This window comes from Phalangium opilio, unplaced genomic scaffold, assembly GCF_054372755.1.
Source record: "Phalangium opilio isolate 3A_F unplaced genomic scaffold, DU_Popi_V2 ptg000002l_1, whole genome shotgun sequence".
Classification (NCBI taxonomy): domain Eukaryota; kingdom Metazoa; phylum Arthropoda; class Arachnida; order Opiliones; family Phalangiidae; genus Phalangium; species Phalangium opilio.
Window position 1 is genome coordinate 11735904 of NW_028324144.1, and position 119312 is coordinate 11855215.

Below are 119312 nucleotides of genomic sequence, written 5' to 3' on the forward strand. Positions count from 1 at the left end.
GCTAGTTGAATTGAGTTACTAACCGCCTACCAACGGTTAATTGAGTTACTAACCGCCTACCAACGGTTAATTGAGTTACCAACCGCCTTTTTATCATGAAATAAGTTACCACCCGCCTATCTGTGGTGAATTAATTTACCACCCGCCTACCAATTGTGAATTAATTTACCACTCTGCCAAATTATTTAAACCCTCCCATAAAATAATGTGAGGCACTTGGTGTGAGCCAATATGCTCACAAACATCTTACTGGAACATCGAATTAATGACGTTTGACAAGCATATAATTTTTTTGTAATAGATTAATACAAATTAAGGCTGAAGGAACAGATATTATATAAAAAAGACTTGGTTTGCCCAAGCCTTAAAAACAAAACGATAAGAGTTTTTCCAGTTGACTGAAGCGCGGATATTATTTTTTTTCTATTGAATTTTAGACAATCCGTATTTTACTACTCTTTAGAATATAATTCAATCACCTGATTTTACTGCTAATGGATTAGTTTCCTGTAAATTAATTGAAATAAAAAATTACTTATCTCAGATTTTTCAACAACAATTCCATTTTCCTGAAACATTTTATCATGCATTTATTATTTTGAGGGATATCGTGTAAATTTAATCAAATTGACACTTATTTTTTAATTTCGGAGAATTTTCTTTTCAAAAGGTTTTAAACACATCAAGTTTTCATAATGTTGTCAACTAAACAGCAACTCAACCAACATTTCTAAAATCTTCCCTACAAGTACTGATATACACAGTTCAATAATTGTCAATGTGCTTAAAGAAGAAACGAACCCCTTTATCAATTATAAGAAAGGTGATAACAACCCCCTTTTGAATTCGAAAAGACCGCATATAATACATTATTAATGATAGTATTATTTGAAAATTAAAGTACGTTCTCCCTTGAAAAGAAAAAAAATCATAATAAAAAGAAAATGGAATTTTTTTTGAAAAATCTGAGATAAGTAATTTTTTATTTCAATTAATTTATAGGAAACTAATCCATTAGCAGTAAAATCAGGTGATTGAATTAAATTCTAAAGAGTAGTAAAATAAGGTGATTGAATTAAATTCTAAAGAGTAGTAAAATAAGGTGATTGAATTAAATTCTAAAGAGTAGTAAAATAAGGATTGTCTTTAAAATTCAATAGAAAAAAAATAATATCCGCGCTTCAGTCAACTGGAAAAACTCTTATCGCTTTGTTTTAAGGCTTGGGCAAACCAAGTCTTTTTACCTCTCCGAGTGACGTATGTCACGGAGAGGTTCTAATTTCGACGTGTCTGGGTGTGTCTGTTGTTACACCCTAGTGACCGCGTCCGCAGTTTCCAAATCGGACCAAACGTGTTCGCCATTTCCGAACTGCTTTCACAGTCACGGAAATGGCTCCTCTACTTGAGTTCTCACACCACCATCTTCTGGTCTTTGTCCATCCCACACGGACACCAATCTGTACTAACTGGCTTCTAATCACCACCATCTTTTGGTCTTCGTCCATCCCACATGGACACCAGTCTGTACATACTGGCTTCTAATCACCACCATCTTCTGGTCTTTGTCCATCCCACTTGGACACCAGTCTGTACATACTGGCTTCTAAACACCACCATCTACTGGTCTTCCGTCTATTCCACATAGACACCAATCTGTCTCATTGGCTTCTAACTCCATCGTCATCATTTGGTTTAAGACATTGGCGGCGATCAGCTAGGGTTACGAGAAACGTCTAGCCTCCCTAGGGTGGGTTGTCCACCAAAGGTTTTCGCAATTGCGGTTGTTCTTGCTTTTTAATGTAGTTCGACACCCTTACATACTACCTATTTGAGTAAGGCGAAGCAACCGGCGTATGCTTCATTTCAAACGCCAATATTAGTCAAGTCTCTCAAGAATGTTTAATTGTTCTTTATCAAAACGATGTAACGCTCAATAAGGCAAACAACTAACGAAGAAAATATTTAATATTAATTATATTTATTTTAATATTTAAGATAATCTTGTTTCTCAATTCAAAATTAATACGGAAAGAGTTAAAAAGCAGTCTATGTTTTTGTCTGTGTGTGTCCGTCCATTGTTACACTAGTGCGTCGCGTTAGCAGTTAGCCTTTTGTTGATGTGTTTAGAAATCATACAGAACCTTAATTTCCCTTTTTCCATAATATAAAGTGAATATGTGGAAGTATTTTTCGTAATTACGATGCCTTTAGTAGTCTTGTAGCTTGAAAGCTCTATTTCATTTTGATATTCCAAGGACATTTTTTAATATTATTATTTGAAATGGCTGTTTATATATTACTTAAACTATACTACATCTGTATATAGAATAATCCATGCTTTTATTATAACAAGATGAACATTAAGGCTTACACTCTGTTGGTTAAATCAAGTATTAACCGTAATAGGCCTAGTAATCAAAAGAGTGTATAATTGAGGCCCAAGGTGTAGTAAACTATGGGTTTTGATTTTCGTGTCTGTATTGAAGAGACTTTAACGGTTCAGAGTGAGCCGAAAGTTAAATACACGCATAAACAATCAGGGTTAGATATTATAATAGAAGAAAAGATCATGGTGGCAATTAGACCAGTGAAAGAGCTAATGTTAAACGGGTAGTAGCTACGGAGTGTTCAATCTTTTTATGGTGCGCAAGACTTTCAGTGCGTCTAACCTCAAATCAGCTTTGGTGTTATTTAACCTTAACACGGTGTTGGCAAACTGAGAACATTGTTGAGGTGAGGCAAGACGATAGTGTTTACACTGCAAACCAGTTGTGAATGTAGCTATGAGTATATCGGGTAAACAGCTGAAGCGTAGACAATTGGGCCTTTACAAACACATAAATGTTATATCTCTCCAAAATTTATACACTTCATTTCCTGATCTTTTCTCCATTGAATGATTTCCATGTGTCCAAGATTTATCCTTATTTGATGTAAAATGTCGTCTACTTTACTGTATATTCGCAATGCTTGGAATACTGCTTCATTAATATGTAAATTTTTACTTCAAAAAAGTGAAATAATTCCATATCTAGTTAAATAAGTTTGTAGTAGTAGACCTCTTGACTCGGAGAGGTAATATTTTGGTTTTCCCAACTTTTTTTTTATATTGTGGAGGTTTCAATGTAATATAGGGCACATACGTCCCCGACAAGGATGCGATTAGTCAGGTTTCAGTATGTGTTTAAACAGGCAAGGAATGAGGTTTACTTGGGAGGTGACGGAAGGGGTGTGGGGGTCAAGTCATCTCCAGCGGACACGGGGCAGTCGGCACCTATAGGGTAGGATCGCCGACATGTTTCGTATTCCCTCAAACTTTGCCGCCCAGAAGCTTGGCTTACAGGAGTGCGCCACACTCCCGGCTCACCTCGCAATCTTCTTTAACAACGGTATGAATTAGGAGCGGAAAATCCCACAGATCAAATACTACATCCCCTTTCTAGCTCTACCCTTTCCTACAATTTTCCAATTATTTTGTCGAGTCAAGCAACAATATTTTAATTTCCTAAACAGCTAAAAAATATATGTTGCATAAGTTTATATGATATGTTTTATAAGTATGACACTTCCTATACTTCGTAATGCTAGAGACTTAACTGAGAGATAGTTCGTGAACGACGCGAGAATTGACTTCACTCGGTTTTGCTGTCCATCTTCCAATTTAGTCGGTACTATGCCTTGACAACGCCTCACCAGGCGTCGCTTTACGAGAATCTATGAAGTTTCACCTACGTCACTGCATGACAAGCTCTCAGTTACCGGTGACTAACTTATTGAACATATCTTATGAACTTATGGTTTTGAAATATTCCACATGATATTTCACGAAAACTAGAAAAGTTCATAAAAAAATTGTTACGTGTGCTCTAAAAAACCAGGAAAGTTTTTATCTTAACCGAGGCGCAAATCACTTACGGTTAGGTTGTTTTTTAAATAAAAGTAAAATTAGTCTAAATTAAATCTTACGCCCTTTCCATTGACGTTTTTCATGAAGTAGATTTCCTGGATTAAATTTAAGGTGCCATGAATAAGAATTAAAATGAAATTGGGTTTTCTAGTATTAATTGTTAATTATTTTCGTAACTAAATTGATTTTTGTCATTAAATTTCTTTGTTACTTAAAATTCATACTTATTTAAAATTGTTAATTAAAATTGCTACTTAAAATGTTACTAAAAATTTGTTGTACAAAATAGAAATTGTAAAAAAAAAACCCCTAAAAAATATCACTACAAAAAAGAAAAAATATAAATTCTAAAGAATGTTAAAATGGAAAACTTTGTAAAGAAAAGGGTAAAGCCCCAGGGTGAGCAGTAGGATAACATGTTTTCAACTCAATCGATAATCCTACTGTTCGAACCCTGTCGTGGAAAATCCCCACCCTTTTCTAACCCCAAAATCGTCAACTGTACACACCTTGAAATTTTTGTAAAAATATATCACTTCTTCACTTTCTTTTACTAAGGAAGGATCTCCAGTCTCTCTCCGATATACTAATGTAAGTTCATGGGCTATTTTTCAGTCGGTAGTCTATGCTTTAAATAAAGCTCTCCCAAACCAAACAAAATTTAACTAAAAATAAAAATCGGCAACGGAACTAGTAAGGATTTACTATATGGTGCGTGTCAACCCGGGATTAAACCACATCCCCTAAAAAAAACGTAAATTAGTAATCGGAATAAAATAACTCAATCAAAATGGCTGGAGATGGCGAAGAAGCGGGAGCAAGCGGTTCCTCGGCAAAGAAAAAGGAATTAGAAAACCTAAAAGCAACCAGGAAAGCTATAAGAACTTTAACTACCAAACTAATCACGTCTTTGGAAAAGCTGTTAAAAGAAGAATCACCCGATGAGGATGATTTGGAAGATGCACTTGCGTGCGTAGAACAAAAAGAACAAGATCTAATTCCACTGGAGGAAAAAATAAGTAAATTAATGGATTCGACCTCGGAAGCGGAAGGTCAAGTGAAAGCTGCTCAACAATACCGCGAGGACTTGATACTCATTAAAAATCGTACTAATCGAAAATTTAAAAAAATACGTAACCAAGGAATACAAACCACTTCAAATGCATCGTCAATATCGGGATCTAATACCAACCTCAGCGTTCTTGGAAACAACGGGGGAGGATCTATTCAATCAAAAACGGCGGAAACAACGAAACTACCAAAACTCATCATGGCGAAATACAACGGCGATCTCACCCAGTGGTCATCGTTTTGGAACCAATTCAAGGCAGCTGTACACAACAAAGAAGAACTTCAAAAGGTAGAAAAATTAAATTATTTGAAATCTTACTTAGAAGGAGAAGCCAAAATGGCTATAGAAGGACTTTTCGCGTCTGATGAGGCTTATGATGAAGCAGTAACTATTTTGATTAACCAATTTGGAAAACCGGATTTTGCAATTTTAAGTCATACAAATGCATTGTTAGATTTAGGATTAAAACCACTTAATGATTCAAACATTTTAAAGGCACTACGAAACCACTATAACACTTGTGAAATCAACATTCGCAGCTTAAAAGCATTAAACGTAGATACTTCAGCTAAGGGAAACGCCTTTTGTGCCTCTATCTTAAAAAGTCTCCCCGAGGATTTTAGGCTACAATATTCTTGGGAATTAAACGAAGAACGTAAATGGAATGTTAACTCTTTATTAGAATTTATTAAGAAAGAATTAGAAAATAGAGAATCTGCGAGACTTCTAGGAGCTACGCCAGGAAACCCCAATCCCAAAATGGATGGGTCTCAATTTAAACCAAAAAACGAAAGTAATTCTTTCAGGCCTAGATCTTCAGCGCAGGGTTTGAATACGGGGATAAGGTTTAACAATAACCCAAGAACTTATCAAAGTAACTACCCCAAAAATTATCATCAAAATAATTATCCTAAATTTAATTATCAAAGAAACCCCTCTGATAACATTTACTGCATCTTCTGCCAGGATAGTGTCCATAGATCCCCCAATTGCACAAAATTCAACTTAGAACAAAAACAAAAAATAGTAAGGGATCAAGGAAGATGTTTTACTTGTCTTAGGCAAAATCATTCTGCAGAAATATGTCCATCACACATCAAAATTTGTAAAAAATGTGGAAAAGTACGTAGTTTTGCTTTATGTGATAAAAATGAGGTTAACATAATTAAAACCCAATCGTCTCCAACGCCAGAAAGCATTGTTTCGGGGTGCCAAACCATGTCAGTAACTAGCGAGAGAACGGTGTTATTGCAAACAGCTCGAGCCATAGCTTTAAATCCTAACACTAACGAAAATAAAAATATTAGAGGTCTCTTGGACCCCGGAGCTCAGGCTAGTTTTGTAACAAATAACATAGTTGAACAACTAAAAATACCTATAATTGGAGAGCAAGTAGTAGAAATTTATCATTTTGGTAGCGAAATCCCAGTCCAAGAAAAACGTAGACAAATAAAACTAGTCTTACAAAACACACAAAATCCAAACAAAAGGGTGGAATTAACAGCGCTAGAAGTCCCATACATTTGCAAAACTATAACATCATACAACAGCGCGGAAGTAGAACATTTTATGAACTTAAAGGGATGGCAATTGGCAGATCAGATTAATGGGAATCTAGCTTGTAGCTCTAGCATAGAATTCTTGATTGGAGGAGATTTTCACTGGGAAGTTGCAACGGGAAAATCAGAAAGATTTGGACATAAATTAGTGGCTATTGAAACAATGCTAGGATGGGCTATCCAAGGGCCAAGAGAAGGAAGAAACTCGGAATTACTAGAATGTTCAATTATATCCATGGGAATAGGAGTAAGTAAATTAAAAACCATAGTAAAGGGTTTTTGGGATTTAGAAAGCCTTGGAATTTTAGACGGAAATTGTAAACAAATCAAGATCAAAAAGCAGAAAATTTAGATTTAAAAATAGAAAAAATATAAGGGAGGTACCACGTGCAATTTCCTTGGAAAACTGAAAAAGGGATCTTACCCAACAACAAGGAGGTAGCTACGAAAAGGGCTATAGCTTTAAATAAAAGATTCATGAATGATCCCATATTGTTTTCGGACTATAAAAAAGTTATAGACGAGCAATTAAAATTAGGTATAATAGAAAAGGTCCCATTACCAAGTATCGAAAAACCGGGCACTTATTATTTACCCCATCAAGCCGTAATAAGACCAGAAGTCAAAACAACAAAACTAAGAGTGGTCAACGATGGCTCCTCCCACGCAAAAGGGGTTCCGTCGTTGAACGACTGCCTAGACCCAGGCCAAAACTTAACTCCAGAATTGCTTCTATTATTAATTAGGTTCAGAAAACATTTAGTAGCTTTTATCGCTGACATTGAAAAGGCATTTTTAATGATAGCCTTACACGAGGAAGAAAGGGACTCGGTTAGATTTTTGTGGGTCGTACAGGATAGCACTGGAAAAATCCAAATGAACCAATTTATAGAGTTAAGATTTGCACGATTACCCTTTGGGATAACTTCTTCCCCCCACATTTTAACAGCACCCCGACGCTGATCCTAAGGTAGTAAAAATGTTAGACAATGACCTATACGTCGATGACCTGACTAGCGGGGATGATAGTGTAGAGGAGGCTTTCAAATTATCTACAGGGGTTAGGGAACTCATGTCAAAGGCTAGTATGCGCCTTCGTAAATGGCAAACAAATTCTATAGAATTAAGGAAAATGTGGGCAGATAGTGATCATAGAATGCTAGAAAATAATGACAAAAACGAAATACTCTTATTTGAAGGAGGAACGGAGCCTGAAACTCTAAAGGTTCTGGGATTAAGATTGAACACGGGTACCGATACCTTTTCCTTTGACTTAACAAAAATATTTGAGTTAATTAAAACCGGAAAAATCTGTAAACGGTAGCACAAATTTTCGACCCTGTCGGTCTACTCTCGGCTTACACAATTAGAGCAAAAATGCTTTTGCAAGAACTATGGAAATTAAAATTAGGTTGGGATGAAGCCTTACCCCCAAACTTGGCTGAAGACTTCGGCAAATGGACTCTTGAATTGCCAAAATTACATAATATCTCAATCCCAAGACATTATTACGGAGTTAGCCAGGACGATATTGTATCTCAAGAATTACATGGATTCTGCGATGCTAGTCAAGGGGCTTATGCTACGGTTATTTATGTCAGATTTGAATTAAAATCAGGGAAAGTTGGTACAGCACTAATCACTGCCAAGGCTGGAGTAGCCCCCCTTAAAGAATCAACACTAACACTACCTAGTCTAGAATTAATGGGATGACTTTTAGGCTCTAGATTGGTTAATTACGTCAAGGAGGAATTTAGCGATAAAAACACAACGATTTTCATGTGGACCGACTCCATAATAGCTTTACATTGGATAAAGGGAAAGTCTGACACATGGAAACCCTTTGTGTCAAACCGTGTAAAAGAAATACAAGAGTTATCAAACCCAAACAGTTGGTCACATTGCCCCGGAGTGCAAAACCCGGCGGACCTACCCACTAGAGGAGTGACAGTGGAAAAATTGGCTCAAAGTAAAGTCTGGTGGGAAGGGCCACAATGGTTAAAGGAACCTAAATCAAATTGGCCCCAAGATAAAAATATAGAATTGGAATTTAGCCCCGAGTCCGTAGCACCAGAAAAAAGAAAAAAATATTAACTTGACTATTAGATCTCAGGAGAAAGGAAATCTAAACAACTTAATTAATATAAATAATTATGGAACCATTTACAAGCTATTACGGGTCACCGCATACCTCTACAGGGTATTAGAGCGCGCTAAAAACAAAATAAAAATTACAGGACCTATAACGGCCCAAGGAATGGCTAGAGCGGAAATTAACTGGATAAAACATATTCAAAAAAATGAATTTGGAATAGAATGGGCTGCTATCAAAAACGGTAATCCTGTCCCCGAATCATCAAAATTAGTGTCTCTCAACCCTATACTCAATGGGGACGGATTAATTTGTGTGGGAGGCAGGCTAACAGAATCAAAAGTTCTCACCTATAGGGAACAACACCCTATAATCTTAAACAAAAATAGATTTACATCACTGATTATGGATAGATGTCATAGGTTGGTAATGCATAGTGGGGTCCAAAGTACCGTAACTCAAGCAAGGGAACAATACTGGATAATAGCCGCGCGACACGTAGCCAAAACAACCATCAAAAACTGCGTAACATGCAAAAAAGATCTAGCTAAGGCTGGGAAAGCCCCAACTGCCCCTCTTCCTCGGATAGGATTGAACAAACTCAAAGCTTTTCAGTAATAGGCGTGGACTTTGCCGGTCCTCTTTACATAAGAAACAACACAAACAAAAACACTGAGAAAACCTACATTTGCTTATTCACTTGCGCTGTAACTCGTGCTGTGCACCTTGAGCTAGTTCAAACATTAACTACCGAAGATTTCATAATGGCCTTTAAAAATGATGGGTAGGAGAGGAATACCAGAAGTAATTTACTCTGACAACGCTCTAACCTTTAAAAAGGGTAGCCAAGACTTAAACCTTGTTTGGGAAAAATTAAATGGAAAAGAGCTACCGGAGTTTTTTAGTGCAAAAGGATTAACATGGAAATTCATAGTCGAAAGGGCGGCCTGGCATGGAGGCTATTGGGAAAGACTAGTTCGGTCAACTAAAACAATACTAAAAAAGGTTTTGGGAAAACCATGCTTAAATTTTCGGAAATGGAAACTATTCTGGTAGAGGCAGAAGCCGCTATAAATTCACGACCCTTAACCTACGTTTTTAACAACATTGATGAACCCTCCCCACTCACACCGGCGCACTTTTTAACTGGCAAAAGAATTACTTGTTTACCCCCTCAAAATTTAAAACTGGTCAAGGCTCCGGAAACTCAAAGAGAAATGGTTAAAAGAATTAGATATAGGGAACAATTGATAGAGACCTTCTGGAGATGATGGAGGCACGAATATTTAATGCAATTGCGCTAAAAATAAACAAAGCGAGGTTAAGTTAGGCGATGTAATGTTGATTCACCAAGATAAAGTACCAAAACACGTATGGAAACTAGGTGTTGTAAAGGAAATTAAATTAGGCAGAGATAATTCTACAGGGCCGGTAGGCCCTTGTAGATATGACATGACACCCTTCCGTAATGTTAAAGAAAAAGTCACACCTTTTAGGGTTAGCGTCCCATAGAAAAAGCATTAAAAAATTTTCGTTTTTTTAACGAAATGGTCATAGGCCATACGGAAAAAGTATAGCGAAGTTAGTTTTCGGAATACTTCTAAATTAACAAGCATTTATTAAACGGGAAACTTACGGGTTTCGATTTTTAATTAATGAATTCTAATTTTTGTAATTTAACTAATTAAGGTAGTAAGTCAAAAAATTACTTTTGGGTCAGATGTCAGCCTAACCTTATAGCGCGCTTAAACCTATTTTCTTCATTTCGTTCTCGTTGACAACTAGAAGGTCCTAGGTTTGTGGGTGCTAACAAGTTACGTTGACTAATTGTAAATGTTGGCTTTCTTGCTGATTTTCCTAATTTCTTAGCAGTAGACTCCAGCAAATTACTTTTGTATTTCGTCCGAGCTTGAGCACCTTTATATGTATTTTCTAATTAACTGTAGCACCCTTAATAAGAAATACGTCGTTATCAGGTCGAATTTTCGTCTAGAAAAGTAATTCAGGTAAATAATTACAGTTAATAGAGGTTTTTATATCATTTAAAGTAAGCTTTTCGACGTTCTTTACGGCCAAGGCTTAAGTTGTATTTTAGTTACTCTATGTTATATAGTGTTTATAGTGTCTTTCCTTTTAAAGATTATTAGAAAGCTAATTTCCAGCTCTGTTTGGAATTACAAAATACGTAGTCTGCTTCGATTCATGCTACAAATCCCAACCCTAGGGCCAAGGTTTTACGCTTCTTGTAACTTAATACTGTATCTATGACAGTAAAAAATGGCATATATATCCAAATTATTATGGTTTAGAAATCAACGGTAGTGTTTTCACCCTGTGAAGAATTCGACTTCAAAATATTACAGGAAAGATGACAAAATTTCCAATTTGTTTTCCCTTCGGCAGTTAAAAGAGTGGTGTTAATGTTAGCGCTGTTAAGTCAACATTCTCATTTGAGGACTGGTATAAACGGTTTCATTATTTGTTAATCTCACTAAAATGCTACTAATTGTCAATGTGTGTGGTATAATTCCTGAAACTAAACCAATGTAGAGGACCAGATTATTCGTTAAAACAATTTTGATCCTATTGAATCAGTCATACAGTGATGTTACGTTATCATTTTATAAACTACTTGTTACTAACAGTGGATTGTTTAATTCATAAGAAACAGTTGTGCTGGTTAATCCAGGAGGACAGTGTCGTTATATAATTTAATTAGTCAAATAATTTTCATGTTTACAACCCAGATTCTCTCAACCTAACCACGTTAGAAACGGAGGGTTACGTTGTTTTCTATTTCCACAGTCCACATTGCCGTTTGTTTATTGGTTTAAATTGCTATGAATTGTAAAGGTATTTGATTTAATTACTGATATTAAAGCTAAACTATAGAATAACATCATTCATTAACATATTGTATAGATAATCTTTATGTTACCACAAACCTAGCTCAGGATATGATAAAAATTTAACGCAATTTGTTGGAAATAATCAAAAACTCCTCTAAACATTAGAGTTAAGGTGAATTATTTTTTAAAAGACATTTTATAAGCTTAATGAGCACTGACGACAAGTTAATTTCAACGTAATTAACTGTAATTAAGGTAAAATTAAACTAAAATATACATTTTTTTGGATGAAAACTCAGATAACTCTTAAATGATGTTCTTGATTAAGATTGTATCTACCCAAGCCGTTGGTAAAGCCCCACACATAAGCTAATTTAAATTATCTCCAAAGTACCTTAATAGGCGCGAAATTCAAAACTTTAGGGTAAAATGAGAATCTAAAACTCCACTAAAAATTGCAATTAAGGTGAAGTATACATTTAAACTCATTTTATAACACTAAATGTATAGTGCCAAAACAGTCCTACGTTAATTAAACATAATTAACGTGAAATTAAACCAAAATATACATTTTTTGGATAAAGGCTCAAATAACTTTTAAATAACTCTTTAATTTTGATTAAAACTACCCGAGCCATTGGTAAAGTCGAATATTTTCTATTTGACACTTAAGTTAATTTAAACTATTTTAAAGTACAATAATTGCCGCGAAATTCAAAAGTTTTGGGTTAAAAAATGAATTTGCGGAAAAAATATTAAACTGCACTAAACATTGCAATTAGGGTAAAAAATTCAAATAAATTTTAAGCTTAATCCACTCTCACGAGAACCACGCTCAAATTAAGATTAAAACATCACAAGTTTTTCGTACAGCCACAGTAGTTTCCTATTTCACTTTCAAATTAATTTAAATGATCGTTAAAATACATCAGAAGCGCATACATTAAAATTTTAGGGTGATTGCAATTAAAGTTAATATTTTATTGAAACTTGTTTTATAAACGAAATCCACGCTAGATAAACAAGATAAGCCGTTAAATTAAACTTAAGTATAATTAATGTGAAATTAGCCCAAAACACGAATGTTTTGGGTAAATTCATAGATACCTTATAATTAAACTAACAAATTAAAATTAAAACTACACTTATCTTTCACCCAGCCTCCATTTTCCTGTTGAATTCTTACGATTAATTAAATTGTCATTTAAAAGCATTTTTCCCATTTTTAAAAGAGAGCCATTGAAAAGGCGCGATATTTAAAAGTTTTGGGGCAAAATAGTGATTGTTCCGCAAGAGTCAAACAGGCACTCCTCTAAAGTTTGCAATTTAGGAGAATTTCTTATTCAAACTCGTATAATAAACTGCAATAACACTAATAAAAGAAGATAAGCCGTTAATTTCAACTTAATAACCATATTTAACGTGAAATTAATCGAAAACAACAGGTTTTTTGGGTAACTATAGATAACCTTTAACTGAAATAAGAAAATAAGATTAAACTACGCGAGTTCTTTCAGCCTAAACGTTTTCCTATTTAACACTAAAATTAATTACATTATCACTATAATGCATTTAATAGGCTCCAAATACAAAATTTTAGGGTTAGGAATGTGTCAAAATGTAACTTTTCCATTTAAATTTTAATATATCATTAACATAGTTCGTAAAATCACCAGCAACAATTTAATCTGGCAACATTCAATGCTGTTGGTCTGATCTCGACAATACTGTATGTGTATACAGTGTTACGAAACAAATATTTTTCTTCCATATTTCAAATACCGTCGTTTTTAAACTTCTTTCATAAATAATGTACAACCATAAGTCTATTATGTAAGGTCCCCATAATAGACTTATGGTACAACATTATATGGATATCAAAATCAATGTTATTGGATATAAGTTAAATGTAATTAACGATAATTAAGTACTTCTTTAAGCAATTAGAAATAGATCAACCCCAAATGTTTGACGGTAAAGCAAAAATAAAATTATTCAAATTTTAATTACATTAAGACTGAAGTGACAGATATTATAAAAAAACGTCTTGGTTTGGACCAAGGCCGAAAAAACAAACGATATGTGTGAGGTTTATCATTTGACTGAAGTTTCAGATATTGCAATTGTTTTAGTTATTTTTATCCATTTAATCCTTAATCAGTATTAAATTCAATCAACTGATTTTACTGTTAATCGATCCATTCCCTCTAAATTAATTGAAAAAATTACATATCTACGCTTTTTCAAGAACAATTACATTTTCCGAAAACATTTTATCATGAAATTAATTATTTTGAAGGGATTTCGTGTCGATGATTACTAACTTGAAAGCACATTGACGGTCATAGTTTTAATTAAGGCTGGCTTGACAAATTTTGAAGTTTGCAGCAAAAAAGTTTAAATCTGTAGTAAGTTTCTGAGAAGACTGATGTTCAAGAAATTATGATAAATAACTTATTTTGCTCAAACTTATTTATAAACTAATGTCGTCCTCATAAGACAAAGCATCAACGTTTATCGTGTGTGGTTTCTTTGAGTAGGTGGCACTCTGTAGCACACAAAAAATTTATTATTTTATTTTAATGTATGCGCTTTTGATGTAACTCCCCCCCCCATTCCTTCATATTCCCAATATATACAGTTTTACGATCACCAGTGGTTCCAGTGTATGGGTCATCTGAGCCGTCGCAACACACTCAGCCAATATTATCATATAGTTCGAGACCTTTTCACATTAGTGAACGGTACATGACTCTCCGGACTTGCCCGCCAACATTAATAACCTAAAACTATAAAACATTCGTGTACATGAATGATTACGGTTGTGGCCTGACACTCGCTAGCGCCTGAAGGACCGATAACTCAGTGTAATCGGTGTACATTTGTAAGTGAGTGGACCATTTTGGAAATTACATACAGATAATTAAAACACAGGGGTGATACCACCATTGAGGTCTTCTCTCTCTCTTGCCTAGAAGCACCGCTATAGGCAGTGAGATTTGACTAGCCTCTTGCCTGTAGTGAACTTTGGCACAGTCTGGCGGTGACCCTTGGTGTGAGGGAGAATACCCCAATGGTGGCCTCGCCCCTGTGTGTTTTCCGAAATGGTCTTTATGCGTACTAAAAGGATTACACGTAATACGTAACCGGTGTACAATAGCGCCAACAATGTAGAAAGGGGTGGTGACGTTTCAAATGAAGACTGAATCATGACCAAGAAATTCTAAAGCACGGAGAGGGAAATTGCAGTGCAATCATTTCTTCATAGAGGCGACAATAGAAATGTAGCATTTCGTTATACGAAATTAAATGTATAAATTAGTGCAACACCCTTGTTTGGAATCCACTATTAAATATTTACATTTTCCTTTCGAATTATGTCAAAGTTCACCTGCTCTTTTAAGAAAGTCAGTAGAATATTTCAAATATTCTATATTGACACCTCAATACGTACTCCCTTCAAAATAATTAATTTCATGATAAAATGTTTTCGGAAAATGTAATTGTTCTTGAAAAAGCGTAGATATGTAATTTTTTCAATTAATTTAGAGGGAATGGATCGATTAACAGTAAAATCAGTTGATTGAATTTAATACTGATTAAGGATTAAATGGATAAAAATAACTAAAACAATTGCAATATCTGAAACTTCAGTCAAATGATAAACCTCACACATATCGTTTGTTTTTTCGGCCTTGGTCCAAACCAAGACGTTTTTTTATAATAAAATTAGATCTTGCGAACTTCGCACAAGTAATGGAAATACAATTAGACGTCCTATACAATTGTTGTATAACTTAGAGATAAATTAAAAAAAAAGGAGAAAATAAAATGTTATTTAGTAATATTAGTCAATATTACGCGGGGAGTGTTAATTATTTTCATAACTAAATTGATTTTTGTCATTAAATTTCTTTGTTACTTAAAATTCATACTTATTTAAAATTGCTACTTAAAATGTTACTAAAAATTTGTTGTACAAAATAGAAATTGTAAAATAAAAACCCCTAAAAAATATCACTACAAAAAAGAAAAAATATAAATTCTAAAGATTGTTAAAATGGAAAACTTTGTAAAGAAAAGGGTAAAGCCCCAGGGTGAGCAGTAGGATAACATGTTTTCAACTCAATCGATAATCCTACTGTTCGAACCCTGTCGTGGAAAATCTCCACCCTTTTCTAACCCCAAAATCGTCAACTGTACACACCTTGAAATTTTTGTAAAAATAAATCACTTCTTCACTTTCTTTTACTAAGGAAGGATCTCCAGTCTCTCTCCGATATACTAATGTAAGTTCATGGGCTATTTTTCAGTCGGTAGTCTATGCTCTAAATAAAACTCTCCCAAACCAAACAAAATTTAACTAAAAATAAAAATCGGCAACGGAACTAGTAAGGATTTACTATATTAATATTCTAGAAAACCTATGGTTGTAATCAACTAGCAGACAATGACAAACCAAAGAGAATATACCAAGAGAAGCAGAAAGTCTAGCCTTTCACAAGGCTTTTGAAAAGCCTGGCCAGGGTTTTGGAGTAACTAGATCCGGTTTTTGTTGATTGGCTAAGCAGCGACGCCTTTTATTGGTTAAATTATGTCGACCGCTTATTTTTGGTGGTGGCAAAGCCTGGGTTGATCTCTGGGTTGAACGTTGATGTACGAAAGGTAATTTTTAGGCAGACAACACGGTCACGTGAACAACCGGAACTAGTTTTTCCAAATTCAGAGCCGGTCCCTATTTACAAAGTTTCTGCTCCTCTTGGTATATTCTCTTTGGACAAACGGCCTAATAATTTCAAAGAATTCTTATCAAAATCATCATGTAACGTCGGGTTAATATAGAAAGGGTGGATCAATGAAGTGATCTGATTCTCTATTTACGGACGTATTTGAGGTTCGCACAGGTGGTGAAGGATGGTGGATTCGGGGTTAGTCCCCACCTGCGGTCCTGTGGACACGGAGTAGCCGCCACCTGTTGGATCGAACAATGGCGAATCGCCAATTAGTCTCTTATGCCGTTTACCATTGGCTGTTAGCAATATGCCACCATGGATCAATATTAAAGGAAGTTTCGTGTTCACTCCATAAAAAATACTCCATGGAAAATGCGATTGGCAAACGACATTAAACTTATTTTCCCAGACGTTTGACCTACCTAGGAGTGCGTCAAAAGAGATAAATGAGGTAAGATGCAATGGTAGGTAATGATTTTTGGCGACCTGCGGCACTGAAACTCTCCCAGTGTACCTTGCACACGCCCCTACCCTTCGGTGGGCGATTGTTAAGTGCTGTCGCGTAGCGCCATTGTATTTAAATGAGAACTAGCATTTATTTTTTAGACAGATGGGGCACCCTTTACGATTCTGTACCGTACGACCCTTGCTGAGGATGCTGTGAGGACTTCGATCTCGTAGGGTACAGAGGCAACGTTATGGGTATGTGGCTTTGCCACTCCATCCCTCTCTCCTACAAGGCGACACACCCCTGACTTAACGCTGTATCGGTTTGCAGTAAAGTTTCCCTGGTAAGAAATAAAATTTTTTTTCAACTTTTTTCATTGTTATTGGAAGTGTATAATTATTTCGCGTACCGTAGAAAAATCAGACAAAAAATTTAGGAGCCCTGAGTTTTAGGGTTCATGTTCTGGTGTGACACATGATTGCGAGATTCGCGTAGTCTGTTTAGTAAACTACTCATTTAAATTAAAAAAAATTTTAATTGAAACTTTTTCTTGCTACCATTGCAATTTTCATCATTTATTTTCTCAAAAACATGTATTTACCAACCAATGAGAGGAATAAGAATTAGCCAATCACCAGAAACCGGATCTAGTGTATTAAAACTGGATGAAGCCTTTTAAAAACGCTTAATCTTCTGCTCCTCTTATTACATTCTCTTTGCTTTTAACGTCCCTTTGCTCTTCTCTCTCGCTGTAAAGCATGCTAAAGTTTGTGCCCAGCAATGTCTAAAATCGTTCCGATTGTTTAGCGAATCCTACCTTCCAAATAAAATGGAATAGACCTATATGAATTCTGATGGAACCAACCCATAAACGTGTAAGCCAACGACAACGTGTTGCTTCTACACTTTTACGGGTAGAGTGTTAATATTACAGTTCATTTATCGAGCAGTTTTGTTGTAGATTTAGAATATTTACTGTGCATGGAAAAGTTTTTGAAATTTGAATTTTTGTTGAAAGAGTTTTGAGGGGTTTTAAAAGCTATTGCAAGGAACTTCAAATGTCTTGTTTGGGATTACAAATGACTTCATATATGGCTTCTTAATGTTATGTGCCCTGGATTTCAAGAGTGGTTCTCTGTCACTTCAGTTTTGATTTGTGCATTGGAAAGAATTGGAATATTCTTTTGTTTTGCTCCGGAGTTGGGAGGAGCCATTTTGCAGCTCTTCATTATTTATTTATGCCGTTCTAAATACAACTACCATACACTACAGACGTCTCGGGGCACTATTGTTGTTCATATCCTAGCTCAAAAAACATGGGGAAATGTGTCAAAAGCGTTGACACAAAGAACGCCACCTTTGGCGAGGTTACTTAATACTTATTAATTTACGGAAAAACTAGCATATGCAGTGACGTGCGGGTATTTTCCTAGCTATTTATAAGAACTTATTGCTCATTAACCATATTTTATCGTAACGATTTGATAAGGTTAATAGAACGGGAAAGCAATTAGGACTACTTTTGGTTTTGCCGGTTTTCTTCACATCCATAAAGATTTTGTCAACAATTAACATTTCTCTTTGTACTTATCAAGAATTGTTCTCATTTTAAAACCCAGCGACTGGGAAAACACGTCGCGAACTCTTACAATCACGATCGTTTCAACTGTGAGTTTTTGTATTATGACGTAATAAAAAACATTGTTTTATACCCCTTTTAAACAAAAGCCAGAGAGTGGTCCTCTCACAAGGAGAGATAATACGTGGACGGGGAATCGTGAGTATATACGGAAAACTTTATTACACTTGAAATGTTATACAACGAAAACTTTAATCATCAAGATACATAAATATTCAAACTATTTGAATGTCTCAAATGTCAAAAAGTATTTTCATCGGAGAGAAATTATAAGTTGGTGATCACGTAATAGTGATGATAAGCGAAGACAGGTCGAACGAGGAAGCGTTTTAATTAAAAGGGTAACTTAATGTGCTTCTAATAATAAAACTAATAATATAGAGTGATAAGGTTGTTGCTTACACGGGTAATGTATCGAACATTCACTGAAAAGATTAAAATAAAGGTAATCTAGAGGATATTCGCATCTTTGGCTATATCGTAAAACATTGATTGCTCATTCTTCAAGAGTGCATGTGGAGAGTCGAACTCCGTAATTCGGCCCTGATCGAGAACCATCACCCTGCGAATAGTTAAATAACGACAAATTAGTCAATAATTCTTAGCCGGTTTTATAGGTAGCTAAACTAACTTGTCGTAGTCCAAGATAGTGTTTATTCTGTGCGCGATGGTGATGATGGTCTCTTGAATGAGATCGTCGGTGTCCATGTCGTTCGAGGCCCTGGCTTCGTCCAAGATCAGGATCTTGGTGTTCCTCAACAAAGCACGAGCCAAGCAGACCAACTGACGCTGGCCGACGCTCAGATTCTGTCCTCCTTCGGCCACGGGGTGATCCAGTCCCTGCTCGAGAGATTTCACGAAGGATTTCAGGTGCGAGTGTTCCAGGGCGGCCCACAGTCGCTGGTCGTCTTGTTGACCGAAGGGATCCAGGTTGAGTCTTAGCCTGCCTGAGAAGAGGACAGGCTCTTGGGGGATGATGGTCAGCCGAGAACGCAAATCATACAAGCCCAATCTCTCCAATTCCACTCCGTCAATGACGATCTGACCGCGCACCCCTTCGATGAGACGGAAGAGCGCCAGCGTCAGCGAGGACATTCCCGCTCCTGTCCGCCCCACCACGCCCACCTTCTCTCCAGCTTCGATCCTGACATCGATGTCCTTCAAAACCAAATCCAATCCTTTTCGGTATCTGGTGCTGTAGTCGTGGAATATGATTTGTCCCCGTTGAGGCCATTCAGCAGACGGTTTACATTCTGGTTTTTCCCATTCGGCCTCGGACTCCAAACGACAGTATTCGTCAACTCTTTCTACGGAGACGACATTTGATTCCAAACCCGTAGAACCAGCGATGAACATTTTCAGATATTGCACAAGCTGTTAGATCAAAATATGAAATTAGTATTTAATTTGTAGAAAATGAATAATTGTTCCACTGAACAGAAAAATATAACATATTTCAAAGATAAGAGCTGATAACGACTTAAATGTAAAGATAATCGTATATCATCAAAAGTATATAAATTAAAACAAAAGTCTGCCTGGTCACGGCCGTTTCCCAAATTTCCTACCCTCTTTCCAGGAGATATAACACATGCAGTTTAAAAAACTTTTGTCAATACCACGTCATGAAATGACGATAAAAAGCGTTCTTCAAAACGTACCAGAATGTTAGCGAAACTAGCTTCAGTACTTAACAAAAAACATACAAAAAATACGGTCGTAGTTTTAAAATTACATTGTCGCTAAAGCCTGATTTCAGTGATTTTAGTTTCCTCCCGCATACAATTGAATCTCTAGATACGTTTTTGCTAATAAAGTCCTTACTTTACTTTTCCGACGTTTCAATATGACTCTAGTGTCAAGAGTTAAAAGAAAAACCAGTGGAGATTTTGATTTACTCGCTTTGTCTTCATTGGTAGCCGCTTACCCGATCGGCATTAGCCAAGATCAATCCTACAAAATCAGCTGACAAAGTCTCTTTGCTCAAAATTATGAAAATTGCGGTGCAAAACATCAAGAAATTGCTCAATATATTGTAGCGCACTGTCAGCCATCTGGAAAGAAATTGCATTATATCAGAAGCGACATAGAAATTTCTATTTTTTGTCTATTTTTCTATTGATTTTATTGAATGTCCGCTTTGCATCCATAGCGCTTTTCAACCAAAGGTGAAAATGTAGTTTAGGTGCCGACAGGAATGTATGGAGGGGTTGGAATGGCTGACGTCAAATCCTAATAAGCGTGAAATGATCTTGGAAACAACTGGCGTGGCTTAATTTACGCTAGTGATGTTATAGCCTGACGTAAAAATCGTATTTACCACTTAAATTATTTTCATTCATTTATTGGCTGCCAAAAAACTTGTTTGCTATTATTCTCCACCCTCTACCCTAGGTCCTCTGCCTAGGCAGAGAATCGAATATGAACGCGAACGGAGACGAATCAGCTCATTTAACTTTAAACAAGTTGGGAAAACCAAAATATTACCTCTCCGTGTCGAGAAGATTATATAAACAAAATTATCCAATGAAAACACTTTTGCCCTCATCCTTTATATATATAGGAGGCAATGAATGAAATATATCACAATTCACGGGCCTTGATAGATATAGGAGGCAATGAAGGAAATATATCGCATGCACGGGCCTTGGTAGATATAGGAGGCAATGAAGGAAATATATCGCATGCACGGGCCTTGGTTGATACAGGAGGCAGTGATAATCTCTCTTTGTACGAGAGGTTTATCTTTAATATTTAAATAAATATAATTATTTTTAATTATTTTAATCTTCAATAATTGACATTAATAATAGTTAAATCGTTTAAAATAAAGTTATACCTATTATCATCTCAAACTTTGCTAATATTGACGTTTAAAGTGAAGGGTACCCCTCTTGCCCGCTTTCTTCAAATTTTGGGGTATATATACGATTCGATTCCATTATAATAGTAAGGAAAAAGCGCAATTGCGAAAACCTTTGGTGGCGATCCCACCTTAGGGAGGCTAGACGTTTCTCGTAACCCTAGCTGATCGCCGCGTATATCCTAAAACCAAACGATGATAATGGAGTAGAAGCCAATGATACAGATTGGTGTCTATGTGGAATAGACGGCAGACCAGTGGATGGTGGTGTTAGAAGCCAGTGTAAGTGCAGACTGGTGTCAATGTGGGATTGACAAAGAACAGAAGATGATGGTGTTGGAAGCCAGAAAAGTACCAGACTGGTGTTCATGTGGGATGGACAAAGATCAGAAGATGGTGGTGTGAGAACTCAAGTAGAGGAGCCTGGACTACGTCACAAGGAGAGGTTAAAATCTAAAAGGCCACTTTTGCCATGCCTTTTTTTAACGAGTCATGACATTTTTCGCCTTCGGTAGACAGCTAAACAGACGTAGGGGGAGGAGCTACGCTTCTCAAAAAAAAGGACTCGCCTTATGTTTCCACCATCAAGGGTACAACGAGAGCCCCCTTAGCCATTCCAGCCCCTCCATACATTCCTGGTGCCGAAAAAGATGTTGCTTCAAAACGAAGAAAACGTAACTGAAACCAAGCTTTATTGACGTAATTACAAAATTACCTTTGCGCCATGTTCATCATATAATTAGCGGCGGTGCATTCGTCGATAAGTTTCAAAAACTGTCCTTCGAAGTTCTCTACGGCGTCGCATGCCCTGATGACAGTGCTGCCAGCCACTGATCCTCCCACGTGCGAAAACAAGAAGGAATTTCTCAAGCTTGTTATCCGCTTGAATTGACGATTGCTCGACATCAAAAAACGCTGAAAAGGATATGTTTGAAAATGTTTAGTTTCAATGCGATATTTGAAGTAATTCATCCCCGAAGGCGCTTGTGCCTTCTACAACATGTTGCAATAAAATACATTAGTGCCATGTTATGGAACGCAATACCCTCGAATATAAAAGATATTTTACTCCTTTAGAAAAAATTTAGCTGATTATTTTTATGCTACCAATGACCACGACGTTTAGTCCTTGCTAATTTTAAATTAAAAGTGGACCCAATGTAAAATAGCCCTTGGGCTAATTGTGATATCCTCAATAAAGATGATTTATTATTATAACTCTAAATAATAAAGTAATTCGAGGAATTTTATTTGTTTAATCGTGGCCCCAAGGCCTCTTTCCCGTCGCCTTTAGTCAGGGTTGGCAAAAATCCGAATTTTTCTTGAAAAAACCAATGGTAGTGTTTTTTCCTGGTTTAAACCGGATATTATTGGTTTTATGCGGCTTTTTTAAAAATAGAAGCAACTAATCTCTGGCACATTTTTTGTGTCAGTTGTTATCTGCTAGGCCGTCTGCTGAGATTCATTTAGATTAACTCTTTAGGCATTTCCCTTTTGTGCGATTTGTATCACAGTGTCAGGATTCAGGAATAACACAGGATGCCGAAAGTTGGTGGTGGCCATCACTCTGGTTGGATCCCGTATGGACTGAAGTAGAAAAAATTTCGAATGAAGGTTTATCAGTAAAAGCCTGGTGCAATCATTGTAACTTCGAAATCAGTGCTAGGGCGGAAAGAATTCGATCACATTTGGAACAAGGCGACCCAAGGGCTCGTAATAGTAGCCACATCGTACGAGTGAATAGCCCCTCTATACCTACCCTAATGAGTGGATAACCCCTCTATACCTTACCTAACCTACTGTGATTGCTCAATCCTTTACTCCTCAATTCGAACTAGGAAACGATAAAAATGTACTGCGCACACACGACAATTTAAACGAACGTCAACAACAACAAAAAATTATTAATTATAATAAGAAATTACTAAATAATTGTTAAAAGAAGTTAAAAAAATATTCCGCAATATCTTAGCACCAAAAAAATAAACGTCTCTTCGTTTTGAAGCTTTTACAAGAATGAATTTCTTTGGGTAACTCTGACCACATTCCAAATCGCGAAAAACTACTACGACCACCACACCCACACCCACACCCACAGGCTCGCGGGACAAACTAATAGCCTCATCGTATATATACGATGTGGCTAAAAATGAAGAAAAAGACAAATAATTATTGATCCTGAAACTGAAATTGACCAGGATATTGGTAGACCTGGATCTTCGCTTTCATCTTACGAACGATTCTTGAACATGTTGAAAGATGCCTGGCGTGTTTCGAATTGTTTCACACCCTTCAAGTATTCGTTGCCGCAAATCGTCCACATCACGAAAACCAAGTCCTTGAGATTACCTCAAAGGTAGATATCACATGGATTCAATTAGGGAGATCTCACCGACCACGCAACTGGTCCTCCTCGTCCAATCCACCTTAAGGGAAATATAGCATCGAGATGTTCTCAAACCATACGTTTGAAGTGTGGTGGCGCCCCGTCGTGCATAAACCACATGTCACGTAGCAATGCTAACGGTATGTCCTCGAGTAGTTGCGGTAAAGTCTCTCTTCAAAATTCGAGATATGCGTCGCCATTTAGTGCAACATGTCCAAGAATCGTTTGTATTAATGCTAATGGTGGGAATTTTGAATAATACGTCTAAAACTGCTGCTAACTTGGTACATGTACGAATAAAGATACATTAACTGGAAACTCTTCTTTTTCTTTGTCACTTTGAACTACCTTTTATTGACCAGTCCTTGCACACTTCTACCTTTAATAATACACTTCTGCTAGAAAATTATTAGAATTCTTAGATGGGAGGATATTGGAATTGTCTAAACAAGATGAGCAAGCTGATATGTGGATTTTTCAACGTGGTTTAAACCGGTTTAATCCAGGTGCATAAAACCGGACTGGACACCAGCGTGCCAACCCAGCCTTTCGTGCTTTTCTGCACTTCATGAAATTTTCTCAAAAATCTTGAAAAAATTCTGTTAACATTAGAAAGCATCGAAAATAATATTGCCTATGTTTGTATTGTTTATGGGTTTGTTTTCTATTTTTGCATAGCCTCAGAGCTCCAGTGCAACCAACTCCCAGATTATTAAAGATCAGAAGTGGCTACCCCTCACTCGTTACGAATTCCGTGTTTAACCACGACGATTAACAAAATAAGTAATACTGAATAATTACTTTTGACAGGAGACTAAAATCTAGTTCCTACCTGAAGTAAAACGTATCCAACGACAACAACGATGCAGGGAATTATGAATAATGGTAAATATACTGCAATTGCTAAGATGTAAAAAACAAAATATATCAATCCGCCATTGGTTGCCAATAACACAGTGGGTAATTGCTGATCGAGGGCGTCGATATCTTGGGAGAAACGATTGAGTATCCTTCCAACGGGAGTCGTGTCAAAGAAGGGCATGGGAGAACGAGAGACGCTGTCGAGCATTTTCCCATGCAGACAATTTGCCGCTCGTAGACTGTGAGAGATGTTCATTATATAATTCAGAAATGCGACGGTGGCTTGGATTACGCCAAGAACGACTAAGACTGCTATACGGGTTGCCTTTAAGTCCGGGTTCGTTTTAAAGTCTTCCTTGGAGTTCGCACACCACAGAGACAGCCAGTACACTGACGCGAAATTAAGGACTACCGCACTGGTGATCATTGCATTGAAGATCGCATACCACGTTATACCGTAAGTTTTAAAATATTGTCTGTATTGTGATACGGAAATCTGCAAATGCGAAATAACATTATCACCAGGGCCGTCGTCAGGGGGAGGGCCGGGTGGGCCCGGCCCTACCTACAATATGTTTGGCCCTACCTGAAATATTTCCGAAATTTTTGGAAACTGCTTATGGCCCTACCAGTAGTTTCATTGGCCCAACGCTCCTACCCCTAACCTCACCAGACTACGTTCATGACATTCTGCTAAGCCAATAAATCCCATATAAATAAAACGAAATTAAAAAATTATTGTCATGGCATAAAAAAACGTTTTCGCCAAGCTTTTGCAAATTGGCACACTCTTCGTAGACGGTAGAGCAGATGATATCAGTGTTGCTAATGTTTGAAAGTGGATTTTCCCACTTCCATTTGAAAAATTTCCCACATTTCCTACAGGCCCTTTTTAGCGCCGTCCCCAGCTAACATATGGAAAAAAGGTTACAGTCACATTTATCTGGACTATGTTTTCCTACTAAGTTTTATATGGAATATAACTCCGCATGGCTTTGACATTATATACAAATGCACCAAAACGCTATAAAGCTTTAAAATTCTCAAAATATTGTACTCTTTTTCCAGTGTCAGATTTACAATCACCGAATTTATTTCGTAATATCACTTGCAATTATTTAACCGAGCAAAATTTTCGAAAATGCACTAATTTTAACTGCATAGTCTGCACTTTTAACACTTAAACAGTGAAATTCCCACATTTAACAGATTTCGGAAAAAAAATACGTTTTTCCCACAGAGCCTAAAACCTTACCAAAATTTCCCACACATTGGCAACACTGGATCATTCTGAACTCTCGGGAGGTCTATAGCTTCGTGAAATCAGGCAGGCTTACAAATAAGTTATTTCCTATACTCCGGAACTGGTGTGGTTGTCGCGTTCGTGGCAACTAATTATTAGGGCAAATATTTTGGAAAAGTGAAAGCTGGTTATATAATTTGGAAAACGTGGCAATTATCTATTCATATATTTTGGTAAAGGTAAAAACAAATCATACTAAGTATCAGGGCCCTTTTTTGCAAGATGGGATCTTTTTTGTAATAGATCTACGCGAATGCGAGTTGACATATTTATTTTTCATTCGCAAACGTAACCTGACCCAACCACTCCTGCCAATGTTAAATAAATCATTTTTAATATACATACTAAATTGAAGAACATAAAATATTAATATTGTATTTAAATTAAACTTGGAAATGAACATTTCGTCATTCGGCATATTTATTGTCGTTTACAAAGCTAACCGCACCTGTTTAAATGTTAGTTGAGTCTTTATTGTTATTGATACACATTTCAGCTTATGGTCAAATCTCTTAACATACATGCAGCGTAAGGTTATTATATTTTTTGCCAAGTTTCAAAAGTTCACATTTCATAGTCTTTTTACAAAAAAAAATAAAATTAAAACGGAAATTAGCTATGATTAAAGGATTTAGCCATGAGTCGGAGGAAATATGTTTCTTTTACGGTTTCACTGGTTAGTCTTCTGAAATATTAGTGAGAAGTATATTCAGGGCTTTAAATTATCGTGCAAAGGTTCAGAATTTTAAAACTAATAGTTTTTTTTCAAAATTCATTGAATCTTTGTTTGTACTTATCACAGTAACATAGACAATTTTTAGGAAAAGAACTCTGCGCGATAACTTGCATCGTCATATTGACGGTCGTGGTAAAAGCTGACGGCTTTGAATTTTCAAGTGATAGTCTGAGATACACGCTCAAAGAAATATATCTTTGAACTGGCTTCCAAAGCCCGGGCAGCCAGCGTCCCGGTGTCAGGTGATCCAGGAGGTTATGTATAGAGTGACTAGTCTTTTAGTGTTAATCGGTTAGTCGCACTAGTGCTTAATTTTTAAACCGCGTATTAGAGATATATGTTTAACCAGATCAAACAATCAATGAACAGGTTTCATACTTATTTTTGGTCATTTATTTTCTTCTTTTACATGTTAATATTATGACTAGCGTAATTTTAATTTATAGTTGTTAAACCCTTCTATTAATTTGTTTTAAGACTTCGTTGACATTGCCTCTTCCCTAGCTAAATTTTTAATAAATAGTACAAAGTTTTTAAATTTCTTGTATACAAGCCGAGCGAGCCGCCACGATCGCCATCTAGCGGATTTCAGAAGAACAAATTGGTGGGAAAATGACCGCGTCTTTAAATGAAGCCATAGGGTTCTTGTGTAAGAATTATTACTGAAATTCCCCAGAAGGGGTGAAATTTAACCCATTTTCAAAGTTGTAGAATTCATTGCATTAAATGAAATGAATGAATTAACGCGCTTAAAGAGAAAAAGTAAGTTTCTAGACTTTATGTTATCTAAGCCCAACACCCAAATTCAATGTACACAACGCCTACGAGATGTATATAGGTACAGTTAACCTCAAAAATGTGTCTGTCTGGAAGCACTTGCAAGTTAATTTAATTAACTTACAATATAAACATATTTAATTTGAACAATTACATAGATGGTAATATCAAAAACATGCAGAAGTTTCCATGGTACACTGTCCAGAGGCTACGGTATTAACTTCGTTTGGTTTACAAATATCTTTTACGTTAAAAATGTGTTTAGTTTTTATTAGATTTTAGACTTTTCGACGAGTGGAATCCCTAAAATAATTTTGTAAACCTTGTAATGCTAAAAACGAGACGTATTTCATAATTGTAGCGCTCCCCATTTTTAAACTGCCAATCTACCATTCGCGAACTTCTCGCCAAGAGTTTTCAATTCAGTCCGCTAGAGGCATTGCGTGTAAGTATACCTCTCAATCCTCGGCGCGTATAGAACCGATTTTTAATACTAATCCCTCTATTCCCGATGAGTATACCATGGCTTATAGCACGATTTTAATTGAACAATCTGAGGCAAAATGATGCGTCATGTTCTTCACAGTAGGAACTTCTAAGTTATTTTCTAATATGCATCATCTTGAACCAGACTTTTCAGTTAAAAATCTTGCGTTAAAGGCCGACTTCCACCGAAAAGGGTTCTTACGAACTGAAGACCGTGCATCGATTCTTAACAATAGAGCGACCGTGCCAATTTTCGAGTCCCCACTGGGGCAAAATTTGGAGGGGTTCTTACGAACTGAAGATAAACAATAGAAAGTCTCTTAAATATTTTATTCCCGATTTTTGCGACCCTCTGAAGGAAAATATCTATTGTTTATCTTCAGTTCGTAAGAACCCCCGTATCAAGGTTTTCAGTTCGTAAGAACCCCTCAAAATTTTGTCCAGCGGGGATTTGAAAATCGGCACGGTCGCTCCATTGTTACTCTCGATGCACGGTTTTCAGTTCGTAAGAACCCTTTTCGATGGAAGTCGGCCTTTAAGACTTGGCACACGCATCGATAATAAGGTGCATTCGTCCGAAAATGTGCCCTACCGCGGCCCTACCTAAAATTTGACCCTGGCGACGGCCCTGCTCCTCGACGCGCTGCTCTTAACAATGCTAAAATGATTACCCGGAACCACTATTTAAAATAGCCCTTATTCCCAATCTCTTCTAAAATCGTCAATGACCTTTTAGTGAGTAGCTCCTCGACGCGCTACGTTCAACGTTTCTAAAATAATTACACGCAACCCCTAAGTAACCTTTAAACAAATTCGTTTTTAAAATCACTAATATAAATTAGTGATGCCACGAATATTCGGTTACTATTCGGTATTCGGCCTATTCGGCCATTTTTTTCGTATTCGGTATTCGGCCGAATATTTCGTAACATTCGGCCGAATACCGAATCTCCAATAATTGATTCGATTTTTAAAAATAACATTGTTAATAACGATTACAATAGACCTAGAGACTCTCAACCATGTTTAGCGCTTCCGTACATTAGGGGAATTAGTGAAAAATTAGGTAGATTATTAAAAAATAAATTCAACGTTAAATTATTAAATATAGGTGGACAAAATTTAAACTATCACTTAGTTAAAAATAGGCCTAAAAGAGATATTAACCTATTGGATAATCGCTGCGTCGTTTACCAAGTAAAATGTGAAACATGCGGTGAAACGTATGTTGGTGAAACACAACAAACGTTAAAAAATAGGTTCTCAGGGCATAAGCAATGCATTAAAAATTATGATAAAGAAAACGGCATAGCGGTTCATGTTTGGGAGTCGAAAGGTCACATAATGGATTTTAAATATCCGAAAGTTTTATATCGGGAAAAAAATTGGCGAAAAAGAAAATTTATTGAGGGTATATTTATTAAAAAATCAGGGATATTAAATTTAAATCAAGGTTGTGCTGAAGCAAAATATTGGGGAGTCATAGACGACAGGCATTTTGTTCAAGAGAGGGCGTGATATGATTTTTAAAAAACCGAGGTTACCTCGTAAGTGTCACGCGCGTTAGATTTTAGTATGACTGATGAAGGCTCGCGAGCCGAAAGCTCTCATCTTAATGTATTTTAATAGGCAACTTACACCTAAATAAAGTACTTGTTTTTAATTGCCATAAAGTTCTCTCTTCTTTTTAACAATATATTTTTATTATCCAATCATGAAGGGAAAAAACGGCAAAATGACTCAAAAACTATTTATTTCAATAACAATTTTTACTTTAATATTTATAATCTAATATTTATAATCGTAATATTTCCAAACAGGCGATTTTTTTGTTTGCCGATGACATTTTGTAAAGCATATAGTGACACGATCTACTCGCAAATGAACCAAAAACCTAAAGACGCTATAGACGGGTCCTATAGAGTAATGTCAGTTCTACTATGCAAACGTCATACCATAGAGTAGTGTCGGTAGAGGGGGGAGTAGACTGTGTATCCCTCCCTCTAGGCGCGCTTTTGTAAGAGGGGATACTGTACGGGCCTGGTAGGGGGATGACACTTAGTTAAGAGATAGAAGGGTATGACGTTTGCATACGTAGAACTGACATCTAGCTCTAGCTCAATGTCATCCCCCTACCAGGCGCGTAAAGTATCCCCTCTTACAAAAGCGCGCCTAGAGCGAGGGATAAACAGTCTACTCCCCTCTCTACCGACACTATTCTATAGTGTTAAAGAGAGCGCGTTGAAAAATCGTAACTTCCCCCTTTTCATTCCCTCCTTCCCGAGTTTATCACCAACGTTGAAAGCGTCCGCGCAGGCGCGCTGTAGCAGAGGCGGTAGAGAGTGGATCTAAATCTAAACAGTTTATCCCTCTCTCTGCTTGCGCTCAAATATTGCGCAGAGCAGTAATCGCGTTACAGCTAGTGCCGAGAGGAGAGGAGAGTTTTCCCACGTGACCCTACATTTCGAGTAGCCGTCTGCCTATTCACCTCACCATTCCATACCCTTCTTCTTCCATGATGAGACCTGTCCCATTGCGGTCCGTGCGGGGGATGTACGTATTTCGCGGAACCGGTTACAGCTCATAACCGGTTTCGCGCGAGTTGCACATATCTCACGCCCGAATATTCGGTGGCCGAATATTCGGTGCTTCGGCCGAGAGCATGGCCGAATATTCGGTATTCGGTATTCGGCAAAATCAATATTCGCGGCATCACTAATATAAATCCCCAATGAGTGAAAATTACAATTAGTGAAAAGCTCCTCGACGCGTTGTCTTTAACAGTACTCGTAACCTCTAAGTATACCTTAATGCCAATTTAGTTTAAAATCGACGAGTTTCTAGTGAGTTGCACCTCGATGATTAACCGTAATCTAGACATAACCCCTAATCCTCGTCCAATTTAAATCACCAATGAATCCCTATCCCTTTTAATCAATGGAAATCACCTATGAACGAAAATTTTCATTAGTGCATAACCCCTCGACGCCTTTAACAGTGCTAAAATGATTACCCGTAACATCTAAGTGAACCTTAATATGACCAATTTGTGTGTTCACAAAAGACATACAGATACTAGTGTTTGTTCATTAATATTCTCACAGAGCATCCGCATTGTACTGTCAATAGATAAATCATAATCCTTTCTCCTTTAAAATCACCAATGAATGAAAAATATCACCTTAGCACAATTTATTCATTTTTACTCTAAGTTAATTAATTTATATGTGCAGAGTACATTCCCAATGCACTGCTATAGACAAATCATAATCGTCTCGCTTTGAAAATCACCAATCCCTCTTTTCATTCTCCCTTTAATAAGACGAACGATACTTCTTCTTCTACATCTACATCTTCTTCAAACCAAGTCAAACTTATACCTCCATCAAACGATGTGGCTAAAAATAAACAGCCTAAACCGAATCGTTCCAAAGCCAAAACTTTCCCAGCAGAGGCCGGATGGCGAAAGAAATTCAAAGAAACCCGGTGTGAGAGAGGAGGAAGACGCGAGAATTACCAAAATCAGGACCCCCGAACCCAGCGCTTCTGCAAGCCACGGTTTCTATTATATTTCCCAGTCTCTAATGTAAGGTCTTTGTACCACGTGACTCAATTGGCCATGGTGACTGATGTACATATTTCAAATAAAACGTACACGTTTCCTGATGGTCTCGCCATCTGGCGTTAAAATCAGTATGGTAGTTTACGGGGGAGAGTATTCCTTTAACGTCTTTCTAACTGTGCAACTTCCTTGGATAGTAGTAACGCACGCGAGGGCGGGTGCTCATGCATGGTTCAATGGGCTGGATTAAGCAATTTTACACCCCCTATAGCTTTGTCCACATTGAACTCGCGTTCGCGTAGTCGCGCCTTCGTCTATTCGCATCTTTGCAACAGATCACGAAAAACATTTGCACTTCTGTTCTGATACACGCAAAAATTTTCCAATTCTGAGAGCCAATAAAGTTTGAGCAATCATTGCGCCATCTGCCATTCTCCATCGACGTTGTCCAAAGAGAAAACTAAACTAATCGCCGCACCCTTCCTCTCGTCTGTGATTGGTGCTTTTCTCGCGAAGGCGCGAAATTCTTGGCCTAGTCGCAAGAAATTTGTATTTTCGCGAGGTGAGGACGCAAAGTAGCGAAAACCCAATGTGGACAGTAGTGCTATCTTGCAAACAAGCAAAGCGAAGATGCGAACTTGCAAAATGTGTCAGTCTGGACAGCCCTTTAAGACGGAAAAAAGAACATCAAATGTTGCTGAGGGGGATAAGTTTAACCAGAAGGGGATAATAGAGGAAGGATGACACTCTGTATCCTCTTAATGCTATAGTTATGTAACGTCATTCTTCCCAGGCTCCCCCTTTTAGTTTGCTTTCCCGCTCATCAAACTGCAAATGGGCATCGCACCGTAAGGTGAATTCAATAGTTGCTTGGCACTAAATCCCCAGCAATCATCCCACAAACCTCGTCTTGACGTGGGACAAAATGCACAAGCGAGTCTTGCCAAATATTTAAACGCTAATAGAGTAATGATGAGGGAACTATTTATCGCGCATGTGATTCGGTTTAGTAACCTTGCTCTAAGTGTTCCGATGTTGGGAAGAGTGACGTTACACTCACCCCGCTTTGTGGTACACTTCTCTCGAAGAGAAGTATTATATACTTCTGGTTTAACTCAATGCGCCCCAAACAAACCTTGCGCCCGGGGGGGCAGTTCCCCTCGCCCCCGCTTTAATCCGGCCCTGTGAAAGGTAAAATGCGTCATGCGTAATGATAGCCAAGGTCTTTTCACAAAATCCGCTTAGATACGATGAAAAAATTACTACACAATAATTCCTATAAGATGTATGCCTGTTATGGAACATATACTCTTGTTTTGTTTTTTTTAAATGACATTTTTATGATTATTTTCAAACATTAAGAAATCAAGGGAAGATGATGCATCGTTTTGTTCACGAATGGTACATTCATGGCTTACCAGGTAAATCTAGTCCCGTTCTTGTGTTCTAATATAATACCCTTAATTGAAGCAAAAGTATATAGAAATAAAAGCAAAAAGTACACTTCGTTAAAACTTGCTGCCCCGTGTAATATGAGAAGCCCTCCTTTATCCCAGAATAGTGTCAACATCCCTCTGCGTATGATTACCTTCCCGACCGTGGCACAGGGAACAAGCCGTGATTAGGCTCATAAAGTAGCGGATGCTGGCCCTAGTACCAATAATTAACATGTGGATCGCCAGCATCATGTACTGCTTTCCATAAACCTATGACGTCAAGAAACTCTTCCCTGATTGGTTAGTTCCTGTAGGCGGTTGAGCGGAGGGTAGTTTGCTTCTCAGTGTACATGTCGTCTACAGCCAAAGGCAGGGAAGTGTTAATGAAGTGCACTTTTTGTTTTTATATCTATATACTTTTGCTTGAAGGGATTACATCGCCGCTCATTGTGTTTTAATTCTAACTTTCAAGTTTTTCTTCTAAATTTTAAACAAATTGTAGCGCCCTGTGGAAAGGTTGGAAGAAAAACCTGGAGCCATCAGATGTGTACGATTTGAATAACTCGGAGCGAGCGCTGACTGTCTCACGAATTTTCGAAAAACACTGGAAACCCCAAGCTGGGACCAAAAGTGACGACGTAGACATGGAAATTTCAGAACCAAACAGAAGCATATATCAAAGCAAGTCGATTGCTTGGCCCTTGTTGAGGACAATCGGATCTTGTTTGATAGCTGGAGTGGTCCTACAAGTTCTGTCCGACGTAGTGTCTATTAGTCCTGCCCTTTTGACAGGGTAAATAATTTCACTTTTTCAACCATATAAGACTATCTCTTTGATGACCCTTTGGGCGCGGTTGACTCACATGTGGCCAAACATCTCTTCAACGAAGTCATCGGACCAAAGGGATTTCTTCGAAAAAAAGTATTTAACGTTACTCTTACATTTTCTATGAAAGCGCTAAGCGTCCATTAACTAGTGTTGGATATGTCTTTTCGTTTAAATCCCGATAGTAGTTGACAATGGTGGCCCGGAAAGTAAGTAGTGTATTTTCTGTGAAATAAATTTTAGCTGACATCTCGTATATACGTATTTATCTAAGCCGCATTGATTTTTATTTAAGTCCGTTCTACAATAGCGGCTCTAGCAAAGAGTAGAGAGAGATAGAAACGCGCTTTATAAAATCCGTCGAAAAATGGGAAAATAGGGGAGTAGTAAAAACAATTTTCGGTACGTTTAGTTTTAGGACGCACATCCTTTGCTTATTGGGAGATTGACCTCCTCGCCTTATCTCTGTCATCCCCTACGTCAACAGTGCGCGAGAAAGCAGCGCTCAGGCGCCGCGGTGTACCGTAGATTTACCCCTGTTTTCACTACGCGTGGATCACGGCTGCCTATACTGATTCTCTCGCCCTCTTTCTCTCCTTTTTGGCTCTAGAATCAAAATATGTCAGTATTTCGATTTTTAATATCTACTTCTGTTTGGTAGTTCCTTGCTCGCTCTACAAATAGCAACTCTATCTCTTACAGACGAGAGTTTTGGTGACGAACAACTTGAGCTTCATCCGAGAAGTGGACGAGATCTTCTTCATGAAAAACGGACGAGTCATCGAGAGGGGAACCTATGACGAAATCATGAGTCGTCAGGGAATGGCCAGAGATTATTTCGCGCAACACATGAGCGACGAGATTGAAGAAGAACCGTCGTGAGTAAATTTGAAGCTATATCTACGCTTCCTACCGCCAGTCAGTCGCTCGAGACGCAAGGAGAGATAAATTGTACAGTGGAAGGCTCTTAAATACAGCCTCCATGGTGTAGAGGAATGCAAAGTTAGATTTCAAGCTAAGAAAGTAATTGCCATACATAGATGTTCATCTTATGAGTTTTCGTTTCGTTTTTCGTTTTTACTCCCTCCCCCACTCTTTGACCATAGTTATGAGTAGTAAATCAGAAGTAAACAGTGTCTTGATTCTTAGAAGCAAAATTAAATAGGGGAAAGTGTCGGACTGCCATATTTTTCTGCCTTTGCCATAGCTTGACATGCATTTCGAGACGCTCAAGCGCGCGAGAGGTGTTTAAAATGGTATCAGTCAATCAGATTTGACCCACAGACGAAAGAGAGAGTCCGACACATTCCCCTATTTATTTTTGTTAGAAGCCCATGCTTTAGATGACATTTAACCAATACATGGTTCCATAACTTGTCGGTAAGTCACGTGTGCCTTGGTTAGTGGCAAACAGTAACTGTTCTAGGTCGCGCTTCGGTTACTTACCATTATTTAAAAGCGTGTCATAACCTTTTTGAAATGGGGACACTGAAAAAAGGTGCAATTGACGATTTAAATTGTGACATTATCAGAAACATTGATGCAGGAATGCAATATTTTTCTAATTGGTTCAAGTATATACTAGGTGAGTAACTTCAAAATAAAATAACCAATTAAAATAAAACTGAATTTCCTTTCAGAAAATGATTCCACATTTAACCTTAGCAATCCAAGACAGAAAAAATTCATTTCTTGGCAGGTATTGTATATTTCACAGTTATAAACACAATTGAAATATTGTAAACAAAACAAGTTGGGAAAGCCAAAATATTACCTCTCCGAGTGGAGATGACTATCACTACCCCTTAAACAACCTAAATATATGCATCTATCGCTTTTTTTTTAATTCTTTGCAAGTGCAGGAATTCAATTTTAAAATAGTCAATTGTTCAAGCCTTTTCAATATCTCTCACTTGCTGTGGAAACTCTACCCCCCCCTTATATTATAAAACTTATCGACTTCATACATGTATATTATCATCATTACTTGTCTTAAATTACCTTCGACGGCCGAACGAGGTTCATCTTACATAATATAGGGACGATGTCATATATTTTAACGTTCACTTTATTTACTTTTCATTTAATTCAAGACCATAACATTCTGAAAGTACATTAGGCTAAGAAGACAGTATTTATAATATTACATTAGTCTCAGAAGACAGTATTTATAACACTTCAACAATACTTCAATATATACAAAGAAATAAATAACATAATACATTAAACTGTACAGTAAAAGTTAAATATAACCTAATTAAAACCATAAAACCCACAATACATATGGGAACAAAAGGTTCTTGAAAAACCATTAACAGAACAGTATTTATAATACTTCAACGTTTCTATCTATATACAACATTGAATAGTTATTTAACATTATATATTGGAACCTTCAGTATAATTTAACATTAAGCAAATTCGAACCATAAAAACCCACAGCGCATATGGGAAAAAAGGTTCTGGGAAAACCCATTTGGGATTATTAATATTGAAACACTTATTTTTAAATTATTGATTTTCCACTCTGACGTCTGAGCTATCCACGAATAAATTGATTAATAGCATTAACAAACGATGCAATGGATGTCAAATATTCATGTCATAATACAAGCTAATTCGAACCATAAAAACCCAGAGCGCATATGGGAAAAAAGGTTCTGGGAAAACCCATTTGGGAAAAAACCATAATCAAAGTTGAATTATTAATATTAAAACACTTATTTTTAAATTATTGATTTTCCACTCTGACGTCTGAGCTATCCACGAATAAATTGATTAATAGCATTAACAAACGATGCAATGGATGTCAAATATTCATGTCATAATACAAGCTAATTCGAACCATAAAAACCCACAGCGCATGTGGGAAAAAAGGCTCTGGGAAAACCCATTTGGGAAAAAACCATAATCACAGTTGAATTATTAATATTAAAACACTTATTTTTAAATTATTGATTTTCCACTCTGACGTCTGAGCTATCCACGAATAAATTGATTAATAGCATTAACAAACGATGCAATGGATGTCAAATATTCATGTCATAATACAAGCTAATTCGAACCATAAAAACCCACAGCGCATGTGGGAAAAAAGGCTCTGGGAAAACCCATTTGGGAAAAAACCATAATCACAGTTGAATTATTAATATTAAAACACTTATTTTTAAATTATTGATTTTCCACTCTGACGTCTGAGCTATCCACGAATAAATTGATTAATAGCATTAACAAACTATGCAATGGATGTCAAATAGTCATGTCATAATACAAGCTAATTCGAACCATAAAAACCCACAGCGCATATGGGAAAAAAGGTTCTGGGAAAACCCATTTGGGAAAAAACCATAATCACAATTGAATTATTAATATTAAAACACTTATTTTTAAATTATTGATTTTCCACTCTGACGTCTGAGCTATCCACGAATAAATTGATTAATAGCATTAACAAACGATGCAATGGATGTCAAATATTCATGTCATAATACAAGCTAATTCGAGCCATAAAAACCCACAGCGCATGTGGGAAAAAAGGCTCTGGGAAAACCCATTTGGGAAAAAACCATAATCACAGTTGAATTATTAATATTAAAACACTTATTTTTATATTGTGAGTTGATTTTTCACTCTGACGTCTAAGCTATCCACGAATAAATTTATTAATAGCATTATCGAACGATGCAATGGATGTCAAATATTCATGTCATAATACAAGCTAATTCGAGCCATAAAAACCCACAGCGCATGTGGGAAAAAAGGCTCTGGGAAAACCCATTTGGGAAAAAACCACAATCAAATTAGGACTATTAATATTAAAAACTTCTTCAGACTGTTTAAGGATGAATGTTTGGTGGATAGCGTCCGAAAGAAAGCAATAACCTAGTAGATGAGGCGTAGTTCATAAAGTTTCGTTTTTTCGAAACTATTACATAAGTGTATTGGCGCTGTACGTTTCTGATAACAAAGACCAAGACGACTCCAGTTCCACAAAATAGGAAAACTCTGCCTCTTGGCGTTAAGTTTTTATCCTTTTTGTATTTCCACTGCTAGACCGCTATGCAGCCCGCCCTTGTATTGCTCTACTTGCTGCTCCCATAACATTGAACGTGCTAGAACTATAGTTCTAGTCGATAAATTGCGGCGCAGTCCAACTTCCGCTTTGAGCGTTGGCCAATTTTTGAGGACGCTGCAGTGTTACCAACGGCAGATAACGCCGCCAGGAACATTTTCAAAATCACCTCGGCCGCGTTTTGCCGAAAAAAGGGGATTTTCGACTAGGACTGTTGAATTGTCGCCGATTATTCAGTCATTTCCGCTTCGCCATACCTAAAACATTTTTAAAGTACGCTATACAAAATTGCTCCATTCTTCACGAAACCTATGAAACTTGGTGCAACACTTACACTTTGTTCAGTGGTTCGCCTTTACATGAACCCACAGTTGCCGCTCCAGATCTCAGTCATCTGATGCAACCATTTTAACGTTTTCAGAGTTGTATTTCACCTTTATTAAGCCTAAGGATAAGCCTTGAGATATATTTGCCGACGTATTTTCTGAAGAACCACAATAAATCACCTCAACGATTATCCCCATTAACTAATTATCACTATTACATACCTTGTTTACAATTTCGTTGACCTTGTCCTCCATGGTTACCCATGAACTAAACCAATGCTGTAGGGCATTCATGAACTACGCATATCCTCTAGGGTATTCATTAACTACACAAATCCTCTAGGCTACTCATGAACTACGCCAATCCTCCAGGTTACTCATAAAATATACCATATTCTTAAATGGATTAATACCAAACTTATATGACCGTCAATTACAATAATGATACTTACCATATTTTTTTCAAATCTTGAAGTCAGATGTGGGTTCTTTAGTCAAGGATCCCAAGCCTTGTGTGGGTCTCTTAGTCAAGGATCCCAAGCCTTAAGTGGGTCTCTTAGTACAGGATCCCAAGCCTTATTTTAGGTTTCTTAGTACAGGATCCCAAGCCTAATTTTAGGTTTCTTAGTACAGGATCCCAAGCCTAATTTTAGGTTTCTTAGTACAGGATCCCAAGCCATATGTGGGTTTCTTAGCCAAGGATCCCAAGCCTATTTCTCGTAGTTTAGACCCTTAAAGCAACATGCGGCTCCATTGGCGCCCCTACCATGATGCCTAACCTTGTATATACATAATAATTTTACCTTGCCGTAGGTAGGTAACAATGAGACTTAATGCATTAGGGAGGATCTGAAAATTATCCTAACAAGCTAAATCCAATGTACAATAGAAAGGTCGTCAATAAGGGGCGCACTGGAGCTCCACCTTGCTTTAAATAAATTTTTCCATTTCAAACTATGTTCTTTTAAAAATGCAAATACCCTTGTGGTAAGAATAATAAGACTCTCTATAACATGCATCGTATCGGTCTCGAAAAAGTTGGTTACCAAATGCCAAATCTAATTGACAATGATAGTCAGTCGAATACTTTTGTTCTAGACCCGGCAAAAGAGATATTCCATGTGAATCAAAGAACATTCTCAGTGCCGTTTGGCTCTTTAAAAAGTTAATATTGAAATCTCCAACCACAACTGTTGGAATAGACGAATCATATTTCATGTCAAACAAAGGGTTAAAGTCCTCAAACACAGTTCTCAAACTTCCTAAGGGAGATTTGTACAACAACACCACAGATATAAGTTCTCCTTCTATGTAAACATCTAACCAGCAACGTTCCACGTGAGAATTTCTAACAGGAATGTCGCTTCGTAAAACTCTAGTATCTATCTCTTTAACTTCGTTTTCAGGCGTGTCTCTTAAATATATGGACGAACCAAAAGCAACTCTGCGTGCCGTACTTGGCAAGTAAATACCACCTACTTCCTTAAAAGATGGAACTCTAAAATCGTCCGTCTCTTTTTTCCACGTTTCAACAAAACATAACATTTGACTTTTCATAATTACATTGTCTGCTAAAACATCTTCTAAATGAGCATTTAAAGACTGCACGTTATGTACATAAATGTAAAGGGGATCATGCAAGAAAGGTAGTTCGATGCTTTTTGTGTCTCGCAACCTCTTAAGTTCCAATTCTACTAGGTTGTTTTTGGGTGAATTAGGAACTTTAAATTTTCCATCAATATATAAACCGGAAGCGGTTTTCGCTCTACTACAAGCCACATATAAATGCGCTCTTTCAATTTTTTTTGTAGCCTTACAATGAACCACTACCGAGGAGTAAGTATCACCCTGACTTTTATGTATCGTAATGGCCTCAGAAACAACCAAAGGCAATTGTTTCCTAGAAACTGAGGCATTATTTTGTCTCCATTTTCTATTAAACGACTTGATGACCTTTTCAACAGGCGTCCACGAAGCGTTAATATCACTATTCAAATATAAACCATGACATTTTTGCCTCAACATTTTCCCAACTTTGGGATCGTCAAACTCCATCCATACCCTGAACGGGATTTTATCCCCGACCCTATTTGTGCCGTACTCTATCTTTCTTAACCAACCTGTCGCGCCATTAGTTAGTCCGTCAGAGGTGTCAACATTGTTGGTCATCATATATCTCGCGCCACACGCAAGAGTCAATTGTTTGGGCAGACCATACGTATCAGACGTTGCTAACTTTTCAACTTGGGAAAGTATGTTATTTTTAACTTCACTACTAAGATCACCATTGACAACATCTACTGAAACCGAAACAGCCTTTTCCGTATTCATGTTTAAAAGCTTATTTTGATTGAATTGGTTTACTTCCGCGTTAGTGGCGAAAAGATGTATCGCTTCTTTTGGGGGTACACGCTGAGGCGTTACCTCCAGACTACTAAAGAAATCAATATCATTTTGAGTCATACTTCCCACAGCCATTCTATTTAAAGCTTCAGCAAATATTTTATCATCCCTCTGTCTCATAATTTCCTCAAGTTCGGCAAATTCAAATTGCTCCCATATTGGGTTACCAATTAACGACGCGTAAGGATTATCTTTCTCACTTTGACCTTGAAATGCGAAATAATCGCAAACTGGTCTCAATTGGTTAAAGTCTCCAACTAGAACGACAGACACACCACCAAAATAATCAGGACAACCCATAATCTCTTGTAACCTAGCGTTTACCCGATTAAACACTTTCGCTCCAACCATTGAAATTTCGTCAATTATTACTAGTTTTACTTGACCATAGAGTAACCTGCATTTATGAAGTGTTTCACTTTCCAATCTCGATATATTTCCGCCAAATTGGCTAACGGGTAAACTAAAAGTACTGTGCAAAGTTGCCCCACCTATGTTAAAGGCAGCCTTGCCAGTAGGTGCGCAACGGATTACTTTCGCTTCCGATGGATTACTCCCAGGTTGTTTGTTGTAAAACCTTGACACAGATTCAAATATAGCACTAATCAAAAGACTTTTCCCCACACCAGCGCCCCCTGTAACAAAGAGGCGCAACGGAGTTTCTTTGCTTTTTACATGATACAAAACATGGTAATATATCTCTCTTTGTTTTGAATTCAATTTTCTAAGAAGGGCGTTGTACTCAGAGTCATTAATTAAGGTAATTGACGGAGCAACAGTATTTTCGGCATTGCCATCAATAATTTCTCTATTAATATTTCCTACAGGTTCTTGAACCGTATTAATTAAAAAATCGGAATCATCCATAGCTAAAGATCTATCAACTTCATTTCTATGTTCTAATTCAGGCTGGATATTAGTAACATCCACTTGAATTTCTCCATTTTCAAAATCTGCTACAGCCTGTTCCACGGCTGCTTCGTCAATTTCACTGTGAAATTCTTTCCTAACTTCATTAATAGTTTCGCGACAAAGCTCATATTCTGATTTCATATCCTTTGTCAAAATATCATTACTTTCATCGCGCCAAGGCTTAAATAACATTAATTGTTCACGATAAAAGTTATCGGGATCTTTTTCTAAATTGAATCTTCTGTACCTAATAATTTTAGCACGGCCACGTTTCCTAATAAACCCTGATTCATCTTTAAGTTTCAGCCATTTACCACAAGCTTCAACTTCATTGCTCTCTCCCTCATCAACATGATCGTGGGCGGCTTTAGTCACTCTACGGGCTTTGGAATATTCGTACCAGGCACCAAATTGAGCTAACGTTATTGCCTCTAGTTCCTCTGGCCTTTGAACATAATGTTCTAGCATCCCAGAGGCAAAAACGTCATTACTGTCTGCTGGTAGTTCTTCAAGTTCAGATTGACTCTTAAGAATGTGTACACGATTTTCAGGGGCATTGGTGTTTATAAAAACACAGGCGCGACTGCACCTGGACACAGGAATTTGTAAACCACAGTAAGCCGCTTCCTGAGCGCTTACCTCGTGGGCATTCAAGAACTGATTAGCAATTAGTTTCAACTTCTGTTTTACTGTACATTTATCATTTTTTGCCTGTTTAGAAGCTTCGCGCAGAAGCAAAGACATCCCTCTTTGAGACTTTCCTATATATGATACAATATACATAACCAGTGCGTAAGCATCAAGAACGAATTGAATGTCCATATTCGCCTGCCAAAGACGCAAAGCGCACGGATTGTAAGGATTAACTCTAGTATCTTTGGGGTGTCTTTTCAACAAAACTGTTTTCCTTTTGAGGTCATAAGTAACGGCAGAAATATACTCGTCTTCAGTTATACGCAACTTAGCTAGCAACTCCTCAAAACTATCTACCCAAAACTCTTTTTCTTTCGATTGCAACATCTCATACAATTTCTTTGACCTTTCCTTACATCTGAGTTCTTCCTGTACGCTACCAGGCTCTCTTAAACCAGGGTCGTAAATTATGGTTCTGGGCATAGGTGGAAACGGGATTCCAAAACGACAAACGGAATTATTATCGACCTTCTTTCTACAAGTCGTTGTGTGTTTGTGAATTTGTAATCGTGTTAACAAATCTAAATGTTCGTCATTGTGCTCAGCAGCACAAGAAATAACATTATCAATAAATTCCTCTACTTCCTTAACATTTGAGAGATCAGTTTTAAGTTTTGGAGCATCTTTTATCCAAATCAAACCATGTTGGTGGGGCGAACCTCTTTGCTGTATTTCTACTCTAAAATAATAGTCTTCTATAACGCCAAGAGGACCTAATTTCTGTAGAGCCTTAAGCAAAGCCCGAAAACGGTGGTCAAAATATCTAGCGCAAGTAACAGGATCATCCTGAATCAGTTTTGCCCTTTCAGAAAAACTTAAATTGCTAATATCATCGTTAGGTAAACTCTCCTGCCCAGAGGTTAGTCTCAAAATATTTAGTAGCTCAGGCCATTTACTTTCGGCAGCCGAAAACGTTATGAAAAAGGTAGCCGTACCAAGCTGTCTAATCATACCCATCAATTCCTTTTGTCTGTGTTGCCAATAAGAAGGCGAGCTCTGTAGTCTTTCTAAAACCCTAAAACCATCATCCTGCTTAATTAAAGCATCAAGAGAACCTGCAGAAGCTAAAAGTCCAGCAGTATAATTCGACCCATCTGTTCTTTTAGTTTTCCTCATGCAAACCTGTATAGATTGACTAACTTTCAAGGTTTCTAATTTGACAAAAGAGTAAAACAATTTCGAAGGATTTTTAGCACAGCGCCTATCAATATTACGAAGCTCCCATTTAAAAATATCACCAAAACTTCCCTTAACCTTAAGGTTCATTTTTTGACCTACGTAAATGCTCGGGAATGACAATTCTTCCGCATCCTCGTCAAAGAGTAAAGACATTGGGGTTTGACCTTCACCGGGAGCAAACTTAACATGCATGGTATTATTTGGCAAAAAATTACTTAAAGAAACTAATAATGTATCTTGATTCCCAACTGTTAACGAACTACTTTCGTTAGGTTCATTCCACATATCATCGCTATCATTCTCTGCGTTTATTGGCGCTACTGGATTATCTCCTGAAACATCAACTTGATTTACCTGACGGTCATTTTCGTCAACAATAAATTCAAGTTCTTCAGGAATGGGGTCTAATATGTCATTCTTAACGGTAATTCCATGTTTAACATACAAAGGCGTTTTTACCAGAACGTTAAGGGCCTCTAAAATGACTTTGGGTCTCACAGTTTCGTACAAATAGGGTGTGTTATACTGCATTCTTCTCATAAACTCAATTTGAATAGTATCCGTGTCTCGAGGTAACCTGGGTAAAACCGAGGCGGTGGACTCTACATTTATAGGGACGTTAACCACATTTCCTTTAATACCACGTTGTTGGTCACACCCTAACCTTCGTATTTGCATGAATGGTATTCGTGGTGATATCATTCTTTCTTCTAAATTACTTATGTTACTTAATTGCGCAGGTATTTCAGGAAACACAAATCCATTTTCCCTTGAAAATTTTGGAATTTGCTTTCTCTTAACGCTTTTATTACAAGTACTACACAAAAATATTTCATCATTCAACTCTCTTTGTTCAATACCAGGGACTGACAAAAAATCTATGGACTTTACAATGGTGCCAGATGACTTAAAAAAAAGATTTGAACATCCTTCACACGGCCACGTTGGGCCGTCTTTAATGCTATCAAAATAGGTCTGCTCTATAACCGAGGGGTTTGCTCGCCTATCTGCGGCTGAAGATCTATTTCTAGAACGTTCAGACGTTCTAAAACCTATATCTTCACGCCTGGCAGCCTTAGCCGTCTGGTTTCTATCACGTTCAGTGTCTCTATACTCGGGATCTTGGCGTTTAGCCGCCTTAGCCATCTGGTTTCTATCACGTTCAGTGTCTCTATACTCGGGATCTTGGCGTTTAGCCGCCATACCTGCTTGGTTTCTATCACGTTCAGTGTCTCTATACTCGGGATCTTGGCGTTTAGCCGCCTTAGCCGCCTGATTTCTATCACGTTCAGTGTCTCTATACTCGGGATCTTGGCGTCTAGCCGCCATACCTGCTTGGTTTCTATCACGTTCAGTGTCTCTATACTCGGGATCTTGGCGTTTAGCCGCCTTAGCCGTCTGGTTTCTATCACGTTCAGTGTCTCTATACTCGGGATCTTGGCGTTTAGCCGCCTTAGCCGTCTGGTTTCTATCACGTTCAGTGTCTCTATACTCGGGATCTTGGCGTCTAGCCGCCATACCTGCTTGGTTTCTATCACGTTCAGTGTCTCTATACTCGGGATCTTGGCGTTTAGCCGCCTTAGCCGCCTGATTTCTATCACGTTCAGTGTCTCTATACTCGGGATCTTGGCGTTTAGCCGCCTTAGCCGCTTGGTCTCTATCACGTTCTTTATCTCTAAATTCGGGATCTTGGCGTTTAGCCGCCTTAGCCGCTTGGTTTCTATCACGTTCACTTTCCCTATACTTTGGATCTTGGCGTTCAGTAGCCTTACTTAACTGATTTCTTACACGTTCGCTTGATCTATACCATTCATCAGCCCTTTTTACTTTCTTGGTAGATATTCCACCCTGATTTTCAATTTCACAATTTGACTCATTCTCTCGCTTTTTCCCCTTACCTAGCGACTCCCTCTTACTGCATTCTTCATTTTGTCTCAAGATTCTTAATCTTTCTAACGGATAGACATTACCATGGGACGTACAAGGTACTTGTTCATCGCTTTCGATGATTTCACTAATATTAGCATTAACATTTTGTACATTATTGGGTTCCTTATTAATAGATATGCCTACGCCTACAGTACTTTCAATAGAACATTTATTTAATGCATTATCTTTCGTACGATCATGGCCAACTGGCCTCGTGGTGGGACCAACATTTTGTGTGCTAGAACCTGCTCCCGAAAGAGACTTTTTTTCCGCGGCTAAAACTCTTCTCCTTTCATTTTCGCGTTTCCTAAATTCGGGATCTGACCTTTTTGCCCTCATTCTTTCCCTTGCCTTTCGTTTTCTGATTTCCTCTTTACTTACATTATTATCTTCCTCCATTTTATTATTCAGTTAAATACTCACAAAAATCCGCAAAAGCAATCCCCTTGCAAGACTCTGTAATTATTCGGTTAAAAACTCACAAAGCTCCGCAAAAGCAATCCCCTTGCAAGACTCTGTAACGTTTGAATTTTATTTTCCGAAGAAAGTTATTACAGAAGATTGAATTATGAACTACTACCTTCGAAATTCAAATAAAGAATGATAACAGTGCGTAAAAAAGGTCTTTCACAAATAGGGAGCGTATAAACTAAACAGCATTTGTTTATATTTAAAAAATATTCTAAGATTGTCAAATACTTTTTCGCCGTTGAATTTGTTTAACACCAGCTAGTAAAAAAGGTCTCTTTCAAACTAGGGAATGATAAAAGTGCGTAAAAAAGGTGTTTCACAAATCGAGGGCGTATAAACTAAACAGCATTTGTTTATATTTAAAAAATATTCTTAGATTGTCAAATAATTTTTTCGCCGTTTAATTTTTTTAACACCAGCTTGTAAAAAAGGTCTCTTTCAAACTAGGGGTGGGGGGGGGGGGGCGTATGAAAAAACAGTTAAACATTATTCATAGAATAATTTCCATATATGGGGGTAGGAAAACGGTAACAGTTGACAAAGACTAATTGTATTTACCTTAAGTGGACAAGCAACGTTTCACTATTTTGTGGTTTTGAAAATGCATAGCTTGGCAACACTGTCACTTGTCCCGCGAATCGGCGTATGGGTTTTCCATCTTGAAGGAGAGAGGAATGGAGTGGAAACCCCCATACCTATAGCGTTGCCTATGTACCCCCACCTACGGCACCGTAGTCCTCCCAGCATTCTCAGCGGTTAGGTAGGGTCGTACTGGACAAAATTGTAAAGGGCGCTCCCTCTATCTATTGCCGAAAATATTATCCGTATTTTCATTTTAATAGAGCTATTTCAGTGGGAGAAAAATTTCGTCTGCTACGAAAATTGGGCCTGTCTTTGAGTGTAGGGCGGACATTTTGTGAGGGTTTTCTCTATGGGCAAATAGCATTGGTGACGTAGCCATTACCCCCATACCTATAGCGTTGCCTGTGTACCCCCACCTACGGCACCGTAGTCCTCCCAGCATCCTCAGCGGTTAGGTAGGGTCGTACTGGACAAAATTGTAAAGGGCGCTCCCTCTATCTATTGCCGAAAATATTATCCGTATTTTCATTTTAATAGAGCTATTTCAGTAGGGGGGGATTTCGTCTGCTACGAAAATTGGGCCTGCCTTTGAGTGTAGGGCGGACATTTTGTGAGGGTTTTCTCTATGGGCAAATAGCATTGGTGACGTAGCCATTACCCCCTCTGAAATAGCTCTATACAGAGAAAAAGAAATTATTATGGTTTTGAGAGGAGCTTCTCATTTTGGTTGTTGTTTAAAATATAACGCAATGCACGGGCCTAGATACATATAGCAGGCAATGAATAAAATATATCGCAATGCACGGGCCTTGATAGATAGAGGAGGCAATGTAGGAAACATAACGCAATGCACGGGCCTTGATAGATATAGGAGGCAATGATTTAACGACTTCGGTACTTGGGTTTATCTTTAATATTTAAATAAATATAATTATTTTTAATTATTTTAATCGCCAGTAAATAACTTTAAAAATAGTTAAATCGTTTAAAATAAAGTTGTTCATAATATCTTTCGAAACTTTGCTAATATTGACGTTTAAAGTGAAGGGTACCCTTCTTGCCCGCTTTCTTCAAATTTTGGGGTATATATACGTTTCGATTCCATTATAATAATAGATAAAAACGCATTCGCGTGAACCTTTGGTGGAAGCCCTGCCATTGGGAGGCTAGACGTTTCTCGTAACCCTAGCTGATCGCCGCGTATATCTTAAAACCAAATAATAGATAAAAACGCATTCGCGTGAACCGATGGTGGAAGCCCTGCCATTGGGAGGCTAGACGTTTCTCGTAACCCTAGCCGCTCGCCGCGTATATCTTGAAACCAAACGATGACCGGCGTCCATGTGGAATGGACAAAAGACCTGAAGATGGTGGTGCATAGAAGCTGGTGTCAATGTGGAATTGACGAAGAACAGAAGATGGTGGTGCATAGAAGCTGGTGTCAATGTGGAATTGACGAAGAACAGAAGATGGTAGTGTATAGAAGCTGGTGTCAATGTGGAATTGACGAAGAACAGAAGATGGTGGTGCATAGAAGCTGGAGTCAAAGTGAAATTGACGAAGAACAGAAGTTGGTGGTGCTTGGAAGCAAGCACGTACAGACTTGTGTCCATGTTGGATGGACAAAGACTAGCAGATTGTGGTCCTTAGAAGCCAGTTAGTAAAGACTGGTGTTGGTAGATGAATGACCAAATTTCCGTGAACCGCGAACGCGTTCCGGAAATCGGGTATTTGTTTGCTCCGATTTGTAAATTGCGAACGCGGTCACGTGGGGTCTGACAGACAGACAGACACACAGACAGACACACAGACACACAGACAGACAGACACGGCCGGTGTAATACCTCTCCGTGACATACGTCACTCGGAGAGGTAATTACATCTCATTTAAAGACATGGGCGTTGCTGAGAATCATGGTTTATGGATTTAAAGGCCTTGCAGAAGAATTTCTAAGGGAGAATCACGGTTATTATTTGTGCCCAATTCGCGTGAACGGCAGTGCGGTTGAAACTTTGTTTTCCCAATACAAACATGGAGCAGGAGGGAAGCTAACTGGAATTAATTTTGCCACAGTCCGTAAAACCTCCCGAACTATTAGAGATATGAAAGGTCATCACAGCGGAGCTGGTTACCGAAATGAAAAACTTTATGTAATGAAATCATTTACAAAAAAATATTTTAACGCCGCTTGATACAAATTTAATAACCAATTAAATTTGACATTTTTTTAAAATTGAAATGGACGTACAATTAATAATTTAAAGAATACATGGCATAGCGACTAGGAACTTTTCTCTCTCTTTTGGACCTATTACGACTGATTTCAAATTGGTCACTTTTCTGGTCTTGAAGTTTAGAGATGGATTTAGGATTTTTGGCAACCTTTTTAACATTGCTTGGTTTTGTAACATTTTTTATATGTTTTGAAATAGGGCTTCTGATAGGATTTACGTGTGCTAATGAGTCTTCCCCTTTTGTAATTGTAATTGCTGTGCGAGCTTTTTGTTGTGTCAATGTCAATTGTTTTACAGAACTTAATGAATCCCTTGAGTTTCCGTTACCATCTTGTACGTTTGAAGAACTAGATGATTGGCTTGTAATCATTTGTTTATTTGACACGTGGCAAACTGAATTTTTTGTACTTTCTACTATGACGTTTCCATTGATCGGGGGAGGGCTTGAAGCTACCTGATTGTCAGACATTTCAATATCACTAACCAGGGAAAGAGTTTTGATTACTTTATTCTTTGAAGTTGCTTGAGGACTTGTTATGCCTGTGGCATAATTTTCTAGAGGGCGAATACCCACTATACTTGCAACCGTCTTCTCTGAGGGAAAATAATTGACTAGCCTCTTTTTCTTTAACTTGCCCCTGCATTTCCTCAGTGGTGATTCTTCGGTGGCAATTGATTGTACTTGTTTGTTTATGTCAGCGGACGTTGAAGGGCCGGCCAATGATGATTTTGTTGCAATTTGGTTTGCCTTGTTATGTTCAGTAGATAATTGGACATTTGGGTTATCACTTTTGTTGTTCATATCACCTTTGCTGTTTATATCACTATTGTTGTTTATATCACAAGGTTTAACATGATTTCTTTGAATTTGAGATACCCCTTTACACTTTGAGGGTCCTTTAAGATGAATATCTTTCTTGAGGGATCGCTTTTTCTTGGGCTGAATGACTTTAATACTGTTATTTCCTTTTAATTTCTTTGAAACTATGTATAATTCATCCCGTAGCCCGTTAGCTCCTTTTGATTGCTGCTTTTGTTGTTCTTTGTTTTTTTCATCCCACCCTGTTATAAATTCGTTACTTAGAGCATGAACAAACTTCCTTTGAATTTCTTGCATGAAAATTTTAGCTCCTTCTTCCTCAACTAGGCCTTCCGTTCCTTCGAGAAATACTTGCGTAAGACTTGGTTCATTTTCCTTCACAACATCCATCACTGCCTATCCATGGAAAAACTCACATTGAAATCACGGGAATAGCCGTCGAAAAACTTAAAATGCATACCTGTAGAATATTTTGGCCATGTTTCTTGATTCCAGCATCACACAGAACCAATCGAATAACTTTATTTAACATCGCGAGATATTCCAGTAGGTGTTCTTTTGGGATGAAAAGACCTCCTCTATCTCTCACTTTTATTCCTGAGAATATTATTTGTGTTTTTTCCTCGGCAGTTTGTCGCAACTTCAAGACTGCATCATAAAGTGTTTTTGCCTCTTTTATTTGCCCGGGGCTTAGCTTTTTACTAAAAAATGCCCTTCGTTTACTTTTCCTCCACACCTCGCCCATGCAGCCACCTCCTATGGTTAGAAGGCTCCTGTTATATGCATCTTCCAAACTATCATTCTGTAAACATACTTTCATCTTACCACATCTTTCCTATATAAATAACGGAAGTTGAAACAATTAAAAAGCTTACCATTTTCTTTGATACTTCACCACCAATGGAAGACGAACTACATAATTCTACGCTTCTGACACCAGAATTTAAACACCTCTTCAGCATAGACGTGTAGAAGTAGAAGAAGGTTGTTTCTATCAAATGGTGATACAGCAGCAATAATATCTTCAAAAGTCTTCATTTCTCTCAATACCCATATATGAAACTTAAATACAGTAGAGCAGCTTTGAAGTTTTGTGTCAACTAACTCTCCTTTCCTATTTGTCTTTGGCAAATTTTCTTTATAGATGGAAATATACCCATTGTTTATGCGTTTCATGATTTGACTAGCGAATCCACCTTCTACTACTTTGTAGTGAAGTTAAAGCAGAGGACTAGAGTCACCAAATATATTTGGTACTTCCATATTTATTGTATTTAATACTTCTAAACTCTCTTCACTAGTTAAATTGTCTTCCATGCTGCTTTTTTCAATACAATTAGAAATCAACTATCAACCCAAGGCTTAGCAAAGTGACTCAAATCTCAATGGCGTCTCTTTTAACCTCTGAACCGGATTTCCAATATGGGGCGGAAGTCGCTTCATTTCCACCGCTAGGGGTCTCTGTGCTGGGCGCGAACTTATGATGACGTAAAAGGCTCGAAAATAGGTTTCTAGTTAGTTTTGGCTAATTGTCATACTTATGGTTATTATGTTACTTATGGTAACATAGACATTTTTTAGGAAAAGAACTCTGCGCGATAACTTGCATCGTCATATTGACGGTCGTGGTAAAAGCTGACGGCTTTGAATTTTCAAGTGATAGTCTGAGATACACGCTCAAAGAAATATATCTTTGAACTGGCTTCCAAAGCCCGGGCAGCCAGCGTCCCGGTGTCAGGTGATCCAGGAGGTTATGTATAGAGTGACTAGTCTTTTAGTGTTAATCGGTTAGTCGCACTAGTGCTTAATTTTTAAACCGCGTATTAGAGATATATGTTTAACCAGATCAAACAATCAATGAACAGGTTTCATACTTATTTTTGGTCATTTATTTTCTTCTTTTACATGTTAATATTATGACTAGCGTAATTTTAATTTATAGTTGTTAAACCCTTCTATTAATTTGTTTTAAGACCTCGTTGACATTGCCTCTTCCCTAGCTAAATTTTTAATAAATAGTACAAAGTTTTTACATTTCTTGTATACGCGCCGAGCGAGCCGCCACGATCGCCATCTAGCGGATTTCAGAAGAACAAATTGGTGGGAAAATGACCGCGTCTTTAAATGAAGCCATAGGGTTCTTGTGTAAGAATTATTACTGAAATTCCCCAGAAGGGGTGAAATTTTACCCATTTTCAAAGTTGTAGAATTCATTGCATTAAATGAAATGAATGAATTAACGCGCATAAAGAGAACAAGATGACCCAGTCATATAGTTTTTACCGCCTTCTAGTGACAAGAATTAGTATTACTATATGCATTATAAGATGACCCCAGCTAATTTAGCATTTCGGGTTTTTTTTTCATTGTTTGTAAAATAGCATTCCTATTATGAATAAAATCAATCTAGTAATAAACTACAGTAACTTACTTATTAGGTTCATTTTAAACTTAACCTACAGAACTTTATCTTAATTAAATTACAGAATAATATTTTTTAAACTAGGGTCGGTACTGGTAAATGTGAACGATTCTATTTTTTCTTTAACATTTTGTAGCTAATTTTTGGGCGGCTTAAATTCCTTTTAAAGGGCTCTATTTGTAGATTGAATATTGAGGATTACGATAAAAATGGTATGAACATTGTAAAAATACGTGGATGAAAGATACGAACCTATATACACACCAACTCGGACTAATCAACTTAAGTTGATGCCAATTTTAGGTGTTGCTTAATACAATACCATCGGGGAATAAGCTCTAGGAAGAGTTAAAATAATCCCACGATAACAAACCTTTAATCGTTAGATAGATCACGTTTTTCACTATAAAATTGATATTAATATCTGTGGTTTCGATTCGGAATTCGATTTTAGAGTTGGAAAAAACCAGGTAAAAATTCAATTGTTTCAAGGTTAATTAGAATCCTTTTTAAGCTATTTTACTAAAAAATAAAAGTAAAAGTTATAATATTAACTTTAAAATACATCATTGACCCAAAAAAGACTCAAATTTCGCGCCATTAGTAAGTTTATCAATTTAGCGGTAAGAGGGCGGTAGCTACGACTACTTATTGGGCGGGAAAGCGAGAAAACGAGACAGCTGTTATGCGAGGTATCGAAATAAATAGGACTTCTCAACAAATTATTGAACATTTTGACTCGGGTATTGATTTAACTATATTATCCTATTATCACTTATCACATCTGCGTAAACTTTAATCTAGGTGCATGGATTTAGGCCCTACGTAATGGTAGCTCCTTCAGGGTTGCCATGGAATTTTCAGAACCAAATTCCCTGACTTTTCCAGGTTTTCCCTGACCTTTTTCTCAGATTTTCCCTGACCTTTTAGGTCGAAAAAGTGAATGTTTACTGCACGTTTTAAGTGGTTATAATTAAATAAACTCTCAACATTAAATTTTCCCATGTATTTGTTGCACCAATACAAATAAGAAACATTTTAACTATAAATAACAGTCTAAAAGAGCAAAAACAATTCTAGACATTTTTAAGGATTAATCTAGACTTTTCTTTGTTGAGAGAGCATGAGGAGAAACTTTCATTACTCTTTCAATAAAGACTTATTCCCAGAAGTTTTACCCACTAAATCAAATTCCCTGACTTTTCCCTGACCTTTTCGGCCCATTTTTAAATTCCCTGACTTTTCCAGATTTTCCAGGATTTCCAGGTACTGTGGCAACCCTGTCCTTTCCTAGGGCCTTTTTTATTCCTCCCATTTGATTATCATTGTTGTTCACATTTGGGTCCAGTGTTCAGTCACTACCTCCTTCAGTATTTAGGGTCAGGGTGTTTACATTTACCAGTGATTGTTCACAATTGGGGTCCTCCGAGGGGATTGGGAAATAGGATATTGTGCAAAATTTAAGAGAGTTAAAAAGCTGAAAACATAGCGAATTGTGTATAAAGAATCATATTTCATATCCTGAAAGTTTCTGGTGTCTAACGTTAGCTCCACGGAAGTTATTCAAATATTTGCAAAAAGTTTCCATAATTACCAGTACCAACCCTATAGTAACTTCCTCAATCGGTTAGTTTTAAACTTAACTAAACTACATCATTATTTGTAAAGTTATCATAAACTATAGTATCATGATAATATTATTTAAATTAAAGTATAATATTAATTAAATTAAAGTATAATATTAATTAAATTAAAGTATAATATTAATTAAATTAAAGTATAATATTAATTAAATTAAAGTATAATATTAATTAAATTAAAGTATAATATTAATTAAATTAAAGTATAATATTAATTAAATTAAAGTATAATATTAATTAAATTAAAGTATAATATTAATTAAATTAAAGTATAATATTAATTAAATTAAAGTATAATATTAATTAAATTAAAGTAAATTCCTCAATTAACTTACTTGAAACATCATTATTTATAATTATCATTAATCTCACTCGTGAATTTATATTTATTTTAATCTTAATTAAATTACAGAATAATATATATTGAACTATTGTAACTTCCTCAATTTTAATTAAATTAAAGTATAATATTAATTAAATTAAAGTATAATATTAATTAATCTACAGTGAATTCCTCAATTAACTTACTTGAAACATCATTATCTATAATTATCATTAATCTCACTCGTGAATATATATTTATTTTAATCTTAATTAAATTACAGAATAATATATATTGAACTATTGTAACTTCCTCAATCGGTTAATTTTAAACTTAATTAAACTACATCATTATTTATAAAGTTATCATTAATCTCACTTGTAAACGTGGACTGCTCGCTTATCTAAGTAGAGTAGCAGACGAGTTTTCAAGAGACGATATCATTGGTTAACTCATGGTGAACTTTGCCTGCTAATTCGTTTCTCTCTACATTCAAGACTGATAAGGTTTTAGGAAAAGAACTCTAAGCTTCAGACGTGACTTTGAGGCCGACTTAACGTCATATTAACGTGGTAGTGGGCGATTATTTAATTTCTCTCTCTTAGCGCGAAACGCCGCAAACGCGCCTAGACTCGAGATGGATTTCTATCCCAGCTCATATCTTATGAAAGGAAAGGTTTATACAAGAATTCGGTGGCGCTTTCGTAGCGTGCCGGGTTTCCGAACTGTAGCGTTAACGTTGGTACGTTCGAATCCCGTCGGGGATTTGGAAATTTGCGAAATAAAATAACATGAAGGTTAGCTACCCTAGGTCCATCTGTTAGCGTTTTAGAGCATTATTTATGAATTATGAATAAATTTGAATAAATTAACGCGAAAAGGCGGGGTTAAGACGCCCAACCAGCCGTAACATAGGATATAATGGGCGAAAAAAGGGGGTAATATAGGGGGGAAAGGCACTAAAAAAGGGGGAAATGGGGGGAAAAGAGGGGGGAAAAAGTGGGGGTGAAAGGGGTAAAAGTGGGGGTAGTAAATCTTCGGTATAAATGCATTAGTTTTTAGCCCATCAATAGATGGCGCTAAAAACTAAAAAGTAAGTTTCTAGACTTTATGTTATCTAAGCCCAACACCCAAATTAAATGTACACAACGCCTACGAGATGTATATAGGTACAGTTAACCTCAAAAATGTGTCTGTCTGGAAGCACTTGCAAGTTAATTTAATTAACTTACAATATAAACATATTTAATTTGAACAATTACATAGATGGTAATATCATAAACATGCAGAAGTTTCCATGATACACTGTCCAGAGGCTACGGTATTAACTTCGTTTGGTTTACAAATATCTTTTACGTTAAAAATTCTAGGAGAGCGGTAGCTCTCTTAGATAAGACCTCATACTGACTTTAATGTATAAGGATGGTTTTTTGATTGGATATAACTTTTTTTGTATTGTATTAACTGCTTTAAAAAAATTCCACGGAACTACAATTCGGGCCCTCAATATGTATTTAAAATTTCAAGAAGATCCACTCATTAGTTTATTTTATAAAAAACAAAGTTGCTAAGGGTGGTTTTCATTTCCATAAAATTAATCAGCCCTTTTGGTGAAAAAGTTAAATTTTCCCATAGAAATAACATGGAGTTTTTTTTTCAAATTTGGCCATTTTTTCGCCACCCTTTTGAAATGAAATATTCGTTTGTTACGTTTGGGAACGGTTTTATATCAAAATTTAAACCTTTTTCTAGGACCATTTTTAAGGTTTTTGAGAAAAATTAATTTTAAGTATGTTTAATTTTAAATTTTAAACACTACCCCAATCTGCGATATTTTAGCATTTATACACTGTTTTATTAGGAAATGTCAGCGAGACCAATGTTGGCCTTTTTTAACGTATAGTTGCCTCATAATAATCCGATTGTTCCTTCTTAATGCCTTTTGGTTGGAATGGCCTATCGATAGTGAGATAAGACGGCTTTAATATTGCTGCAGTGACGTTGACGCGGCCGCTACAGCGACGCCATCAAAACATACGGGTCTAAATTGTCGCGGATATAGTCAAATTCAAACTAGCTTAATGGACATTTTAACTTTTCCCTGCTAATTATTCTGGATAACCAATAAAAGATAATTAAACTAGACTCCCAATTAAAGATAAATAAACTAGATTACGAATTTAAGTAATTAAAGTAGTTTACCAATTAAACGTTCTTAGAATAAATTATCAATTAGAGTTAATTAAACTAGACTACCAATTATAGGTTATTAAACTAGATTACGAATTAAGGGTTACTAATTAAATTACCAATTAAGGGTTACTAATTAAATTACCAGTTAAGGGTTACTAATTAAATTACCAATTAAGGGTTAGTAATTAAATTACCAATTAAGGGTTACTAATTAAATTACCAATTAAGGGTTACTAATTAAATTACCAATTAAGGGTTACTAATTAAATTACCAATTAAGGGTTACTAATTAAATTACCAATTAAGGGTAATTAATCTAGATTATCAATTAAGGGTAATTAATCTAGATTATCAATTAAGGGTAATTAATCTAGATTACCAATTAAGGGTAATTAATCTAGATTACCAATTAAGGGTAATTAATCTAGATTACCAATTAAGGGTAATTATTCTAGATTACCAATTAAGGGTAATTAATCTAGATTACCAATTAAGGGTAATTAATCTAGATTACCAATTAAGGGTAATTAATCTAGATTACCAATTAAGGGTAATTAATCTAGATTACCAATTAAGGGTAATTATTCAAGATTACCAATTAAGGGTAATTAATCTAGATTACCAATTAAGGGTAATTAATCTAGATTACCAATTAAGGGTAATTAATCTAGATTACCAATTAAGGGTAATTAATCTAGATTACCAATTAAGGGTAATTAAACTAGATTACCGACGACTGGTAATTAAACTAGATTACCGACGACTGGTAATTAAACCAGATTACCGACGACTGGTAATTAAGCTAGATTACCGACGACTGGTAATTAAGCTAGATTACCGACGACTGGTAATTAAGCTACATTACCGACGACTGGTAATTAAGCTAGATTACCGACGGCTGGTAATTAAGCTAGATTACCGACGGCTGGTAATTAAGCTAGATTACCGACGGCTGGTAATTAAGCTAGATTATCGACGAATGGTAATTAAGCTAGATTACCGACGACTGGTAATTAAGCTAGATTACCGACGACTGGTAATTAAGCTACATTACCGACGACTGGTAATTAAGCTACATTACCGACGACTGGTAATTAAGCTACATTACCGACGACTGTTAATTAAGCTAGATTACCGACGACTGGTAATTAGGCTAGATTACCGACGATTGGTAATTAAGCTAGATTACCGACGATTGGTATTTAAGCTAGATTACCGACGACCGGTAATTTAGCTAGATTACCGACGACCGGTAATTAAGCTAGATTACCGACGATTGGTAATTAAGCTAGATTACCGACGATTGGTAATTAAGCTAGATTACCGACGACCGGTAATTAAGCTAGATTACCGACGACCGGTAATTAAGCTAGATTACCGACGACCGGTAATTAAGCTAGATTACCGACGACCCGTAATTAAGCTAGATTACCGACCACCGGTAATTAAGCTAGATTACCGACGACCGGTAATTAAGCTAGATTAACGACGATTGGTAATTAAGCTAGATTACCGACGACCGGTAATTAAGCTAGATTACCGACGACCGGTAATTAAGCTAGATTAACGATGACCGGTAATTAAGCTAGATTACCGACGACCGGTAATTAAGCTAGATTACCGACGACCGGTAATTAAGCTAGATTACCGACGACTGGTAATTAAGCTAGATTACCGACGACTGGTAATTAAGCTAGATTACCGACGACTGGTAATTAAGCTAGATTACCGACGACTGGTATTTAGCCGCATTACCGACGACTTCACAGTAGGAACTTCTAAGTTATTTTCTAATATGCATCATCTTGAACCAGACTTTTCAGTTAAAAATCTTGCGTTAAGACTTGGCACACGCATCGATAATAAGGTGCATTCGTCCGAAAATGTGCCCTACCGCGGCCCTACCTAAAGTTTGACCCTGGCGACGGCCCTGGCTTTCGGTCGAACAGAACTGGTGTTCTATTTTTGACGCAGAGGCCGACGTAAAATCATTTTCATAACCAATCAAAATTCGTTTCGGGATGAAGCTTCTGTTGACGTCATAATAGGGGAGTTTTTTATCGCCGCTTTGAGGTATTTTTTCAACTCGCCAGTCGCCATTGCCACATTTGCGTGCTCTGAACTTTTGTGTCTGAATTCTCTAATTGGATTTGATCGCGAGTCGCTATTGCCGTGTTTGTATGCAATAAACCTTTGATTCGAATCTCTGACCTTCATTTGGTAAAAGTAAGCTCCTTAATTAAGATACCATCAAGGGGAAATCAAAAGCCAAGGCTTATGCTATGTACACACTTGCACAGGAGTCGGTTGTCAACTCGTTTGCACAACTAGTTTTGAAACAGACTTTATTAATAGTTCGAAGCGATTTCAGCAGCCTCGGTTCACGCATTGGTGTTCTTTGCTAAGGCGCGGTGAAAATAACCTTACCGATTGACTGCACGTTACAGATATTGCAATTTTTCGTTAATTATTTCTATTTATTTAATCCTTAATCACTATTTAATTCAATCAACTGATTTTACTGTTAATTTTTCTATTACATCTAAATTAATTTAAAAAATTACATATCTACGCTTTTTCAAGAACTATTCCATTTTCCGAAAACACATTATCAATGAAATTATTTTGAAGGGATTTAGTGTCGATGCACAATAACTTGTAGTGCAAGTACCAGTACAAGTACAAGTACAAGTACAAATACAAGCACCGGTACAAGTACAAATACAAGCACCGGTACAAGTACAAATACAAGCACCGGTACAAGTACAAATACAAGCACCGGTACAAGTACAAATACAAGCACCGGTACAAGTACAAATACAAGCACCGGTACAAGTACAAATAAAAGCACCGGTACAAGCACAAATACAAGCACCGGTACAAGCACAAATACAAGCACCGGTACAAGCACAAATACAAGCACCGGTACAAGTACAAATACAAGCACCGGTACAAGTACAAATACAAGCACCGGTACAAGTACAAATACAATCACCGGTACAAGTACAAGCACCGGTACAAGTACAAATACAAGCACCGGTACAAGGACAAATACAAGCACCGGTACAAGGACAAATACAAGCACCGGTACAAGGACAAATACAAGCACCGGTACAAGGACAAATACAAGCACCGGTACAAGGACAAATACAAGCACCGGTACAAGGACAAATACAAGCACCGGTACAAGGACAAATACAAGCACCGGTACAAGGACAAATACAAGCACCGGTACAAGGACAAATACAAGCACCGGTACAAGGACAAATACAAGCACCGGTACAAGGACAAATACAAGCACCGGTACAAGGACAAATACAAGCACCGGTACAAGGACAAATACAAGCACCGGTACAAGGACAAATACAAGCACCGGTACAAGGACAAATACAAGCACCGATACAAGGACAAATACAAGCACCGATACAAGTACAAATACAACCACCGGTACAATTACAAATACAAGCACCAGTACAAGTACAAAACCAGCACCGGTACAAGTACAAATACAAGCACCGGTACAAGTACAAATACAAGCACCGGTACAAGTACAAATACAAGCACCGGTACAAGTATAAATACAAGCACCGGTACAAGTACTAATACAAGCACCGGTAAAAGTACAAATACAAGCACCGGTACAAGTACAATTACAAGTACAAATATAAGTACCAGTGTGGAATACCCCTGAAAACTAGAAACTAGCCTACAAAGCCGCTTCTAGTTGGTTTGCGAAGCAACTTCAAGAAACCAAGTTTGTAAATAGCTTCTCAAGTATCAGTTTTGTTCACACTTAACTATGGAAGCGTTTTGAATCGCGTCGAATCGCTTTCTCATGTAAGTGTGAACAAGGCTTTAGGTTCTTCTGGCTCTGAGTCCCAATTCCAACTCGTGCCACGTGACTACTGGTCGACCGCCCTTTTTGGTCTAAATTCAGTCGTATGTGTGAACCGAACTAAAATCTTGCCGTCGAAGGGCTGCGTAAAATTCACTTTTTTGACGCATTGCTCAAGTTTTCGGTCGTCATTTTCGATCAAGTGGGAACCTAGCTTTAAGAAACAAACTCTATGTTTGAACACCGTTTGCTAACTTATGAATTACGCTATTGCAATTTTTGTGGCAGGTTAAATATCAAAGTTGAGAGACCTCATCTTGCATCACAAGGAAAAGTCTTGGATAAAGATAAGGCAAAACTCATGACTAAAGATACGCTCAAAGAAGGAAATGTATGCACTTTTTAATATGAGAGGCTAGTTTGAACTTTTTTTGAGAACCAAACCTCTCTACGCACATATTTCCTCGTCATAATGTATTGCGCATTTCCAGATATCCGTATCACAATATAAGCAATATTTCAAAGCCTACGGTATAACATGGTGTGCGATATACCAAGTATTACTCACCAGTGTTGTAGTCCTTAATTTTTCGTCAATGTATTGGCTTTCTATGTGGTGCGCGGACTCCATGGAAGATTTTAAAGCAAACCCAGACTTAAAAGCAACCCGTATTGCGGTCTTAGTCGTTCTTGGACTAAGCCAAGCCACTGTGGCATTTCTGGACGTAATCATGAACATCTTTCGCTGTCTACGAGCGGCAAATTGCCTACATGGGAAAATGCTTGAAAGCGTATCTCGTTCCCCCATGTCCTTCTTCGACACGACTCCCGTTGGAAGAATACTCAATCGTTTCTCCCAAGATATTGACGCCCTCGACCAGCAACTACCTCCATTGCTGTCGTCCACCAATTGGGGATTAATATTTTTAGTTTTATACCCGTTACGAATTGCAATATATTTACCATTGTTCATAATTCCCTGCATTATTGTTGTCGTCGGATACCTTTTACTTCAGGTAGGAACTATATTTCAGTCTCCTGTCATAAGTTGTTATTCAGTAACACTGTCAATTGTTAATTTTGGAATTAGAATCGAGTGAGAGATAGCCACTTTTGATCCTTAATAATTCGGGAGTTTTGAAAAATAGAGTAATAAACATTGGCAATATTTCCAAAAGTTAACAGAAATTTTATAAAGCGACGGGAAAGAGACCTTGTTATGTCTTTTCCACCCATCACTTTCTACCCGAAATTAAAATAATATACAAATCTTTGAAATATTGAACCACAAGCTTGAGAAATTCCTTCTTGTTTTCGCACGTGGCAGGATCAGTGGCTGGCAGCACTGTCATCAGGGTATGTGACGCCGAAGAAAACTTCGAAGGACACTTCCTCAAACTGATCGACGAATGCACTTCTGCTAATTACATGATGAACATGGCGCAAAGGTAATTTTGTAATTGCGTCATTTTTCAATTGCATTTTTTTTGGATCGGCCGTTTTTTCAACATCTACATTGCCTTTGGATTGAAAAGCTGTTTATGCAATGAAAAGCGGGAATTCCAAGTCACTACTCATTTTTCTAATTCAATAAAATGGAATTTCTTTCCAGATGGCTGAGAGTACGCTACAATATCTTGGGCAACTGCTTGTTGTTTTGCACAGCAATTTTCATCATTTTAAGCAAAGGAACTCTGTCAGCTGATTTTGTGGGATTGATCATGGCTAATGCCGATCGGGTAAGTGCTACCAATGACGACGAAGCGAGTAAATCATAGTCTTTTCCACAAGTTAAAATCTCACAATCAGGCAAAGAATATCTCGAGATGGAATTGAATGCGGCTGGGGTTTGCATGGGAGATTGATAGGCCTATAGTGAAGCGAGAAAGTTTATACTGTTCAATAATGTTTGGTCTGAAGGATAGCTGAAAATATCGTGCACTTTTTCAAGAAAGCATGAAACTTGGTATAAAGTTAGTTTGAAGTATGTGAAGTCAATTGAAGATTGGAGGCATTCCCTATCTCTGTTGTCACAGCCGTGACAAGCCGTCATAGTGGCCGTGAAATTGGAAACTCACCTAACATCAAAGGTAGCACCCCTCAGATACACCGCCATTGAGCTATAGAGAAAATGTATAGGGTCGTGTATAAAGCCTGCTTGATCGAAAATTATGGTTATTATATGTGTACTTTTCGTGATATACCATTTTCCTTACATTCAAGTCGTTATCAGGTCTTATCCATGAAAGATATTTCATTCCTCATTCTAATTGGCTAGTAAAAATTTCCCCTGAATTCCACTGTTACTTATTTTCTAATTAAAATACTAATTTAATATATTGATTTTACAGCTTCTACAGGTGATCAAAGTCTTTATCGCTGCCATTACGGGTTTGGAATCAAATGTCCTCTCCATAGAAAGAATTGACGAATACTGTCGCTTGGAGTCCGAGGCCGAGTGGGAGAAACTAGATTCTCAACCACCTGCTGACTGGCCTCAACGAGGACAAATCATATTCCAGCACTACAGCACAAGATACCGAGAAGGATTGGATTTGGTCTTGAGGGACATCAATGTCAGGATCGAAGCTGGAGAGAAGGTGGGTGTGGTGGGCCGGACAGGCGCGGGAAAGTCCTCGCTGACGCTGGCGCTCTTCCGTCTCATCGAGGGGGTGCGCGGTCAGATCATCATATACGGAGTGGAGTTGGAGCGATTGGGATTGTCTGATCTGAGATCCCGACTGACTATTATCCCACAAGAGCCCGTCCTCTTCTCGGGCACGCTCAGACTCAACCTGGATCCCTTTGGACAAAACGATGACCAGCGACTGTGGACCGCCCTGGAACACTCGCACCTGAAATAGTTCGTAGCATCACTCGAGCAAGGACTGGATCACCCCGTGGCCGAAGGAGGACAGAGTCTGAGCGTCGGACAGCGTCAGTTGGTCTGCTTGGCTCGTGCCTTGTTGAAAAACACCAAGATCCTGATCTTGGACGAAGCCACGGCCTCAGTCGATATGGACACCGATGATCTCATTCAGGAGACCATCAAGAAGGAATTTGCTCACTACCTCACTCTACCATCATCACCATCGCGCACAGAATAAACACTATCTTGGACTACGACAAGTTATTATTATTACCTATTGGCCTTTATAGCACGATGTATGCTCTACCCCGCTAAATAGCTTAAAAGTACGGATCGTAGGATTTGGTTCGTTACAAGTTTATCATCACATAGAAGAAAACTGCCGAATCGATAAGCGCTTACCTAACAAGACGGAATGCGTTGTATCATAAAGTAAAACATGCTGGCTTCAAATTTGAAGAAACAGTTTTAGCTGGATTAACTGTTTTGGGATTGCCAAAGGAATACGAATTCATGTCGAGAAGCTTGCGTTTGGAAGTGGATTTAACGATGACGAAGATAAAAGCAAAATTAACCGAAGAAGAAAGACGAATAGGATTCTCGCCAACAGACAACCATTCTCTGGAAGATAACATCAAAGCTCTTACAGTTCAAACTGGAAACACGAGAAGTAGAGGAAGACCAAGAGATCGATCTAACGCCACTTGTCGAAAAACTGTAACTGGCGATCGAATCAATGCTGGGCGTAGCACTGCCACAAGGAAAGAAACTGAATCGTTCAGAGACAGAAACGGAGATCAAAGAAGTAACGTCAACCGAAGATGCTACCTGTGCTTGAATTTTGGACACATAGCAAGGGACTGTCCAGGTGAAAGTGGAAATGAGAAGAGGCCTACGATGGAAACAAGTCATAATCATATGGCAGCAATAGCAATGACTAATCAAGAAGAAAGACAGTCATGTATAAGGCAAACTGCTCTACTAGCTGCCAGACAGTCACAAAATTTCAAACGGAATTTGGGTCATGGACAGCGGAGCTACCGAACATATGACGTCCGATAAAGGCAAATTCATTACTTTTGAACCTACTCAAACTAAAGTCGGAATAGCAGGAGGTGGATTTTTACTGGCCGAGGGTAGAGGAAATGTACAAATCCAATTTAGTGAAGAATGTGGAGGATGGACTTTCACGCTTATGGATTCCATCTACGTGCCAACGCTGGAAGGAAGTTTACTATCGACTTCGCGGATGACAAACAAGAATCTGGAAATATTTCTCCAAGAAAAGGCGGAAATACGGAAAAATGGAAACCTAGTAGCAAAAGGTTTGAAGCAGGGTAAACTGTACTATTTCCATGAAGAAAAGACAGTAAGGACGAACGCGCCCGACACTGCAAAAGAAACAGTATTATTGAAGGCAAACAACGGTATGTCGAAAACTGAAGAACTATGGAATCGAAGATTGGGAACCTACATATAGCTGCTGTAAAGCAAATGCCTCGACCAGATGGTCCAAAGATAACCATTGAAGAAGACATAGTTAGTAACAATTGTGAAACTTGTATGATGGGCAAACTGAAGACGAAACCGTTCCCTTCCAAAAGTTTCACAAGAGCTAAAGAACCGTTAAGTCTCATACATTCGGATGTGGTAGGACCAATCGACATTACGTCGAAAGGAGGAAGTCGATACTTTGTTACCTTCATAGATGACTATTCAAGGTATACAGAGGTATACATGATGCAGAGAAAAAGCGAAGTAAAAGAAAAGTTTGAGCTTTATCGCAAAAGACTAGAAAACCAAATTGGAACAAGTATCAAAGCAATCCGAAGTGACAACGGAGGAGAGTACACAAGCCGTTCATTTAAAGAACTATTGGAGCAGCATGGCATAGAAAGACAGTTCACGATTCCAGGAACGCCACAACAAAACGGCGTTGCCGAGCGCGCCAACCAAACACTTTTGGATACAGGGCCGTCGCCAGGGTCAAACTTTAGGTAGGGCCGCGGTAGGGCACATTTTCGGACGAATGCACCTTATTATCGATGCGTGTGCCAAGTCTTAACGCAAGATTTTTAACTGAAAAGTCTGGTTCAAGATGATGCATATTAGAAAATAACTTAGAAGTTCCTACTGTGAAGAACATGACGCATCATTTTGCCTCAGATTGTTCAATTAAAATCGTGCTATAAGCCATGGTATACTCATCGGGAATAGGGGGATTAGTATTAAAAATCGGTTCTATACGCGCCGAGGATTGAGAGGTATACTTACACGCAATGCCTCTAGCGGACTGAATTGAAAACTCTTGGCGAGAAGTTCGCAAATGGTAGATTTTCAGTTTAAAAATGGGGAGCGCTACAATTATGAAATACGTCTCGTTTTTAGCATTACAAGGTTTACAAAATTATTTTAGGGATTCCACTCGTCGAAAAGTCTAAAATCTAATAAAAACTAAACACATTAATAAAATCTGTCATTGTAGACAAAGACTGGAAAGTGTAAAAGATAAGGTTTGAAAATGAACTGCCTGAAGTAACAGATATTAAAATTTTCACTTTTGAAGACATCATTATAAAACATCAATTATTTTAAAAAATTCTTATCTTACTTTTTTCACCAAAATTACTTGGGGAAAGTATTTTAAAAAGGAACATGCGCGTTATTTTAAAAATACTACGGCTTTACATTTTATTTTTTATCAAAAATTTAAAATTAGGTAGAAAATTGACCCTATAACGTGAGAAAATCGTTGAGAGCTTACAAAATATAAACCGTATTAAAACTTTACAAAACGTATTCTTAAATTGTAAAGCTTTCAAAGTATTAAATATTAACGTGCTGTACGTGTTGCTCTCAAAGATCACGATCAATCTACAGATCTTTTCGACACTAATAACTAAATCACAAAGAAAAGGCCTATATTATTTTCCGCTTCGCAATATTTTCAATTTTAAAATATAAAAATTTAAACTCTTCAAGAGAAATCTTTTCAGATATCCAAGCATTTGAATCTCCTAGAATCAAATGTTAGTTGAAAGTAAAACCAGTACCAAGCTAGTATCCCTTAAACCCTTTGAATCTCCTAGAATCAAATGTTAGTTGAAAGTAAAACCAGTACCAAGCTAGTATCCCTTAAACCCTTCTAGGTGACAAGTACTATTGAGGACAAAATACTTGGTAAATATTGCTGAAAAATATTTTGGGAAAATGAAATTTTTGTGAAAAAAGTAAGATAAGAATTTTTTAAAATAATTGATGTTTTATAATGATGTCTTCAAAAGTGAAAATTTTAATATCTGTTACTTCAGGCAGTTCTTTTCAAACCTTACCTTTTACACTTTCCAGTCTTTGTCTACAATGACAGATTTTATTAATATCTGTCACTTCAGTCTTCATATTAATTAAAATTCTTTAGAAAATATGGGAGAAAAAGTCCTAGGGCGTTGCGCGTCCATCGGTAATCTAGCTTAAATACCAGCCGTCGGTAATACGGCTAAATTACTAGTCGTCGGTAATGCGACTAAATTACCAGTCGTCGGTAATGCGGCTAAATACCAGTCGTCGGTAATCTAGCTTAATTACCAGTCGTCGGTAATCTAGCTTAATTACCAGTCGTCGGTAATCTAGCTTAATTACCAGTCGTCAGTAATCTAGCTTAATTACCGGTCGTCGGTAATCTAGCTTAATTACCGGTCGTCGTTAATCTAGCTTAATTACCGGTCGTCGGTAATCTAGCTTAATTACCGGTCGTCGGTAATCTAGCTTAATTACCAATCGTCGTTAATCTAGCTTAATTACCGGTCGTCGGTAATCTAGCTTAATTACCGGTCGTCGTTAATCTAGCTTAATTACCGGTCGTCAGTAATCTAGCTTAATTACCGGTTGTCGGTAATCTAGCTTAATTACCGGTCGTCGGTAATCTAGCTTAATTACCGGTCGTCGGTAATCTAGCTTAATTACCGGTGGTCGGTAATCTAGCTTAATTACCGGTCGTCGGTAATCTAGCTTAATTACCGGTCGTCGGTAATCTAGCTTAATTACCGGTCGTCGGTAATCTAGCTTAATTACCAATCGTCGGTAATCTAGCTTAATTACCAATCGTCGGTAATCTAGCTTAATTACCGGTCGTCGGTAATCTAGCTAAATTACCGGTCGTCGGTAATCTAGCTTAAATACCAATCGTCGGTAATCTAGCTTAATTACCAATCGTCGGTAATCTAGCCTAATTACCAGTCGTCGGTAATCTAGCTTAATTAACAGTCGTCGGTAATGTAGCTTAATTACCAGTCGTCGGTAATGTAGCTTAATTACCAGTCGTCGGTAATGTAGCTTAATTACCAGTCGTCGGTAATCTAGCTTAATTACCAGTCGTCGGTAATCTAGCTTAATTACCATTCGTCGGTAATCTAGCTTAATTACCATTCGTCGATAATCTAGCTTAATTACCAGCCGTCGGTAATCTAGCTTAATTACCAGCCGTCGGTAATCTAGCTTAATTACCAGCCGTCGGTAATCTAGCTTAATTACCAGTCGTCGGTAATGTAGCTTAATTACCAGTCGTCGGTAATCTAGCTTAATTACCAGTCGTCGGTAATCTAGCTTAATTACCAGTCGTCGGTAATCTGGTTTAATTACCAGTCGTCGGTAATCTAGTTTAATTACCAGTCGTCGGTAATCTAGTTTAATTACCCTTAATTGGTAATCTAGATTAATTACCCTTAATTGGTAATCTAGATTAATTACCCTTAATTGGTAATCTAGATTAATTACCCTTAATTGGTAATCTAGATTAATTACCCTTAATTGGTAATCTAGAATAATTACCCTTAATTGGTAATCTAGATTAATTACCCTTAATTGGTAATCTAGATTAATTACCCTTAATTGGTAATCTAGATTAATTACCCTTAATTGATAATCTAGATTAATTACCCTTAATTGGTAATTTAATTAGTAACCCTTAATTGGTAATTTAATTAGTAACCCTTAATTGGTAATTTAATTAGTAACCCTTAATTGGTAATTTAATTAGTAACCCTTAATTGGTAATTTAATTAGTAACCCTTAATTGGTAATTTAATTAGTAACCCTTAATTCGTAATCTAGTTTAATAACCTATAATTGGTAGTCTAGTTTAATTAACTCTAATTGATAATTTATTCTAAGAACGTTTAATTGGTAAACTACTTTAATTACTTAAATTCGTAATCTAGTTTATTTATCTTTAATTGGGAGTCTAGTTTAATTATCTTTTATTGGTTATCCAGAATAATTAGCAGGGAAAAGTTAAAATGTCCATTAAGCTAGTTTGAATTTGACTATATCCGCGACAATTTAGACCCGTGTGTTTTGATGGCGTCGCTGTAGCGGCCGCGTCAACGTCACTGCAGCAATATTAAAGCCGTCTTATCTCACTATCGATAGGCCATTCCAACCAAAAGGCATTAAGAAGGAACAATCGGATTATTATGAGGCAACTATACGTTAAAAAAGGCCAACATTGGTCTCGCTGACATTTCCTAATAAAACAGTGTATAAATGCTAAAATATCGCAGATTGGGGTAGTGTTTAAAATTTAAAATTAAACATACTTAAAATTAATTTTTCTCAAAAACCTTAAAAATGGTCCTAGAAAAAGGTTTAAATTTTGATATAAAACCGTTCCCAAACGTAACAAACGAATATTTCATTTCAAAAGGGTGGCGAAAAAATGGCCAAATTTGAAAAAAAACTCCATGTTATTTCTATGGGAAAATTTAACTTTTTCACCAAAAGGGCTGATTAATTTTATGGAAATGAAAACCACCCTTAGCAACTTTGTTTTTTATAAAATAAACTAATGAGTGGATCTTCTTGAAATTTTAAATACATATTGAGGGCCCGAATTGTAGTTCCGTGGAATTTTTTTAAAGCAGTTAATACAATACAAAAAAAGTTATATCCAATCAAAAAACCATCCTTATACATTAAAGTCAGTATGAGGTCTTATCTAAGAGAGCTACCGCTCTCCTAGAATTTTTAACGTAAAAGATATTTGTAAACCAAACGAAGTTAATACCGTAGCCTCTGGACAGTGTATCATGGAAACTTCTGCATGTTTATGATATTACCATCTATGTAATTGTTCAAATTAAATATGTTTATATTGTAAGTTAATTAAATTAACTTGCAAGTGCTTCCAGACAGACACATTTTTTAGGTTAACTGTACCTATATACATCTCGTAGGCGTTGTGTACATTTAATTTGGGTGTTGGGCTTAGATAACATAAAGTCTAGAAACTTACTTTTTCTCTTTATGCGCGTTAATTCATTCATTTCATTTAATGCAATGAATTCTACAACTTTGAAAATGGGTAAAATTTCACCCCTTCTGGGGAATTTCAGTAATAATTCTTACACAAGAACCCTATGGCTTCATTTAAAGACGCGGTCATTTTCCCACCAATTTGTTCTTCTGAAATCCGCTAGATGGCGATCGTGGCGGCTCGCTCGGCGCGTATACAAGAAATTTAAAAACTTTGTACTATTTATTAAAAATTTAGCTAGGGAAGAGGCAATGTCAACGAGGTCTTAAAACAAATTAATAGAAGGGTTTAACAACTATAAATTAAAATTACGCTAGTCATAATATTAACATGTAAAAGAAGAAAATAAATGACCAAAAATAAGTATGAAACCTGTTCATTGATTGTTTGATCTGGTTAAACATATATCTCTAATACGCGGTTTAAAAATTAAGCACTAGTGCGACTAACCGATTAACACTAAAAGACTAGTCACTCTATACATAACCTCCTGGATCACCTGACACCGGGACGCTGGCTGCCCGGGCTTTGGAAGCCAGTTCAAAGATATATTTCTTTGAGCGTGTATCTCAGACTATCACTTGAAAATTCAAAGCCGTCAGCTTTTACCACGACCGTCAATATGACGATGCAAGTTATCGCGCAGAGTTCTTTTCCTAAAAAATGTCTATGTTACCATAAGTAACATAATAACCATAAGTATGACAATTAGCCAAAACTAACTAGAAACCTATTTTCGAGCCTTTTACGTCATCATAAGTTCGCGCCCAGCACAGAGACCCCTAGCGGTGGAAATGAAGCGACTTCCGCCCCATATTGGAAATCCGGTTCAGAGGTTAAAAGAGACGCCATTGAGATTTGAGTCACTTTGCTAAGCCTTGGGTTGATAGTTGATTTCTAATTGTATTGAAAAAAGCAGCATGGAAGACAATTTAACTAGTGAAGAGAGTTTAGAAGTATTAAATACAATAAATATGGAAGTACCAAATATATTTGGTGACTCTAGTCCTGTGCTACAACTTCACTACAAAGTAGTAGAAGGTGGATTCGCTAGTCAAATCATGAAACGCATAAACAATGGGTATATTTCCATCTATAAAGAAAATTTGCCAAAGACAAATAGGAAAGGAGAGTTAGTTGACACAAAACTTGAAAGCTGCTCTACTGTATTTAAGTTTCATATATGGGTATTGAGAGAAATGAAGACTTTTGAAGATATTATTGCTGCTGTATCACCATTTGATAGAAACAACCTTCTTCTACTTCTACACGTCTATGCTGAAGAGGTGTTTAAATTCTGGTGTCAGAAGCGTAGAATATGTAGTTCGTCTTCCATTGGTGGTGAAGTATCAAAGAAAATGGTAAGCTTTTTAATTGTTTCAACTTCCGTTATTTATATAGGAAAGATGTGGTAAGATGAAAGTATGTTTACAGAATGATAGTTTGGAAGATGCATATAACAGGAGCCTTCTAACCATAGGAGGTGGCTGCATGGGCGAGGTGTGGAGGAAAAGTAAACGAAGGGCATTTTTTAGTAAAAAGCTAAGCCCCGGGCAAATAAAAGAGGCAAAAACACTTTATGATGCAGTCTTGAAGTTGCGACAAACTGCCGAGGAAAAAACACAAATAATATTCTCAGGAATAAAAGTGAGAGATAGAGGAGGTCTTTTCATCCCAAAAGAACACCTACTGGAATATCTCGCGATGTTAAATAAAGTTATTCGATTGGTTCTGTGTGATGCTGGAATCAAGAAACATGGCCAAAATATTCTACAGGTATGCATTTTAAGTTTTTCGACGGCTATTCCTGTGATTTCAATGTGAGTTTTTCCATGGATAGGCAGTGATGGATGTTGTGAAGGAAAATGAACCAAGTCTTACGCAAGTATTTCTCGAAGGAACGGAAGGCCTAGTTGTGGAAGAAGGAGCTAAAATTTTCATGCAAGAAATTCAAAGGAAGTTTGTTCATGCTCTAAGTAACGAATTTATAACAGGGTGGGATGAAAAAAACAAAGAACAACAAAAGCAGCAATCAAAAGGAGCTAACGGGCTACGGGATGAATTATACATAGTTTCAAAGAAATTAAAAGGAAATAACAGTATTAAAGTCATTCAGCCCAAGAAAAAGCGATCCCTCAAGAAAGATATTCATCTTAAAGGACCCTCAAAGTGTAAAGGGGTATGTCAAATTCAAAGAAATCATGTTAAACCTTGTGATATAAACAACAATAGTGATATAAACAGCAAAGGTGATATGAACAACAAAAGTGATAACCCAAATGTCCAATTATCTACTGAACATAACAAGGCAAACCAAATTGCAACAAAATCATCATTGGCCGGCCCTTCAACGTCCGCTGACATAAACAAACAAGTACAATCAATTGCCACCGAAGAATCACCACTGAGGAAATGCAGGGGCAAGTTAAAGAAAAAGAGGCTAGTCAATTATTTTCCCTCAGAGAAGACGGTTGCAAGTATAGTGGGTATTCGCCCTCTAGAAAATTATGCCACAGGCATAACAAGTCCTCAAGCAACTTCAAAGAATAAAGTAATCAAAACTCTTTCCCTGGTTAGTGATATTGAAATGTCTGACAATCAGGTAGCTTCAAGCCCTCCCCCGATCAATGGAAACGTCATAGTAGAAAGTACAAAAAATTCAGTTTGCCACGTGTCAAATAAACAAATGATTACAAGCCAATCATCTAGTTCTTCAAACGTACAAGATGGTAACGGAAACTCAAGGGATTCATTAAGTCCTGTAAAACAATTGACATTGACACAACAAAAAGTTCGCACAGCAATTACAATTACAAAAGGGGAAGACTCATTAGCACACGTAAATCCTATCAGAAGCCCTATTTCAAAACATATAAAAAATGTTACAAAACCAAGCAATGTTAAAAAGGTTGCCAAAAATCCTAAATCCATCTCTAAACTTCAAGACCAGAAAAGTGACCAATTTGAAATCAGTCGTAATAGGTCCAAAAGAGAGAGAAAAGTTCCTAGTCGCTATGCCATGTATTCTTTAAATTATTAATTGTACGTCCATTTCAATTTTAAAAAAATGTCAAATTTAATTGGTTATTAAATTTGTATCAAGCGGCGTTAAAATATTTTTTGTAAATGATTTCATTACATAAAGTTTTTCATTTCGGTAACCAGCTCCGCTGTGATGACCTTTCATATCTCTAATAGTTCGGGAGGTTTTACGGACTGTGGCAAAATTAATTCCAGTTAGCTTCCCTCCTGCTCCATGTTTGTATTGGGAAAACAAAGTTTCAACCGCACTGCCGTTCACGCGAATTGGGCACAAATAATAACCGTGATTCTCCCTTAGAAATTCTTCTGCAAGGCCTTTAAATCCATAAACCATGATTCTCAGCAACGCCCATGTCTTTAAATGAGATGTAATTTTGTTTACAATATTTCAATTGTGTTTATAACTGTGAAATATACAATACCTGCCAAGAAATGAATTTTTTCTGTCTTGGATTGCTAAGGTTAAATGTGGAATCATTTTCTGTAAGGAAATTCAGTTTTATTTTAATTGGTTATTTTATTTTGAAGTTACTCACCTAGTATATACTTGAACCAATTAGAAAAATATTGCATTCCTGCATCAATGTTTCTGATAATGTCACAATTTAAATCGTCAATTGCACCTTTTTTCAGTGTCCCCATTTCAAAAAGGTTATGACACGCTTTTAAATAATGGTAAGTGCCCATGACACTCTCATAATCTTCTGGCTGGGGCTGTGGCAATCCATCAGTCGGTGGTGGATGGGCGTATTCATATATAGCCGACAGTACGTCATTTTGCTAAAATCGAAAGTTTAAAGAGTCATTTATAGTGTTGACAAATTGTTTTTGAACCTTACCTGCAATATTCGAGCCGGCTTAACATTGAGCTTGGTCCAAGCATCTCTGTCTACGTAGCTCTGATACAATTTAGGAATTTTTCGTGGAATGCCGCAGTCTCTCAAAGCGTCATCCCTCTTTTTAAGGTCGACAATGTGTTTCCACCCAAAAGTAATTCCAAAATAGTCAAATTCCTTTGCTCTTTCAGGATCCGAAGCAAATAGCTGATTTATTAAGTTTTTCAACTACAAAGTTTAGAAAACAACAATTAAACCTTAGAAATGTTTAACGTCCACAATTATGTTACCTCATGAGAAGGACAAATTACAAAATGAATGTTTCTCTCCATCCGGAGTGGATTCGGGAAGGAAGTAGGGATGTTAAAATTTATTTCGCCATTCTTTTTCTGATAAGGAAATGTTACATCGAGGCCCACCATCATCTTGATAACTGACAAATTCGCGCTGGCTCCATCACAGACAATGGCAGAAATGTGAAAATGTTGGTATTCGAAAGCCTTTATCACTTGGAGAAGACAACTCATTGTCACATGAGCATCAGCGGTTGATGGTAAGGAAAAATAAGGGCCAATAACATCGTAATTTGCAGTCAAGTCCCTCCATAAAAACTGAAGCATGTAATTGGCTTTAGTTATGTCCTTGTCGTCGCATACTTCTTCATATAAATCGTCCAAGTAAGCATATTCTTCATAAGGCATTGCTGCTCCATACAGTTTGTGATTTTTGGAGTTCCACATTATTTTGCCAGCCACCTTCACCTCGTCAAATATTAACACCCCGTCACCTTTAGGTTCAGCTAGTCCATTGGCGATTTGATCGTGTTTAAACAAATTGTATGTTTCCTTTTCTTCCCGGAGCTTCTCGTGATTTACTCCTGGTTCATCCAGGTTTTTCTTGGTTTTTCTCTGAAGACTTCTCCATGATGGCAAGTTTAATACTTTGAAAGAAGAAAGGGCATCATACGCAGCGTGGCTTCGACACGCAACTGCCAAAGCCAAACGATAAGTGATGGCGCTCCACCTATTTCCTCGTTTTCCAGTCACTAAACATAAAAACACCAAAACTTGACAATCTAAAATTTTTTCTAAATATAAGGAAACTCAAAATTAATTGAAGTACACACCATTTTTCTTTTGATCATTCATAAAGTCCTCTTTCTCTTGAGCTAAATTAGCAGCACAATCTTCGTCCCAAACCTCACGCAATCGCTTTCTTTTTGCAATAGCTGACTCACTACTTTCATTCGTATCAATGGCTAATACCTCTTCCAGAACCGATGGAAAGTTCTCCTGTATTTTGGCTGTGACTGATTTCATTTCTTGGTGTTGCTTGTCATTTAGTATCATTTTGAATTTCGTCAACTTTTTATTCAATTTAACAATTTTCTGCTTCGCGATGTGATACCGCTGAGAAGCCAGTTTTTTCTTCAGCGCAAGGCTTCCTGGTGACAAAAATGAAGTAGGGCAGGTCGACGATGGCTGGCATTTCCTCTTACGTGATGTTGGACTTGCGTTAGCCTTGATTCTACGTTTCAAAGATGCACGCAAATATCGCATTAAGTACTTGCACTCCTTGCAAACATTTGAGTCTGCCGCCACAATATTTTTCGGTTTTGTAAAAATTACCGGGCATTTAAGGGACATAAAATGCTTTACAGGAAAATCTATGATTTTTAATGTTTTTGGAATTAAAGGTAGCTGCGAAAGAATTTCTATGGCGTCACTAGCTAGACCACTACAAAAACGCTTATCGCGATCTGAAAGGTCCTTTAACAGTGAAACTACTACATCCTCCAAAAGCACAGCATCTTTGAAAATTTCTACTTCTTTCACCACTCCTTTGAACAAAACCACAAGTCTTAATGTGCCAGAACAGTTTAAAACCTATTTCAATGGCTCTGCATTGTATTTCTCTTCATAAGATCCTCTCTTAGTAACCTCCAAAATCAACTACAGAAAGTGTTATTAAACAAATGATTATTTTAAAATGTTCGATTGTTCACTGTGCCAACCTGATTATTTGTTGAGACTTTTTCTGTTAAATCAAGTGCGCTAAACTTCGCCACTATCTGTTTAAATTCAACACTTAATTTCAGAGGGAACGTTTTCGCCCCTAAAGCATGAAGGGAGCAACTCAACTTCTCATGACTCTGATATGGGGAGATTTCGCAATTCCTGGTCTTTTCGGCAATTTCACTTGTTTTTGAACAAATGACCTCGTTTTGCGCATCCTGTACATCAGGTTATAACATTACTTATGGTATTAATGAGTTTTTAAAGCGTTTCGCAACAAGTGTAAGGCTAAACATTTACTGACCTTCATTAAAGAAATTGGAAGATCGATTCCCCCAAGTTCTTTGCTCTCTTGAAGCACGTTTAATACATTATCGACTTGCAAGGGCTTCACTGATGATGTTGGTGTTAATTCGTTTACATTTAACTCTCCTGTTTTCCCTAAGACTCCCGAAGAAACTGTACAAACTGCTTCAAGCTGTTCATAAGGCTTAAGCCTTTGCAAGCACATCAATCCCTTACATTTCTCAGTCTGACTTTTTACCGACTTTAGCGCGACCACATTACGAAGTTGAAAATTGCACTGGGTAGATTTAGTAACGGAATATTTAGATTTCAAAAGGCTTATCATTTTTGGTGCTGAAAATCCGACTTAGGGCAATCTTAAACTCAAACATAGAAACACCGCGACAACGCGAACGAGCTCGTACAATAAATAGCAGACGACTATTTCCGACACAAATGCGTTCAAGGAGATGGTTTATTGTGATTGGCTAAAATTGTACAATTATGTCATTCGCCAAAGACCAGCATGAAGTACTCGACGGGGTTGCAAGTCCTGGCCTGATGTAAGTGAGAGTGTCAGTGTTGATTATAGGTTTCATTTGGAAATTTGCATTATTACAATGGGAAGAGTCATACTTATGTTTATTATGTTACTTATGATGTTACTGTGATAAGTACAAACAAAGATTCAATGAATTTTGAAAAAAAACTATTAGTTTTAAAATTCTGAACCTTTGCACGATAATTTAAAGCCCTGAATATACTTCTCACTAATATTTCAGAAGACTAACCAGTGAAACCGTAAAAGAAACATATTTCCTCCGACTCATGGCTAAATCCTTTAATCATAGCTAATTTCCGTTTTAATTTTATTTTTTTTTTGTAAAAAGACTATGAAATGTGAACTTTTGAAACTTGGCAAAAAATATAATAACCTTACGCTGCATGTATGTTAAGAGATTTGACCATAAGCTGAAATGTGTATCAATAACAATAAAGACTCAACTAACATTTAAACAGGTGCGGTTAGCTTTGTAAACGACAATAAATATGCCGAATGACGAAATGTTCATTTCCAAGTTTAATTTAAATACAATATTAATATTTTATGTTCTTCAATTTAGTATGTATATTAAAAATGATTTATTTAACATTGGCAGGAGTGGTTGGGTCAGGTTACGTTTGCGAATGAAAAATAAATATGTCAACTCGCATTCGCGTAGATCTATTACAAAAAAGATCCCATCTTGCAAAAAAGGGCCCTGATACTTAGTATGATTTGTTTTTACCTTTACCAAAATAAATGAATAGATAATTGCCACGTTTTCCAAATTATATAACCAGCTTTCACTTTTCCAAAATATTTGCCCTAATAATTAGTTGCCACGAACGCGACAACCACACCAGTTCCGGAGTATAGGAAATAACTTATTTGTAAGCCTGCCTGATTTCACGAAGCTATAGACCTCCCGAGAGTTCAGAATGATCCAGTGTTGCCAATGTGTGGGAAATTTTGGTAAGGTTTTAGGCTCTGTGGGAAAAACGTATTTTTTTCCGAAATCTGTTAAATGTGGGAATTTCACTGTTTAAGTGTTAAAAGTGCAGACTATGCAGTTAAAATTAGTGCATTTTCGAAAATTTTGCTCGGTTAAATAATTGCAAGTGATATTACGAAATAAATTCGGTGATTGTAAATCTGACACTGGAAAAAGAGTACAATATTTTGAGAATTTTAAAGCTTTATAGCGTTTTGGTGCATTTGTATGTAATGTCAAAGCCATGCGGAGTTATATTCCATATAAAACCTAGTAGGAAAACATAGTCCAGATAAATGTGACTGTAACCTTTTTTCCATATGTTAGCTGGGGGCGGCGCTAAAAAGGGCCTGTAGGAAATGTGGGAAATTTTTCAAATGGAAGTGGGAAAATCCACTTTCAAACATTAGCAACACTGATATCATCTGCTCTACCGTCTACGAAGAGTGTGCCAATTTGCAAAAGCTTGGCGAAAACGTTTTTTTATGCCATGACAATAATTTTTTAATTTCGTTTTATTTATATGGGATTTATTGGCTTAGCAGAATGTCATGAACGTAGTCTGGTGGGGTTAGGGGTAGGAGCGTTGGGCCAATGAAACTACTGGTAGGGCCATAAGCAGTTTCCAAAAATTTCGGAAATATTTCAGGTAGGGCCAAACATATTGTAGGTAGGGCCGGGCCCACCCGGCCCTCCCCCTGACGACAGCCCTGCCGAAAGCTGTTTCGGTCGCGTTCTGCGGAAGATGGTTTACAGTGTTTCCGTCGTGTTTTCGGTCAAGTGGGAACTAAGCTTAGGAGGATCAGTAAAGGAGACAATTTTTATCCCCCGCGAACCTATCACAGCTCTTCTAGAAAAAATTGCTCTTCTATACAGTATTTACGAGAGGTATATCTGTGGGCGCTTCTGTAAGCTGTCGGAGTGTGCCTTTTGTTACTGGATAACATTCCCTGTCGGTGGTCGCGCTTGGTAGCATAGACGAAAAACCTTCCGAAAAGGTCGAATAGCATCTCCAATATTGAAATTTTATGGTTACGACCACCATATACGTAGTCGAAGTAAGAAAAAAGCTTCAAGTCACAGAAGTTAACCATGTACTGTACAAAATAACCGAGCGAATTTCTTTGCGGACACCGGCCATGTGGTGTATACTGTTTGTGAAGATAACTATTATTTTAAAGTTTTTGAATTGATTCATTAAAGTTGAGGCAATATATTAAGAGGAGCGGTAAGCGCTAGCTTTCCACTGTACATTTTGTCTCTCCCCGCGTCTCGATCAGCTCTCTCGCGATAGGCTGGGACTAGCCAAGGGTTGGACCATAAAATTTCCATTTGGAGATAGGGACTTTGGAGGATTTTAACCAACCCCCTCTATTCGGAGAGTCGTTCTGTCAATGCTACGAAGCGCGACCTAGAACAGTTACTGTTTGCCACTAACCAAGGCACACGTGACTTACCGACAAGTTATGGAACCATGTATTGGTTAAATGTCATCTAAAGCATGGGCTTCTAACAAAAATAAATAGGGGAATGTGTCGGACTCTCTCTTTCGTCTGTGGGTCAAATCTGATTGACTGATACCATTTTAAACACCTCTCGCGCGCTTGAGCGTCTCGAAATGCATGTCAAGCTATGGCAAAGGCAGAAAAATATGGCAGTCCGACACTTTCCCCTATTTAATTTTGCTTCTAAGAATCAAGACACTGTTTACTTCTGATTTACTACTCATAACTATGGTCAAAGAGTGGGGGAGGGAGTAAAAACGAAAAACGAAACGAAAACTCATAAGATGAACATCTATGTATGGCAATTACTTTCTTAGCTTGAAATCTAACTTTGCATTCCTCTACACCATGGAGGCTGTATTTAAGAGCCTTCCACTGTACAATTTATCTCTCCTTGCGTCTCGAGCGACTGACTGGCGGTAGGAAGCGTAGATATAGCTTCAAATTTACTCACGACGGTTCTTCTTCAATCTCGTCGCTCATGTGTTGCGCGAAATAATCTCTGGCCATTCCCTGACGACTCATGATTTCGTCATAGGTTCCCCTCTCGATGACTCGTCCGTTTTTCATGAAGAAGATCTCGTCCACTTCTCGGATGAAGCTCAAGTTGTTCGTCACCAAAACTCTCGTCTGTAAGAGATAGAGTTGCTATTTGTAGAGCGAGCAAGGAACTACCAAACAGAAGTAGATATTAAAAATCGAAATACTGACATATTTTGATTCTAGAGCCAAAAAAGAGAGAAAGACGGCGAGAGAATCAGTATAGGCAGCCGTGATCCATGCGTGGTGAAAACAGGGGTAAATCTACGGTACACCGCGGCGCCTGAGCGCTGCTTTCTCGCGCACTGTTGACGTAGGGGATGACAGAGATAAGGCGAGGAGGTCAATCTCCCAATAAGCAAAGGATGTGCGTCCTAAAACTAAACGTACCGAAAATTGTTTTTACTACTCCCCTATTTTCCCATTTTTCGACGGATTTTATAAAGCGCGTTTCTATCTCTCTCTACTCTTTGCTAGAGCCGCTATTGTAGAACGGACTTAAATAAAAATCAATGCGGCTTAGATAAATACGTATATACGAGATGTCAGCTAAAATTTATGTCACAGAAAATACACTACTTACTTTCCGGGCCACCATTGTCAACTACTATCGGGATTTAAACGAAAAGACATATCCAACACTAGTTAATGGACGCTTAGCGCTTTCATAGAAAATGTAAGAGTAACGTTAAATACTTTTTTTTCGAAGAAATCCCTTTGGTCCGATGACTTCGTTGAAGAGATGTTTGGCCACATGTGAGTCAACCGCGCCCAAAGGGTCATCAAAGAGATAGTCTTATATGGTTGAAAAAGTGAAATTATTTACCCTGTCAAAAGGGCAGGACTAATAGACACTACGTCGGACAGAACTTGTAGGACCACTCCAGCTATCAAACAAGATCCGATTGTCCTAAACAAGGGCCAAGCAATCGACTTGCTTTGATATATGCTTCTGTTTGGTTCTGAAATTTCCATGTCTACGTCGTCACTTTTGGTCCCAGCTTGGGGTTTCCAGTGTTTTTCGAAAATTCGTGAGACAGTCAGCGCTCGCTCCGAGTTATTCAAATCGTACACATCTGATGGCTCCAGGTTTTTCTTCCAACCTTTCCACAGGGCGCTACAATTTGTTTAAAATTTAGAAGAAAAACTTGAAAGTTAGAATTAAAACACAATGAGCGGCGATGTAATCCCTTCAAGCAAAAGTATATAGATATAAAAACAAAAAGTGCACTTCATTAACACTTCCCTGCCTTTGGCTGTAGACGACATGTACACTGAGAAGCAAACTACCCTCCGCTCAACCGCCTACAGGAACTAACCAATCAGGGAAGAGTTTCTTGACGTCATAGGTTTATGGAAAGCAGTACATGATGCTGGCGATCCACATGTTAATTATTGGTACTAGGGCCAGCATCCGCTACTTTATGAGCCTAATCACGGCTTGTTCCCTGTGCCACGGTCGGGAAGGTAATCATACGCAGAGGGATGTTGACACTATTCTGGGATAAAGGAGGGCTTCTCATATTACACGGGGCAGCAAGTTTTAACGAAGTGTACTTTTTGCTTTTATTTCTATATACTTTTGCTTCAAGTAAGGGTATTATATTAGAACACAAGAACGGTACTAGATTTACCTGGTAAGCCATGAATGTACCATTCGTGAACAAAACGATGCATCATCTTCCCTTGATTTCTTAATGTTTGAAAATAATCATAAAAAATTTCATTTAAAAAAAACAAAACAAGAGTATATGTTCCATAACAGGCATACATCTTATAGGAATTATTGTGTAGTAATTTTTTCATCGTATCTAAGCGTATTTTGTGAAAAGACCTTGGCTATCATTACGCATGACGCATTTTACCTTTCACGGGGCCGGATTAAAGCGGGGGCGAGGGGAACTGCCCCCCCCGGGCGCAAGGTTTGTTTGGGGCGCATTGAGTTAAACTTATCCCCCTCAGCAACATTTGATGTTCTTTTTTCCGTCTTAAAGGGCTGTCCAGACTGACACATTTTGCAAGTTCGCATCTTCGCTTTGCTTGTTTGCAAGATAGCACTACTGTCCACATTGGGTTTTCGCTACTTTGCGTCCTCACCTCGCGAAAATACAAATTTCTTGCGACTAGGCCAAGAATTTCGCGCCTTCGCGAGAAAAGCACCAATCACAGACGAGAGGAAGGGTGCGGCGATTAGTTTAGTTTTTCTCTTTGGACAACGTCGATGGAGAATGGCAGATGGCGCAATGATTGCTCAAACTTTATTGGCTCTCAGAATTGGAAAATTTTTGCGTGTATCAGAACAGAAGTGCAAATGTTTTTCGTGATCTGTTGCAAAGATGCGAATAGACGAAGGCGCGACTACGCGAACGCGAGTTCAATGTGGACAAAGCTATAGGGGGTGTAAAATTGCTTAATCCAGCCCATTGAACCATGCATGAGCACCCGCCCTCGCGTGCATTACTACTATCCAAGGAAGTTGCACAGTTAGAAAGACGTTAAAGGAATACTCTCCCCCGTAAACTACCATACTGATTTTAACGCCAGATGGCGAGACCATCAGGAAACGTGTACGTTTTATTTGAAATATGTACATCAGTCACCATGGCCAATTGAGTCACGTGGTACAAAGACCTTACATTAGAGACTGGGAAATATAATAGAAACCGTGGCTTGCAGAAGCGCTGGGTTCGGGGGTCCTGATTTTGGTAATTCTCGCGTCTTCCTCCTCTCTCACACCGGGTTTCTTTGAATTTCTTTCGCCATCCGGCCTCTGCTGGGAAAGTTTTGGCTTTGGAACGATTCGGTTTAGGCTGTTTATTTTTAGCCACATCGTTTGATGGAGGTATAAGTTTGACTTGGTTTGAAGAAGATGTAGATGTAGAAGAAGAAGTATCGTTCGTCTTATTAAAGGGAGAATGAAAAGAGGGATTGGTGATTTTCAAAGCGAGAGGATTATGATTTGTCTATAGCAGTGCATTGGGAATGTACTCTGCACATATAAATTAATTAACTTAGAGTAAAAATGAATAAATTGTGCTAAGGTGATATTTTTCATTCATTGGTGATTTTAAAGGAGAAAGGATTATGATTTATCTATTGACAGTACAATGCGGATGCTCTGTGAGAATATTAATGAACAAACACTAGTATCTGTATGTCTTTTGTGAACACACAAATTTGTCATATTAAGGTTCACTTAGATGTTACGGGTAATCATTTTAGCACTGTTAAAGGCGTCGAGGGGTTATGCACTAATGAAAATTTTCGTTCATAGGTGATTTCCATTGATTAAAAGGGATAGGGATTCATTGGTGATTTAAATTGGACGAGGATTAGGGGTTATGTCTAGATTACGGTTAATCATCGAGGTGCAACTCACTAGAAACTCGTCGATTTTAAACTAAATTGGCATTAAGGTATACTTAGAGGTTACGAGTACTGTTAAAGACAACGCGTCGAGGAGCTTTTCACTAATGGTAATTTTCACTCATTGGGGATTTATAATTATATTAGTGATTTTAAAAACGAATTTGTTTAAAGGTTACTTAGGGGTTGCGTGTAATTATTTTAGAAACGTTGAACGTAGCGCGTCGAGGAGCTACTCACTAAAAGGTCATTGACGATTTTAGAAGAGATTGGGAATAAGGGCTATTTTAAATAGTGGTTCCGGGTAATCATTTTAGCATTGTTAAGAGCAGCGCGTCGAGGAGCTATTCACTAATGAAGATTTTCTTTCATTGGTGATTTTTATTGATGCATTTAAAAGTGATAGGAATTTATTAGTGATTTAAAATTAATGGGCATTAACGGTAACTAATACCTATTCCAAAGATAGAATGTTCTCGATAGATGGAGAATTACAAACGATACTCGATTCGAATTAAACGAATATAATTCGAAAATTCAAGTATTCGCACAGCCCTAACTGAAACACGTATAGCATTTCGCTTCACGGGAGATCCCTGCTAGCTTGGATGAAGAATAGTTACACTTGGATATATCACTCGTAGTATAACGTGTGCTTCTGGTCGCGGTCGCGGATGCGCATAGAGGGGTTCTAAATTTGGTAACGCGACAAGCTGTTTTTACCGGAAATGATTATTTTTTGGTTTCCGTTTGTTACGTCGTCTGCTCTGATTCCGTTTGAATTTGAAAAATAAACGGTGCTTAGGGTTAAATCGTTTTCAGTGGCTTTTGTTTATGCGGTGATTTATGATTATTATTATTATTAATTTATTGATGCATATGTTGGTTACAAAAAAATATATTATTTATAATTCATCGTCCCTGCTACATGAGTAACAAAGTGCTCGTGCGTAGCAGGGGCCATACTTGTATGTGTAGAAGCAGGCAAGGAAATTAAGGAAATGAAAAACATAAATTTAGCACTTAGGAGTAAATGGTTACAAATTACAAATCAAACATTTCATATAGCTTAAAGTATCTAGTGTTAATTAACCATGTAATAATGTTTTTTTATAGGTCGTTAGATTACTATTTTGCTTTATATTGGTATCTAGGTTATTATATAGTTTAGGCCCTAAGTAGGTACAATGTCTTTGTCAGATGGTTTTATTCTTAATTTTGGCTAAGAGATTACCAGCTCGAACAAATCGCGTATCATAAGTTGTTGTTGGTAAGAATATTTCTTTGTTTTTGTAAGTGTATAATAGTATAGTTTTAGCGTAAAGTTGTCTAACAGAAAAGACTTTAAAATTGTCATACAATAGATATCTCGAGTAGAGATTATTTTTTCTGAGACATATTCTTATTATTTTTCTTTGTATTATTTCTAAGAGTTCAATTACATTATGGTACGTGCCACCCCAACCGATTTGACCGTATGTTATTATTGATTGAACTAGGGCAAAGTAGACAGTTCTAAGCCATTTCAATGACAAGAAATTTCTTAATTCTCGAAATTTCCTTAAGCAAAATCTTAGTCTATTAATAATGTTATTTATGTGGTGTTGCCATTTTAGGTTTTCATCAATGGTGACTCCTAGATATTTTATTGTATTTACTCTTTCTAGTCTCTGACATTTATCATCACAGTTACGACAGTTGATTTTATCATGAATTAGTAGTTGATAATCTAGGTCATCCAATTTTCGTGATGAGAAGCAAATATATTTAGATTTTTTTTATATTAAGAGTTAGTAAGTTTTTGCTTAAGTTTGTGTATATTTTATTTATTGCGCACTGGGATTTTAAATATACTTCATGCCAGCTTATTCCTTCAATAAGTAATGTCGTGTCGTCAGCGAAAGATATAAGTTTGCCATCGAATTTAAGATCACAAAAGTCATTTATATAAATTAAGAAGAGGATTGGGCCTATAACGGTCCCTTGTGGGATTCCATAAGTCATAGTGAGGGAATTACTATATGTATTATTAATTTTGACTACTGTTGTTCGTTTGTTTAGGTAGCTTCTAAACCAATTTAAGGCGGTTCCTCGTATACCTGCCAGTTCTAATTTTTTAATTAATATCGCGTGTGATACAGTATCAAAAGCTTTTTTGAGGTCTAAGAATACTGCTATTGATTTTTTATTCGTGTCTACGTTATTGTATAAGTTTTTTGTTATTTGGTAGATAGCATCATCGGTGCCCATTTTATGTCTGAAACCAAATTGGTTATCTGAGAAATAGTTATACTTCTCTAGAAAACCAGTTAATTGGCTTTTTATGATTTTTTCAAAAATTTTTGATACGTTACTTAATAATGAAATCGGTCTATAATTTTCTAATTCAAGTTTACTTGCTGTCTTATGTATGGGTATTATTGTAGCTTTCTTAAAGATATCGGGAAAAATGCCTGTGCTTAGAGAAAGGTTTACTAAATATACTATTGGGTCAATGATGCTATCTTTCAGTATTTTTATGCTTTGATGTCTATATCATCGTGTCCCCTTGAGTTCGAATTTTTAAGTGAGTTGATTGCATTTTCGATATCTCTCGTAATGACTGGATTAAAAAAAAGACTATTTGAAATTTTTTTGGCATTATTAAATATATTAGAGCTATCCGTCTTTGTCATAATTTCATGCGCTAATTTAGGTCCTATCTGTGAGAAATACTCGTTAAAGATGTTAGATACTTGGTCGGGTTCTTTTTCAACAGTATATGTTTGTCCGTTATAGCAGAAGTGGTATGAGACTAGAAGTGAAGGGCTCTAGCATTGTTAGTAGATCCTGGCACTAGTGAACAAATTTGAGGATTTTATGCCGCTTCCATCGCGGAGAGAAAAAAATTGGTCGAGTTCCAAAAACATTTCTTACCCCCTTCCCCTCAACCTAAAGCGGCGAAACTCGGACCCGGCTCTTGAATCTAGTTCGGCCGTCTACCACCGCGAGCGTCTCACGTTTTGGAGGGGAAATTTCAGAAACCGCCACTAGAGGGCCAACCGTTTGTGTTTTATCAAGTCTTTTCACCAATGCCGAAGAATTTGGTTAGCTCAATACTTCTAGTATCATACCACTTCTGGTTATAGTTAATTGATTTTATTTCCGCCTTTGGTTTCCCTTTGTTTGTAGAGTAATTAATGATATTCCAGGTTGTCTTCGGGTCACCATCAGAATTATCAATTTTTAACCTAAAGTAGTTATACTTTACATTTCTTATAAGCGATGTTAGTTTATTCCTATAAGTAATATAGTACTTCTTCAAGTTTGTATTGAAGGGTTCTTTTCGTAATCGTTTTGCTAGTTTGTCTCTTTTTCTTAAAGATATTATAAGGCCAGTGGTTATCCATGGTTTTAGTTTTCGTGTCTTATGAGTATCTTTAAAAACTTGTTTTTTAGTTGCTAATTTTATGTGATCTTTTAAAGTTTGTATAAATATTTCAGTAGCTATATTACAGTCCTTTTGAGCTAATACAGAGTTCCAGCTTTCGTTTTTACCTCTCCGAGTGACGTATGTCACGGAGAGGTTCTAATTTCGACGTGTCTGTCTGTCTGTCTGTGTGTCTGTGTGTATGTGTGTGTGTCAGTCTGTTGTTATTGACTTAAACCCCAGGGGACCGCGTTCGCAGTTTTCAAATCGGAGCAAACGTTTTCCCAAATTCCGGACCGCATTTACAGTTCCCGGAAATTTGGAAAATTGTATTCCACTTACAATGGCTATTATCCATTGCCTGTCTAACACCACTATCTTCAGGCCATTTGTCCATCTTACTAACTTCTATAATTCACCTTCATCTGCTCTTTGTCCATCCCACATGGACACCAGTCTCTACACACTGGCTTCTATTCACCACCATCTTCTGGTCATTGTCCATCTCACATGGACACCAGTCACACCACCATCTTCTGGTATTTGTCCATCCCACATGGACACCAGTCTGTACACCTGGCTTCTAACACCACCATCCTCTGGTCTTTGTTTTTGTCCATCCCACATGGACACCAGTCTGTACACCTGGCTTCTACTCCATCATCATCGTTAAGGTTAAGACATACGCGGCGATCGGCCAGGGTTACGAGAAACGTCTGGCCTTCCAATGGCGGGGCTTCCACCAAAGGTTCACGCAATTGCGCTGTTCTTATCCATAGCTGCGATTCGACACCCTTATATACTACCTATTTGAGTAAGGCGACGCAACCGGCGTATGCTTCATTTCAAACGCCAATATTAGTCAAGTCTCTCAAGAATGTTTAATTATTCTTTTTCAAAACGATGTAACGCTCAATAAGGCGAACAACTATCGAAGAAAATATTTAATATTAATTATATTTATTTTAATATTTAAGATAATCATGTCTCTAAACTCAAAATGAATACGGAAAGGGTAAAACAGCAGTCTATGTGTTTGTCTATATGTGTCCGTCCGTTGTTACACTAGTGCGCTGCGTTAGAAGTTCGTTTTTGTTTTGATGTGTTAAGAAATCCTTCAGAACCTTAATATTCCCGTTTTCCATAATATAAAATGAATATGTGGAAATATTTTTCGTAATTATGATGCATTTAGTACTTTTGTAGCTTTAAAGCTCTATTTCATTTTGATATTCCAAAGATTTGTTTTAATATTATTATTTAAAATGGATGTTTATATATTACTTAAGCTATACTACATCTGTTTATAGCATAATCCTTCCTAAAGTGAATACAAGCGCAACGCTACAATGTTGGTCAAATGAACTGATATTTGTCAATAGGCCTAGTGAACCAAAAAGTAAACGCTTGGGTTTGGTTTTCGTTTCTGTAATGCAGAGACATTAACGGTTCAGAGTGAGCCGAAAGTTAAATACACTTTTAAATAATTAGGCTTAGATTTTATAATCATGGTGGAAATCTGGACCGCGTTCAGCAGAGCCCAGCGCTGTTAGCAGTGTCCTACATAACGAGATTTTGTTTTTAAATTTTGACGTCACGGTGCTTAGCGCTGTGCTAGCGCGGTCTTCAAAGAAAATAGGCGGCTTTTAGGATAACGTGACGTAAAAGGCGTAGTTCTCAGCGTGGCGAAAAAACAAATGTTCATTCTTCGTGTGTTCAATGCCAGCTATTTCTAGACTAGATTTTAAGGATTCTTGTTTGATTTCGTTCATTAGCATATCATGGTCTTGTACTTTCGAGCTAAGAGAGTTAGTTTGGTCTTTCAAATCTATGTTATCCTTTTTAATATCCCCTAGGTCGTTGGTAACAGATATTAAGTTGTTTTGAAAGACGTCAATCATATCTGAACAGAATTTCACCGAGGTTTCTATATCGTCTAGTTTCTTCTCTATAATCGCTATCTTGTTAATCTTTTGCTCAATAATGTCTATTTTATTGACTTTACTTTCAATGTCGGTTATTTTGTCTACTTTCTTCTCAATTTCGTCTATCTTGTTAATTTTTTTATGAATGTCTCTTACTTGTTGCATCAGGGTCTTGAAGTCTTGACTAGTTTCTGTATCTTCGTTTGATTCGTCGTCGTTGAATCCAGATCCTCTTCTAGGTGGTGGTTTACAAAATTCACATTTCCATGATGTTTTACGCGCACCTAATTTTCGTAGGTTTTCTTCCGTTTTGATATTAGTACAGATTAAGTGAAAATATTCTTTACATGTTGAACAAGTTACGATATCTTTCGCGTTATCTTGGAATTTTTCCGCACACTTTTTACACTGCGACATAATGACGGCTTAAGCTTGAAATGAGACTCAAGCGGAGCGTAAAAAAATCGTGACCGCCTGCTTCAAAAACTTCAGAAATGAACAACAGCAACGAAGAACAATATCCACCACGCGCGAAAACCACCCAAACTGATTTGGATCTAAAAACTAGGAGGAAATTAAGGCGAACGGGATTTTATCATAGCGACGGACTTAATTGTATTTGAGATTAACAAGACTAAACCGAGTGAAACCTATATCCATCCAGACTGAGAGGGAAACGAAAAATACCGCTTTATCCAAAACGGTTTTCCAACACCGAGAAAGAAGATGGAAATGGGAAGCCAGAGATGAAACTGTTCGTTTCTAGGTCAACGGCACACTTTTCAAATACATGATTATGGAAGTTTTAAAGATGAACTATTATTCTTCTAATTATTATAGTAGGTGACTTTATACTTTAAATATAATTAGCTTCTATAATAAAAGAAACCAGTAAAGTTGATGTTTAAATAGCCCTAGGCCTTGGCTAAACTAAACGCGTGTTTCTTGTTTGTTACGGGAGTTTCAAGATTTTCACACTACGCAGCGCGAAGGTCGCGTAAGCCATTTGTGGTCCAATAATTTGTCGACTGATATATCCAAGTGTAACTATTCTTCATCCAAGCTGCTAGAGCGTGGGCTTCGGCTAGAGAGAGAAAGGGCGCTGTAGGAGGGAAACAAGAAGGTCTAGCCCATAATTAAGCCGCATCGTTTACGTACTCTCGCTATCCATACTACAATAAATATACTTCTAGTGAAATATCCCCTGATATACCGGTCAGGGGGAATAATTTTTCAATTGCTGCTTGGCAAAGTGAATCGTCAACGCCCGTTACTAATTTGCAAGCTTTCGAACCTAGGTGTCAGCACATTTACTGTCTCTTTTTAGGGCTAAGTAAAGTTAGTCTCTAGGGGCTCGAGCCCAGCTGAGTATTCCTTTAAGAATGGCTGTTCTTTAATAACTGGGGCAACTAGAAAATTATGAAGCCAATATACTAACGTAGATAATAGTATGGACTGTGTTCAGATCTATGCAACATTGTACTAACAATAGTATTTGGACATAACGTTAACAAAGTTAATTTTGTCTGTTTTTTATCGAATAAATTGAAAATGTGGGGAATATTTTTTGATAACTCAAGGCAGAATAAAATTCTGTAGCTAGTAAAGACAATTTTAACTCAATATTACGATAATTTTGGTTAATTATTGCATTTCAAAATGAATTTGATCCTAACTTAGCTAGACCAAAATGGATATATATACTAAGCCAAATCATCTCCACGGCACCGAGCTCAGTATCCTAAACTTGGAGCAGGTAAATCCTGCTGCCTCGAAATCGAGGCTTTAACGGTCTGGAGTGGACCGAAAGTTAATTACACACTTAAATTATGCCTACATTTAAAATTAATGGAATAGTCAGATTTCATTACGTGACCTCTTTTATTTCAGGGTTATTAGGGTCATACACACTTTTAACATATTTAAGAAAGTGAATAAATACATCATCTCCGCATCGTAAAGCTTCACGGCGCCATAAATATTCGCATAAGTGCATGTACAAGTCCTTGGCTTGAACACCTCCTCGACAAATACTTCTTTTCAATGGGCGCCATTGTGATTCGATGGTCTGAGTGTTAGCCCATGTTACAGGGTCGACGAAAGCCTCTTCGTGGTTTACCGTCAGATGGTTGAAACCGTGATTGTTAAGGTTGAAGTATCCTTTCCAGCAGTCGGTCATGATAGTGGTACCAGGTCTAACGTGTTTTTTATAATACTCAATAATGTAGTACTATCGCGGCGATTATCTGGACATAATTCGAAGGGAAACCTTCCCCCACGGCGTTCGCTTCCAGTTTGAAGCTCTATCATCCCAACTATCCATTGTCCGTCAACTTTACGGCCTCGATGGTACTTCATTTTGCCAATTTTGGTTTCGTCTATCGCTACCACGAAACCCTCACCCCCAATTTGGTATTCCTCCACCATCATTTTATCTAAAGCGACGAAGCATATCTCACGGCAATAGATTAACCATTGGCAAATAGTAGCGTCCGATGTTACAACGGATTCTGTTGATGTTTCTCGCCGCAAAAATTCATATTCCGTTTTGCCGATTGAAAAGAAATAAAAAAATTCAAGTAACCGGTCTATGCCGAATTTGCTTTCTTCAAATACCGTGTTTTTCGTAATACTTTCAATAAAATTGTGGTTAGGATCATGCATGGTGCGTTTGCGACAACGCCAACGAGGATGACCAGTTTCGCGGTATTCTAATTTTAACTCATTCCCGCAAGTACACGTTTTACTTTTTAACAATAATTCCTTTTCCTGAAGCCAAGGTATAGGCTTCTTCTTATCGTCTAGTATACGCGATAACTGCCGGTGATTGAACATTTTGCGCTAATGTACATTAAATTGCTGGACCTATTTATATATACCTGCTTTAAAAAAAATCCATGTTTGTGTTTGCTTTTTTAAATTTTGGGTTGTGATAATGGTATTAGTGCATCGGTTAGCTGGCAGGTGAATAAATCTCTGAACGCACCAATCACTAAACATAGGTTCGGTTAGATTAGGTTGGGTTAGGTTTGGTTTGGTTTGGTAGGCTGTGTATTTAACTTTCGTTCCACTCCAGACCGTTAAGGCCTCGACTTCGAGGCAGTAGGATTTACCTGCTCCAGGCTTGGGATACTGAGCTCGGTGTCGTGGAGATGATTTGGCTTAGTATATATATCCATTTTGGTCTAGCTAAGTTAGGATCAAAACCCATTTTGAAATGCAAAAATTAACCAAAACTATCCTAATATTGAGTTAAAATTGTCTTTTCTGGCTACAGAATTACACTCTGCCTCGAATAATCAAAAAATATTCCCCACATTTTCATTTTATTCGATGGAAAACAGGCAAAATTAACTTTGTTAACGTTATGTCCAAATACTATTGTTACTACAATGTTGCATAGATCTGAACACAGTCCATACTATTATCTACGTAACCATTTTAGCTGCATAATTTTCTAGTTGCCCCAGTTACTAAAGAGACCCCCGTTTGTGCCAAGGGTAGCAAGGATTATTTAAAATGTCTAAGGGGGAATTATCGAAGGTGGATGTTCCAACGGTACCTAGCAGGCACAATCGGCAAATCGGAAAGACATTTATTTTGAAGCGTCAACATGTGACCTGGTCCTTGAAAGTTTTGTCTCTCTCGTCTGCTCAAACCTTGTCTATTAAACTAAATTAGTATAAACTCACCCCATATATTTATATTCTTGAACTGAATGTTTGCTTTAATCAAGGATTATTGCTTTAATCTTCAAATAATATTAATAAACTTTCGGCCTTGGTCTTGTCTATTAATAAAATTAAATTATGTTTTTTTGGAACTCGTCTCATTCCTGAATCTTGAACTAAATTTTCTTAACGACCGTTAACAATTCTAACAAGAATTAGACAACATGCTTTCGAAAACTATCTCTGTTTCGTCTATGCTTTCACGATAATAAGATAGGTGGCGCCATATCGATATTTCATTTCCGTTAGACGCACCAAAACAGTAGGTGGAGAAGAGGGAGATGGGCTAAAATATCGGAACAACTAGAGATCATTACCTTACTATAGAAATCTGTGTGTGCGTTTTATCCTTAGACATTTTAAATAATCCTTGGGATTTATTAGTGACACTCATGGGGTTAATTCTCTACTCTTTTTAGCGAGTTACAGTAAGTGATAACTATCGGTGAAACGGTTAATGTAAGTCAAGCGCATCAAGATTTATTCCATGAGACTGTGAGAAGGTGCCATAAAACCTTGAACCTAAGACCATTAAACACAGATGGACTGGAATGTAGATAGGGCGCTTAACCGTGAAAATTTGGTATTAGTTTATCTTTTAGAAATTTCAATGCATATTACATACTGACACCATTTTTAAAACCCAAAACAAAATTAAACCATTTCATTTAATCATGAATTGACGAATCATAAGCTGCTAAAGAGGTTTGACCGCACCTTTTGGCAGATTTTTGGGCATTCTAATTAAATCATCTTCGCCTATTGGCGGTATTTTAAGTACAGAAAGCCAAAGAACCAAACCCCCTCAGGCCCAATTTCCAGGAAACAGCCAACCCTTTGATTTCCAGCCAATATTTTAGAGAAGAAGCCCAATTGGCGGCTTTACAGCCCAATATGGCATCCCTGCCCGGGCCCATTCTTTTAGAGCAGCGCCATTCCGCGACCAATATTAAAACTTTATCTAATCAAACAAACAGGCGAGTAATATAGCAGACGACATTAGGCTAAAGCAAGTAGTCCACTTAGCCTTGCGAAACCGTATCGTTACCGTTTTAAGTTCGTAAATCATCCGAAAGAGGGCGCCCATTACCTAAGTCCGAAAGCATCGTTTAAGAAACGTTATCAGATGGCGTTCTGTTCGTATTTGGATACGTGACGTTACGTTAACGATACGGTTTCGCAAGGCTTAGTGGACTACTTGCTTTAGGCGTAAGCTCGAAAGTCTATGTATCGGTTAGGTCAAAGAAACGCGTTTAGTTAAATGTAAGTTACTTTCAATTGGCCTTTTTCCTGATCAACGCCACCGAGGCGTAGCGGCGACTTTTGGAACTATAATAATACTGTTGCCAATTACAGGTGGCGGTGGAGTCGATGGACTCTGATGGAGATTTGTTATTTTCTATGTTTTGTTGATCTTTCTGAATCACGTGAATAGCCAAGGCTTAACAAGCGATATGGTTTCAAAAGCATTAAAAGTTGATTTTACCGTTCTTATTCTGTCTAATATTATGAAATAAGACTTTCGGAGTAAGTTTTCATTCGATTTCGTCTATTTGGAGATTATTAGGTTAATAATAATTAGTTAAAACGTGTTTTTTGAAGTTGAAGCGGTAATAATGAAAACATAGAAAATAACAGATCTCCATCAGAGTACATCGACTCCAGCGCCACTTGTAATTGGCTACCGTGTTATTATAGTTCCAAAAGTCGCCGCTACGCCTCGGTGGCGTTGTTCAGGAATAAGGCCAATTATTTTTCCAGTATTTTTTATTTTTCCCGCGAGGGTTTCCAGCGCTGGTAGCCAGGCGGCGCTAGTATCGACTTGTTTACTTTTTAGTATACGAGTTGCACATCCTGTTGAGCGTCGAATGTTTTTCACGCGCATCCTTCATCCATGATTGTACGGTTAGGTTTTTCCTCTCCCCTTTTTCGCTCGTTATCATATAAGTAATTTAAAGGATCAGTTTGGATATTTAAGATGACAAGCTAAAGGTAGTTCATAAAAATGATCAACGTTATTCTAATAAATCGCACATGAAAGGCATTAATTACTACAACATATAAAAACCCAAAGTATCAACTTTCTAAAAGTGAACTATGGGTTAAGGCTAAGGGTACCATTAAACTTTTAATTATTATCTTATTAATAATAATTCTTATACCTATTTAAATAAGAAATATAATTGAAAGTAACTTTCATTTAACTAAACGCGTTTCTTCGATCTAACCGATACATCAACTTTCGAGCTTACGCCTAAGCATGGATTAACTAACCCTAGGGATAGTTCGTTCCCCCAAAAAGATAAAGCATGCGTGTTCCAAACGCCCCCTAGCAGCAGCTACTATCCCTAACAGGAAGTTATAAGAAAATTGGACCAAATATCACGTGTCCCATAACGTCAAAAATGAAATACTGCCTAAATTGGGGAAAACGATTTAATTTGGCGAGAGATGGCGCTATATCTACATCCGTTTTGGTCCAATATATTTAGGTAATGAAGAGGGGAATCAAGGAATAATTCGGAACATGTAGTTGGCGATAGCATTACATGGGAAACACGGTTAGTGAACAATCCCTAGCGTTAGTTAATCCATGGCCTAAGCCTAATGTCGTCTGGTATATCACCCGCCTGTTTGTTTAATTGGGAAAAGTTTTAATATTGGTCGCGGCATGGCGCTAGAAAGGCGCTGCTCTAAAAGAACTAAGCGCCCTATCTCCATGGAGTAATTTCAACGGAGGGTCCGGTAACGTTATACGGAGAAAAAAGTGGGAGTGTTTGTGGCGCCATCTAGGAATTTTTATCGTTTGTTTTGTTGGCAAATTTTGCAAAAATGAAACGGAGGCATAGACGCTGCTGTGTAAATTGTTGAATTGGTAATAAGATTTTAAAGAAAACCCATAAAAATAGCGAGGAAGAGTTTGGAGTTGTTTTCCATTCCACTATTAATAAAAAAAAATGGGAGAAAAACATGAGGAACTCCCGCTATTTAGGGCGGCAGGATTGTTAAGCGAAGAATTGGTTCCTTACAAATCCACTAACAAGGTTAATAAGTTATTGTTACGAGCCCAAGTTTTTATGATTTTGTAAGCATTTTCATGGTAAATGGGGATACAACAATCAAAAAAATAGTTGTAAATATCACCATAACTAACACTTGGCAAAATATCCAAAGTCTCAAATGAAACCTCAGCTTTCACGCCTACAAACTCTTGTCATTTGATCACACATGGATCTAAATTTCTTATTAGGACAAGCTTTTCTTCATATCTTATTTTCAAATTAAGATCTTAAGTAGGAAAGTAATTAGAACGTTCCATCTGTACCTAAAATAACATAACTTTGCCCCTAAAATGGCCGCCCTCTCCGACTTTCTTCCAATTTACAAAGACACCACAATAAATTAGGGGGGGGGGGGAATTAGGCGTGTATTATGCTCTTTGGTTTTACTCTTAAGCAGACGACAAATCCGAACCGAAATTACTCTATTCCAGTCCATCTGTCTTTAATGGTCTTAGATTGGAACCATACCTGGTTTTAATTTGATATAGTGACGTATGGGAGGGTTGAGCTAGCCTCGAGCCATATGGTCGAATGTAACTAGAATCCCAGGCTGAATGGGGAACCACTTAATCCCTGCGTTCCCTTTCCGACGTACAATCTTGCATGAACCGAGCCAATATATATTGATAGTTTTAAAGCGGAAATCTGCTCACGATTCGCCCCTAGAGTTGTACTTGTCCGCACAGCTTCAAAAAAATCCAAGAATGTGCTGCCACCTTTAATTTTTAAGGTTGGTTTATGATCAGACCTTTTTTTTCTACCAGTGCTGGACATAAGTTGCCATTTAACAGTTTAGACTTAGAGCAGACGACGGTTTGAAGGCGCGGGCTGTTTATTATTCTAACTTCATGCTGTGAAAGGGTGGTTTGTTTTTGATTATTTAGATGGTCTAAACTGAAATGAAGGTGTAAGATTTACTTATTATATTTGAGAATGTTCGGTCACTCGGGAAAAAAATAAAATAGTTTTATATTGAACGCTTGTTTTATACTCTTTTTATTCCAAAATTTTGGTTTGCGGATGTGATCCTACATAGCCACGATATTGAAATGCATTCGTCCTATTTTAGGAAGTATTTAATTTAGTTCAGTGACTTACACTTGGTCTTACTGTGTGCTTATTATAATGATAAACCACAAATACAATACATTGATCCTTTATTGACATTGAAAAGAAATAGATTCACCTTTGCGTTTGACTAATTTAGTTTCATAATTGTAATAGCAAATAAACATGTTTGAGCCCAATTCTGCCACACGTAATCAAAGGGACAACTTACTGTTTCCAATATATAAACAAAGTGAACAAATAAACCAATTACTTTCAAAAATATACATACATTTATATCCAATACTCGAAAATACTCCTCCGCGACGGAAGTCGCAAATATAAATACCACGGACTACAACTACTACTTTGACCGGTTAATTTTCATGTTTAAAGTGAGAAATGGTCTCTTCCCAGAATATGTAATAAACTGGTTCCCAAAGGGAAATAATAATATAAGAACACGTGGAGACAAATATAACTTCTACCCTGAAAGTTGTAACTCGCGCGTTAGAGACAAGAATGTAAAATTTCAAGGCATAAAATGTTGGAATGAACTAGAAAATCACCACAAAATAATAACATCAATAATGCTTTTTAAAGATGCCATGAGCAATCACGTGGCACAGAAATTAAGGCAATGAGGCTGGGATTATCTGTAAACAGGCTCTATACTTTTAATCTAAGTTATTATCCATTACTTTTATTTATTAAATTAACTCTGGACATCATTGTAAATTAGGACTCCACCTTAATGCTTGTTCCAATAAAAAGCCAATATTATTATTATTATTGTAAAACCTTGCAAGAAGTTCACCGCGGTATCTGATTCTAAAATAGAAACTCAAAATATGCAATGGAAATATATTTTGAAGTCGGTCAGCAATTCCTTTTCATATACTTTCCACTGGAAAAATCTTGCTCCGCGACAATGGCGCTACTTTCACCTAGTGCAGTTTAAGCTAGGTAGTGTCATTTCATCCGTACCAAGCGACTTGTGGATGTGGAACCCTTTAATTATAGTCATTATTATTGTGGGAGGGGTCACGTCCCACCACTGATGCCAAATGCATATTGTGCACCCTCACTGTAGCTGCAGCAAAAAGGAGAGAAAGAATCAGTATCAACGTCTAGCAAATGCAGGTGTCTATTAAGCCTAATATCCCATCTGCTGAGCCCAGTAAGGCTGTAACAGACCAAATCGTACAATCCGTACATTAAAGCTAGTTAGCGGGCCAGAGAAAACATCTTACTACTATAGAGTCCATTAATTAATTAATAAATAATACGTTACGTCATTTAGTTCTTTTATTCCAACAGTTTTCCATCTAAGTGAGAGACACCCGTATACCGCCAACAAGCCCAAATCATTCCGCACCTAAATGAAAAGTAACTAAGCGCGTATATTCGGGATCAAAGGTCACAAACGGAAAACGACGCCTCGTGGCGGCGTCCGTTACTTGTTCCCCAAACACATTCAAATATGATAATTATACAGAAATATAAAATGTTACAATCGATAATCCTATTAGGCATAACAAATATATAATTATTAAACAAAATAGTAGTAGGTAAAAATTAGGAAGTAAAATTTTGTATTTAATTTAAATTTAAAAATTGGTTGATATATATGTTCTGACTAGCTGTTACTGGTGGCGTCGCTCGCGTGTAATAAGAACTTCCATCAAAATGATACAAAGAATGGTTAGATTTAACAGATAAATAATATTTTTGTAGCACCGTAGGAGCAAAGGCACTCAGCGTTGCCCGTCAGCCCCTAGGGACATTTTTTATTACTGTTCACGCGGTCATTATTCCATAAAGAAGGGTTTTTAAGTTTTTGGCCGCCATTTAAAAAGATGGCAACAAATCGAACCCGAAAAACCATTCAGCCCGTCTATAGGTTGCCAGTGTACTAAATATTTGTGAAATCGGTTGAAACGCGCGGGCTTTGTTGCATGGAGAAGTTTTTACATTTGTGGGCGCCATTTTTTAAGATGGCGGCGAATTGGAAAAATCTTTCTTAGTACGCGCCTACTACTTTTAAGTAACGTTCCTGCAAAGTTTCAGCTTTCTAGGGTAAGCGGTTTGGGCTGGGCGTTGATTATCAGTCTGTCAGGACTTTGATTTATATAGATATAGATGGACTAATAATAATAACTAGGCTTTGTCTATGAAGGGATTTCTACACTAAGCCTGTGGCTAGTTTACAGGTGGGTCCCTTTACATTGCATAGAGGGGTGGTGGCTAGCCCCTATGCCACAGCATACTAACTAATGGAAAGGAGAAACCGGGTTAGACCGCGGAGGAAAACTCCTTTACAGCGTCTCTTCTCGAGCCTGTATCGCTTGAGATACAAAACGACTTTCTTGGTTGCTTGTGGCACAGGAATTTAGGCTTCTCGTTCGACACTGGCGCATCATGTTTCCTTCGTTGACTCCGCTTCCAGGGCGTTCGGTACATTCCTCATCTAGATATGGTAACGGTACATTGGTATGCAGGTCCTTCCGCGCTGATGCCTCCGATGTGGGTAACTCCTCAGGCGCTTCCAATTGCGGGAAGGTATCCGGCCCCTTCATGGTGGTGATACTGAGGAACCTCTCCTCCGATGTCATAAAGTATGAGGGTTATAAAACAAGAAATATGAACTGATGTATTAAGGCCAAGTTTAGAGTAACGTTAAAAGTAATAATACGTTACGTGCTTTGGTTCTCTTTTATTTCAATGGTTGAAGTCCTTTATCGTATGGGGATGTGTTGTCCATCTAAGTGACCAAGGAGACACCGGTATACCGCCAAGTCAGCCCAAACCATGCCGCCCCTAACTAATACCGACTAAGCGGGTATATGCGGGATGAAAGGTCACTAATGCCAAATGACGCCATCTCGCTGCATCCATTACAAGGTCCCTAGCTCAAGACCTGCAAGGACCATCAACAAACTGTTTCGTCAGTTTCAGGCTATCAATATCAAGCCAGAGCTGATACTAAATAGCAGTGATTGTGTCATGCAGGCACCATCTTACCTACCCGTTGGTGATGAGGACGAGAAACGTTGGTCCAAAGAAGAGGGTGGTGATGGATTTTTCAGGTGTCTTATGTCTAGGATCCCAAGCCTTTGTTGGGTCTCTTATGTCTAGGATCCCAAGCCTTTGTTGGGTCTCTTATGTCTAGGATCCCAAGCCTAATAAGCGTTGATTCCTCAGCATTCCAACTGTCGAAACCTCTTATTTCGTATATTGCTGAAGTTTATTTTTGACATTAGAAAAGTGATTTCATTTCCCTTCAAGGACTGACAGTGCACGATGACCGCAAATTTCCCTTCCTATGACTTACGAGTTATTAGGGTGGTGGGGGGTCGCTTTGCGGTCATTTCCCAAGAAATTTAGTTATTACTTATTATTTAAAATCGAGATATCTGTTTCTCTCTTAATTCCTCCTTTGAAGGGGCTTCTACCATTCCTCTGGTTTTGGCAATCCTTAACGGGTGATCAGCATCCAGTGGTACTTTTTGTTTCAATGACCCCTAGAAATCATAATAAATTTATAGCTGAAAAAGAACAGATTTTATTTTTACCTTGAAGTTTTCCCTCTGTTCAAAAATGATCCGCATTAATTCCGGAATATAAGAATATTTTTTCTTCTCATATATTGGCACAATGTACCACGCCTTCGTTCGTTTACTGTAGGCACGTGTATCTCTGGAATCCACACATTTATGACCGTTATGCTTATTTCACAAACACATAGGCTATAATAAGTATATTAATGAGATTTTACTTTGGCTGTCCATCTTGTCTACAAGCCCGAGGCCTTCCACAGTGCTTGTTGTGGTCTATGGCGGCTAATTTAATCCTTATTTGGTAGCCCCAGTAGCTACATCACAGACAAAAATTACTATGTGATTACGATGGAAACAAAGTTAGACATACCCAAAAGCGATTCTTTTTGGGGCATACATTAGAATTAGACTGTGGTAACTTTCGAGAAAGCCTGTGTGCCTGTAACAAACAAGATTTGCGCGTGATGAATGGTGGTACAGTTCATCTCTCTATGTACTCACGCATACCTAAAGTTTGTGAAGTATCCCATATTTTTCAAGAGGTACTTCCTCATAACTTCGCTTCTTAATTTTAAGAAAGTGGGAGAGTTGGCTTGTAACCAGGGGTGTTTTTCCAGCTGCTCTTCAGTTAAAGGTTCATGGTCGCAATGATTGAACATGCCTATCTCCAAGTGCCACTCATGCTCGTTGATAACATGGTGGAGACAAGTCAACCACAAACTCTATAAATAATTGGATTTCAAATGACCACCTGTTCTTCAAGATTCATTCAAGGTAATCATAGCACAATACCTTCATAGTGAAGACCTGTCCTTGACAATTTTTGGAGCACCACCAGAAATGATTACGTAGTAGAGGAGCCCAGTGACATAAATCTCTATGTTCTTTAGATTTCAGTCCAATCTACATGAAACACGTTCTGTTTCATTCACTTGATAAAGAGTGTGACAAGAGATTTAAAAATGGAAACATATTTACTTCGTTCAATCTCTTTAATATTATTTTGCCACCATGCCACGTGTCCCACGAGTGTTTTACACCTGGCAAACAAGAATCCTCCTTCCCTACGAATAGTCGCAAATAAATTTTTTTTTCATAAATATACCATGCATTCTAAAATCGCCAAACGTTAACGTCGTGCTTCAAACTAACTTAGCTCAGCTGAAATTGCTGAATGAGCATCTGTGACGACTTCCAGCACTTTGACATTGTGTTGGGCGCCAAGCTCCAGAACCTCTTTGGAAGCACCTTTGAAAGCCAGGAGCTCCATGTTCGGGCTTTTCCCTTCAGCGTGTCGAACGTCTTTGTTGGATATAGCTATGATTTTCTTTGATTCAGTATCTGCCAAAGTGTACGTGCAAAACATGGCGGAATGCCCTGGACTGTCCATCCTTCCATCTCCAGCTACTACAAGTTCTTTTCCCGACAATTCTTCGAAAGTTTCTTTTTGCGTCCTCTCCCAGAAAACATCAACAGCTGGCTTCAAAAAATGAAGCTGATAGCTGATGGTGAAAAACAATTTCATGCCCAATTTAATAATAATGATATATGCTCGCTAGCGAGAACTCCCCGGTCTCCATGTCTATACATCGTTTTCTCTTAAGGTGAGAGGGGATGAATTTTATCTAGCCCCTTTATTTTATCATTCTCAAACAAGGCAATAATCATTTTGCATTAGTCCGTGTGCTTTCCAATGTGCTAAGGTTGTACATCACCCAACAACGATCTAAGGCTATAGACTAGTAACGGGACTAGCGGTAGAGGGGGTGTAGACGGTGTATCCCTCCCTCTGGTCGCGCTCTTGTATGGACTACTTTGCTCTTAGCTCAGTGTCATCCCCCTGCCAGGCGCCTAGAGGGAGGGATACACCGTTTTGAGTGCTTTTAATGGATATTAAAACCGTAACTGAAGTCTCCAGTTTTGTTTTGACTGTACTTCTTCAGTTTTTTACCCAACACCAACGCTATGAGAAATTTGTAGTAGAAAAACAGTAAAAACACATTGCTTTCATTTCAAAAGCATCGGAAAACTAAAAATTCTTTAACCAATCTCCTTGTCTGTCCCATGAGTCATTAAGTTTTTTGGTCCTGACTCTGTACCCCCCCCCCCTAAATTGCAACCATCCTGTCCTTCTAAAAGTAAAAGGTTTCCCATAGCTTCTCGTATACAAAATAACCAAGTGAATGCTTTTAGCACAACAATAAAAACTTGGGGCAACCAACAAGAGGAGCTGATAAGCCTGACTATAATTATATCGAGGGGATAATCACTATCAGATTTCGTGTTCAAAGGTATTATATGTAAGCATGTTAGCGCTATCAAGCGCACGCCACTTAAAAAGGGAGGGTGAAGTAGAAAATGAAGTGATTTTTTTATTGATTCTTGTCCAAATTATAAGTCCAGTCTTCATAGTGAAACATTTAGGAAATACATCAGAAAAATTTTAAAATTAAAATTAGGCTCAGGTTTTAAGGATAATTTTAAATAAGGACGTCCGACCAATCGCGTAACGCCGTGCCTTTCTGTTAACAAAATTCTCGTGACACGTTCCGTGTTGAATGAAATTTATCACGAGATTTGATAAAATTTGCGCGCGACGTGACAATCGTGGCGCGAGACATGGCGCGTGACACGAGAATTTGGTTAACAAAAAGGCAGGGCGTTACGCGATTGGTCGGACGTCCTTAATTAAAATTATTATTAAAATCTGAACCTAATTTTAATTTTAAAATCACTCGGGAATATTTTCCGAATGTTACACCATACAGACTGGTTTTTTAATTGGTAGAAGAATCGATAAAAAATCACTTCATTTTCTACTTCACCCTCCCTTTAAAGGTTAAGCATAATCCTTATATTGTAGTAAAAGGTACAGCGTCTACAACGATTACTTTTTCCTTATCCATTGGTTATTAGGCACGAAACCAAAAGTGATCACCCCCTTTGATTTTAACGCCAACATGCTAAAATTGCTCGCTTCACTTTTTCCCACAGCCGAATCAGGCATAACCAACACTCTACCATTTCATTTCATTTTAAAACTTGTGTTCTTGAGAGTAGAAGGTGTAACGGCCGGCTACTTCACTCGCCGTATAGTCGCTAAAAGCCGCGCGTCTCCATACTCTCCAACCCTCTATGCCTTTAGGGTGTCCTATTGTCATCTTAGCTGGGGTGGTCCTCGTGACCCTGACCTCCCGGACTAGGATGCCATTAGGCACTAATTGGAGTTTCCGATAATCTACCTAAATTTATGGCTTGATGACTTGGCGGAGAGATGTTAAGAAAGTCTCTCCGAATGGTTTTATGACAGGTTGACTGTTGTTCCGAATAATAAAATATCAGTTCTATTTCTACCCTCAAAACGAAGAGTCACTTTTTAACATCTCCTACATTCGCTACTTAAAATCGCGCTCGTAGAGAGACCTGTAACGTACATATCCGGGCAACGTTACAAAGGTTCAAAAATATGGAAGACTTCCCAATTGCAATGAAATCGGGTTCAGCCGACCCCTTTTCTAATTGTTGTTCGTGTCGGTCCGTGTGTGCTCGAGCCCATGGGCGCCTAGGGTGCCCATGTAGGGCAAATGGTGTCGAGTGCACCGATCGATGTAGCTGCGGGTTTGTGGGCAAAAAGGTGCTAGTTTGCACAAACCAGCAAAGACCTAGCACCTCCCGCGCCCCAGACCCTCAAATAATTGTGGGAAGAGCAGGGGAGCCAACTCGGGACCTCATCGAAGAATTGGAAAGAGGAAGCGAGGATTCGAATTCTCAAGATGAGGATCCCAAGGAAGATTCTTCCTCAGAAGAACTTCCCGAGCTGGAGGTTAGGTTTTGACTTTTTAAAATTAATATAAAATAAGGCCAGTTTGACGGTCCGGGACATTTAGTGTTGCGACCGCCGCATCAAGCGTGGCATAGCGTGAAATTAGCCTAAGTCATTCTTTGTTCATTGGCCAGATTTCTTTAAAGACCATTTTAACATAAGTTTATAAAGCATCCGAGGATAAATATTGCATGCACGCATGATTTGAATGACAGCCCCATTTTTTTAGTTTTCATATGATGTAAAGGACAAAATATAAATTTTATAGCCCACCCCTGCTCCTAAAAAACGTAGGAGTCGCGGTGCCCAGGCAAGACGGCAACCGGCTCTAAAAAGGGTGCGACAAGCGCAAGACCCGGCGATGAGGGGGGCATTTTCGGTTTTGGTAGTGCCTGCCGAGGCAGGGCCGTCTATTAGTGAAAATATATCTAGAGCCGTTGATGTACGTATATATATATATATATATTTTAATTACATTCAAAGGTAAACGACATTTTTTGTAGGATGTTATCGACGGTCTAGATATCACCACTAAAGATAGACTTCTCCGAAGATTGGCCAGGTTGATTCCGGAAACGGAAGCCATTTTAGGAGAAAGTAAGACATTTTCTAACTGTCTAATAACAGAGACTTTCCAAGTCTCTTTCCATAGACATTTATAGCTGTGTTCAGTTGGACTTCAGTAGTCCTACTTTCTATGCTATATAACATTCTGACTGAACACGACTATGTATACGGTCTTTGCGTGAAAAAAATGGGATAAGAAGTAGGGGTCTAAAGCCGGTTTACGGGTTAGTGAATATGGCGTTGAAAGGACATACTCCTGGAAACAGCAAGGGGACAGGAAAGGGGGAATGAAATGACGTCACAGGCGAGGACCCTATACTTTAAACGAAGAGGATAGAAAGAAGAGAAGTAGAAGCTAACGGCTTTGACAAGGCATTTTTAGAGTTCTCGCTTTTCGTTTTTAATTTTACACGGAATTATGGAATTATAATTACGGTAAAATTTAAGAGAGGGTTCAAGCGTCTGGCCTTTCCTGGACGCGCGCACGATTTGGAGAGAGAGAAGCTAAAGGTAAATTTAAGAGGGGAAGACAGTGGCCGATTTGGAGAGAAAGAGAGAGGCGAAAGCGATGGCGCGCTGAATGAACAGAAGTTAGAGGGGGAAGTTTAAAATTCCCCGATTACTGTATTTCAACCAATGTGAGGGCAGTGAAAGATACGCCAGCATGCTGCAAAATGCACAAAGCGAGAACTCTCAACCTCAGCCTTCTACACCTCTTCATTATACCCTCCTTGGTTTGAATAAGGTTCCCGAACCTAGGGTAAACGCTCTTTGACCAACCCTAACTAACACGCACACACTTCTACTAAAATCAGTTTCAAACTTCCATGTTTCTTTCATGCAATTTTAGTTGCAAAGCCTAAAATATGAATGGTTGATAATATTCAATGTTTTAATGAAATAGTTTTACGTGAAAACGACGACCCTGGCCTCGGAGACGCACCACAAACACAAACTAGCGATAGATTGAGGGAATGTCCCCCTCCTTCCTCACCCCCCGCGCAGGGGCAACAGTTCTGCCTATGCGGAATCTGTATGCCTATGCCAACAGCGCTTGAGAATGTGTGCTGTCGTACCATCCAGGGCACCATTCAATGCGAAACCCTCAGGCCACAATTTCAATTATTTTGTTTGGAACCAATGGTACTCATATTGACGATGCGCCTCAGGGGCGAGTTAATCCTAGAGAGGAATTTAGACATAGATAACGCAAACTTGAGATTTCAAGCTTACGCGAATCTATGTCTATCCCTCTTTGGGTTCCTCGGCCTTGGCAACAGGATGGTTTTGCCAGCCTGTTGTGTAAGGCGTATTCGTGAATCATTTCCAAGCCCCGATGGGGAATACCGAGGGTTCCAACCGGGAAGATTTCCGGGGTAATTGAAAGAGTTGCCTGAGGGAGGGGGGAGGTTAAAGAGGGAGATTTATGTAAATATGTTTATAATTTTTATGTTTTGTAAATATGTTTATAATTTTTATGTTTTGTAAATATGTTTATAATTTTTATGTTTTGTAAATATGTTTATAAATTTTATGTTTTGTAAATATGTTTATAATTTTTATGTTTTGTAAATATGTTTATACTCTTTATGTTTTGTAAATATGTTTATACTTTTTATGTTTTGTAAATATGTCTAAAGTTTTTATGTTTTGTAAATATGTTTGAAGTTTTTATGTTTTGTAAATATGTTTATAATTTTTCTGTTTTGTAAATATGTTTATAATTTTTATGTTTTGTAAATATGTTTATAATTTTTATGTTTTGTAAATATGTTTATACTCTTTATGTTTTGTAAATATGTTTATACTTTTTATGTTTTGTAAATATGTTTGAAGTTTTTATGTTTTGTAAATATGTTTATAATTTCAATGATTTCTTAGTAAACCTTTATTTAAATTCATACAGGTTTTGTAAATTTGTTGCAATTCACTTATATAAATAACATTTTTGCCTATAGACTAGTGGCGGTAGAGAGGGGGTGTAAACTATGTATCCCTTCCTCTGGGCGCGCATTTATGAGAGTGGATACTTACGCGCCTGGTAGTGGGATCAGGGGGGATTACACTGAGCTAAGAGATAGAACGGTGTGACGTTTGCATACTTAGAACTGCCATTACGAAATTTTTAAATTAACATCATTCACCATGCTTTCTAACAAATCCCGGGCAAAGATTCAAATTTTTAGGTGCACGAAACCTGCCCCCCTTTTTTTACCTATATCCTGTCGCAGCCCTCCCCCATCTTTTGTAATGGCATGGCCCATCCGTGGGAACCGCTGCTGGGTAGTTCGGAATTCATAAAGTTGTACCGTTTTTATAGTTTTGAAGAGAATTACAAAATAAGCGTCCTTCCAAATACAAATTTCATTTTCTTTTATAATTTTTCGGAATTTTTTAAAACCCGACGCCCACGCCACAAGACCCCCCCCCCCAACCCCTGATTTTTTTTATTTTACCAGACGCGTACACGATACGGAGAGAGAGAAGCTCGGAGAGAAACCCGTCGCCGAAGCACTGTAGGCACGCACGATTCGCGAAGCGGCTCGAGTATCGGAGTATCGCCGAGATACCGACACCGTAAAACTCAAGCCTCGGCCGCGTAATAATGTAAACAAACTTCTCTGACTTTTTTCTCTCTCGGTTGCGCCGATTGCGCATGTGCGCCACGCTCTTAGAGAGCCACTGGCACTGGTAACGTTTTTGAAAGGGGGGTCTCTCCGAGAAACGAATTGAAAGCGGGACGTAGAGAGAGAACTGCCTGCCTGCCGTGCCTGGTATATAGTGAGAGGGGGAGGAGGGAGACGGGCGTCTCGCCCGGAGAGGAGAGAGAGAGGAAAGAAATGTAGTTTAAATTTCGCGGGCTTTTTGAATGCAGAGGCATAGTGAATTGATAGAAACTACTTCCCCTTTCCACGGAGCTTCTAATACAGGGAGAGGAAACTCGGTCTCTTCCCCCTCGCTCTTAGCGTACCTCGGTTCTGCGCACCGTTTTCATTCCTCGCGCGCACCCAGAGTCTATGTAAACAAAGTCTGACGTCATTTTCTTTTCGTAAGGAAGTTGGAGGAACGCGACGCCTGCTTGTAGACAAGGCTTACGCGACCGCCGTTGAAAGTTTGAAGACGTTGAACGTGGTCGTGTAGCTCCGTTGTGCTCTGAACAAATCCAGATTATATTAAGCTTCGTGATTATGTTGAAAATAAAGGTTTTGTGACTATACAAATGGAGACAAAAGCCTCTCTCCCTGCTAAGACTAAAAAGGTACGGACTATAAACTTTAATTCCTGGCCATAAAAGGACGATTTATATCGTGAATCGCTTCTACAGCTTCCGCAAACACATTTCTTCTTCTTCCCCTTTTTACAAACTAACTGATTGTAATCGCAATCCATTTTAATTTTTAAAATTGTACCAATTATTATAGCAATTAAACATTAAAAAGTCCGAGGCTTATGTCTTTCTACGAACGAGTGAAGGCGGCCATCTTTGTTGTTTACTTAGGCTCCAATTTTTTACCAGTGAAAACCGAGGGGGGGATTGAAAATGTGCCCCTTTTTATGGACAAATAGTGTCTACGTTTCCTAAGGGCCTTTACAGTACTTGAGGGGAAGGAAGTTTCCTCTCCCTGTTAATAGAAGCTCCGTGCCCTTTCCTCTCTCCCGAGCGAAGGGTCTTTGGGGAGGGAGGGAGAGGGGTAGGGAGGGAGGGAGGTTGGTAGGGGAAAAACACGTTTATTGGGAGAGAGAGCTTTCAGCAAGGAGGATATATAATAGGCCTTTTTAAAAAGTTCCCTGTACAAACGATGTAATGGGGGAGGAAAGCGGAGATGGATGGCATTTTTCCCTCCCGCGTTTCTGCGCGCGCCCCATGTGAAACATCATTTTTTAAATCGCCTATTATACAGTCTCCTTGGTCTCCGGCCTTCTATCAATTCACGGTAGTAAAAGCATGCGCTTGAGGAAATTTGTTTTCACGCTATAGGATAGGCAACACCTTATCTCGGACGGCAGCTTATTCTGTATATACTCTGTTACAGCATCGGTTGTCAGCACGCGCAAACCTAGGTCTCTATGCAACCTAGGTTTATGCATGCTGACAATAGACAAAAAACTTGAGGTTCTTCAGGATTTAAAATATCCGCCAGTTTTTTTAGCTCGGGTGCACGGGCCTCTAGGCCTTAGTTTCAAATACGTGTAATAGGCTGTAGGCAATTTCACACGTATTTGAAAATAAGGTCTACCTAGAGGTCCTGCACTGGAGCTAAAAAAACTGGGGGATATTTTCCTGAAGATCCTGAAGTTTTTAGTCTCTTGACAGCACGTACCAAGCTGCTACGTCACATAGAGACGTGGGTTTGCGCGTGCTGAGAACCCATGTTGTAACAGAGTATATACAGAATAAGCTGTCGTCCGAGATAGGGAGTTGCCTATCCTGTAGAGTGAAAAGAATTTCCTCACGCGCATTCTTTATCCATGGTAATAGTTTCAAAAAGAGGGCTAAAAAATTGCGAATTGAATTTTTGTCAAAAGGAGCCTTTTTATATGAACTCCTTCGGTGGAAGGGTAAGAACACCCTTCGTCTCTACTCCCCCCCCCCCTGCAAAATATTCTTTTCGCGGGAGGGATGAACAACCTTCGGCCCTGCTTTCCTCCCCCAGCAACATAGGGATTTTATGTAAAGGCCAATTTCAAAATAGGACAGGCAGACTAAGCCCCCCCCCCTCATCATTTTTTGACAGCCACGCTTTTGATGGAATCTGATGGGGTACAACTTCAATATTTTTGGTCTCAGGCTCTAAACCCAGTGACACACTGAGACATTTCGTGAATTTCAAGGTCGTCCGCCAAACACCAATGTATCTCTTGTGTGTAAAATTTATATGCTATTGGCTTGAAAGGCCAAATTTTCAGTCTGCAAGTGGCTTTACTAATTTATAGCGTATATTTATTTAGACTGTATTAACTTATATGATTAAAAAGGCCTAATTTAAATGAAATAGTATAATTTTAATTGCAACTAGCCTTTTTTAATCATATACATATTATAAAAAAACCGTTTCTACAATTGGAAAAAACCTGATATATACTACATCGTTGATTTTGGGTCGCCACTCACTGTTCTTGTCACGGCTTCTAAGGGAGAGATATTATTTATTCTAACCGTTTCATATAACACCACCATTTATTAAAGCGGTAATATTACGTCATGACAATTAATTTCACATGTCACAGCTAAAAACTGTCGATTCTTATCAGGGGCGTCAACTTCATTATCTTAACACATTTTCTTTACTTTTTTATTTCGGCTGACATTTTTTGAAGCTAAAAATAAATAATTTTTGCCATAACAACGAAGTTATGGTAAAAATGTCAGCCGAAATAAAAAGTAAAGAAAATGTGTTAAGATAATGAAGTTGACGCCCCTGATAAGAATCGACAGTTTTTAGCTGTGACATGTGAAATTAATTGTCATGACGTAATATTACCGCTTTAACAGTTGGTGCTGTCATGACATGTGATATTAATTGTCATGACGCAATGTTACCGCTTTAATAAATGGTGGTGTTATATGAAACGGTTAGAATAAATAATATCTGTCCCTTAGAAGCCGTGACAAGAACAGTGAGTGGCGACCCAAAATCAACGATGTAGTATATATCAGGTTTTTTCCAATTGTAGAAACGGTTTTTTTATAATATGTATATGATTAAAAAAGGCTAGTTGCAATTAAAATTATACTATTTCATTTAAATTAGGCCTTTTTAATCATATAAGTTAATACAGTCTAAATAAATATACGCTATAAATTAGTAAAGCCACTTGCAGACTGAAAATTTGGCCTTTCAAGCCAATAGCATATAAATTTTACACACAAGAGATACATTGGTGTTTGGCGGACGACCTTGAAATTCACGAAATGTCTCAGTGTGTCACTGGGTTTAGAGCCTGAGACCAAAAATATTGAAGTTGTACCCCATCAGATTCCATCAAAAGCGTGGCTGTCAAAAAATGATGAGGGGGGGGGGCTTAGTCTGCCTGTCCTATTTTGAAATTGGCCTTTACATAAAATCCCTATGTTGCTGGGGGAGGAAAGCAGGGCCGAAGGTTGTTCATCCCTCCCGCGAAAAGAATATTTTGCAGGGGGGGGGGAGTAGAGACGAAGGGTGTTCTTACCCTTCCACCGAAGGAGTTCATATAAAAAGGCTCCTTTTGACAAAAATTCAATTCGCAATTTTTTTAGCCCTCTTTTTGAAACTATTACCATGGATAAAGAATGCGCGTGAGGAAATTCTTTTCACTCTACAGGATAGGCAACTCCCTATCTCGGACGACAGCTTATTTTGTATATACTCTGTTACAACATGGGTTCTCAGCAAGCGCAAACCCACGTCTCTATGTGACGTAGCAGCTTGGTACGTGCTGTCAAGAGACTAAAAACTTCAGGATCTTCAGGAAAATATCCCCCAGTTTTTTTAGCTCCAGTGCAGGAACTCTAGACTAGGCCTGTGCGAGTACCCGGTCGGGTATCGGGTCGGGTACCCGACCCGATACCCGAAAACTTAATTTCTTAATACCCGAAATTATTCGAATATTTAAATTTTCCCGCTCATTACCCGTGACAAGGCTTAGGACAATCGGGTATTGGTTTGGCAAAGTTTCTTGAACTTAGAAGAACTTAAGTTTGAGTAAACTTTTCCACAATGCTCAGTATTATTCATTATTTCAATCCTCGCTAATAGCTTAAAGGTGGAATTCATAAACGTCGGACGCAGCGCAATTTAGTACAGGCAAAGGCAGGGCGTCGTGCGCAAACTTCCGCCTTTTGCGCACGACGCCCTGCTTTTGCCTGTACTAAATTGCGTTGCGTCCGACGTTTATGAATTCCACCTTTAGCGTCTTATTTTTGTACTTTTCGCCATAATGGTATCCAAGTCTTTCATGACACTTATTTTTTTCACAAAAAAAGTATTTCATCCCGATAAGTACCCGATATGATTTTTTGCTACCCGAAAAGCACCCGACTAATGGTAGTTTAGCTAGGCCTAATTGACCCGATACCCGATTGGAAGTTTTTTCAACTACCCGTACCCGACCTGAAACCCAAAAATCACTACCCGCACAGGCCTACTCTAGACCTTAGTTTCAAATACGTGTGAAATTGCCTGCAGCCTACAGCGATTTTGAGGTTACTGTATGGCTAGTGTACCCGCCTATCCATTACTACTTCCAATTTCCCCTCACTATTACCTGACTTTTACTTCAAAAATATTTTTCCCTGACTATTACCTGACTTTTAATTCAAAAATATTTTCCCCTGACTTTTTAGGCCTATTTTCAATTTCCCACACTTTTCCAGGTCGTGTACAAACCCTGCGGTACAATGATACCCACTAGAAAAACGGAAACGTGGGCGTAAGCCATTGTTTTTAAAAATTTACGAAAAACTATAAAAGAAAATTGAAATTTCTATTTGGAAGGACGCTTATTTTGCAATTCTCTTCAAAACTATAAACAGCAAAAGAGGAGGAGGGCTGTGACAGGATGTAGATCATAATAAAAAAAGGGAAGAATTGTTTTTGGCCAGAATCTTTACTAGGGATATGTTTGTAGGCATGATGAGAAATATTAATTTGAAAATTCTGTATATAGGCAAAATGAAAGTACTCTATGGAGTATTTCTCTCCTTATAATAGGATAGGGTTCTAACAGAGTAGCTTCTCTGAATGGACGTTACAGAATGGGGTCCCAGCACCATAAAGAAAAAGACTGAATTACCTGAAAAAGGTGTCTTTTCCAAAAAAATGTACATTGGAATGTTGCATCAATAACGCCACTTTTCCGTACTGGTTACCAGAGAGAACTATAGAACTTGCAAGTGATAAATTTCCAGCATAGAGGCCGTGAAAATTCGGTTGGCTTTCCCATTTGCCCTATAAGAGTTGAGATATACCTTAGGCATTTGTGATTGAAAGAAAACAATGGAAATCTACTAATTACCTTTGCATGTTTTCCACCTGATCCTTCGCAACAATTCCACGTATAAATGAAGGCGGTAGCTCGCCTATGAACTTTGTAGGTGATGGCTGATTTGCAATATTGGCACTTTGTTCCAAAAGCTTTTTGAACAAGAGATGTCAGAAAAGGAGTAAACACAAAACACATAGGTTCCCTTATTATTTCTTCAGCCGTTAGATGTTTAGGTTTTTGCGGCACAGGCTAAAAAGAGTAACATATAAGTATTAATTTGAAATTATAAGAAGATTGAAGAATTAAAGTGGGAGAACTTACTTCATTGTACTCAATTATTAATTCTTCATAATCAGCATCTTTATCGTCATCTTCCGTAAAATCATTTTCAAAATTGAGATCATCACATTCTCCTTCATTACTATAAGTGTTTGTGGAGATTTAGGGAAATTTCTAACAAATTAATTAAACAATATTCCAAAAATTATTACTCTAGATTTTCAAGTTCGTCTCCCAATGCCTCCTGCTCTACTTCATCAGCGTCTCTTTCCATTTCATCTACATCTTCCTCCCTGAATTAAGGTTGCCCAAATTAGAAAGAACCAAGACTGTAGGATTGTTTTAAGTTTAACACAAATGAAAAGGGCATGTTTACTTTTCAAGCTCTTCCTCCTCTTCCATTTCCACTTCAAATAAGGTACGTTTAGCCCGTTTTGTTGGAGTTCTTTTAACAGGCGTATTAGCCAATGGTGACTCCATAGCCAAACCTAGCCTCTTATAGGTAGGAGTCTAAGGTTTATCTGCAAATAAAAGAAAAAATAAACTCCCGGGCTTAGTTAGGTGAATAAAGCATTGAATATCTACCTTTTGGTGTCACACGCCGATAATGTCTTTGAGGAGGAAACCCTGGAGATGTCATCATCTCAAATGTGGTAATGGGGTCAGTTTGAGTAATTTTCTCAGTGGTATCAAACACACTTTGGGTCCATTTATGACACATTTCCCCCTGGCTTGTTTTCAATAAACATATAAATATATATTAGCCAACAGCATAATAATTACTGTGAAAAAGAGTGTTGGGGGCCTCAAAAACTTACTGCAGTTTGTCAAGCAGGAATGTCACAAATTTATCATTTTGTGATCCTATTCCCATACCCCACCGATTCTTCTCCGTTGTCCATCTTTCAAAAACTGCTTTACTAAGCTTAATTCTATGGATAGGTTCTGCAAAACATAATGGATTTCTAATTTGTCAGACAGTAATTGGTTTAGTTAAATTTTTTACCTTTAGTCGCCATAGTATCTTTACTTATAAATGAATTTCCAAAGCCAAAATTTGAAAGTTTCCTAAGCCTTGGTCAAAACAAACGTTTCACTCACTGTGATATTTTCCTAAACTACAAAATATTTTCTAATATTTCAGTTACTAGTACTATTAATTCTTAAATTATGTTATGAAAATTATAATAAATGTAACAAAAAATTATAAAAACAGCAACAAATTCGTGTCAACTTTATATTCAAATCGTAACAAACTAGTCTAGTACAGCTCTCTACGACAGCAAAGTTAGAATGAATTTCAAACTTAGAAAACCGTTGCGAAAACCGGATGAAACCGAATCCTGAAAGAAAAAGACGCGACAATATACCCTAAACGGACGCCCTACGCGCGGGTTCTAGCAAGCCATGATTGATATTGTATTGGACAGTCCAGAATAGGGTCTTTGTATGACGTCATATAATTCAGCCAATCGTGGGGTATGGACTTTTTTGGAAATCCTATACAACACTGTCTTCTCCTGTCGCCATCTAGCGTTCCAGATCGGTAATAAACGGCGCCGACGTAACCTTTAATTAAGGACTTTACTATTGTTAATTAATTTTTAAAAGTATTCGTTTTTGGGGCAGCCCTATCACTACCTCGCTAGAGTCGCTACAATCCTCTCACTTGGAAATACTGTAGAAACACATTTAAAGGGACTCGCTGGAGCTGTTTTGGTGAAGGCGGTACAAACTGTTGGTTAGCATATTGCTACCCGTCCACCTCGTTGGTGAGCCATTCCTTATGGCCAAAAAGCTGGGTGTTTTTCCCCGGAACTAAGGGCAGTCTTCACCTCAACAGCTCTGGTGAGCCCCTTTAACATTTGTTTTCGTACTATTTTGCACTCCGCCTATAAATAATTTTCGATGTGTGTGATTTGAAAAGGAAATGCAAGTGTTTTTTTATTGATTATTCTGACCAAGCTGCATACAGGAAATACCTCCGAATTATTTTAAAATTACATTTAGTTTGAAATTTCATGGAAAGTTTTAAATAAGTACCACCGACCAATAGAGTAACCATGGGTAAAGAATGGAATTTGGTTTTCACTCTACACGATAGGCAACTCCCTATCTCGAACGACAGCTTCTTCTCTGCTTCTTCTCTATATACTCTGTTACAACATCGGTTGTCAGCACTCGTAAAGCTAGGTCTCTATGCAACTTAGCTTTGTGCGTGCTGTCCATTGAGTTCAGAACATATATTCTTCTAGAGTTCTATTTGGATATCGGGTTTTCGCGCTCGCGCGACCATCGTTTTTGAAATTAGGGGACGGACGGACAACTTTATCATTAGGTGGTGGCGCCATCTATTTCACTTAAAAAACACATATTTGTTACTATGGCGTCTGCTATAATTTCTTAATGTAGATAGGAAATGTTTAGAAACCGCTATGATAATGAAAGTAAATTGCTAGATTCGAGTAAAAACAGAGAAGGAACTGCATTAACCGATAGTATATGTATTTTTGAGCTTTCGTGATAGTCAACTTGACAAAAATGATCACCGCGAATGTCTTTTTTTGGAGTCCATTCAATTCCATTAATGGCCTGACACCATTGTTTTGGTAATTCCGAATTTTTTGTAGGGAATCTTAATGGTACAGTTCAAAAAGGGTTGAACTATCTAAATATTTATTAATTTTCTATACGTATATACTTATGTCACAAAACATTTTTATTTCTACCAGTGTTGACACACTTTTCTACTGAGCATTTTCGACCCATTTTAAAATTTAATACATTTTCACATTATGTGTTACTTTAATAACTAATAACATATAATTCCCAAGTAAAAACAGTAAAACACGCATTTCATAAGAAATTGATCAATATTCCATTTATTAAATATCAAATTTTATTTATTAGGCTCCACTTACTGTTTTTCAATTACCTAACTCTCAAATTTCGCGCTTTACTTCTTCCGTCTAATTTTCAAACTCAAGCTGCGGTGATTTTTTTTTTTTTTTTTCCACCTACGAGCACTAGTGCTTAGCCGTTAGGCCTTGAGCACCAGGAAGAATGGAGCGGGAGACCCTACGCGGCCCAGCACAGACGGGGGCCGCTAGGTCGTATGTGGATAAGCAGGGAAGGAAATGAAGTTTACTTGGGAGGTGACGGAAGGTGGAGTTGGGGTAAGTCACCTCCGGCGGACACGGGACAGTCGGCACCTATAGGGCTGCGGTGATTTTGCGGGGCACTATCCCGCAAAATCGTGGGAAATTTTTTAAGCTTCCCACGTAAGGCGACAGATGGCGCTAACGAATAATGATAAAGTAATGAAATTCGACGAATCCGAGTATGCGAGGAGGAAATTCAACAAAAACTCTAGAAATACATATATTAGAACTCCATGAGTGCACGGACCTCTAGGCTTTAGTTTTAAATACGTGTAGTAGGTTGTAGCAGGAGTTCATAATAACCCACCTTCGGGGGGGGGGAAGTATGAAACTGGCCATAGAGCTAATGGTAAAAATCGCGAACAACAAGATTCTCTCGTTGCGCATAGAAAGGATTAGCCTGTTTATGGACATACAACCTTACAGTATATCGTAGTGGTATCTATGCTCCTTGGTTTTCGTTCCAAAACTTCCGTTGGCTGGGATCTCCGTCGAAAAGAAAAATGGCGATATGGTGGACGTAGAAACACGTTACAATTCTTATATTAAAGATACTGGGAATAAATTTGTCCAAACCGTTTTAATTTAACCACGGAATTCTCACTCACACATATCACAACAAAACATCATTGACGATCGTTTAAATGTTTTGTAGAAAACTAGAAACCCCGACTAAAAGCCAACCTCTTAGCCAAGGCTTAATTTACACCGTTCCGACAGAAGCAGACGTGAGCCATTTTCGCTCCCAAAATCACAAGATAAAAATAGTGCTAAACCGGAAGTGTGTATGTTAATGCGCGTGGGCGCTAAAAAATGGGGTAACTATTTCTTTGGGAGTTAAGCGGTGTACGAATCCGCTGAGCTTTACGGCGAAACTTTGTTGTTACGGGCTTTTTAACCAGTTTCGTACTTCGGGTTATTATGAACTCCTGGTTGTAGGCAATTTCACACGTATTTGAAACTAATGCCTAGTGGTCCGTGCACTCGAGCTAAAAAAACCCGCGGATATTCTAAATACTGAAGATCCTGAAGTTTTTGGTCTCTTGTCAGCACGTTACATAGAGACCTAGCTTTACGCGTGCTGACAACCGATGCAGTAACAGAGTATATACAGAATAAGCTGTCGTCCGAGATAGGGAGTTGCTTATCCTGTAGAGCGAAAACTAATTTCCTCGCGCGCATTTTTTATCCATGGCGTAATTCCCTGCCTTTGTGGTAATAAAATTCTCATGACACGCTCCATGTCTCGCGCCACGGTTATCACATTTGGTTCAATAGAGTAATATCTTTCACATATATGGCAACGTCATAACCCTCTATCTCTTACCTTAGTAATATCCCCCCTTCCGAAGGCAAATAGTATTCTCTAATACAAAGTTGCCTCCAACGTAGGGGATACATAGTTCACTCCCCCTCTCTACCGATATTACTCTATTATATTAAAAATTTGATATTTTGAAAGTAGAGACTTGAAAGTGTAACATTCATGTTAAAATATTATATCAAATTGTAAATTCGCATTCCCTTTAAGTTTAAACGTTTAACGTTGTAATTCTCACATTTTAGGCACAGCTTTCTACCTATAACTACCGCCATTTAATACTAGTTTTAAAAATCACTTTACACACCAGATAGGCTAAGTCGGTCCTCCATGTTATCCTCCTTGCTAAGACTTTAAAGCGTGTATTTACACTCAGCGCTTTGATAAAATTGAAAGTTGACGTGCAACTTTAACGCTAACCCTTTAATCGATAGTTCTTATTTATGGCAACTCGATAAAACAGACTATTGACAATTGCCCCTATTTTATGGTTTGAGCCTGAGCATCTTTGATTGAAAATGAGCATTTCTTCAATAATAGACCCAACCAACAAATCTTTTGAATTTTTATAACGGCTCGGATCTCGAGCTCGGGTTTTGAGGTGAGAAAGGGGCAACCTGATCGGCTTGATTTTGCAATGCGCGGATCCCGTTTTACCCCAAGAGTCAGACTCTATACCAATCAGAAAAATAAGAGATTTATTTTCGTCGCTCAAGGACAGATCAACGCCAACGAGATTTATATAAAGATTATGCACGCGGCTCATTCTGAATATTTTTCTGGAGTTTATACTTCGCCCGGTCTTATCGCTAGAGGCGCTTTTTAATATAAGGTAATGACGTGTTTTACATCTGAGCTTGTTTGAATTTGAGATTCCCGCGCAAACTGATTTTCCCGCGACCTCCCGTGGGAGGGAGATATTGGGTGAAAAACATTCTTGTACGATGTGTCTTCGTAAATCGTGTTTATCCTTTAGAATTATGATACTAGCTGAAATTATGCTCGAGAAATTCCTCAGATCAAAATGAGTGCAAGAGAAAAATTTACAAAAAACCTTTATGCAGAAAAGTCCTTAAACTTTAGATTTAAACATAATCAATAATATGAGAAATGGTTCTTAATCCGTTTTGTTTTTAACATTGTTAATAACATGAAAAATATTTATTGGTAGGCCTAATTTAATGTGACATTTTCTCTTGAGATGCATAAAGGTTTATCTACCGCAATGTTATAATTTATGTAAGTAACGTGAAAAAAACCATTTTAAAATTGTTGATTTAAGATAATATGATTTTTCTTCTCAATATAAAATTTCCATTGAATTCTTCACTAATAACTGCTAATAATTAGAAAAGTCTTGGCATAAAGGTAGAAATTGAATGTTTTTTACAACAAAAAATTTGCGGGAAACTGGATCTTTTAAATTATGAATGACATCGAAAAGCGCCATCTGTGATAATTGATGCGCGAAAAACAAGCTGGCCGAATCCGCGTATTGAGACCCCGAGCCCAAGGCACCGTGCACAGGCTTTCTATAAATCTCGTAGGCGTTGGACAGATGGTACTACCATGGCGTGAGGAAATTTGTTTTCACTCTATAGGATAGGCAACTCCCTATTGGAAAATAGACATATAAAAAAGGATTTGACCTAATTGTGTTAAAGCGCTCCGCTAGGGGGTGTGTCAGAGGCTAGTTGTAGTCTAGAGATCGTCTGATTCTTCCTAGTCAGTCTAGTGAAACCTCCCGCCGTAATAGTCATGCTTTACTTTTTTGTTTTAAATAATAAACTAACTAACTACCGTTTTCAATAGTGGCTATTATTTCACACTCGCGAACTACAATAATTCAACATGGTAGCAGAGCGTGGTTGCGCGAACGTGAGTTTTAGTTTAATACGGAATTAGTTACGGACGATAGTAAACGAGGACCAAGGCTTATCGTAATGGTTAACGTGTTCGGTTTCAACTTCGGTATAACAATAGAGTAGAGGTGGACTGAACTGAACTAGTCAATATGGCGGACAGTACTCCGGTGTTTAATGTTGCGCAAATCGAGAAATTAGATTTAACAAATTATAGTAATTGGAAATATGAAATGCAATTAATTTTTCGTGATCGGGCGCTATGGAAAATAATAGACGGTACGGAAGTGGCACCATCGCCAACAGCTACCGCGGAGGTTCGGCAAAAATATGAGCTGAGAGAAGAGAGGGCGTTTTCAATCATAGCCATGACGCTTACGGAGCATGTAAGGTCTATCATTGACGGTTTAAATGGAGCTAAGGCAGCTTGGGACACATTGAAAAATCGCTTTGAACCTGTATCCAGAGGAAGAATAGGCATGCTACTAAGAAAATTCTACCAATTGGAGTATTCACCGGCAGAGGGTATGGAAGCTTTTATACGACAACTGATAACTACACGAAGTCTGTTGAAAGACGCGGGTCGCCAAATAACAGATGAAGACCTATCATATAAGTTGATCGCTTCACTCCCAGAATCATATGAGGCACTGGTACAACAGATATATCACTCAACTGATGCAGAATTTGTGCCAGAAGTAATTAAGAAGAAATTACTTGCGGAAGAGGATCGTCAGGCGGAGAAATTGAGACAACAAGAAACGGCAACAGCCTTTTCGACACAATCCAAACGGCATGAGGAGTCTTCAGAGCCTCGCAGGGCGGATAGAGGAAGACAACAAAGATATTTCCAAGGAACATGTCACAATTGTGGGCGAAAAGGACATAAAGCGATGGAGTGTCGATCGGAGAAGAAAACGCGTAAGACACAAAAACCGAGGACTAATGTTGGATATGGAGCATTTTTTGCGTCAACATGTTTTACGACGTTATCAGCAAATGATTGGGTGATAGATTCAGCTGCGACTCATCATTTTTGCAATAGAAGAGATTGGTTTTGCTCGTACACACAATCCGACAACAACGTTATACTTGGTGAAGGGCAGTCGAAAGCTTCTGGATGGGGTGATATATGCCTGCGGATCGTACAAGGAAATAGAACGACGGAACTACTACTTAAGGGTGTTATCCATACACCAAACATGGGGAAGAATCTTATATCGGCAAGATTGATGGATGTAGCTGGTTTTAAAGGTGTAATTGAAAACGGATGTTTCATAGCATATTTTCCTACACGGTCGGTGGCGTTTGAGGCAGCACTCAAATTAAATTTCTACGTCCTTGAAGCTGAAGTTATCCAGAAGGGACGGCAACGTCAGATAGAAGCACATCAGGCTACGAAATCAAAAGATGAAGAGCAGCTAGCGCTTGGGCACAAACGTCTGGGTCATGTGAATGAAGCCGATTTAAAGTATATGGGACAACATGGAATGCTACAAGGGATGTCGGAATTTAAAGGATCACTTGAAGTATGTACACCATGCCGACTGAGTAAAAGTACTGCTCAACCTCACCCAAAGATTAAGGAGATTCAAAGCAAGAAGCTCTTAGAGTTAATCCATTCGGATGTATGGGGACCGGCTCCCGCTATCTCTATTGGAGGAGCGCGATATTACGTATCTTTTGTCGACGACTACAGTCGCTATATTCGAATTTTCCCTATGGAAA

General features: G+C 37.8%; 10 protein-coding genes, 2 long non-coding RNA genes and 1 pseudogene across 28 annotated transcripts; 6 read left to right on the top strand and 7 right to left on the bottom strand.

Annotated features, from left to right (window-relative positions):
- Positions 1 to 3665: 3665 nt before the first annotated feature.
- Positions 3666 to 14854, top strand: LOC149719787 (uncharacterized). Of its 5 annotated transcripts, none has more exons than XM_089855134.1 (2): positions 3666 to 10636; positions 14121 to 14854. In XM_089855134.1, the coding sequence occupies exon 1, from the start codon at positions 4698 to 4700 to the stop codon at positions 6888 to 6890; it is 2193 nt and encodes a 730-aa protein (XP_089711260.1). In that variant the 5' UTR covers positions 3666 to 4697; the 3' UTR covers positions 6891 to 10636; positions 14121 to 14854. The 5 variants fall into 5 exon arrangements, with proteins under 5 accessions (XP_089711260.1, XP_089711197.1, XP_089711017.1 ...); XM_089855071.1 differs by lacking the exon at positions 14121 to 14854 and adding an exon at positions 11553 to 12634 and having other exon boundaries at positions 3666 to 11483; XM_089854891.1 differs by lacking the exon at positions 14121 to 14854 and adding an exon at positions 10770 to 12634.
- LOC149719788 (uncharacterized) lies at positions 7016 to 8632 on the top strand. Its single transcript, XM_089861804.1, has 4 exons — positions 7016 to 7369; positions 7488 to 7788; positions 7863 to 8165; positions 8259 to 8632. The coding sequence occupies exons 1-4, from the start codon at positions 7016 to 7018 to the stop codon at positions 8630 to 8632; spliced, it is 1332 nt and encodes a 443-aa protein (XP_089717930.1).
- Positions 14855 to 15425: 571 nt separating the features above from the next.
- Positions 15426 to 18641, top strand: LOC149719789 (uncharacterized). The gene is made up of 4 exons (XR_016375838.1): positions 15426 to 16663; positions 16819 to 18328; positions 18389 to 18437; positions 18503 to 18641. It is a non-coding gene; the product is annotated as an uncharacterized LOC149719789 (long non-coding RNA).
- Positions 18473 to 25260, bottom strand: LOC149719790 (ATP-binding cassette sub-family C member 1-like). 3 transcript variants are annotated; one of them, XM_089856000.1, is made up of 6 exons: positions 24996 to 25260; positions 24381 to 24905; positions 21878 to 22077; positions 20227 to 20353; positions 18931 to 19673; positions 18473 to 18861 (listed from the first exon to the last, which is right to left on the bottom strand). In XM_089856000.1, exons 2-6 carry the CDS (start codon positions 24834 to 24836, stop codon positions 18750 to 18752), a joined length of 1638 nt encoding a protein of 545 aa, XP_089712126.1. In that variant the 5' UTR covers positions 24837 to 24905; positions 24996 to 25260; the 3' UTR covers positions 18473 to 18749. The 3 variants fall into 3 exon arrangements, with proteins under 3 accessions (XP_089712126.1, XP_089712120.1, XP_089712129.1); XM_089855994.1 differs by having other exon boundaries at positions 24381 to 25260; XM_089856003.1 differs by lacking the exons at positions 24381 to 24905; positions 24996 to 25260 and adding an exon at positions 22954 to 24373 and having other exon boundaries at positions 21878 to 22749.
- A 7138-nt stretch (positions 25261 to 32398) lies between these two features.
- LOC149719791 (ATP-binding cassette sub-family C member 2-like) lies at positions 32399 to 61011 on the top strand. Of its 3 annotated transcripts, XM_089855645.1 has the most exons (6): positions 32710 to 33631; positions 33721 to 33744; positions 33948 to 34156; positions 34238 to 34413; positions 59858 to 59960; positions 60061 to 61011. In XM_089855645.1, the coding sequence occupies exons 4-6, from the start codon at positions 34298 to 34300 to the stop codon at positions 60667 to 60669; spliced, it is 828 nt and encodes a 275-aa protein (XP_089711771.1). In that variant the 5' UTR covers positions 32710 to 33631; positions 33721 to 33744; positions 33948 to 34156; positions 34238 to 34297; the 3' UTR covers positions 60670 to 61011. The 3 variants fall into 3 exon arrangements, with proteins under 3 accessions (XP_089711708.1, XP_089711771.1, XP_089711842.1); XM_089855582.1 differs by adding an exon at positions 32399 to 32694 and having other exon boundaries at positions 33212 to 34156; XM_089855716.1 differs by lacking the exon at positions 33721 to 33744.
- On the bottom strand, positions 35586 to 38371 carry LOC149719792 (uncharacterized). Its single transcript, XR_016375475.1, has 3 exons — positions 38156 to 38371; positions 37942 to 38091; positions 35586 to 37864 (listed from the first exon to the last, which is right to left on the bottom strand). It is a non-coding gene; the product is annotated as an uncharacterized LOC149719792 (long non-coding RNA).
- On the bottom strand, positions 48152 to 50066 carry LOC149719793 (uncharacterized). The gene is made up of 4 exons (XM_089860693.1): positions 50033 to 50066; positions 49618 to 49959; positions 48555 to 49553; positions 48152 to 48247 (listed from the first exon to the last, which is right to left on the bottom strand). The coding sequence occupies exons 1-4, from the start codon at positions 50033 to 50035 to the stop codon at positions 48152 to 48154; spliced, it is 1440 nt and encodes a 479-aa protein (XP_089716819.1). The 5' UTR covers positions 50036 to 50066.
- LOC149719794 (ATP-binding cassette sub-family C member 1-like) lies at positions 60456 to 62676 on the top strand (annotated as a pseudogene). The gene is made up of 4 exons (XR_016375485.1): positions 60456 to 60585; positions 60897 to 61017; positions 61182 to 61308; positions 61921 to 62676. The product of XR_016375485.1 is annotated as an ATP-binding cassette sub-family C member 1-like (transcript).
- Positions 62677 to 71575: 8899 nt separating this feature from the next.
- LOC149719795 (uncharacterized) lies at positions 71576 to 74506 on the bottom strand. The gene is made up of 6 exons (XM_089855986.1): positions 73753 to 74506; positions 72917 to 73671; positions 72630 to 72854; positions 72327 to 72570; positions 72213 to 72271; positions 71576 to 72145 (listed from the first exon to the last, which is right to left on the bottom strand). The coding sequence occupies exons 1-6, from the start codon at positions 74270 to 74272 to the stop codon at positions 71825 to 71827; spliced, it is 2124 nt and encodes a 707-aa protein (XP_089712112.1). The 5' UTR covers positions 74273 to 74506; the 3' UTR covers positions 71576 to 71824.
- Positions 74454 to 79055, bottom strand: LOC149719796 (uncharacterized). The gene is made up of 4 exons (XM_089856128.1): positions 78678 to 79055; positions 74946 to 78596; positions 74641 to 74859; positions 74454 to 74578 (listed from the first exon to the last, which is right to left on the bottom strand). The coding sequence occupies exons 2-4, from the start codon at positions 75270 to 75272 to the stop codon at positions 74513 to 74515; spliced, it is 612 nt and encodes a 203-aa protein (XP_089712254.1). The 5' UTR covers positions 75273 to 78596; positions 78678 to 79055; the 3' UTR covers positions 74454 to 74512.
- LOC149719797 (putative ATP-binding cassette sub-family C member 13) lies at positions 79051 to 91948 on the bottom strand. Of its 2 annotated transcripts, none has more exons than XM_089856293.1 (2): positions 90899 to 91948; positions 79051 to 79623 (listed from the first exon to the last, which is right to left on the bottom strand). In XM_089856293.1, the coding sequence occupies exons 1-2, from the start codon at positions 90901 to 90903 to the stop codon at positions 79329 to 79331; spliced, it is 300 nt and encodes a 99-aa protein (XP_089712419.1). In that variant the 5' UTR covers positions 90904 to 91948; the 3' UTR covers positions 79051 to 79328. The 2 variants fall into 2 exon arrangements, with proteins under 2 accessions (XP_089712419.1, XP_089712347.1); XM_089856221.1 differs by lacking the exon at positions 90899 to 91948 and adding an exon at positions 80141 to 86554.
- A 3191-nt stretch (positions 91949 to 95139) lies between these two features.
- Positions 95140 to 111962, bottom strand: LOC149719798 (uncharacterized). 7 transcript variants are annotated; one of them, XM_089855962.1, is made up of 17 exons: positions 111826 to 111962; positions 111617 to 111761; positions 111453 to 111533; positions 111283 to 111382; positions 110992 to 111210; positions 110770 to 110924; positions 99759 to 100108; positions 99585 to 99670; positions 99399 to 99509; positions 99114 to 99328; positions 98977 to 99045; positions 98825 to 98920; positions 98622 to 98745; positions 98441 to 98570; positions 98075 to 98286; positions 96341 to 97966; positions 95140 to 96139 (listed from the first exon to the last, which is right to left on the bottom strand). In XM_089855962.1, exons 2-14 carry the CDS (start codon positions 111718 to 111720, stop codon positions 98448 to 98450), a joined length of 1833 nt encoding a protein of 610 aa, XP_089712088.1. In that variant the 5' UTR covers positions 111721 to 111761; positions 111826 to 111962; the 3' UTR covers positions 95140 to 96139; positions 96341 to 97966; positions 98075 to 98286; positions 98441 to 98447. The 7 variants fall into 7 exon arrangements, with proteins under 7 accessions (XP_089712088.1, XP_089712087.1, XP_089712086.1 ...); XM_089855961.1 differs by having other exon boundaries at positions 95140 to 96232; XM_089855960.1 differs by having other exon boundaries at positions 95140 to 97966.
- Positions 100714 to 104412, top strand: LOC149719799 (uncharacterized). Its single transcript, XM_089856011.1, has 4 exons — positions 100714 to 102429; positions 102698 to 102871; positions 102933 to 103026; positions 103901 to 104412. Exons 1-4 carry the CDS (start codon positions 102073 to 102075, stop codon positions 104374 to 104376), a joined length of 1101 nt encoding a protein of 366 aa, XP_089712137.1. The 5' UTR covers positions 100714 to 102072; the 3' UTR covers positions 104377 to 104412.
- Positions 111963 to 119312: the final 7350 nt, after the last annotated feature.

Excerpts from the sequence above, each read along its gene's own strand:
- LOC149719790 (XM_089856000.1), bottom strand. The coding sequence starts at position 24,836 with ATGATCACCAGTGCGGTAGTCCTTAATTTCGCGTCAGTGTACTGGCTG. Across the intron at positions 19,674-20,226 it reads TCTTGGCTAATGCCGATCGG|CTTGTGCAATATCTGAAAAT; the intron begins GTAAGCGGCTAC and ends TTGATCTAACAG. Across the intron at positions 18,862-18,930 it reads ACTATCTTGGACTACGACAA|GGTGATGGTTCTCGATCAGG; the intron begins GTTAGTTTAGCT and ends AACTATTCGCAG.
- LOC149719787 (XM_089855134.1), top strand. The coding sequence starts at position 4,698 with ATGGCTGGAGATGGCGAAGAAGCGGGAGCAAGCGGTTCCTCGGCAAAG.
- LOC149719799 (XM_089856011.1), top strand. The coding sequence starts at position 102,073 with ATGGAAGACTTCCCAATTGCAATGAAATCGGGTTCAGCCGACCCCTTT. Across the intron at positions 102,430-102,697 it reads AAGAACTTCCCGAGCTGGAG|CCCACCCCTGCTCCTAAAAA; the intron begins GTTAGGTTTTGA and ends TAAATTTTATAG. Across the intron at positions 102,872-102,932 it reads ATATATCTAGAGCCGTTGAT|GATGTTATCGACGGTCTAGA; the intron begins GTACGTATATAT and ends CATTTTTTGTAG.
- LOC149719788 (XM_089861804.1), top strand. The coding sequence starts at position 7,016 with ATGAATGATCCCATATTGTTTTCGGACTATAAAAAAGTTATAGACGAG. Across the intron at positions 7,370-7,487 it reads ACGAGGAAGAAAGGGACTCG|CACCCCGACGCTGATCCTAA; the intron begins GTTAGATTTTTG and ends ACATTTTAACAG. Across the intron at positions 7,789-7,862 it reads GGGATTAAGATTGAACACGG|CACAAATTTTCGACCCTGTC; the intron begins GTACCGATACCT and ends TGTAAACGGTAG.
- LOC149719797 (XM_089856221.1), bottom strand. The coding sequence starts at position 80,163 with ATGGTACATTCATGGCTTACCAG. Across the intron at positions 79,624-80,140 it reads GTACATTCATGGCTTACCAG|CGCCCTGTGGAAAGGTTGGA; the intron begins GTAAATCTAGTA and ends AACAAATTGTAG.
- LOC149719791 (XM_089855582.1), top strand. The coding sequence starts at position 34,298 with ATGAAAAACGGACGAGTCATCGAGAGGGGAACCTATGACGAAATCATG. Across the intron at positions 34,414-59,857 it reads GAGATTGAAGAAGAACCGTC|GTTAAATATCAAAGTTGAGA; the intron begins GTGAGTAAATTT and ends TTTTTGTGGCAG. Across the intron at positions 59,961-60,060 it reads ATACGCTCAAAGAAGGAAAT|ATATCCGTATCACAATATAA; the intron begins GTATGCACTTTT and ends GCGCATTTCCAG.
- LOC149719796 (XM_089856128.1), bottom strand. The coding sequence starts at position 75,272 with ATGATAAGCCTTTTGAAATCTAAATATTCCGTTACTAAATCTACCCAG. Across the intron at positions 74,860-74,945 it reads TTCCAATTTCTTTAATGAAG|GATGCGCAAAACGAGGTCAT; the intron begins GTCAGTAAATGT and ends CCTGATGTACAG. Across the intron at positions 74,579-74,640 it reads AAGTCTCAACAAATAATCAG|TTGATTTTGGAGGTTACTAA; the intron begins GTTGGCACAGTG and ends CACTTTCTGTAG.
- LOC149719798 (XM_089855962.1), bottom strand. The coding sequence starts at position 111,720 with ATGGAGTCACCATTGGCTAATACGCCTGTTAAAAGAACTCCAACAAAA. Across the intron at positions 99,671-99,758 it reads AGCAATTTCAGCTGAGCTAA|GGAAGGAGGATTCTTGTTTG; the intron begins GTTAGTTTGAAG and ends GACTATTCGTAG. Across the intron at positions 99,329-99,398 it reads GACAGGTCTTCACTATGAAG|AGTTTGTGGTTGACTTGTCT; the intron begins GTATTGTGCTAT and ends AATTATTTATAG.
- LOC149719795 (XM_089855986.1), bottom strand. The coding sequence starts at position 74,272 with ATGTCCCTTAAATGCCCGGTAATTTTTACAAAACCGAAAAATATTGTG. Across the intron at positions 72,571-72,629 it reads AGCCGGCTCGAATATTGCAG|CAAAATGACGTACTGTCGGC; the intron begins GTAAGGTTCAAA and ends TTTCGATTTTAG. Across the intron at positions 72,146-72,212 it reads AAAAATTCATTTCTTGGCAG|ACATGGGCGTTGCTGAGAAT; the intron begins GTATTGTATATT and ends TCTCATTTAAAG.
- LOC149719793 (XM_089860693.1), bottom strand. Across the intron at positions 49,554-49,617 it reads ATGGCCAAAATATTCTACAG|GCAGTGATGGATGTTGTGAA; the intron begins GTATGCATTTTA and ends TTCCATGGATAG. Across the intron at positions 48,248-48,554 it reads GGGAAGACTCATTAGCACAC|TTTTTCATTTCGGTAACCAG; the intron begins GTAAATCCTATC and ends CATTACATAAAG.